Raw genomic sequence first — 144,179 nt, 5'->3', positions numbered from 1 at the left:
AAGAATACAATTGCCCTTAGTTGAGTCACACTGGCAGGGACTGTTTAATAACCAGTGTCGTGTGTTAGCGATTGTTGATGCCTAAGGTTTTCCTAGTTAGTCAATCTGATTTGATCTTTGACAATTAATCTGTTAAGTTAACATGGGATTACGGTGTTAGTTGCATGCTTAAAACCTAGGTGTGATTATGTTCTTTTTAATTGTTAAACTCGTTTAAGTGTTTGTTGCTTTCAAACAAAACCTGCTAGTGTGATCAGCACTCGACAAAACTTCATAAGTGTTTCTTTATAATTGTTTTACAAATATAATTAAATAAACGAACAAACGTATGACATTGACCACATGCTCCTCTGGATTCGATACCTGACTTACCTTGTTTAAAGGTAAAATTAGGTTTTTGCATGATCGATACGAAACAATCATCAAAATGTGTCCATCGCGTATCGCGACCTAAGAAGACCTCGTATTTGGATTTATCTCGTCGAGAAACCCAAAATTCATATATTATGGGTCCCATAACTCATTTTCTAGCCCAGGATATGCTCATTTTACTTCTTGGTCGTGTTTTGTCAACCCATCTTCTTTAGTTTTAGCATCAGCTTATGATTTCTCATCTATACTTTTCCCAAATCCTTCTATCGCCTCCTAAGACTTCAAATCATGTTCCGGTCTTCCCGAGATATCATTCCATGCTCGCATAGGTCTCCAATTTAGCATCTTTAACGATCAATGACCTGAAATACAAAAGCACATATGAAGTACCAATGTTCTAACAATAAACTCAATAAAACTACATAATTAAAACAAGAATATATATACAAATTAACAACCATCAGGATGGATTCTCTTTTCTTATTTCCTTAATATGGGATGACTTATCTTATAAAATCTTTTTATTTCCTTATTTTCTTTATATTTTCTTATTTAAATTTTCTTTCCATTACTTGTCTTTGATCCTTCAACTTTATTAAATGGTCAAATTTGGATCAAAATTTTAGGGATATTATAGTGTACCTGTCAAACAAGAAACATAATTTCATTGAGGCATTTACACAAACAGGTGGTCTGCATAATACTGATCATACACTTAGAACAAATTGATGAATTATGAGACTATCCAAGATGAGATTAAGTTTTCAACGCAGTGTTTAACAGATCTGGAGCGTGAAAAACAGAGAAATTGGAAGCAATTTAGGTATAATATATGAAGGTGAAAAGGGTAGCAACCAGTGCTCACATCCTACAACGTCCAAAAGCCGTTTAAGGAGAAGGGGCCCACCTCAATTTCATCATCTGTGCCCATCGTCCAGAAGCCGTGCCAGCCAACGACGCCCCTTGGAGGTGTTCCGCACTTCGGCGCCAAAAAGCAACCTCAACAGCGCCCTTAACGAAGTATCATGCATATTAATTTCATAGATCATCCCAAAAATAAAAATTAAATTTATTAATATTCCATTTAATTACAAAGAATTTAATTGTAAAAAAAATGATAAAAATTTTGTTTTCTTTCCTGTAGGTATTTAAAGTTGTACCGTTAACTCACCTTTCATATTCTTTGAATTATCAAATTAATTAATTAGTTATATTAAATGTATTTTTAAATAGTTTAAGTATTTTAATTTAATGTGAAAGATAGATAATGACGTGGAAAATGTAAGAATATTTGTAGGGTTGAAGGCGAAATTGAGGTTTTTGAAAAATTTGTAAGAATACGACGTGACAGCTGACTAGGCGCTAAGGGCGTCTAAAGGCTTCTTTATCATTAGAGATGGTTTTAAGTTTTTTTAAAAATTTGTTAGAATGTGATGTGACACTCGACTGGACACTAAAAGCACATAAGGGCTTCTTTAGTGTTGGAGGCAGTCTAATAACTAGTTTGGGCTCCTCACAATTTTTAATTCTAAACAATTATTTTTCGTTTTAGCATGTGCCACACATTAACACGATGGTTGGTTATTTAGCTCATAAGATGAGCTAAACGAATATCATAATAAAACTTGCGTTTTGTTTAGCAAACCAGTTTAACTTGTATTAGGTTTGGCTAAAAAATGGTTTAAACGGTTGAACCAATATGATTAACTAGTTTCCCTTATAACTTCATATAAATACAACTTAATTCCAAAAATTATCCAAAGTACATGATTAAAAAAAATAATAATTCAAAAGTTAACTCATAATAAAAAAAAACAATCACATGATGCTTGATGGCATATTTCGATGGCAGGCAGGGGCGGACCCACATAGTTTCCATCGGGGTCCCGGGACACCAAAGTTTTTCAAAAATTACTTAGAGACGATATATTAAATTTTGTAAGGACCCCATAAAAATTAATACTTGGAACCCATACTATTAAGGCTGAACTAGTCTAGTGGAAAATCTCTTGTTTTTTCTTCGAGAGGTTGCAGGTTCAAGCCTCACCATACCCAGTTTTTGTTGTTTTTTTAATATTCTAGTCAATATTAGTTATTTAGTTAGGTAATTTGTGTTTTTTCTTTAGTTTATCCCATATAACCATTATCACTTTAGTTTATCTCATATAACCATTATCACCATGCAACATATATAATGACAACATGAGTTTTACATATACTTAAATTATTTATTTTGTGTATGTATATTATAATTAATCATTTATTTGTGTAAGAGTTAGTTTTTCATGTCTTGGTTATTCATGTAAGACCATATATATATAGCTTACGCTTATGTTTTTCGGGTATGAATAAAAATGAATTAAAAGTGTATGTTCTATCTAGTTTCTAATCTATATTCTTTCTACTTACTCGCATCCGATGACACCATATTTTCGTGTTTTATTATGTTCCTCCTCTCGACCCGACCCGAATAACGACCGACCTAAAAATTTTGTAAACAGGAAAAATTGGGACCCCATTGACAAAAAATCCTGGGTCCGCCACTGATGGCAGGAACCTTTTAAGTCTTAATCACAATTTAAGAGACGACGGGAAGGATCGATCGCATGTATAGGAAAGGTCTTTTCATGTTTCACGCTATATTAAAAGTTTTAAATTGAATTGTTGGTTAATGTTGTAAAAAAAACAAAAAAGAAAATTCTTGCTCTAAAACTGATATTTCATGAAAAACAGGTGTTAAATGATCAAACCGACCACCCAATTTGCCGGGCTCAAAATTACCGGTTCCTTATCCTAAATTTGTTTGACTAGTTAGCATGTACTGTTTTTTTATATATTTGGTTTAGCATGTTGATTTATGTTTTGTTTGAATTTAGTAATTTCCATTAGAATTTCTACTTTTATTTCGGTTTAAACTTGTGTAGATAAATCACGTACATCGTAGAGAGATTAGCATTTTGTCCTGATGCATGTACTCGTGCCCGTACTATACTCGTACATGTACCTGTACCAGTACCGATTTAGCCTATTCGGTACATGTATTGGTACTCATTTTAGTTGAATCTCGGTACAAGTACAAGCGGATACAGGTATGAGTATGTTTGATATTTTGTACATTGTTTGGAATATATATAGGGGTTTAAATGTGACTCTTCATATCTAATATATAAAATAATTCTCCAACATGTTATTATTGAACAAGTACCAAATGCTTCTTCAATATTAAATAATAAAACATCCAATACTCAAACCAACAAACAAATCACTTAAAGTCGACGACTGAATTAGGGTTCTTCAATACTATCTTATCAATAATTAGGCGACCAATTTGGTACCCGTCACGTACCTGTGCATGTACCGATACTCAAACTAATTCAGGTTTTTTGTTACTCGTACTGGTATCGGTTTCAAGATCATCAAAGATTTGGAAATAAAAAAGCAAAGTGACACAAAGAGAGTACCGTACTGAAATACATGTACCAGTACGGCAATACCCATACCAATCTCATCCCTACTATCGTATGCTTCTTATTTGGTAATAATATTTTATTTTCTTAAAATAATCATTTAGATCCTACTAAGCCACAAATAAGGGTGTCCAAAATAACTGAACCCGATTAATCTGACCCCACTTGAATTTAATAAGCTAATTAGGATCGGGTTAAATATGGTCAAAAAGTATTAACTAGGTTATTCCGGTTAAATTGTTAATAGGGTGGGGTTCAGGTTCATTTTTGAAAAAAAGTCAGGTTTTGGGTTAACTTGAATAACCCATTAGTGGTGATACTTAACTTCAAATACGATGATGAAAACGTGAAATAATGATGTGTTGCAAAACACACAACGTTTTATCCCGTTTTTGTGTTGTTTTGTGCGTAAACCATTAACGAATATAACTTGTTCTTGCAAGAATTTAAATGTTTGTGTATGTGATAGGTCCCATGTTAAAGAGAGCAAAAAAAACCAGTTTATGGAAGAAGAAATCAAATCAAACGGGATTCGGATGAAGCCGGTATGCGCGTTTGAAGATAAGCGAGTCAGAAAACGAAAAAACCAGCCAAATGACCTGGCCACGCCACACGAACACCTAGGCCTTGGTGGTCACGTGAATCGGCTCCCTAGGGCCATTCCAAGGCTGCCCAAATCCATCACCACGTCTATTTTTTTCATATATGGGCTTGTAGGCTAGTTTTGGACGTAGTTTGGCTTGTTTATCAAGTTTAATGATATATTTAAGAACCCTAAACCCTGTGAACGAAAATATACTTCATTCCAGCCGTCCAAGATCAGTTCTAGATAAATACCAAGAAGGAGGAGCTTCCGGATCGGAGTTTCATCAACCGGTTGTCGTTTTGCTTGTTTTAACGTTTGTGAGTTCGTTTTTGAGTTTTAGACTTTGAAACAAGTTCCAATCAATTTGTAATGGATACTTTGAGCTTAATTATGATTATTATCTGCTATTCATTCATTATGGTTGGCTAAACTTGTTTGAATCGCCTAGGTTTGATGTTCAACGGTTTATATTAACTAGTTTAGGGTGATTAACAAGTGGTTGATTGTTTTTCTATTGTAAAGTTCATATTTTGTGATATTATTCCATGTATACCCGCTTCCGTAGACGTATCTCAGGTTGTGTGATTGATTATTGCATGAATTAGTTTCGTGTAGGCGCTAATTGCATGTTTCGGTTAGTACTTTGTGTGTTAATTGATTGTGGTAGGCATGCCATTAGGGTTTGTGTTCCTTGGATCATTAAAGTCAGTAGGTTCACCACCTTTGAGTTGGAACAAAACCTTAGGTGTCGGCTTATCTTGCTGGTTTAGTTGATTTGGTTAGTCGTTGCGAGATCACGTGCGGTTTTCCAGCTTTTGACTAGGTTAGTTTGTAAGTTGAATTATTTTGTCTTTAATATTGAATTAACCCTCTTCTCCTAGGTTTGTAATTAGCTCGAGCCTTAGTGAGAACTGTAACTTAGACATGGACCAAGTGATAAGTTATTAGGGTACGTAGATAAACAACCACGAATTAAAAGTTATCTAGACGTTGTTAGGGTTTTCTGGTAAAGCTGACCGTAGGGACCCAGTTGCCTTGACCTCACCTATGTTAGCCTATCTTTAAAACCCTGGTTTCAACCACATGTTAGCACCCGTGTCATCTTATAGCCGTTAAGTCATCCTACCTAGGTGATTCGATTTCTTATTATCGTTAGTTACGTTTAGTTTCACCATTAGTTAAGTTAAGTTAGTTAAGTTTAGCTAGTTTAAATAATTAAGATAAATAAATATATTATTTAGGCATGACTTATATTAGGGTTAATTATCTGAGCCGTTCTCACGTGTCTTTGTGTTCGACATCCGGACTTCCAATAGACTGTGCTGCTACGCGATCGATACACTTGCCGTTTGTGTGAAGCTTAGTTAAGATTGTTTGGTTTTATAAATTTAAGACTTAGTGTTGAATTGCGAAGAACTAGTTATTAATATTTATATATAGTTTTTCGCACATCAAATAAGCACTAAGAAGTCAATACTGTAAGTTTATAAAGGAGTTAATTATTTTGTTTGTTCATGAATCGTTCGCCGAAAGTTCGTTTATATCGTGTTCATTTAATTAAACGAACAAACATGAACACATGTTTAAACTCATTCATCTATGTTCGTGAACGTTCATTTATGATCGTTCATTTAAGTTTGTTTACGTTCGTTCGTGTTCATCTACATATTAATAGAAATTATTAAATATTATTTGCATTAGAAATTATATTACCATGATATGTTTTATATTTGTTTGTTTGTGTTTATCAAAAGTGTTCATTTATGTCCGTTTTTATGTATGTTTTTGTTCGTTAATGTGTACACATGTGTTTCTTCATGTTTGTTTACTTATGTTTGCTTACATTTGTGAACTATTCATGTAGATTTTAAATAAACGAACATAAATGAACATGAGCATGCTCATTTTTTAACTAACGAACATGAACACAAATATTTTTTCGATTAAGTGTTTGTGTTCGTTTAAAGTTAATGAACGAACATGAACATGCGTATATGTATTCATAAGACAATAACTTGTAAAAGAATTGAAAATTGTGTGGAATGAAAAATTTTACAGTCTATAAGTTACAAACAAAAAAATCAACTTACAATTATAAAGTAACATGGTTAACCCGATTAACCCGACCCGACTAACCCGAACTATAATAGGGTCATGTTACCGGTTAGATAATTTTTTTAAGAAAAACCCGACATGATTAACTCGAAACTCGATCGGGTTGACCTGATGGACACCCCTAGCCACAAACAATAAATCCAGTAATGAACATTGGTGTAGTAATCAATTAATATCTTTATGGAAATATAAAAAGAAATTACACCTGTAGCTATATTAGGTATGATTATTGGATGATACTAGGGAAATTTGCCGCGTTCATATATTTGTACTAAAATTGTTATGGTCCTACAAGATGTAACTATTAATTGGAAATATGGGTTCCAATCATAGTCGGTTTTTAGTGGTACCAAAATCATTTCAAACACCAAATTTTTAGCTATGACCGGTATTGTATGTAGTCAAGTTTCGGTATTGTACAAGATATTACTTGTATGGTTTGTGGAGTTTGAATACTAGTACCAACCTACCATGCTAGAAATTAATTGGATTTATGAGCACTGATTGGCTAGGCATATGCATATTGTGTGGGTATGATCTGTTGGGTTCCGGTGGTGATCAGTCAACGGTTTAACAATTAAACCCGGTTTTAATTGGTTTCATAGTTATTAATCAAATTAATAATAAACAAGAAAACACAGCGGAATATTAAATCGAGTAATCACCAAAAACGGAACCGTACAGGATCCGGTTACATACGATACGAGTACGAGTAAAACAACCAAAGTAAATAAATAATATACATGACACTATTTAAGTTTTACCTCGGTTAATAAATAACCGGTTGAGACACCGAGAGCTACCGGACAACGCTAGGTGACCAAACGAGATGAACCAACAATGGTGGCGGTGCACGAGTGGACCGACAACGAGGATGACATGACCAACGTGGACAGCGGGGCTGCAGCTCGGCTGGGCTGCGGCTGCGGCTGCGGCTGGCTGTCCGGTGGCTGGCTGTCCAGCGGCGGTGAGAGGAGCCGAGAGGGAGAGGGAGGAGATGGTGGCTAGGGTTTATTTTCTCTTGAATAATATTCATCCCTAATGACATATTAACTAGCTTAAATAACTAGTTAATCATGTCGGACCACCAAGCCCATATTAAGCCCAATCTTATTAAAGGTCCATATCTCGTTTATTAGTCGTTACCGGTTAACTAGTGTAAGCGGTCCACGTCCGTTACCCAAGGTGTAACTCTTACGGGTCATAACCCGGTCGGCCGCGTTGACTTAAGCGGACCGGTCCATATTTCCAACATGATCAAGCACCCAACCATGCAGGGGAGGCTCGGAGGGTGTGCAAGCCGCACCATCGGCCGGGACACAAAAGGTTCGGGGCACAAATTTTTTTATACATATTACATATATATATATATATATATATATATATGTTTTTTTGTGTTAAAAATAAGGTTATTTGTAATGGTTTATGAGATAGGTACATGCTCAGAATGGTTTTTGCTTATAATGAACCGGTCAATAAAAATATTATCCATGTACGCTAGCGAATACAAAATTTTCGTTAAGGCATATGGGCCTTTTTATTTTTGCTCGGCCGAGGTATTTAAATTCTCGAAGACGGCCCTGCAACCATGCTATACTCAAATTGCTGGTATGTGGGGTGGCCATGAGCGGCATAGGTGTGGATTGTGGTTGCCGTCGTACTCGTGATTAGAGAGTGGTGTGTGGGTCGATGTTTGTATTTAAGAATTAAGGAAGACTAAAGCATGATTTTTAGTCGATCACTTTACATGAGTTAACAATTTAAAAGTTGGTTGATCGTGATAATAACAATGATATTTGACAGCAATATTTTTTCAATTGCAATAATAATTTGTATCTGAATCAACTTTATAATGTTTTGATCGGTGAGTGTAGCATTGTTTGTTTATGCGTGTTTATAACTTTCTATATCCTTATGTCTCGTTTTGAATCATGTTGTATATGAGTCAGAAAGTTGCATATCTTATTATCTTACCTAAAAATATATTTTTTAGTAGATGAGAGGGTTAGGTGAAGGGTACTATGGTAAGTTACTTAAAGGAGGAAGAATTGTATTTAGGGCCATAATATCATAATATAATGATTGTCAAGTCAATTGATTGTTTGGTTTGTGTCAAGTGCCTACCTACCCCCTTGGCTGCTTTTTTTCGTTTTCTTCTTCCTTTTTTTAACGACGTTTAGATAACCGGTGGATTACTGACTTATAGGGTCGGTCTGTGGGTCAGTAAAAATAAGTTAGGGCTTTAAGACCTCTAAATTTAAAAAAAACATTATATACATATATGATATATTATAATGGATAAAGTAAATTTAAAGTAATGTATCGGTGCAGTAGTAAGCTTGGTTGTTTTTAAAGTATAAGTTATGAGGTCAAAATTTTTAGTAAGCAAACCTTTTTTTATTAACACTTGTCATAAAAAGGCTTCAAAATCTTATTTTGATTTGTAGTAAGCAAGCGTTTTTTCTTTAACACTTGTCATAAAAAGACCTCAAAAATTTATTTTGATTTAGGCCCCACATTCATTTAGCCGGCTTTGCTGACTTATCCGATCATTTTCATTCCATCCTTAAGAAATGACCGCCATAAGTGAAAAAATTACCTAACCTGACCTAAAACCTCTATATTCTTTTGTCTTTCATGCAACTTGAACTTAAAAACTTTCCCTACTTAAATATGAAGTCTTTGAACGTCTCTATTCAACCACTTGAGTGGGATCATTGGTTGCTATTTTCCCTTTTCTGCGTTTATGATTACAAACACTAGTGATACATTCTAATATATTATAATTTTATTTGTATTATATTGATATCAAAGATACGAATAATTTAATTTGTTTTATTTAAACATTATTAGGTAGGTGGTTTGTGTATATGCTGTACAAGACTACAAGGTGTGTAAGCTTGACACAACGAGATCTGCTTGTTATTAAATTAAAAAAAGGAAAATTGGATTTTAATAATCTCAACTTAATGCATTTGGCCGATAATAATCTCAACTTTGAAAATAGCTGTTACTGGTCCCAACTTTCACCATATTTGTTTTCATTGGACCACCGTTAAAAAAAACTTAACGGCTTTAAGTTTTTTCGAAATTTCAAATTTATATTTTAGGGCTTTTAATCGAAATGAGGATACGAGTCGATTAATGTAAAACTTACCTCCAAATGGTGGTCCAAACTAAAGGATGCTTCAATTCCGGTGTTTAAACTTTTAATTAACAAAAATCAAGATGTTTGAAGCGCCATTTCAAGTTAAGTCTAACATCAATCGATTCACATTCTCATTCCGATCAAAAGTCCTAAAAAATCAATTTGAAATTTGGAAAAAACTTAACGTCGTTAAGTTTTTTTAACGGAGGTTCAATGAAAACAAATAGTGTGAAAGTTGGGGATCAGTAACAGCTATTTTCAAAGTTGGGATTATTATCGGCCAACTGCATTAAGTTGGGATTATTACAATCCAATTTTTCTTAAAAAAATATATACATATATAATGTAGTATTGGATTTAATTACATAAAAGCTGGTCCATGTAACCAAAAGGCAAAACGATAGCATGTCTGAAAACATTTCATATCCTATGTTTTACATTGATTGCACTTAAACTTGGTTGGTGAAACCACATTGAAGCCAAGGCTAAGGTCCTCATTCAAGTCTGCCTGCACATCTATCACCTACAAAAAGGTATGGCCATATTGATCACTCTTCCAATTTAAAGTTAAAAATATCAATGTTTTTCATAATTTTAATATGTTAAAGATTTTTAAAAATGTTATAAATTAATTATGTTTTAACGAACAAAATTGCACGTAACTAGTTTTTTTCTTTTCTCTTAATATCCATACGTAATTAGCAAAGGTAAAAAATAATCTTGTTTGGTAACGTTCTAACAATTGTCATAAAGACATCAACATGACAACATTGAACAAACCATGGGGGTCCCCATTACCATTATACACCAAAATCAAACTTACTTGTCGTTAAGACAACCCTTCGACCAACACCTTTTAAAGAAATAAAAGCCCCCAACTCTATCTTAGGATTGATATTCTTTTTTATAAAATTGTTAACTTTTGAAACAAAAAAAATAACATATTTGTTTCCAAAAACAACCATTGAACGGAAAAATGGAAAAATGACACAATTTGATCACTAGAACGAGCATGTACTAACTTTCTAGTAACAAATATTATGTTAGGTAACGGATGTATATAATTTATTTACAAGTATCTACGAGATTGTTTGGTCAAACTTAAATATAAAGTTGAAGTAAGAATAAGAAAATGTCAAACTCACATTTGTAAATATCATTTGAATTCTCAAAACTGTATTCAGCTAAAATATTTTTTTCCGTTTAATTGAGAATGTCGAGGTGTCTAGCAAATCAATCGTCGTTTATAATTTCTTTTCATATTTAAGTTTTATGTTTATAAAGTGTTTAATTAATGTGGTAACAATCATTAACTGAATACAATCTAGCATGGTATTTTCTTTTGTTTTTTCTTACGACAAACTAACATACTTGTACTCGTACATGCTTCTATAAACCACATATATCTAAATCTTATAGAATGTGAACCTTTAATCTCTAAGAAACAGTAGGTACACTTTACCATCCACGTCATGTCACTTGAGAACATCTAGCATAGTGTTTAAAAATATTAGGTGATATAATAATTTTCTTAATTCTTTTGTATTCTTCAAGTTTGCACTTACTTTAATTTTAAATGTTTCTTAATTGTTCTTAACAATAAACTATTAATAACGGTATAGTTTTTAGATGATCTCCATTGTTGATTATAATATGATTTAGCATGTGACCCTCGAATCAAATTGTAACTCGTTACAGAGAAAGGGTCCATACGGTACAGTCAGTTCTTTTATAATTAAATATGAAAGATAATAGATATTTAATAAATTAATAGCAAGTAGAAACATAAATTCGTTATTTTAAAATCTTGAACATTTCATTATTGGTGCACACTCCGCAGCGCGTACTTTTCTATGTTAATGACTAGAATCGCACGTGACTTCAGAGATGCGACAATTGACAATAATATGTCATGTTTAAAACATTAAAAAAACATGTTTTTAAGTCATAAAATGCTTTTTGGTCCTTGTTATAAGAAAATTTGACTTTTTATGAGTTTATGTAAAGTCATATTTTTCTTAAATCGTTCGTGATGGATGACTGGAGACTGCTATGTTGTTTAGATAACAATGACATGGACAAGGGAAGCTAAGGCATACGTCTTCTCATGGTGAGAAGTTCGTCTCCACGTACTATGCTTGGAGGGGAGGGAGTGAGTGAGTGAGGGAGAAGGTAAAGCCTGTGATTGTGACAGATATAACTTTATAAATGGCGCCAAAAACGATAGATTGGGTCTAACTTTGATTGGGTCACTAAATTTGGGTCTGGTATAACTCCTAGTTGGAGAATAATTAAGATAAGCAAAGAAGTTTGTTTCAACAAATTCACTAATCATATTAACTTGGTAAATATCAAGAAATAAAACTAAACAATAAATAGTTCACTTTACATGCAAAGCTCCATGTAGATTGTGGGTTTCTATTCTAGAATAGTGCAGTGGCGATGGCCCATAGTTAATGAGAAGTCAAAATCAAATTAATTAAGTTTTTCTTCTGCTTAGGCTTCCATTAATATAGGCTCAACATGACAACGGGGGCCCAAATTGGGCTGGAACTTAAAATGAAAATAATAATGGTTTTGCTAGTCCATTGGGCCTATGAGGCCTCTTTCCCTTACTAATAAGGTGAATCTACTGCTGGTCTGTAAGACTGTAAGGGTTATTGCGATTGGTTGATGTGCAAGTGAAAATACACCCATTTGAGTTTATAGATTTAGAAAATATTAATAATATTATGCGACTCGACCCGATTTAATCTGAATAAAAACAATTATATTAAGCGATATAACTAACCCACAAAATTTCCGACCGATTATTTTCTGGGGTTGTCAGCTGTCGCTATGCACGAGAGGTTGCCTGTGAGCTCTCGGGAGTAGAGGTGCACAAACCGGTTTATAACTCAAAACCAGTTCGGGTTAAAACCGGTTCGGCTTGGTCAACAAAGTCAAAACCGGTTTATGATCGGTTTCGGTACGGGTTGAAACCGGTTTCTTACCATGTTACGATCGGTTTCGGTTCGGGTTTTGACCGGTTTCGGTTTGGTTAACCGGTTTGAAACCGGTTTTGGTGGAGAAAACTACAAACCGGTTCCAACCCATCGGTTTCAATCGGTTCCAAACCGGCTTCTACATAATCGGTTTCAAACCGGTTCAGTTTCGGTTCGATTTTCAGGTCGGTTCAGTTAACCAGTTTGTTTGCTCATCTCTACTCGGGAGGAGGTATAACACATGAAAGTTTGCCAAATAAGAGTTGTATTTTCAGTTGTTTTATGGCTTTTAAGACACATCGATTATTACAAATATATATTATCTAATTAGTATAATCAGAAAGTTTGGTGTCACAAAGAAGTTGTACTAAGCCTTTTGTATATAAGATATATTTATTAAAGGTAATCACCAACTAACTCATTGGAAGCATGGCTTGTGTGGGTTTCTTTAAATCATTGTGTGTGTAGTGGGCACCCTTAACAGGGTTCGAACTCCCCCTATAGAAATGGGGAATGCTTTTTGAATTTTTTTTTTTTGTGTTGTATGAAAATAAAGTGATAGAATTGAATAACATAAAATTCTTGTAAGTTTTTTTGTTTTGTCTTTTTTTTTGCAGTACACCGATCAAATGTTAATTTTGTTTTTTAGTCCTGGTATCGTAACAAACGTGATAAAAAATGACATATTTCACGCTAAGTCACCGCACTTTGTTTTAGTAGTTCCGATACCGTAACAAACGTATCAGAAACCAACCAAATGTCATATTTGATTTTTGTTTTGTTGTGTTTTAGTTCTGACATCAACAAACGTGACAGAGACCGACCAAATTTGCAAAGACTCAACGCCAGGGAATGACAACGCTCAAGTTTACAAATGCCCGAGTTTTACCGTCCGACGCCACCTCATTGGCCTACCTCAATTTTTTGTTTTTATTTTTTGTTTTAGTTCTAATATCATAACGCATGTAACCGAAACTGACCGAAATCGCGTCGAATTACTGCTTCAATGTCTGGGACCGATAATACTTGAGTTTTACCATCGCACGAGTTTTACTGACCTGTCCCGGCGCGTTGCGCCGGGTGAAAACACTAGTTTTTGTATAATTTTGGTGGGATAAGAAGATGATTAAGGTGCGAAATAGAAGATCATAGGTTCAAATCCTATTTATATAATTTACAAATCTTAAAATACTTTTTATGACTAAAATTACGTATTATGCTTAACAATGAAAAATGACAAGTTACAACTATAATTCATAAATGTATTTTTGTATATAACATTTGATGTTCGATTGGTAAGTTTACCATCTTTATATAAAATTAGTGTTTTACCCAGCGCGTTGTGTCGGGGCAAATTAGTAAAACACAAGAGTTGTTGGTCCCAAACGTTAAGGCGGATAGTCGACACGAATTCGGTCGGGTTCGGTTATGTGTGTTATTGTACCAGTTTAAATCCAAAAATAAAACGAAAAAAAATTATAAAAGACCAATGTGGTGGAGTCGGTCGGTAAAACTCAAGCGTTGGTAAAACCTGACCATTGTCGATCCCAGGTGTTGAAGTGGTGAGTCCACATAAATTCATTCGGTTGTCGTCACATTCGTTATGGTACCAAAACCAAGACAAAAAAAATCGGCATTCAGCCGGTTTTCATAGCATCCGTTACAGTACTGGAACTATAACAAAATGCAATAATTCGAGGCGAATTTGGTTGGTTTCCATAACGTTCGTTGTGGTACCAGAACTAAAATAAAAACGAAATTAGCATTTGGTCGATTTTAGTTATGCTCATTAATCATTATGGACCAGAACTAAACCAAACCAAAAAAAAATGTCTAGTATCTATAAAATGACGCCAAATGACCCAATGGAATCCTTAGGACACCAAAACTCTTATTATAATAATAACAATAATAATAATAATTAATATTATTAATTTTAGACCATATATACTTTTAACTTCTCTATATACAACATATTGTTCAAGCAAGTGTTCACTCATAACTTTTATATTATAAAAAAAGAGATAAAAATCAAGAATACAAGCATATACTTTATGTCTGCAACTTACATAAAAGTGATATAATCTACACTAGTTTTGAGGAAAAAAACATATAAAATGTGTAGGTTTACATTTTTGTATATGTTTATCTTTTTATTAATATTAATGCACACGTGTGTAAGATATATTTATATTCCATGTAGCTTTTACATGTGTAGATGCTAAATTACATGTGTAGATTGCATGATGTTGTGTAGATTATATGTGTTCTTATGTTTAAAACAAATGCATGTTATATGTTTTTGTATAGGACTGTAGGTTGTATATTTGTTGTAAAATTATATACAATCATGCGCAAGATATTTTATTTTGTATTATTTATCACATGTAAGTATATGCTAGTTTATGTAGGTCTATTAAGTGAGAAAAAATATGTATTGGCTATGAAGAAAATTACATGTTAATGGATATTTATATATTGAGTTAAAAAAAAATTTGTGTAACATGAAAAATTAAGAAAAGAGGGCTGAAGAGGGGGGGGGGGGGGGGGGGGGAGGGATAAGTTATAAAAATAGATGAATTCTTTAATGTTAATTGGAAAAATAAATTAATAGTTTTATTAGTTGTATTAATTAAATAGTTATCTGATTTATTGCTACAACCAAACCATTTTCATTTATTTTACAATCATTTAAGATTTCAAATTAAATTAGTGGTTCATGTTGATTTTTCACTTGACTAAATGATTCATATATATATATATATATATATATATATATATATATATATATATATACATATATTATAATATATATAATATATAATATATATATATACATATATTATATATATATATATATATATATATATATATAAATCATTTAAGATTTCATATATAATATATACATATATATATATACATATATATATATATATATTATAATATATATATATATATATATATTATAAAGTTCATAAAAATGATAGGCTCATTTAAGCTCACAAGCCAGCTTGAGCTTGATAGGTAAAGCTTGGGCTCGGGCTCGTTTATTATATGAGCTTACTTTTAGGTTCGAGATCAAACTCGCTTAGGCTTGGCTCGATCGAACTTTTTTAAAAACCGATTTCGAGTATCTCACGAGCAACTTGGGTCATTAATAGTTTTCATTGAGCCCAATAGCCTATACAGTGATGAAAATAGGGTGGGGGGGGGGGGGGGGAGGCCAATAACCTACATTAATAATCATAAGCCCAAATGCCCATTAAACTTTAGCGCGTTAGTTTGTCTTTTCTAAGTATACCACTCTAATCTATTGCCAAAAATACAAGAAAGTTAAGAAAAAAACATTGGATAAATACAAATTGCTAAAACTTGAGTCTTCGGACTGCTAGTTCTAAACAATATAATTAAGGAATTAATATTGACTTAGAGTCAGCAGATGTTCAAATCAACTAGTTTTAGTTTGAACCGTTCAATTAACATCATTTAATATGTTTCTATTTTTGGGTTACATCAACGAGGACAAAAGAAATCCTTTAATACATACAAATTGACCAAGACATTGGGTTCATGGGTTGATATAGACATCCAGTGTGAGGCCACCTAGCTACTTCAGTTCTCATCCTAAACTTGTCTTTAAATATCAGATTAGATCAAACACATTTTCACACAACACAGCTAATGGCAAAGGGTTGTCGAAAGTTCTTGAATCTTGCTATATTTATTTCTTTGGTCTTAGCGTTGGTATGGCTCAAAGCTACAGTTGTCACTTCCTTTGGCTATCAACTTGTAGTAGCAGAAGAAGTTGTTGATCCTAAGTGCATTAGTAAGGAGAGGAATGCTCTTCTCCACTTCAAATCATGCGTTTGTCGAAACCCTATTGATTGTCTCTCTACATGGAAAACAGAAGACGAAACAACTAATGATTGTTGTAAATGGGAAGGAGTCACATGCAATGAACACACAGGTCATGTCACAAGCCTTGAATTAGGCCATAGAGTACTTAAAGGTAAGATTAGTCCTGCATTGCTTAACTTAAGCTACTTGAATCATCTTGATCTTTCCTCAAATTCTTTTCATGGAACTATTCCTACGTTTATTGGTTCTGGTTCGTTAACCAATTTAAGGTGCCTTGACCTTTCCCACAATTCATTCCATGGAACGATACCCGGGTCCATTGGTTCCTTGGCCGAATTAAGATACCTCGACTAATCCCAGAATCCTCTTTTATATGGAACCATTCCTCCAGAACTTGGAAACCTCACAAACTTGCAAACACTTTCACTTAGATCTCTCACCAGCTGTAAAATTGAAAATCTAGATTGGATGTATCATTTGTCTCAGTTGAAGGACCTTCATATGGATGGTGTTTCTTTGGCAAAACAGATAATTGGGTAAATGTGATTTTAAGTCTTAAAAAATTAAATTTTTTATCTTTAGATGGATGTGAGCTCTGGCAAGTCATGCATCCATATTCTTATTCATACGCTAACTCTTCATCGTCATCTATTGTTACCCTTGCTCTCGGAAACAACGATCTCAACTCATCCATGTATCATTGGTTTTTCTTGTTAGCTAGCAATAGGCTTGAAATTCTTGATCTCTCTGGCAACAATTTACATCAGATCCCCAAATATTTTGGAAATCTTTGTAGTTTGACAAGTTTTTATTTTGAAAACAACCAAGTGCCTATCAAATTTAATGATTTCCTGAAAAATATGTGTGGATGCACATCAATTACATTACAAGGGTTGTATGCTACAAGCTCTCAATTAACAGGCTCATTATCCGATGATATCAAAAAAATTTCATCCCTAGGAATTTTGAACCTGAATAATAATACGTTAAAAGGAACCGTAAGTGATAAGGTGTGGCTACTACCAAATCTTGAAAATTTAGACGTTTCTTTCAATTCTCTTAGTGGTGCAATCTCCGAAAACATTGGAAAGACAAAGCTTCTTGTTATAGATCTTTCAAACAACAACGTTGAAGGAGTTCCTTTTGATGCTCACCTGTCAAACCTTTCCAGTACAAAAGAGATCTACTTGAGCTCGTGCAACCTAGGGCCTCTTTTCCCAAAATGGATTCAGACAATAAAAAATCTTAGTGCTCTTAATATTGCTAATACCGGAATTTCAGACATAATTCCTATTGAGTTTTGGAACAAATGGCCTTCTCAATTGAGATATTTGAATATCTCTTCCAACAACATTACTGGAAAAGTAACGAACTTGTTATCAAACTTTGATTCTGGAATGATCACGATGATAGATTTGAGTTCCAACAACTTCTATGGTGTTATACTCAATGTTTTCTCATCTTTGACATGGTTAGACCTTTCCAAAAACAAATTATATGGAGGAATTTTCTTTTTATGTCAAATAGGAGATAACTCTAACCTTTCTTGATCTATCACACAACCCATTCACCGGACATATTCCAAATTGTTTGTGGCATTTCAAAGAGCTAAAAGTTCTTAATCTACAACAAAACAACCTGTATGGAAGGCTTGCTGCGTCTATTGAGTATTTGATCAATATCAAGGTTTTGAATTTGTCCAACAACAACTTCTCAGGAGAACTGCCCTTGTCTTTAAAAAATTGCTCTAGCTTAACTTTTTTGGATTTGGGGTGCAACAAGTTTTCTAGTAATGTGCCTAATTGGATTGGGGAAAAGTTATCAGGGTTGTATGTTCTTATCCTAACATCATATAAGTTCATTGGAGCCATCCCTTTACAATTATGTCAATTAGTTAATCTACAAATTCTAGACTTGTCAATGAACAACCTTTACGGAACCATCCCCTCATGCCTTAATAATCTCTCTATGATGGTTCAAGATGGATTCTCACGTAACCAAAATGAGCACTTTTTCAACTGGGTTACCGCTTTTAGTTACCAACCCAAGTATCTTGATCGTGCATTAATCATATGGCAAGGAAGTGTACGTGAACCTACTAGCACGCTAAAATTGGTAAAGATCATTGATTTATCAAGCAACAATCTTACAGGACAAATTCCATATGAACTTACAATTCTCTATGAACTTACTGCATTAAATGTATCAAACAATGCTCTTTTTGGGGAGATTCCACCGAAAATTGGTCAAATGAAAAGTCTTCAACATTTAGATATATCCAAAATAATCTTTCAGGACAGTTGCCATCGAGCATGTCGCAATTGAGTTTTTTAAATTATCTAAACGTCTCATATAATGAGTTGTCGGGAAGAATTCCATCTGGCATTCAACTCCAGTCCTTTCAATTTTCAACATACATGAGAAATGCAGGAATTTGTGGACCTCCACTAACCAAAGATTGCCCCGGAGATAAAGACTCAGATGCACCACCCCTAGTTGGTCAGAGTACGGGTGAAGGTGAAGACATAGATGAACTCGAAAGATGGTTTTATGTTGGTGGGGCAAGTGGCTTTGTAGCTGGATTTTGGATGGCATGTGGTTTTTTACTTCTCAATCGCCGTGGGAGGTATGTTTTTTTTCACTTTCTTGATAGCTTAAAAGATTGGATTTATGTAAAAGTGGTGGTGTTCATTGCAAAATTGCAAAGGTACGTTTGCGCATCCATAGCTTTCTTGTTGTGTTTTGTGCTTCTTTTGTTATTTGTTTTCTAAGATTTTCTTATACATACTTGAACTAGTTATTTTTATTCGGAGTTGTCTTTTATACTTCTATGTATTTTGAACTACTTATTGCCTTATTGGTGTTGCGTAGATGGAGTTACCTTCCTGGTAATGGGTAACTAAGGTAGGAACTTTGGCCCCAAACAAATGGAAACTAACATTTGGTTGAAATTAAAGATTAAACCATGGTTCAACTAACATGGTTAATAAATATGCTCATATTATATGTTCGGGAAAAAAAATATGTTGTACACTAAAGTAAAGGTCCGCGTGAACAATGTATTCATAATTCTTTATTTTTTAGTATTAATTTTGTTTATTTGATAAGTTACGTTTAGCTTTTTTAGAAAAAGTTGAATAGGTGGGTGTGTTTATTTTCTTTTCTTCTTCTCATTCCGGTAAATTTTGATCAAATGGCGATGTATTCAAAAAAATTTATTTGTTAGTGTAATCTATATGAGTGATGGTTGTTAGGATTAAACGCACACACGAACCGAACACGAACACGAAAGCAATAACGAACACAAGGATTTAACGTGGTTCGGTCTAAACTTACCTACGTCCATGGGTGGCAACTAGGTATATCTTTATTGAGTGACAACGATTACAAGTACATAACAATCATATATATAGAGATGCGACTATGGTTAGTATCTTATTAAACAAGAAATCCAAACCGGGCCGGGCCTGCCGTTTGGACTTCAAATAATAAATCGGGCCTACACCGAAAGGCCTACGAAACCCAACAAACTCCCACTCGGAGGCCTTGAGTACTCTCGTCTGCACTCTTGGTTGTACTTCTGTAATATAAACATTAACCATCTTCTAGTTGCCACCGCCTTCTCATCAATTAACCTGAAGGCTCGTTGAAGCTCCCCGGAGCTCCTACACGTCAGTCACGGCTAAAACTGCCCCTGACCTGTTCTCTGTCACTACCGGCTCCCACTGAAACAAACTACCGGATCCTGAGATACCCTGAGAACAAACACTTTCCATATTCAGCAATTAATTCATTGGAGAGACTTTAACAGCTGGAATACTGGTTTTCTTAATCCACTATCGACCTGGAACTGTAACTGAAACACGACCTGTGCTCCCACTGTCACGATGTCCTCTGCCTGATTTAACATTCCTAGCTCGTTCATCCTGAATCTTCACTTTGGCTCTGGGTTTGTTACTTGCAAAATGAACCTTCTTCTGCCCACGAGATTCTGTGAACCGGACTTTGTCTTTCACCAAAACTGGATCCACTCCTTTCGGTAACATATCGACCATATACAACGAACCCATTTTCTTGCCACGAGCAACAACGAGATTCCCTTTGACTACTTTCCACTGCCCATTCCCGAACTTAACATCGTAACCCTTGTCATCCAACTGCCCAACTGAAATCAAACTTTTCTTCAAACTTGGAATAACCTTTAACATCTTTCAAAGTCCAAGAAGTACCGGCTGAAGTTATCAAATCAACATATCCCATACACGTAACCTCTAGAATATCATTGTTCGCAAGTCGAACCTTTCCAAAATCCCCAAACTTTAGATTCTTTATCGTTTCACTACAGTGAATGGCATGAAACGATGCACCAGAATCCATCACCCAAGCATCAATGTTATCCTCAACACTAAGAACGTAAAACTCATCCTCTGGGCATTCTTCTGTAGTGTTGACTTCTGTAACGTTCACCTCTTTCTTACCATTCGGATACTGATTCCTGAAGTGTCCCTTCTCTTTACAACCCCAGCATTCAATATCATTACGAGTCCTAGACTGACTCCTCTTCCTACTCCCACTGCCTCGTTGTTTTCCCTTACCTCTACCTTCTGTGACTAATATATTACTTTATGATTCACCTGAACTTCTGCGTCTTGAATCTTCTCCAAGAATCAAATCCCGAATCCCATCAAAAGTAATTTTTGTAGACGAACTACAAACTGCAGTCACTGTTTGCGACCAACTGTCGGGCAACGGGGATAATAACAAAAGACCTTGAACTTCATCATCAAACTTAATGCCGACTGACACTAAGCGGGAGAGGTTCGAATTAAGATTATTGATATGCGTTGTAACTGACCCACCCTCTTTCATTCTGGTTATCACTAGCTCTCGGATAAGATAGACTTTATTCGCTGCCGAAGGCTTCTCATACATGTTGGATAGTGCCTCCATCATACCACGGGCTGTGGTTTCTTTCATGACGTTAAACGCCACCTCTTCCGACAACGACAAAGTAATACAAGCCCTAGCTTTCTTGTCTAACTTCTTCCAATCTTCTTCTGACAACTTTTCTAGTTTTTCATCCTCAAACACTACATCCAAGTCTTTCTGACAAAGTAGTGCCTCAATCTGCATCTTCCACTAACCAAACTTCTGTCCGTCAAACTTCTGTATCGAAACATTTCCGTCTTCTGCCATGACAATGACTAAACGAGCGCAGTAGGGTGGCGGCCACTTGGCGGGTTCCTGTGTTCTTCGTGTGATCCGAGCCTAAGCTCTGATACCACTTGTTAGGATTAAACGCACACACGAACCGAACACGAACACGAAAGCAATAACGAACACGAGGATTTAACGTGGTTCGGTCTAAACTGACCTACGTCCACGGGTGACAACTAGGTATATCTTTATTGAGTGACAACAATTACAAGTACATAACAATCATATATATAGAGATGCGATTAGGGTTAGTATCTTATTAAATAAGAAATCCAAACCGGGCCGGGCCTGCCGTTTGGACTTCAAATAATAAACCGGGCCTACACCGAAAGGCCTACGAAACCCAACAATGGTACCATACGGTCCGTACCCATATAATGACTAACTGAACCGAACCAAACCAATTCCGACAAAACAACAACAGTACTAGTATGGATATTATCATAACCGATATCATTATTTCTTAATGCCAAAACTGTATTGGTATTGTGACGAACTGAACCAATCCAAAAGAAAAACATTGGTATCAACATTTGTATATTAAAAAACGGTACCGATATTCGTTTTATGGCTTTCGGTAGATATAAAACACGTTTCGATATCCTTTTGGTCATATCATGACTTTAGTTTTTGATTTTCCTCTTTCAATTGCTATTGCCTTTTTAAACAACACTTTCGCAGGATTTGAAGCTTGAACCACTACTGTTTAGAAAGGCAGAGCCTTTTCTAATCTAACTCTTTGATAGCACTAGTTCAAAGGCCCTTTGGTTTCCGGTTACTACAATGAGAGTCGGTACTGTAACGAACTAAACTTATGCCACAAAAGTAAGTTAACTTGCTTTTTTTTAAATCGAATAGACAAATGCGTTTAAATTTTTTTTCTCTAACATTCCGGTATAAACTTTGTTGAAAACGGAGATGTATTCAAAATAGAGTTTTTTTTTTGTATCGAAAGTTACTAAGTTATACGAATGTCGGTACCATTATGATGTCGTAACAAGCCAAACCCAACTTCGACCGAACAACATCGGTACCAGTAACAACACTAGGCTTGATTTTGACTATTATTTCAATAAGAGGAAATTAGTTTCTTTTTTCTTGAGAAGGACATACTTATATCTAGGGTTATAAAAGAACTGAACGTTCCGCGAACGGTTCGTGATTTGTTTGGCAGGACGTCCGTTTACGTTCGTTCATTTAATAAATGAACGGACACAAACAAGAAATTTGTTCGTAAAATAAATGAACGAACACAAACAAGATTTTTCATTCAGTTACCGTTCGTGAACAAGTTTAATACAATGAATGAACATAAATAAGACTCATTCAGTTTCCTTCGTTTACATCCCCACCAATAGTGTTAAAAAGAATTTACAGAAGAATAATATAATAAACTGAAATAAAGGTGTGATATTTATGTGTTTGAAAGCTGTAAAGAAACTGGAAAAGAATTCTTGGATTTAAGTGGCTTGATTCAGAGGTACTTAAATATGGGAATGTCTATAATTTCCAGACATAATTGCAAATTTTGTCATTTAAATATATGTAATTTATGGATAATGTTTTTTGAAAAGTTTATTTGCATGTGGTGTTATATACATGACATGTTTGTTTGATTTTCGTCCTTTTGACTAACTGGCATTCAAAAACCCGTTAAGTCTTGACATGTGAGGGCATTTAAGTCTTTTTAGGTATGTTATTTAAGTATTTATAATTAAAAAATAAATTAAATATATCATTAGAAAAAGAAACTAAATAAAATATGTTAAACAAAAACCTCGTTAAGTCTTGGCATGTTTGGATTTGACTGAGTTTTTGGATGAAAAAGTGAATGGATTTTTTCATAAAGAACACCACCCACAAATAAACTTTTTAAATGACCTGATCCATCAGTCACACCCACACCCACGCATATATATATATATATATAAAAGACAAAATTTGTAATTATGTCCTAAGAATATTATCAAAATAATTAGAGTTAAGTAAATTGATATTTTAGTTCATGTAGTTTGTTATGATTTCCGTTTATAGTCCAAAAGTTTTTTTTTGTTTTTGTTTTTTGTTTTTTGCCGTTTTCATCATTTAGTTTGGTTTTAGTCTCATTTACATCTTATCACTTAACCCGTTAGTCATAACCTAATAACCTTTCTATATGTGCAAGTCACATGATGAATACTTTGATAAATCCTTTCTATTTATCTTTGTTATAATAACTATAAACCCTAAAACTCTTAACATATGTGCCGATTCTCCTGTTCTTCACGATCCGAACCATTTTACCGAACATAGACAACAAAATGAAGTCCAAAATGCAGGAAAATGCACACCAAAATGCTGCCAAATTGCACAACAAAATGACGCAGAAATGCAGTCCAAAATGTTGTCAAAAAGCACAACAAATTGCAGTTTAAATGCACGGCAAATTGCTACCAAAATGCAGAAAAAGCCACACAAAATGCAGCCTAAATCCTGAGTAGTAAATAACATGCAAATTATAACCAAAACTTGGAGTTTTATTCATTTAATAACCATAATGGGTCCCGTAGCCCTTACAAGCACTAAACATCAAATATAACAAAATAAAGGACGACTTGTTCATGACCCTTAAACACATTAGGCATTAAACATTAAACATATAAAACCAAAAGATGAGACTAGTTTATAACCAACAAAGAAAGTTCAAACATAAATTTTGGCTTGTTGAAGGTGGTTGTCCCTTGCAAGACCTCTTGTTATGTGAATGTGCTTTGGAGCGTGAAGAAAGGGAGAATTTGAACATATGTTAGGGTGTTGGGGGTTTAAAGTTTAATATTAAGTGTCGTTTTTATACATGTGGTTTGTTCAATCAAATAACTTTAGTATCTTTTTTTGAATTCATTACAACTGGATACTTCACGATTAAAAAACATGTCGTTCAAGTACTTTTTTCTAATCCCCGTCTATTTTGTCTGTTAAGTCAGGGATAAAACGGTCATTTTGTATATTTTTAATTTCTCATATTTTTTTTATCATGGAGTCAAGTGTCATTTTCATACATGAGGTTTGGTTAACTACGCTACTTCAATACGTTTTTTAATTTTTTTTTTGTAATTGAACATTTGACATTTCAAGAATCATGCAATTTTCATGCTTTTCGCTAACCGTGTCTATTTTGGTCGTTAATTTAGGGGTAAAACAATCATTTTGTAATTATTCTTTTTAATTTCTCATTTCTTTTAACTCTTTAAATCCGTTTATCATATTAACTAAACCCTAACACAAATTCATTCCTCAAACTCAATCAACAACTTAAAGCAACGCTCAAACTCAATCAAACTCAAAATTTGTATTCTTCGATTCTTCACACTTATGCTTCGACCATTGCTCAGCACAAATAACATTCAAGAGGGGTCTTACGTGTGAAGAATCAAAAAACCCAAGAGCGTCGGTTGAGTTTGAGGAATGAATTTGTGTTAAGTTTTAATTAACATGATAAGCTGATACAAAAGGGTTAAAAGAAATGAGAAATCAAATAAAAAAATAAAACATAATTATTTACCCCTGCTTTAATGACCAAAATAGACGAGGTTAGTGAAAGGTACGAACTTGAAATGTCAAGTGTTCAGTTGCAAAAAAAAATAAATTAATTAAAAACGTGTTGTAGATGTGTGGTTGTCCAAACCTCAAGTATGATTATGACAATTAAATCCAGGTTTTTTTTTAAATGAGAAATTAAAAAAAATACAAAATGACCTTTTTATTCATGATTTAACGGACAAAATAGACGGAGTTAGACTAAAGTACTAAAATGATAGGTTTTTTAAATATGAAGTAAAAATGGTACTAAAATTACGTAATTGAATAAAACACGGGCATGAAAATGATACTGAACTATAGTTATTATTATAAAGATAAAATAAAGTGAAATGAAAAGGAAAAAAAAAGAATTCATCAAAATACAAAGCATATCATGACTTGCACGTGGAAAAATGTTAATATTTTTTTTGAAAAGTAAACTTCTATTCCAGCAAAACAACAAAACCGAGAGTACAGAACCTGCGCCTCCACTGAGCACGGAGGAGCGAAAGAGAAAAAAAAAACCTTACTCTACGACAAACTTACACCACTTATACCAACTATCGTTGAATAGTTTAGATCTATTCTTTATCCACAAAAAGCCTAAGGACTTGATATCGCTGATGACTTCTTCAATTTTAGCTTCTTTGCCTTCATAAATCTTCTTATTCCTAGCTTTCCAAAGACCCCAACAAGTTATAATTATGATACATTGGATTATCTTCTTCTCTTTGTCTCTTTTCCTAACCTTGGAATGAAGGCTAAAAACATCTTCCACCGAAAATATAAAGATAGGAGGTAATTTACACCATGCACTAATATTTTGCCATACGACCGTCGCGAAAATACACCCGGTTAGAATGTGCTCTATCGAATCAAATCCCGAATCGCACAAAACACAATATGGTGACTGAACCTCAATATTCCTCTTCATTAGAGCTTCAAAAGTCGGAAGCCTATTTAAAATAGCCCTCCATGCAAAAATATTACATTTGAGAGGTACCCATTTACTCCAAACCGATGGCAACCGATCAACTCCGAGGTTAGAGGACATCAAGGCTTTTCTCACCGATCTAACCGAGTAATCTCCTGATTTATCTCCCAACCAACTCCAATTATCTTCCCCACCATTCCAACCAATAGAGGAAATAACTTTAAATAGGTATTCCCATTCAAGAGTTCGGTTCCCTCCACCAATTCCATTGCCATTCAATTTGATTGTTATACCACCTAACCCTCTCCCTTATTTACAATTTTTATTCTTTTCTAACAAGAAAAGATAAGGAAATTTATCTTTCAGTAAAATGTCTGTCACCATACCACCAGAATCTAATGTTGCTTCCATCTCCCACCTTACCTTTACATAAATACTCTAGCTTAACCCCTCCCACTTCCAGCAAAATTAAACTTTTCGCTACCGCTTTCCACGCTCCGGACATACAATTGTTGAAAGGGACAACCTTACTTACTATCATCCCTTGCCCAATGAATACTTTCAATAACCTTTTTCCACAATCCATCGTTGTCCGACTTATATCTCCAAAACCATTTGGTTAAAAGAGCTTTGTTAACCACCTCAAGTTTACACAAGCCGAGACCACCCAAATTTTTTGGACGGGCCACTTTATCCCAAGCTACCCAGTGGATTTTTTTGACTTCATTAGCGCCCCCCCATAAAAATTTTCTAATTATTCCTTCCAAAACCTCTATAACCTTCGTTGGGACTTTAAACAAAGAAAAATAGTATATCGGAAGGCTCTCTAAAACCGATTTGATAAGAATTACCCTACCCCCGATAGATAAGGTATGAGCTTTCCATAAAGAAAGTCTTTCTTCAAACACCCCAATCACCTTATCCCAATTCGCTCTTTTGTTCATATTAGCTCCAACCTTAATACCAAGATAAACGAAGGGAAACGAACCCGGTTTGCAACCCAAAACCCCCGCCATTTGAGCAACCTCCAAATCACCAACTTTAATGCCAAACAGGTTCGATTTGTTAAGATTAATTTTCAGCCCTGAACATAACCGAAAACACCTTAAAATTCTCGCCACATTTCTAAGATTATCCGAAGACCATTCACCTATAATAATTGCATCGTCCGCATATAACAAGTGGGTTATCACCGGGCCACCATGAGGCAAACTAATACCCGATATAATTCCGGATTCACTCGCCTTATTAACCATACAAGCTAAAGCTTCCATGACTAAGAGAAAGAGAAAAGGAGATAAGGGATCTCCTTGTCGAATACCTTTGGAACATTGAAAATCGAAGGTCGGAGACCCATTCACTAAAACCGAGGATCTCGCCGACTTGATAATTCCTTTGATCCAAACACACCAACGATTCGGGAACCCCATATGATCTAAAACAGAAACCAAGAAGTCCCAACTGACATTGTCGTATGCCTTTTCGAAGTCCAGCTTCAGGTAAAAAGTTTTCCTATTTCTTTTCCTAGACCAAGACAAAATTTCATTAACGATTAATGGGCCGTCAAGGATAACTTTACCTTTGACAAAGGCTGACTGTGTGTCCGATATGACCGACGAAACCACCTTCTTGATCCTGTTAGCCAAAACTTTGGAAATCACCTTGCTTATAGACCCAATCAAGTTAATCGGACGATAGTCATTCAAGGAAATCGGATTCTTGGATTTAGGAACAAGAGCGATAAACGAAGTTCCACAACCTTGACTTATCTCCCCGTGTTCATGAAAATGAGCCATGAAATTCCCGAAATCTTCCTCAAACAAATCCCAAAATTTTTTTATAAATCTGAAATTAAATCCATCCGAACCGGGTGCTCGGTCACTACCACAACCAACCACTCTTTAATTTCTTCTTTTGTGAATGGAGAAATTAAAGAGTCCTTCTCACTAGAATTTAACTTTTTAAGACCCACACCGTTTCACTTTGGACAAGACCGAAACTCTTCTCTAAACTTCTCTCTAAAAATCGGAACACTTCTTTTTTAAATTTTTTAGGCTCTTCACATCACAAATCTGCGATAATGAGCCCATGAATCAAATTAGAGGCCTTCCTACTATTTATAACCCCATGAAAAAAAGCTGAGTTTTCAGCACCTTTCGACGCCCATCTTATTCTTGACTTTTGCCTCAAATCCATACTTTTTTTAAACTCCATATCTGAAATGCTATAAAAACATTCCTGTCTAATCCATTCCTCTTCTTCAGTTAGCTCTCTGTTTTCCATCTCTTTATTCAACTTTAACATTTCATCTTGCAATAATGCCCCTTCTTCTTTTTCTTTAGACTTTGTTTCCCCCCACCACTTTTTAATTTCCTCTCTGATAAGTTTAAACCTCTGCCAAAGAACTACATCAGGTGGACCCGTAACCGGGATACGGGCATAAGCCGTTCTAACCACCTCCTCAAACCCCTTCCTCTCCAACCAAGAATTAAAAAACTGAAACGGTTTATACCCAAAATTCTGAAGTCTTGAAAATAAAACAATTGGACGATGGTCTGAAAATAATTTTGGTAAAACCTTACAACAAGCTTCCGGCCATTTTTTAAAAAACTCTTCACAAACAAGAAACCGATCAATCTTGCTCATTTTGTTCCCCACCGAGAAAGTAAACTTACCTCCCTCCATACCATACTCTAAAAGAGAGGCCTCATAAATGAATGCGTTAAAGTCCCTAGCACCACAAGCATTAAATTTAGAGTTGCGTCTCTCCTCCGGACCCCTAACTGAATTGAAATCACCCAACATAACCCACCACCCACATTAACTTCCTTTAAATCTTTAAGACAAGACCATACCTCTCTTTTATCCACTACCCCTTGAGGGGCATAAATATTTACAACACAAAGAGAGGAATCTGTACCTTTTAGTCTTCCTTTGGGAAATAAGAAATTTGTATTCTTAATTACTAGATCTACCAAGAAGATAGAAGGGTCCCAAATACTGAGGATACCTCCCTGAAGAACCCATAAAATCCCATTTGAAGTTCACATTACTCCAAAATTTTGCAACCTCCTCATCTTTCACTACCTCCACCATAGTTTCTTGGATTGCCAAGAAAGAAATTCCTTCTGTTATGTGCCAGCCTCATGGGTTTATGGAACAAGTCATCCATTTGTATCTATTATTTAAGTCATGTTATTTTTAATTAATTATGTTGTTGAGTTGGTTAAGGATGGATAATGGGTGGTTAAACCCATGTTCACCATGTTTCAGTAGCAACTTCTAGTAGTGGTTGTTTGTTTGCTATCCTTTCTTAAGTTAATTATTATGAATGAAATATTATGATTTGATAAATCAAAGTCTCTCCCACAAGAGCTTTGTGGTACAAGTCGGAATACCACTAACCTCTGAGGCAACTTCTACCACCTTTTCTTCCTTCGTTGTACCCCTCGAAGACCCGTTAACGCAAACCTCCATATACGATCTGCCTTGAACACCGGCTCGAATCTCACTCCGAAGCGGTGGTGCACGGGACGACTCTTTCGCCCTGAAATCAGTCCCCCCTGAACCATAATGTCCTTCTCGGTGGACATTTCCTCTGGTTTGAGTGCCCCTCTCAAGAGCCTCACCAGTGAATATGGCTACATTCACCGAAAGCTTATGGTTCCCCATCTTCCTTTCTAATTCACTCCTATCTTTGACATTACTAAAAGAGATAAAACTGAAACAATTACCTTCCTTATCTCGTTTCCTTGCTATGTATACCCTTGTCACCTTCCCAAAACACCTCCGCCAGTTCCTTCCTGTTACAGTCTTCCGGTAGGTTTGAAACAAAGAACCTTGTCTCTCCCACTTCTCTGTTCTCCTGTTGTCCTCCTTTCTTCCTGCCACCAGCCTGCTGCCCTCCCATTGAGGGGTCTTCGAGAGTAACCAGCCATTATTTTGTTGGAAAAATGTTAATATTAGGGACACAGGATGTTAAGAGCACCCACAACAACAAACATTTACAAACCGCCACGTCAACAAACCTTTTCTTAAAAGCCTCAACTTTCTTCCACAACAACAAACCTCCACAAACATCCACATCATCACCTACCTTTATAATTAATTTATATATAACTTAATTACTTTTACAATATATTAATGCTTTTTTCCTTTAAAAAATAAATACGTTGATATTTTAAAAATTAAATACATCTAAATAATATAATATAATTTAAAAATTAATAGATAATAAATTTGTGGTAAATCAACGACTTGAACAAAATATAAAATGATTTTTTATTATTAGTTTATTTCTTTCAAGACTAAAATAATATTTATATTTATAATAAAGCTTTCCCTTTATCTTCTTCTTGGTTTGGTAAAGCGGTGCCTGCATCTATTTTAATTCCCACCAAAACTTGATTTAGAATCCGATCGAAGACTGTCGTTTTTTATTCGTTTGAGGAAATCAAGTGTTTCAACTTCTTTCTTATGCTTAATATTGATAACGAATTTTTGGGTTAAATACAAAAGTTGATATTTGGGTGAAAACACGGATCTTGTTGAATTAGTGATTAGGGTTTCGATTTCAAAGGGATGGAATTTGAGGGAACGAATATTGCGATGGACGATGGTATTTCGTTTTTGAGTTTGATGATTTTGGATGAAAGGGCGATGGTTATGACCGGATGAAAATGAAACTAAATGACTAATTATAGGGGCGAAGTTATGTGGGGACCAGGGTGGTCCCGGTCAGTGCCGTTTTCTCCGTTAGTATGGTGATTTTCATTGAAAATATTTATAGGTATTAAGCGCGGTCACCCCCAATATATTTTTCCAAAATGATACCGGTCACTATTGATTTTTTTTAATATAATACCTAATCGTTTGTTTTTTTTCTAAAACCTTGCAATATTTATAAACAAAAGTTACAAAATAATAGTTGGATAGTAAAAGATTTGTTTTTATAAATATTTTAGGTCTTTGCAATTCTTCTTCTAGGTATTCACCCTTAGGGATGAGATCGGTACCGTACTGGTGCATGTACCAATACCAAAATATTCGGTTCGATACCGGTATTGAAGGTAAAATTTGAGATATACAGATACCAAAACTCAAAACTTTGGTATCGATTCGGTACCGATGGTACCAAATCTGTACCGATTTTCAGTACCGGTATCAATACCGAATTTGCTTATCTCTACTCACTCTTCCTCTCGCATCATCATGAATATTTTAGGTTTTTGTTGATTAAAAATTTATTTTGTTTTTTTATTGTAAGAACATTTGTTTGAATAATGAAAAAAAATTTATATATATAGATGTCATATTGTTTTACGCCCTGCTTGCGTTGCGCGCATATAATGTATATATGTGTGAACCCTCGGGTGGGCAAAAGTGAAATTGCACTAATTTTGACGTTATTTTACTAATCTCGTGAAAATAATGTTAAAAGTGGCGGAAGGTTAATCAGGCATCATGTGGTGACGTTGATAGCCGAAAGACAAGGGTACATGCACCAATTGACCGGTGTATCGATGGTTGAGTGTTATGTGCCTTATGTCCAAGGCTTGAAGCAAAACCACTATCGAGCCGGGGGTCTCACCGGAAGCAGCCTCTCTATTCCTACGGGGTAGAGGTAAGGCTGTCTACATTTTACCCTCCTCAAACCCTACCATAGCTTTGCTATTGGTGGGATATACTGAGTATGATGATGATGATGATGATGAGATGTCATATTGTTTGATCCGACCGACCCAAATCACCGACACGAACCGAATCGTCGACCCGAAAATTTTTTAGTCTGTGACTTCGATCACCCCGTGACTAAGCCCAAGCTTCGCCAGACTAAACAATAAAGTTTTGGATTAAAAACGGAACCTGAGCAAACCTAAGGAATAAAAGAGGAGAGTGGAATCAAATAGGTTTATCGATCAACCAAACAAACCAAAATTTTAATATGTTATATCACACAAATTAGCGAATACATAAAGCATTGTTCAGCTTAGCTAAAAGCTTATTAGTGTGAGACTCTCAGTAACACTAGAGGCTGTTAATTTAATAGAGTTACGGATTCAGTGGGTTTTTTTATTAGGAGAATGGTGTTAAAACTGATGATAATACCCCTCACGTGAAGTTCATGTAAGTGGGACTTAACAGCTTCGGTTAGAATATTTTACGTTAAGGGAGGAAAAATGTTAGAAAATATAACACTGGTTACCCAAAGTGTTAAAAAGTAGAAAAGTTGAACGGTTGTTGATTTTCGAACCGAACCACTTGAACGAAAATGGAAGTTGCTCTATATTTAGAGATTAATATTCATTTTACATACCTACGATACAAACACACATAACTTTTGATGATGCATCTTATTTTTATCTGGTTGGCATATATTTGTGTCTAGGCGATAGACGTGGGCCTAGGGCTGCAAATGAGTCAAACGAACCGAACGAACACGAATAAGACCTTGTTCATGTTCGTTTGTTAAAGAACTAATGTGTTCATGAACGGTTCACAAACACTTACCGAATGAGATTTTATGTTTGTGTTATTTCATTAAGGAAATGGATCTGTTCATGAACACAAACGAACAAAGTTAAAATCGGAGGAACCTAGAGAATGAGATTAATGTATTCATCAATGTGAATAATGAAAAAGGAAATGAGAACAACGCTAAAACAATGTGAGAATATGGTTTTCTATTTTACGTTAGGTGTAACAAATTAAAGAATATAAAATGTTTACATTAGTTAAATAAATGTACAAAAACTTTCATGAACAACATATACAAACGAACATGAACGTATGTTCATGAACACATTACCGAGCGTTCAAGAACACAATGAACGAACGAGGGCTTTGTTCATGTTCGTTTGTTGAACGAAATTTCTTGTTTATGTTCGTTCATTTATTAAATGAAGGAACATAAACGAATTTTCCGCCGAACGGTTCACGAAATGTTCAATTATCTGTTTCGTTTACAGTCATGTAGCCTTTGCGTCTAACGCCTATGACTACAAAGGGACCAAAATGCACGGCACACTAGTGAATCAGAACTTATGAACACAACCTAACAACAATTTGGAAAACAACATCAAAAGAGACAATGAGATCTGAATTCACAAGGAGTGCAAAATGTTGATTTGACTCAAGTTTTGATCTATAAACTCTTGGCACCCATCTTCCATATTGACTCTTATCATCCCATATGGTCCCTTACAACTCATCATCTCTCACATGCCCACATCTACATCTTTCTTTATGCACATGCATCATCACATCGATCATTTGCCCAACATCTACAAACATGTGTTTCGTGGTTGGATATATGTGCAACATCTTGACAATTTCAATGTATCACTTGAATGTGTAGGGGAAATCACCAAAATAGTTATTTTGATCGAATCTATTCGTTATTCTAATCAACCTTTTCTATTTAAAAACAAACTAATCAAGTGGTTCTATTCGTTACATGAAGCTTCGTGGTATTAAGGAGTGTAGAAAAGATACCCGTCCCCTTTTAGTTAAGATGAGCTGTAGTGTGATAGCGAACAAATGTAAAGATTTAGAAGTAGGATTAGAAGTTGTGTGAGTGACGTAGTCGTTTAAAAAAAACTAACCACCAAAATCTTGACAAAATCTTCGAAATTATACACTTATCCTGATTTTATGTAATTTGTTTAAAATGTATAGTTTCCTCATTAAAACCGCACATTGCGTTGAGATTTCCATATCACGGTCCCCTAAATAGTGCTAACTAGATCTCAACACAAGTCGCGTCTATGATGGCTCACTGTCTAGATTTTTATATCATTACGGTTACTAATAGTCATCAAATTGTACAATCTCAACCATACCCATATTAGCGATTTGTTACTGAACTGTTGAAAATATTTTAAAATACCAAAATCAGACGGCACTAATACCGTAAACATGAAAATCGATTGTCGGCACAGTTAATTAATTACAATATGTCAGTACTGGTATGATATCGATCGGATTGATACTCTACACAAAATTTGTTCATCGCTAACTATGATACAAAAGATTTAAAAAAACAAACATTTGAAATGAAAACAAACCAAAAATAATTTACAATTTAAATTGAATTAAAAATATTACAAGAGACATTGTTAATTTTGATTGGGAGGTGGCTGCGTAGGATAGTCAGGTAGACCCATCTGCTGCGTAGGATAGTACAGATACGAAGGCTGGTGAAGTGGGTGCGCTTGTGGCGTAAATGCGCCCCTCGGTGTATGCACTTGGGTGTGGGAATACCCATAGTAATATGGTGAGGTCATGGTTGTGGATGTGGGCCCATAGTATGGATATTGCATTGCTGGATTGTAAATTACCTGTTCAACAAACAACTACTATTGAGGCATGATGTACAATATTTAATGCATCTATATTACAAAAAATACATATACGGAAAATCATTTGAATATACGGTATATACACTTATAATCACTAAATAATCATTTTTTAGGTACGAAGGTTAACATTTTTTGCGAGTTTCCCATATTCGCAAAGTATGATAATGTAATTGTTAAAACGTGACATGTGCGTTAAGATTCTGGCTAAGACGATGTGTTTTAGCTTGCCATCATCACTATACAATCTGATAAGTTTGTTGAGATTTCGATAGTTACTTGCTTTAAGCCGAGAAAAGTTTATAAAGTAAAATATATGGTAACACTAGTACTACAACATAATTTTCCTAAATTTCATGTGGTGAATATTAATAGTTTGCAAAAAGTTTTGAAATCTTACATAATTGTAGCCATGTTCTTGGGGGTAAGTTGCATACCTGCATAAGTAAGATTGATCAGCAGTAAATAAATACAGAAATATGTTATTAAAATAACTTAATTTAGTTTTATATTTATATAATGTTTTAGTATTCATGTCTAATGAAGTCAATTGATAAAAGTTGTAAAAGGTTAATAAATCGAATAATATAATTCTAATTAATAAAAGTCTTGTATCATCACTTGACTAGATTAACTGAAAAATATGCTATAAATTATTTTAAAAATAAAATATTAAATCAAGTTATTTTTTTATTGGATAGGTTTAATTAGAAAAGTCTAACCTTTACATGGTGTCCACTTTGTGGTCAAATGTCATGTATGCATGTTACAAATATTTAATGACATATTGTAAAAATTATGGCAAATCAATAAACAAGAAAAAAATCACAAATCCTTTAAATATCACTAACTAGTGTGGCATGGATCGGTTCACTTTTGATTATGAACTAACTAAATTTAGAATTGATTTTATATTTTTTTAACGGCTAAATTTTTGCACTCTATTGAGTTTGAACCTAAATTTAGATTTGTTTTAATTTTTAGATTTTAGTAGTTGAACGGTTTTAAATTATAAAAGTTTATTTCATTTAAAATATTACATATTATTTATAAATATAATAAAATTTACATATTGTCTGTAATGTCATCAGGTCAATTCAGTTATTTATACCGCATATCATAACCAAGCATGAAAATGTGTAATAAATAAAATCATAATTTTGCCATAGCTTCTCAATAGATTCAATTATTTGATTCATTGTTTCAAATATTATACTTATGATTACTATGTACTGTCGAGAAACCCACCCATAAGGTTGATACACTACCGAAGGCGGGGTTAGTGGCATTGCCGATTCCGGGTATTGCACGTCCCCCTTACATTTTCCTATATTGGATTGAAAACATTTTAAATATTTATACATGACTTAAAATACACTTCATAATTTGAATATGTTTTCTTAAAGAAAATATAACCATAACCACCTTGAGATGCAATATTACAATTAGCTCTTCTTCCATCTATCACGGGATTTGGATCATCACAAGCTCTCTTTGCAGATTCAGCATCATCATATGTCACCTTTATTTATTAAAACACAATCTTTATTACTATTAATTGCAAATTAAATTTTGATAATCCAAATTAATTATAACTTAATCTTTTTTCTGAAATCTCATACTTACGTAGAAGCAATTCTGTATGCCCTAATGACTTGTTAATGACACGTGGTATGTCATGCCATGTCATCAAGGCAGACAGAGTCACTAATCCATTAGAATGGATTGTCTTTTTCAAAAAATATAAAGTTGGTAATTTTATTAGTTATAAAGTAATATATGACGATATGTCATGGTTTGAACTATCAAAATCCAATTTTACTTAACAAATGAATTAAACCAATTTGCATATTGAACTTACAAACCCATAGCCCTTAGACTTGCCGGTGATCTTGTCGATGATTATTACAGCTTCAAGAATGTGACCAAACTGCTCGAAATACTTTCGCATTTCTCCAACAGGTGTTTCCCACGCAAGCCCTCCAACGAACACTTTTGTGAGAGTTGTGTCCCCGAAAGGTGACCGATAATGTTGCCCGTATGCCATAAGCAACAAATTAATAACTTTTTATGCAATAACAAATGTTGTTCGTCTAGCTCCCTGAATTAAATGGTGTTTATGGAAAAGAAAACTAAGATGGTGATGCAAGAAAAGAAATTATGTGTTGTGAGATATATATATAGTTTGAGTCTATATATTTTATTGGTGTTTCGAAGTTAACAGTCTGAAAAGTGCGGTTGGGAAATAAAGAATCGTGAAAGTTGCAAACTATAATTTGCTGTATATTATTATTATTATTGAAGAGATTGGGTTTGACAGCTGCAAGACTAAATGAGAGGTGGGTGTGGGGTTATGGTGTAATGTATATACACCCATATACATATTGGGTCCAGGTCAGATATATATAAAAGTTATCATGCAAACTATACGAAATGAAGAACAAAAACATGTGGTAACATTTTTTTTAACTAACGAATATAATTATTACATACAACAAAATATCAATATGAATATAGAAAATATAATTACGTTGCACCTCATAAGTAGCGTGACTATCATTACTCTAATTCATCTTGTTATATGATAATTATTTGCTGAATAGTATAATTATTATATAATAATTATAATAATGGGGTCACTCTTTTTTTATTATTCACTCCACACGGTTGAATATCTCACGCTAAAATGTATTTGTATTTGATCCTAACATTAGACATGGGTGCGTTTGATGTGAAAAGTTGATTTGTGTGGTTATGTTTAAAAGTTAATAAAAAAATGTATAATACATATATAACAAATAACTACATAATTTTTTTAAAATGTAATAATGTATAATACATAAGTTTAAAAAATAAAGTAAATTGATTGTTACATCAAGTATTCTCAAATCAAATAAAATTTCTTTTATACCTATAAAAACTACAGATTTATGGGTAATTAACTGTAGAATGCTAATAAATTGAATTTCAATTTTCAAATTTGGTGTTGCTATAAATTTTGCAACTTGGTTCAGTATTGTGTTTTTATTAACATTTAACATAAATCAAACTATATTTGGATAATGGGTAAACGGGCAACAAGTTGCGCCGTTATCCCCTTTTGGATCGCAAAGCCTATTCTACTAAATATAAATCCTTGGTTCCTCGGGCTCTGCGAGTCACAATGGACCACCTTCTGCACCCGTTCCAAGAAGTGAACCACCTCGGGAGTTAGAGATCCAAATGTGTCGAAGGCAAATGGAATGAACAAGTGCTGATTCTCTAAACACGCTGCCTCATGCTTAGCAACCTTCCTAGATTCTTTTATGTACATAGTCTTCTCATGTGTATGTATAAGCCGTATAGATTATGAAAATTTTAAACCACTGATCACAAAATTAAATGGCTCAGATTTCTTGTGCGTTAATGTTTGGAGACAGGCTTTCAGTTCAATTACATCAATAGTTATATGTTGAAATTACTTTAAGAATCACATTAATTATTGTTTATTTAATACTGTATATAAATTGACGGATTTCGTGTGTATTTCAATATGTTTGTGACTGTTTTAGAAAGATATGGTACATGTATTTTTTTTTTGTCTATACATGTGTCCAAATACACTGTATGCATTATGCAATACTTCAAAATTAAAATCAAATAAATAGAATTAACTTGTTTTCAAAAAAATTTAAAATTTTCTGTAATTAAATCAGTATTTATAAATTGTTTATATGGCTTGGCTTGGTTACAAATTGTGCGCCCATGTGCGGGTAATAGACTAATAGTGATGCACTGATGCATTCAAATAAAACCACTAAATATTTAAGAACGATTTTATTAAAAAAAATTCGGCTACACTAAACTAAATTCGTCTTCGGGCTCGAACTATTGACACCTCAGATGGAGCAACAATAATAACTTTGCCGATTAAACACCCCAACGGCCCCACCCACACGATATTATTAGGTTATATAATATACAATAGGTGATTGCATGTATTCACATGTGAATATACTACTTTAGAAATTATAGTATGTTCACTAGTTAATCCATGTATTCACGGTAAATTATATCATTCAAAATTATTCTTAAATATTTAGTAATTCTTATTTTCAACCGTCACTAGTAAAATTTGGCTTGTATCAATGTATCTTAACTCTTCATTTCCTTAAAATCGTGAGAATTAGTTATACGTTATTGGATGAGAACACCAACGGTTGAAAAACATATGATAGCACATAAATCTTAAAATATGTTGGAATTTCGGAAGAATTCATCACCTGTACAGTATAGTATACAAAGACATTCTCATTAACCATATTGTCAAGGTCACATAATGTAACGCAAAGGTCACGTTAAATAATGTGAGGCTTTTCACGTTAAAACAAAACTTTGCTTAATTTGTCTTTCTATATTGATTTTTGTTACGTTTGTTTTCATTAATGACAAATCTGAAGAACATAATGGTGATTACTTAACGAAAGAAAATACTATCTAAAGAACAAGAAGAAGTTAACAAAAATTCGTGTAACCGGTTCTTAAAGTTGCAAGTTAAATGATTTCCGAGTTATTAAGATTATAAATCAAATTAAACAGCTAATTTAGCTCTCATGGACAGATGTATTGCTTTATTTTACTATCTATTTATATTCCTTTTCCCTTCATACAACCGATTGAACCGAATGTGTCTTTGGTTAGCTTATATTATAAACACTTGATTAAATTTAATCAATTATTAAAGTCATTAACGACCTAATCAGAAATATAAATAATATTCCCACATGAGTACATGACACCACTCTCCATATATTGCCAACTTTCATACTTTAATGATTAATCACATAGAATTTTTCATCCAACTATTGATATCATCACCCATTGCATCATTATAGATTTCCTGCTTAAATGTCTTTTGCAAAATGATATCATTTGTTTACAAAAAAAAAAGAATTATTTATACAAAATTTTGCTCCATAAATAATTTTTAACAATAGAGAAAATAGGAAAGTAGTTTTTTTTATATATGAGATATCTATATGTCTTGAGGTTCGTGGTCAAGTGACAAAAACATAGTCTCTTAAACATTCAAAGGTTTTGGATTCGAGTCTTGGGAAGTAAAAGAACTTTGCCTTTCAAAAACAAGTATATCTATATAACCATGTCGAATAATAATTATGCATATAGCTATTACTTATGTGAAATAGTGAACGTGTATAAACTTTGCCTTGTCTATCACTATTTATCTATCAAACAAGGCCAAAATCGTATCGTGCACGAATAACATTCCATTATTCATCTTTTGATCGTGTAATCCCCACATGATGTACACTTAGCTTATGAAAGTCAATACAACTGGCATACAATCAGTTTTTCCTCGTGTAAAGATCTTTATGTAAGGATAGCTGAATAGTCATTTGAAACCGATAACAATGAAGATGAAAACTCGTATCCTTACTAAAAAAAGAAAAAGAAAAAAAGCCTTTAATTTTTGAAGATGAAGATATATATATAGTCAAAAATAATATAACTTAGCTATTTTTTAAGAGTGAATTTATTGGGGATCATGTGAGAAATTAGGTTTATAATAAAAATGTAAAAAAATTATATATAGACCATTGAGTAGGTGTAATAAGTGGATAAGAATAATAACGGAAACTTATACTTAGCAAGAGGTGAATGTTTTGAAATCAAACTATAAGTCAAAGTTACAAATAAGTTTTTTATATGTTATTTTTCTTATATAATTGATCTTCTTAATAAGGTTTATTAAATTTTAATAATTCTTATTAATTGATGTTGACAGATAATAATTCATATTCATTTTATCGTTATTGGCGGTCTCAAAATTAAAAAAAGTTGGCCCCAATGGCCCCCCTTTAAAAAAGACTTAACGACGTTAAATTTTTTTCCGAATTTCAAACTAATGTCTTAGGGAATTTGATCGGAAAGAGGATACATGTCAATTGGTGTAAAACGTAGCTCGAAACGGTTATTCAAACAACTTAATTTTTGTTATCTGGAAGTCCAAACACACGAATTGAAGCACTTTATCGTCATTTTAGAGCACTGCTTCGAAAGTAAATTTTACATCAATCGACTCGTATCATCCTTCCGATCAAAAGCCCTAAAACATTAGTTTGAAATTTAGAAAAAGTATAACGACGTTAAGTCTTTTTTAATGGGGGGCAACCTTTTCAAATTTGGGACCGTCAACGGTGATAAATTGAATGGGATTATTATCGGTCAATTCTAGTCAATAGATATTATTAAAATCCAATAAACCTTTTAATAAATATCATTTTAATCAAATACCATAATATCTTCATTCATATTCCTTCAAATGCTTCAAATACTAGGTTCATGCATTGCCTACAAAGATTCATGTATTGGTAGACGGTTATATAAATGTGTATGTGAAAATTTAACAACTCTTGGTTATTAGCATTATTTGTCATTTATTATAGGGATTAATCCATAGAATAAGAGCATTCTCAATGGGTTCTTTGTCTCCATCTTTAAAATTTAACTAAAAAACACAATTTTTTTAATTTATAAATCATTTTCTAAGAACCCCCCCCCCCCCAACTCATTCTCCATTCCCATCTCTATATTCTTTTTTTAATTATTTTTCTCTTTCTTTTATTATAATCTTTACTTCTAACTATTTTGTCTTATTGTCATTTTCAATATAAATTGATTTCTAATATATATTTATAGAAGAGTAGTTGGAAATGGAGTATTGTGTCAACACTTTAAATTTGAAGGATTCTTATACCATTTCACTAAAATTTAGAAATGTAGTTTGTAGATAGGGAATGAATTGGAGTGGTTATTTAGATGATTTTTCTAAATTTAGAAATAGAGATAGGTATGGAGAACCCATTGAGAATGTTCTAATAACCAAGTTTCAGTTTTGTTTCAATCAAGTCACTGGTGTAAAGTTTTGTTCTATATAGGTCACTTAGCCTTTATTTAGTGTGTCGTAGTTATTTGATATGGATAGCAAGTTATCTAGGTTTTTTTTGTCATTATTTAGTCATATTCTTTTATGACAATATAATTAAAAGGATTCTAAATTTTTTTTGTGGTATGATTGCGATTAATAATCTCTACCATTAAAATTCTGAATATCACCCAAGTATTTTTTTTTTAAATTATTAATAAAACAGCCATAATTTCAAAAAAATTTAATAAAAAAGCCATAATTTCAAAAAAATTTAATAAAAAGCCATAATTTCAACAAATTTTAATAAAAAAGCCATAATTTCAAAAAAAACATAAAAAAGCCATCAAATTTTAATAAAAAATGGTATTGTTTTATAAAAAAAGCCATAATTTTTATAAAGAAATTGGTGACTTTTTTTTCATTATTTCAAAAAAAATTTGCACATTTTTGCAATTTTAAAATTATTTTTTGCATTTTTTTTTACTAATTTTTGTAATTTTTATAAAATATTATGCAATGTCAAATTGTTTGAAAATAAAAAAAAACCTAGATAACATGTTATCCAAGTCAAATATTTAAGACTGAAACACTAAACAAATGTTAAATAACCCAAATAGAACAAAAGATTGTAACAAAACTGAAACTTAATTATTATTTTATGAAGTAATCCTTTTATTATATGTGATTTAATGTGACAATAAAAAAATAGTTTATTTTTTATTCCGTTCATATTATGATTTGTAACTTACCATTAATTAGTATTAATTATCAAAAAAGCTTGAACTTTTTACAAATATACCCCTACAATTTAATGATCTAAAATAAAAAAGAAAAACTATGATTTGTTGGAATCTTGTCTCGCATAAAGAAGTTCTTCTCGTATGAACTTATACGTTTGTGTAAGTCTATTTTTTATATGTGAACACTGATGCAAACACATCATAGAAAGAAAAACTATGATTTGTAAAAAAATAGTTTATTTTTTATTCCGTGTATGTTCATATAATGATTTGTAACTTACCATTAATTAGTATTAACTAGTAGTTTACCCGTCCGGTGGACGGGAATATCAACTTAGAAATATGAAGTCTATATTAATTTAGTAACAAATACGATGGTTTGGTTATCTTCCAATACATTTTGGGAGGTGAGGGCTCACATGAATAGCAAATAGAACTGTATTACTTCATATCATATTTATATAATTATGTGTTGCAACAACATGATACACAATGCATGATGCACCAACTTGTTTACATTTGTCGACTTGTGTTCGGGAGTAAAAACATTATATCATATAATATATAAGATGATATGCACCAATCGTATCATGTTTAAACCGTAATATATAATATAGATATAAAAACAATTATCAAAGACATTTATATAAAACTAGATATACCAAACTTAAGAAGGTACATAGACTAAATTAAAAATTAAAATAAAAATGCATAAATTCTACAAATGTTATTATAAAAAGCCACTTAAACTAGAACAACCCGGTTCCGACTTTGGACACTAACTCTTGGAATTTGGTCAGAAACTTGAAGCTGAGTCACTGCTATCGTTTTCTTCATTTTCGTCATCAGCGCTAGAAATATCATGATAACCTCATGGCATTTCCCATCCTCTGAGCTCGAAACATTAATAACCTCGTCCCATTTCCAATGTGTAAGTGATCTTCCCCTTTTTCTTTCCGTTTAAAATTTGGGATCCTTAAAAAATTTTAGTTAATGTAATGAATAACAGGAAAGTTGGAGACAAAAATATAAACCTCATCACTGAATTCGGGTCAAGTCGGTTCAGGCAAGTTCAGGTTATGGGCAGGACGGGTTTCTGAGTCAAAAAGGGTAGGTTTAAAAAATGGATTTTTTTACTGCACATTTTAGCTTTGCTTTTGAGTTCTGATTCTCCGGTTTCCGCACTAATTAGACGCGTCCAGGGTCGTCTTTAAGAACGAACCTGAGATCAGGTAAACATTCATAGAAACTATTGGCATCTTCATAATCCCACAAAGCTTGAGCAACAAAATCCTCTTTTCCAGTCCCATAAGATGACACATCATCCCCAGTTGTGAGCCTCTGGTGACCGTCCTCTGTTATGCAATCAATCTCACATTAAGGGCTCGTGCTAAACTATCATTTTATAATCTAAAGATAAATATAATATAAGATGTAAATAATCCATTTTAACTTACATTGGAGACACCTCGAAACAACTGGTCATACGGCTTGGTTTTACATATGAAGATGCATTTTCCTCTCGCATTCAAAATCTTTGCATTCTCATGCTCCAATTCACATAGAGACTTCAATTGAAAAAAACTGCAATGAAGAGATATAAAGAACAAATCGGCCCCTTTATAAATGACCCGAGTCGAAATATCCCCAAAGCAGTAAAAAGGAGTGAGTGAAAAAAGAAAATGGTGTGTTGACTGTTGACCTTGACCAATGAGCATAACATGTTCATCCCAACTCATTAATTGGCCTTCACCAATGGTGTCACCAACAATGACACCATCATCATCATCGTCAATTTGCATCATAAGCCTCTAGATCAAACCTTCCATCTGGTTAGTATAGAGTTTTAATTGCAATAACTAATCTCAGTGACTTAATTTCATCTATAGAGGTCCTGATAACATAGCATAAGAACGCCACATTACAATAGCAAAACCAAAAAGAGGTTCAAATACGAATTTTGAAGGCAATGATACCTTCTCGCAACTTCAATATTACGCATTGGTAGATAAAAATTGGATTTACATTTGCTATTGGGGATATCCATCTTGCAGCCTTGTTTATTAGTCAAATTAATGGCAGAAGGTTACTAATCAAAAGGACCTCAAAATTCATGGCAATAATACTTGGCTAAATAAAGGAATCATAACAAAAACTATAGTGTGCAGTTAGATGCATTTTAACCTGTTACTTGCATGGTTACTGGTTAGAAAAGCTAGTCAAATGTGATGTATCAAACATAATATGATATCATTAAAAATATATGATACGACAAATCTATCATAACATATCATGAACCGAATCTAATAATACTCGTATAGAGATCAGAACAGATGCATATTGCGAGTGTTGGTCGATTTTGGGCGTACATCTGCCATTAATCTGAAATACTATACCCGTTTTCGTCAAAACCCGTTCTGACCTTCACTCATTTTGGTCAAGATCCGTTCTGATCAGCACCCAATATGATATGTTACCTCCGCCCAACCCAATCCACCCATTTTCCATGTTAATTTTTTTTATTTAAATCGACCCGTTGTGACCCGAACCTATTTTCGCCGTCGTTGAAAAAAAAACATGGTCAGAACCTTTTTTGACACCAACCTATTTTGTTCAGAACCCGTTTTGATCCCAACCTATTTTTAGTCATAACCCCTTTTTTACCTGAACTTATTTTGACCATAACCTGTTTTGGCTCGAACCAAATCGGGCATGTTTTATACTGGCTCGTTCTAGCCCGTGTCCCGACCTAACATTTTTTTGTCAGGCCTAAAGCTCATAAAGGTTAGAACAAAGCAAATAAGAAACATACCTAAATAGCCCACACGTCGAGCAAGGACAGAATAATCAGCAGCCCATTGATAAAAGTGATTTGCAAGATCATAACACACATGGTTATAGCTAGCATACATTACTCGTAGTCGTACTTGGTTCACAAAATTGAAAAGATTCAAACTTTATCGAAACCCATCATGCCAAACATCATATACTTTCAAGAACGTGAAAAAATAACATATTTCAATAAACATAACTTACAATTAGTGTGACGATTCTTGTTTTATTCCAAAACATCGATTTCATTTCCTATAATGTCAAGTATAAATTCCCTAGCATGTTTTTGAGAGCACAAGCTTCTAGCCTTAATCAAGCATTTTCTGCAAATATGATACCGGTTTGGATCATTCTTCAACAACCCCTTCAAATAACATCCAAAGCCTGCTTTCATTATCAAATCGATCTCTTTTCATCTCCATATGAGCTCTTGAAATATAATTCCCAAATTTAGGCCCAAATGTTTAATATTCTATTAATCAATTATTGTTTTTTAAAAAAAGTATTAGGCCCAATTTCAATATATTGGGTCAACTTTTTTTGGTCCCAAAAAATTTTTCACGACTAGAGAAAAAAAAAACAAATCGAACAAGAAAAAAACCGAAAATTTGGTTTTCGGTTCGATTTTAGCCCAAAATCGCACTGCGTAACTTGACCCGACCCAACCCGTTTTAGTACATGTACTCTGTAGACATTTGTGGTAAGCTATTCCAAAAATATCCAAAGGGAAGGAGATTAATCCCTGTATAAAAGGCTAAAAGCTATAAAACTCTCCCTTAGCTTCTCATATGACTTTGTTGGGTCATAAATTATTAACTTTTTTTTTGCAGTTAAATCCAACTTTATTATAATTGATTACCTCCTTGCCACCCTATTTCCTTCCTTTGATCAGATATCAATGCTTCATAACATTTGGATATGCGAAATTCCACTAGTCGTAAAAGGTTTTTATGTCATTAAAAGCATCAAACCAACTTGATTTAATAAATGAGGATAAAATAAAAGGTAAATAACTAATTCTCCGCACGAGTCTTATCAGCACTAAATCAATTGTTCATATAATATAGGACGTGTTAAACGCAACTGACCTTGAACAGGGACGTCTGCGCAATGACCAACTGCTCCAGCATGACCCACCATGCTCAAAGAACCTTACGCGCAGTACGCCAGCTGTACCCGCAGGGAAAGCCTCCCAATGGTGAAGTACCCCGCCTGTTCCCGCAGCTGCGGATACAAGCCATCAGGGAAGGCTACCCGCACTAACAGCAAGGCTACACGCACAAGGCATTAGCCACTTCAGTAGTCACATGAAGGAATGAGCAAGGCGGGAATACTCCCGCCTAAATGAGCCAGTCCGTATGCTTCTGGAAGGTCTTTCGTACTATACCTACTAAGGTATGGGCGGAACAGACAATTTGACCAGAGCAGCCCATGAACCAATCACAGGGTGACAGCTCACCGACAACAATACGAGGAGGAGCACCCTCTAGTACTGTTTGTCACTATTAGCCGCTGCCTACTCACCAACCCTCACGATGGGACGCGCGCAGCCTACAGTTGGTGGAACAGTGCGTAGCCGGCAGTAAAGGAACAGTATACAGCCGACCTTTACTGTTGGCCGTAGCCTACCCACCAACCAGCATGGCCTGTGCGTAGTCCACTGTTGGTGGAACAGGAATACTATTCAGCCGGCTGTACCTTCTAGGAAACCTACATTCGGCTATAAATACTCCAACACCTTGGAATGGTAAGGACATCATCTGATATCTCAATCTTATCTAGCAATCTCTTAATATACACTTATATTCAGAGCAATCTAGTCTGATTCTCAAGCCGGAGGGTGGTCACAAGGAGGAACCCCCCCCCCCTTCTCAGTGACGAGCTTACGGTGTCTGTTTTGCAGGTCCCCTGAAGAACAACCTTCTCTGCTAGACCTCATCCTCGTGGGAAACATTACTTAACCCCCAGATTATCTACAATCTGCCCAGGGTTCACTTAGTGTTTCTTCATTGGCACCATCCGTGCATAAAAGCTAGAACTAATTTAGTTTTTTCAAAATTTCTGAAGAAATGGTTAACGTTACTCCGGTCCCAAGGCCAGTAACCGACCAAGAAACCCCGGTAACCACAACCCCAGCAACTGGGGGGAACACCGGCGGTTATACAAATCTTACGAACACTACCCCGACTACCCAAGCCGGGGCAAGTGCAGTAAATATTCCACTGGGGTTCACCGATGCCCAGTTGGAAAAACGATCGAGGGTCCCTCGCCAAACACTAGATCAAGTGAAGGCGTGGGCCGAAGCACGTCAGAGAGAGTTCCAAGCTGAATTGGATGAACGCTTGCGTTCAGTTCAACAGGCTGACGAATTCGGCAGTACTCGCCAGCATCTCAATATGAACAGCGAGGGCGAGTACTCAGACGACGAGAGGGAAGAATCCGATACCGACGCAAACCCTCGCCATAAGGCGAAAGGGAAGCGTAAGAAAACGGACTTCCAGCCGAAAAGGAATTTTGGGGAAGCTTTCAAACCAACGAATGCGGAGAGAAACCCGCGTGACTTCTCCAAAACCTTTAGGCCAACTGCTACAAATGCAGGAAAGTCAAAGTTCGCAAGGGACATTGCGGAAGCAATCGCCCCGAGAAGTGCCAAACAAATGTCAAACATTGGCACTTATGATGGTCTATCCGACCCAGACGACCACTAGAACAGATTCATTGCGGGGGCAACCGTCAGTAACTGGACGGAACCCACGTGGTGTTATATGTTCCAGATGACTCTGGTTGGAGCGGCCAGGGCAAGGTTCGATCGTTTACCGGTCCACCACATATATGACTGGGCGGACTTTCAGAACAAGTTCAGCCAGCACTTCAGCCAACAGAGGAAATATACTGAAGAACAGTGGACGATCCTCAACTGCGTTAGAGAGGAGGATGAATCTTTACTAGACTTCATCACCCGCTTCAACTCCAAAAAGCTAAGTCTCGGCAACATAAGTGAAGATCTGGTTCGCGCCGCTTTCATCCAAGGCGCCGAATACCCAGAGCTTATCCGCACATTTACGGGTAAGGATGGCATGCCATCAACATGGGATGCCATCATGACGGCGGCCAAGCGCTTTGCCGAGACGGAGAAGCAACTGGGAAGGGATCTTCCCCAGAGTACACACCTCTACACGCAGAGGACAAGAGAGAACAATGTTCGGATCGCCCGGCAGAACAAAAAGAGGAAGCTAGGTATCTGGCAGTCAAGGGTAAACTTTGACACCTCATCCAGCTCTCACCCTCTTGTTGGCGGAAGAAATCACACACACCCTTCAAGCCAAAAGCACCGGTGGACGCCACTCACCAAAAGCGTCACGGAGATATTTGCCACTGAAAAGCTACCATGGCCAAAACCTCCAATGATCCGACAGCGACCTAATGCGGATCAGAGCAAATCTTGTGACTTCCACGGGACAAAAGGTCATGGTACAGAAGAGTGTACATCCTTGAAGGATATTGTTGAAGCATTCGTCAAGGATGGAAGACTGGCACACCTGGTGGCATCAATCAAGAAGGGAGGAAGGAACGACAACCGGTACCGAGGCAACGGACGAAAGCCCGTGGACATCAGCATCAATATGGTTCATGGTAACATCAGAGGAAGAAAAAGGCGAACGCCAGAACCATGTGCGTGGAAGGAAGCTGAGGTGCGCTTCCCGCGAGTGCCAGGAGGACCCAGCAAAGAAGGCCCTATCGTCATCAAAAGCCAGCTGGGGCACTACATCACTTCTCGCACTCTTGCTGACAACGGCGCCTCGTCAACGGTGATGTACAGGCAGTTCTTCGACAAGCTAGATGACGAAGACAAGGAACGCCTGGAAACGATCTGCGCCTCGATGGAAGGGTTTGATGGCAGCACAAACACCCCCCTGGGTATCCTATCTTTCCCCGTCACTCTTACGGATGGGAAACACTCCACACATACGACATTCTCTTCGGGAGAGACGGGATGGCAAGATTCAACGCCGTGGTATCCTCAGTCCACGGCATGATGGGATGGCCAACAGCTGAGGGTGTAGCGATGATCACCGGCATTCCCCAGGTATGCATCGCATCTGTCTCATCTAAACCCAAACCAAAGATGGCTAAACCAACCATCACCGAACCAGAAAAATGGGCCTTCAATGGCAAGTACCCTGACCAGGCCGTCACCATTGGCCCGACAATTGTTGATCCCACACGCACCTTACTCAAGCGCCTATTACAAAAAAACGCTGACATCTTCGCGTGGACACCAGCTGACATGACTGGTGTACCCCGAAGTAAGGCAGAGCATAAGCTCAAATGCGATCCGGCTGTTACGCCGATCGTACAAAAGCGCAGAGTAATGGGGCCAGAACAAACTAACGCGTGTAGAACCCAAGTCAAGGAACTCCTTGACGCAGGCATCGTACGCGTTAGTAGATATCAAACTTGGGTTGCAAATCCCGTTATGGTACCGAAGAATAACAAACAATGGCGCATGTGCATAGATTTCAAGGACTTGAACAAAGCATGCCCCAAAGATTGTTATCTGTTACCCGAAATTGATCTTAAGGTGGATTCGTTGGCACCGTTCCGCCTTAAATGCTTCCTGGACGCGTATAAGGGGTACCATCAAATACACATGGCCGTTGATGATCAGGACAAAACCGCTTTTCGGACGCCCGATGGCACATTTTGTTACCAAATGATGCCATTCGGACTTAAGAATGCCGGGTCCACATACCAACGCCTGATGGACAACCAGTTTCATGCCCAAATTGGGAGGAACTTGGAAGTCTACATGGATGACTTGGTCATCAAAAGCCCTGACCCAGAAGCGATGTTGGACATCGAAGAGACTTTCAACACGCTCAGGAAGATAAACATGAAGCTCAACCCGAGCAAGTGTGCCTTTGGAATGGAAGAAGGGAATTTCTTGGGGGTCATCGTCACTAAATATGGCTTCAGAGCGAACCCTGAAAAGGTCGAAGCCATTATCAAAATGGAATCACCTACTACCATCAAACAAGCCCAGACACTGAATGGACGACTAGTGGCACTTAATCGCTTTCTGGCAAACCACGCAGATAAGTCGGTTCCCTTCGTGTCAACGTTGAGAAACTGTTTAAAGAAAACGCACTTCCGCTGGACATCAGAAGCGGAAGCAGCTTTTCAGGAGATTCGGTCACGCTTGATCGAACTCCCAACGCTCACGGCACCAAAAGCGGGAGAGGAGTTAATCCTATACCTTTCCGCAACAGATAGAGCAACCGGGGCAGTCCTGCTAGTAGAGCGAAAAGGCATCCAGATGCCAATCTATTGTCAGCCGTATCCTAACAGACGTAGAAACCCGGTACTCTACCCTCGAAAAATTAGTCTTAGCACTTATACACGCTTCACGCAGGTTAAGACGATATTTCCAGGGTCACCCAATCACCATTCTCTCTAACTTCAAACTTGCAAACGTTCTAGGCAAACCCGAGTTATCGGGACGCCTAGCCAAATGGGCAATTGAGTTGGGGGAATACGCGATAAAGTATAAGCCAAGACCAGCCATAAAAGGCCAGGTTCTGGCCGACTTTATTGCAGAAGTGCCTGCATCGCGGGAAAAAGAGTGCCAGGAAGAGGCTCAACCCTCTCCAGCACAAGACATCAATGATGTCTGGCGACTCTACACTGATGGAGCAGCCAGTAACGAGGGTTCAGGCGCAGGGCTGAAACTAACCAACCCAGCAGGCCAAGAATACACTTACGCTATTCGACTGGATTTTCCAAGTACGAATAACGAAGCCGAATATGAGGCATTCTTGGCTGGGCTGAGAATTACGCGTAAGATGGGGGTGAAAAACTTGGAAGCCCACGTGGATTCCATGTTAGTAGCCAATCAAGTAAACAGGACGTACACGGCCGTGAACGACACAATGGCCCTATACCTCGCACAAGCAAAATCCCTTATGCGCGATTTCAATGACTGCAAAGTCATACACGTCAAGCGAAGTGAAAACAAATTTGCGGATGCGTTAAGCAAGCTTGCATCATTAGCCTTCACCCACTCTGGAAAGGATATCCGCATTGAACTCCTCGGGGCACCTTCGGTCCCGCACAAGGAAATTTGTGTCATCCAAACCGGCACGGAAACGTGAATGACACCAATAATAAAATACCTTGCGGCAGGTACACTACCAGAATCCAAAACACAGGCAAGAAAACTACGCTGTAAAGCACTGAATTATCAACTCATCGATGATATCCTTTATAGACGTAACTTTCTTGGCCCACTCTTAAGATGCGTGGACAACCAAGATGCTGACTACCTCCTAAGGGAAGTACACGAAGGCATCTGTGGAGTACACGCAGGTCCCCGCGCTGTTGTAGCTAAGCTAAACAACGCGGGATACTTTTGGCCGGGGATGCATACGGATGCACTGGCATACATCAGAAAATGCAGGTCTTGCCAGCTTTATGCACCCAACACGCACCGCCCGAAGAATGAACTTGTTCCAGTCACTTCTTCATGGCCATTTCAGAAGTGGGCCATCGATGTGACAGGCCCATTTCCTACAGCAGCAGGAAATGTTCAGTTCCTAGTGGTAGCCATCGACTACTTCACCAAGTGGATAGAAGCAAAACCCTTAGCCCAAACAACCGCAAAACATATCAAAAAATTTATTTGGGAATTTATTATTTGTCGTTTTGGACTTCCACAGAATTTGGTGAGCGATAACGGCACCAACTTTGCTGACAAGAAGCTACAACAGTGGCTGAAAGAACTTCAAATCACCCACACCTTTACCTCAGTGGCACACCCGCAAGGTAATGGTGAGGTGGAAAGAGCAAATAAGAGCATCGTCACAGGCATCAAGAAAAGACTCTTGAAACACAGATCCGGCTGGGTGGACGAGCTTCCGCACGTCCTTTGGGCAAACAGAACGCTGAAGAAGGCCAGTACGGGAGAAACCCCGTTCAGCCTCACTTATGGCATGGAAGCCATGGTCCCGGTCGAAATTGGTTTACCCTCACCAAGGGTCTTGATTCAGCCAGAAGACAATGATGCGGAAAGACGGTTGGATCTTATGCTAACCGAGGAACGCAGAGACTTAGCCGCAGTGCGTGAAGAGAACTACAAGCGACAAATGCAAAAGTACTACAACACGCGGGTAAAACTCTGCAACTTCAATGTAGGAGACTACATACTGCGTAACAACCAGGCTTCGAACCAAGAACGCCCAGGAAAGCTGGCCCCGGTCTGGGAAGGGCCATACATTATCAAAGAAGTCCTGGGAAAGGGCGCATACCGGCTCGAAAGGCTTGATGGCACTCCCATCCCAAGAACATTGAATGGAGCTCAATTACGCAAATGTTATATGTAGATCAATTCCAAACTTGTAAAGAAAAGGCCTAGAGCCACTTCTAATGGAAATGATTCTCCTTTCACAATGTGTTGATAGCCTTACCTTTATACTTATGAACTTCCCACACCGGTGCCGGTATTCACCGCATAAATGGGGGAAGAAGTAAGTCGTTACGTGTGGAAGGCGGCAAAACCCGCATAAACACAACGCTAAAAATAAGGAAAACCTACACGCAGGTCAGATGTAAGTAAAGTTTAGCCATCCTTGTAAGTGCAAGTGACGGTCTTACCCGCACAATCACGAACAAGGAAGCAAAACTTCAACCTATCATCTACCACGTTCAAAGGTTAACTTATTCTGAACACTTAGAAAATTTCAAAGGAAAAGATGAGGAAAACTTCCACGCAGGTCAGATATAAGTAAAGTTAAGCCATCCTACTAAGTGTAAGTGACGGTCATACCCGCACAATCATGAAAGAGGAAGCGAAACAAACTTATAATTTACCACGTTAAAAAGTTAACTTATCTAAGTACTAAAGAAATTACTAAGTTAGATCAAAACATGCGTAAAATAAACAAGGCAAAGAACAAACACAATCATTATTTCATCAAATTCAAATATTACAAAGATAGCTATACAAAAGCAAAAATCTACGCTAATGGTGGAAAGGGATCTTCAGAATCAGGCTTCAGGACCACTTCCACTTGGACCCGCTCCATCAGTAGAGCGTGGTGGTTCAAGGAAGGCTTTAAGAATAGCTAGCCCATCATCAGCAGCAGCGACTTCGTTCACCTTCTCCACCACAGGATGCGGGAAGGCGGCATACTGGTTCACTGCTTGGTCATAAACAGCTTCAGTATCAACATTGTACAAAGGGAAGTTGGAAGGCGGGATGCCTTTCTCAACGAACCCTAGACCAAGCAGGAAGCCGACCATTTCCCCATCCTCGTGAGAAGCGTTAAGGGCTGCGCTCATAGCATCATCATAAGAGGTCTCAGCAAAGACCCGATGCACAACCTACAAAAGAAAATATACAAGTGTCAAAACCTTTTCTATTTACAAAGAAAAGCGTAAAGACAAGAAAAGCTTACCTGAGACAACGCTTCTCGAAGAAGCCATTCCTTGGCAACCAGGGCTTCTTGGAGGGCAGCTTGAGCTTCGTTACGGGCGCGATCTGCTTCACTCTTGTTGAGGTTGGCAGGCAACACTTCTTTAGCCGCAGCCTCTTCGACGCCCTTCAGCTTACGCTCAGCATGGTCAAGCACCCCCCTCTGGTCCAGGATTTCTTGGAGCTTTTTGGCGTCTTCCATCGCCAAGGCATCATGAGCCTGCTGGAGAGCCTCTAATTTGGCTTTAAGCTCCTCATTCTCCACGCGTAGAGGCTCAGCAACAGCTTCAGCCTTGGTGGCTCTCTCGGTTGCGTTCCTTGCAGTTTCCTTAGCCAGCCGAAGCTGTTCATTAACAGCTTGGGCAGCCTTGGAACGGGCCTCGAGCCGGACCTGAACTTCAACCTCGAGGGCCTTGAAGGCCTTCTCCTTCTCCGCAGCCACTGCGGTAAGTTTTTGGTTCTCCTCCCGGACAGCCCGCGCTTGAGCTACTTCTTTAACGCGAGCTGCTTTCAACTTGTCGTTTTCACGACAAAGCAGCTCGACGCGCGGCTGCATCCGGGCCAGGAGAACCCGAAGCTCATTGCTTAGCCTACCCTCCTGGTAGCTAGCCATGGCTTCCCCCAACGCACCACTAGGAGCAGCGTGACGAGCCCACTCCACGCACTCCACAGGGGTGCGAAGGGTTGTTCCTCGGTGAATGTTCCATCGTGGAACATACACTTCATTGGAATCCGACACTGCAAAAAACATAAAGCAGTTAGGAAAAGATGATATATAAAAAAAAAATAAAATATATATATATATATATATATATATATAAAATAGGCCAAAAGAACCCTACGCACCTGTAGGGTCAATAACAGGCCGATAGCCGCCGAACCCATCACCTGAACCCAAGGGAAATCCATCCAAGAGGTCAGGCAGATGGGAAGGTGGCAGAGATTGGCGAGAAGCCCCATGCGTACCTGATGGATCGGCCGTCGTTGCCGATGGCGGGGGCATGGTGGCAGCCGCCGCGGTCACCGCCGATGAAAACGCAGCAATAGAAACAGCCGGCTCGGTGAAAGATGCTGTAAAAATAGCACTCACAGCCGGCGGTGACGTCATCTCAGCTGGAACAGTCGGCTCAAAGGAGTGAGCAACTGAACCAGCGGAAGCAGGCGCAGGCGCCTGGGTCGTCGCCTCAGGTAGGCTGACCGGGCCTACAGTCATTGGCGGGGAGGTACTGCTCTGCGCTCCACCCTGGAATGCGTCAACATCCACGCCTGCACAAAGAAGATAAGTGTTAAATGATAAGCTATGAAGATAAAGATAAAGGAAGTTTGTACTTACGGGTTTTCTTGAGCCTAAAGGTACGGAGAGGCGGGGACGAACCCGATGGAGCCGGCCTCTTTGCGCCGGTCACCGTCGTCTTCTTTGGCTCTCCGGAGGTGACAGTCGCAACCTCCGGAGCGGTGGTCTTATCACCACCGGGATTCCCCGCCACCTCTTCGCTCTCGGTCTCCGAATCAGACCGAGGCGCTGGATCGGCAGTGGAGGCCTTCTCCTTCCCCTTCCCGCCGGCAGCCTTCTTCTTCCGCACCAACGGAGGACCATCTGCGGATTCCTCATCAGAGCATACGATTAAAGGAATTCCAGCAGAGGTTTCAACATTGAGGGGTCGATGGTCGAATAGCGCCTTACCTGGCCGACGGGCGCTAAGGATCTCATGGCCTAGCGGATAAACCTCCACGAACCGATCCGCCGTTTGTTCTAGGATGGGCAACTCGTTCTCATCTAGAGCGCGAGTACCCATCCGTGCGGGACCGTCAGCCTCCCGCGGGTTCAGGAGCGACTGCAAGTCGTTCCCCTCTGAAATAAACAGGAAAGTTAGAAGAAATTCAAAATCAACAAAAAGAAACAAAGCATACCGTAAGGAACAGAGTTCGAACCGTATTCGAGGACGATCGGAATCTTTCGCGCATCAGCCTCCTTCCACACCCGGCTCATCCCCAGCATCACCATCCCGGACTCCGCAAACCGGTAAACCGGAGATTGGACCCGGGAAATCTTCGAAAACCATTCCGCCTCCTCGTAGTTGGAGGCGTGAAGGCTAGGAAGGGCTTGCCCGTTCTTGAATTTCATGGCAAGGGGGATGGCACGAGCGGAGATGTAGAAGAACTCCCGCTTCCACGCGCGAAGACTGCGCTCGGTTGCGCAAATCTTCAAACCCTTGATCCGGGTTATCAACGTGTACCACCCCTGGATGCACCTCCAAGTGTAGAAGGTCATCAGGCGGTCAACATAGGGCTCAATGCCCAAAATCCGGCACACCCACTCGAAGGGCGAATCTTGGCGATCGCCATGGGGTGCAACTCGGTCAAATGAACACCGTGCCTCTCAAGGACACGGTAAACAAACTTTGTCAATGGGAACCTAAGATTCCCATAAACAAAGAATGCAGCATAAACCCCGATCTTGCCTCTGGGGGCATCGTACACCGTCTGGTGGGGTTCAGGAAACTCAGGCTCGAGAGACTCGAGCATGAACTTCCTGACGACGTACCGATACAGATCGCCAGGCAGAGCACACTGGCACTCGCCAGCAGTACTCTTGTCGTCAGCTGTAGATTCGAGATCACGAGACATCTTGTAAAAAAAAAAGAAGAAAACGATTTCGGGAGAATGCTTGCCTGAAAAGGTGAGTATTCGCCGGAAATCGCAAAGAAGATGAAGAGAAGAGTGAAGGTGTGGATTACAAAGAACCCTCTCCCCCTTTATATACTAATCGCAATTAATGCGATGAAATTAATGCGGAAGAGAGAGAAAACGAAGGTGCAATGAAACTATGACACGTGGCAAAAAGCAAGCTGGCAACAGCTGTTGACAGGACGCATACCATTAATTTCGCGGCCACGCGCCTGAAAAAGCGTCTGGAATGACCATGTACTGTCACGTCACCATAACTTCCTGCACGTCCTGACACAGTCAGAAGAAACCGTCGCACGACGTTTCAGAGGTTTGGACTGTTCTTATCCTTCCACCAACCCTTCGAATTTCAAAATTCAAAATTCAAAAAGATTCAAAAGTAAGCGGGAAAATACCCCTTACCTTGGCAACCAAGTAACCGTAAGACGAGTGCGGGTACAGTATCAAGGCAAAACCCTTCACATACTTAGCACCCGCAGGGAATTGACGCCAGGAATACCTTGGAAGTAAAGTAACCGTAAGACGAGTGCGGGTACAGTGTCAAGGCAAAACCCTTCACATACTTAGCACTCTGCAGGGAATTCAAACCAAGAAGGATCTTCTGGGCCATGCTTGCGAAAACGGGAATAACATCCCCGCACGACGGGAACGTCGAGAACTATATTGTTTGAGACTCCAAGATGGAATTGGTGGTTTTAGCATAATTGATCACTATGTTGAAAACTACCAAGACCCCATGGAGAATCCACACAAGTGGGACTCAACGCTCCTGACGTGCGAGGTTACAAACCTACCCGCTTCACACCCAAAGATCAAGCAGAAAAGTCGGGAATTTCTGCGTGACATCAGGAAAACCGCGGGAAGAATCACCACGGAAAACCTAAAAACTAAACCCTTTTCAAAACCCCTTGCTAAGTCCAAAAGTTCACCTCACTTATTAATAATTCATGAGAAGAACATTGGACTGGGGGGACTTGAAGAGGTAGGTCCCAGCAGAGCCCAGTTGGACCCGCAAGACTCACCTTGAACAGGGACGTCTGCGCAATGACCAACTGCTCCAGCAGGACCCACCATGCTCAAAGAACCTTACGCGCAGTACGCCAGCTGTACCCGCAGGGAAAGCCTCCCAATGGTGAAGTACCCCGCCTGTTCCCGCAGCTGCGGATACAAGCCATCAGGGAAGGCTACCCGCACTAACAGCAAGGCTACACGCACAAGGCATTAGCCACTTCAGTAGTCACATGAAGGAATGAGCAAGGCGGGAATACTCCCGCCTAAATGAGCCAGTCCGTATGCTTCTGGAAGGTCTTTCGTACTATACCTACTAAGGTATGGGCGGAACAGACAATTTGACCAGAGCAGCCCATGAACCAATCACAGGGTGACAGCTCACCGACAACAATACGAGGAGGAGCACCCTCTAGTACTGTTTGTCACTATTAGCCGCTGCCTACTCACCAACCCTCACGATGGGACGCGCGCAGCCTACAGTTGGTGGAACAGTGCGTAGCCGGCAGTAAAGGAACAGTATACAGCCGACCTTTACTGTTGGCCGTAGCCTACCCACCAACCAGCATGGCCTGTGCGTAGTCCACTGTTGGTGGAACAGGAATACTATTCAGCCGGCTGTACCTTCTAGGAAACCTACATTCGGCTATAAATACTCCAACACCTTGGAATGGTAAGGACATCATCTGATATCTCAATCTTATCTAGCAATCTCTTAATATACACTTATATTCAGAGCAATCTAGTCTGATTCTCAAGCCGGAGGGTGGTCACAAGGAGGAACCCCCCCCCCCCTTCTCAGTGACGAGCTTACGGTGTCTGTTTTGCAGGTCCCCTGAAGAACAACCTTCTCTGCTAGACCTCATCCTCGTGGGAAACATTACTTAACCCCCAGATTATCTACAATCTGCCCAGGGTTCACTTAGTGTTTCTTCAGCAACTGAACCGGAATCTGGTTTCTCACATCATCTGCAGGAACATGATGGACCATGAAGATAAATGGCGTTGTGAAGTGCAACAGAGGAACCATCTTTGACGGCAGTTTGACTATATAGCATCAAATTTCTGTACTTTGTCTGTTGAATTCGTTGGCTTCGCGGCAAATTCTAGTAAAGCCTCCTCACCTGTTGATGAGTTTTAAAAATGAGCTACAACTATATAACCGGAGGCTGCTAAATAAGTGGCAGTACTAATGCTTTATTCTCCTAAATAACAGTAGTAATCGTTAAACGTTCATACAAATTTTTACATTTACAAGAAATTAGTTTATTGATTTTGTAAATAATAGTAGTAATCTTTTAATTTATCAACAAACTGATTTTGTAGAAAAATTATGCTTTATAGCCTGCATACATTCAACATCCATATCACAAACTTTATTATTTATAGCAATAAAAGATGAAAAAGAAGACTCGTTTTTCAACCTTTGAATTTGATATCTTTTAGTGCCTTTCCGCACTCCTGAACTTTGTTAGCCAAACGGACTGTTTCATTTGTTACTTGTGCTAGTAAAATGTATATTGTCCATAATTGCGTATTCATCATACCTAAAATGTCAAAAACGGTAACACTCTTCTCTAACCTATTAGTATAATGAGAAAAGATATCACATAGGGATGATGAAGAAAAAACACAAACAGACATTTCATCAAGCAGTTGGTATGCGTTATACAAACCTTTAATTGATCAATGCTTAGCTCATCTTGTTCCGGTACTTGATTCATCAACACTGCAAGATTTACATTAAATGCAACTATAACATGTTAATATGAGTGAATTACAAATAAGTGAAACTGAAATTAGTGGAGATATAAACATCCTTTTTCTTAGACCTAACATCCCATTTACAATCAACAACGTAATTAAATGTGGATGTTACCTTGAATTAAGTTTAAACACAGAAATCAGGCCAATCGATAACATTAATCGAATCTAATCGTCTTCTGAAATTGGGGATTTCACGGTAATCAGTCACTGCCGTCGTATTCGTGAATTATAAATTAAAAAAGTAAAGTAATTGAATTGATATGAAAGAAAGTGACGAGGAATCCAAGATGAATTTCAGATTGTTTTTATTCAAACGAAAACCGTCATTAACCGCAGGAGTCTTGAGAAACAGCCCATTTAAATGATGATCAAGGGTCATGATTGTATATAAGATGTTTTCTATGGCCACTCTTCTCTATCCATATAGTATATAATTATCAAAAAAATTTGAACTTTTTACTAATATATCCTTACAATTTAATGATCTAAAATGAAAAGAAACTATGATTTGTTGGAATCTTGTCTCTCAGTTCTTGTCGTATGAACTTATACGTTTGTGTAAGTCTATTTTTTATATGTGAACTGTGATGCAAACACATCATAGAAATGGATATCACGTCAGTCAATCATAGATAACGTACTTGATATTTAGTGCACAAATAGGTTTGGGGCAAAAAGGCTAGATCGCTAATATCTTATTTGGTTCTGAAATCACTGTTAAACTAGTTGATATATCATTTGATAAGATATGATACAAATTTTGACTAGCACACCGTGTTAATGGATATCTTTAAAATTCTGTAAAGACGTTTTTTTAAGTCATAATAATATTAGTATTTAGTCATAATTATATGATAAATCATAAAAAAAACTTAATTATAATAAATATTAAAGTAATAGAAGTAGCAAAGTAATAAGAGAACTGATTTTTAAATCATTAAACTTTGATAAAGTAACCATGTGAAAGTTTAGTCAAAACAAAGTAATAAAGTCAACAAAAGTTACATCAATTCTTCAAACGTGAAAATGGCCATTTTGTTTGTGAACTTATAAAGGTGACAGTATTTGTATATTAGATTGGACCAGAACGATTACATTTGGTTTATTTGATGTTGGGTTGAACCAGATCAAATTATAAGCCTATAAAGGTGCAATATTTGTTTTTATTTCCAAACTTAACATTTCATATTAAATCATTTTAAATTATTGAGACCTTTTATGTGTGAAAATGTGAAACGAAGACCAAGCAGATTTAGACCACTCGTAGTGGACTCGCTGTGAAGGTGGAAATGAGGCCAAAACACGGTGCAACCCCCCCCCCCCCCCTCCACCAGCTCATTTTGGGCCGTTTTGTGTACACAAAGGAGGTGGTGGGAATAGTTGGCCAATCAAATTTTATCCCTTTTAAGTTTTATCAAAAAATTATAAAAGTAATAATTCTGTAATGACTGAAAGCGGGAGTTATGGGGTTTTTTATCACTACTACACCATTTTTTTGTAAAACACCTTATTGCTGACTGGGACGCAACGTGTCGTAACGCCCAAGGATGTGGCTTTACCACTACACATGGTCCTAGTCCATTCTTTTTTAGTTTGCATAGTCATTAACTTATTATTCATTTTTTTGACTGGGCTAAGACCAATAAGATGACATATATGATGAACTTGATAATTTGATTCAAACAATGACATTGTTTCTAAGAAATAGTTTCAAAATCGAATGTCTAGGTGCAACACCATAGTCCATATGGTGTAGACTGTAGAAGATTACCATTTATTTAATAATCTTAATTTCTAATGCTCGTGTATATTTTTAATGATTAAAAAATACTACAGATGCTATACAATTTCTAATTTGTGACATAGTCTAACCATCTTTTGTTATCATACTCAACCATTATAGGCTTATAGCACAAAAGAAATTGTATATCGAACATTTAGAATTGAATAAAATAATAATAATAAATAATCGTATGCTAATAAACGTAATAATAACATAATAAATCATTCTGAACCACTACTGCTAAAGTAGGTCCGCAGCTAGTTCCGGATAGAGGTGAAAAAAAAAACTTAAACTTGAAACCGGATCCCCAAAAAATACCCGAAACCGGTTTTTTTAATACTCGGGTTTTAATACTCGAACCCGTACCCGACCCTATCCGTAGGATATGGATATGGTATGCATTTTAGTACCAAAACCTGTACCCAAACCAGACCATATTTTCACCCGGTATTACCCGAAAACCCGAACCGGTTCCATACCCGGAACTGGGTTTTTCCAGTAGCCGAAACCGGCTTTTTCAAATACCCGAAATTACCTGAAAAATAACTGGAAAATACCCAATAAATACCTCTATAAAGTGGAACCCCTAAAAATTCTAATATATACCCGAAAATCCCGAAAATATGGTTTTTTCAACACCCGGAAATAAGGTATTCAAATAGACGGTTTTATAATACCCGGTTCTATACCCAACACGAACCCGATACACAGGGTATGGTTTTTAATGGCAATACTCGGACCTGAACCCGACCCAGGTATTGCTAATACCTGATTTTCCATACCTGATCATACTCGAACCCGGGTTTTTTCTAATACCCGATTTGTTCACCTCTAGTTCCGGGTGAGACTAATCGGGCTGCAAAGTTCTAACTGAGTCTTTACTGGTTTTCATGCAAACTGGGCTTCAATATACTAAGGTACTTGATAAAGGGCCAACACGAATTAAATCCTTAGAAGTTTAGGGGCGATAATTCACTTCGTAAAATAAGTAATCTTTGAGAGAGAAAATTATTATGTGGCAATACGTTATGGCAAAAATGTTAGTTATTGAAAGGTTGAAGTTGGTTGTGGCTCAATGGTAGAGCACTCACTTTATAAGTGAGAGGTAAGGGGTTCAAACCTCACTATCACTAACTTATATGGGAGATATGATGGATGGTCCTGGCTTGCCAGTGTTTGAGTCCTGATCTCACCCGGTTTTACCGGCTCTTCGCTGTCGTGCCGTTTGGCGGGCGTGGGGGTCGGGTTTTATCCGGAGAATCTCTCAATAGGTGGACCGATAGGGGTTCCGTCCGTCTGGACTAGTGGCCGGCTCGGGCTACCTTTAGCCAATGGGGGCCGCGTACGGAGTGCCCGGTGTTACTTAGTTGGTCGTTCAAAAAAAAGTTACTGAAAGGCTGGAACAGTTATAAGAAATGGAAACGAAACAAGATGTAAAAAAACGCATTATATCATTCGACTCCACCTAGAAGCATTTTATCATATCGTCAGCAGGGCTGCCTCGTGGGACAGCGAAAACAAGTTACGGCTTTAGGCCCACACTTAATTAAGGCCTTCAATCTAAAAAACATTATATATAGATTTATTATAATGAGTAAAGTAAACTCAAAGTTATGTATTGGTGTGGTGGAAAACCTGATTGTTACTAAAGTATTGGTTATGAGTTCAAAATTTGTAATAATCAAATTTTTTTCTTTAACAATTGTCATGAAAAGGCACAAAATCTTGTTTCGATTTAGACCTCCACATTCGTTGAGCCACCCTTGATTGTCAGCCACGGTTCCCATACAAAGACGCATACAGTACACGCATTTGGCATCACTAGCCAACTTCAACATATCGTTATTGACCATATGCTATGCTAACAAGTGTGCATTTGTTAATTGACTATTAAATCTATGATGATCCCACATTACATTGTAGATTAATTAATTAGAGAGGTTTATACAAATAGTCAACACTAACACTAATGTTTTTCTTTTTTTATATTTTGATTGTAAAGAGTTCACAGACCTTTTAATATATTTAAATGGGTTTTAACGTCCGGTCTATCGTATCATCAATATTGTTCGCTTTATTTTTAATAGATTGTCCATCCAGAACTCACGTGTTTATTTTTGATTGCCCCGATAAAGACTCAATAATCAATAGACTTCCCACAAAGCCACATGTTCTGATACTAGTCTCACCTAAGCTCACTTATCAATAGAGGTTTCATCTTTTCCATAGCCAACTAAGACCAAAACGTGATGCTGATATTTTAGGCGGGCATTCATTTTGAATCCCCCCCACCATCCACACACACCACTTTTTGGCTCATCGCCCTCGACTAGGTTTGCTCCACGATCGCAATCCCAATATGTGGATTTCTCTAAGTTGTTCTCATGGACAACCTTGGTTACTCATCATCTTTGGTGAGGTTTGTCCCCACCATTCCGAGCGGCACATGAATTACTCTTTGATACAATTTGTAAAATTAACCATAAGTTTTAAGTAGGTTTTAACTAGTCTTCTAAAAAACATATATGGTGATTGTTGTGGCTTTATGTTGTATGACGTAGGATAGGATGTTAGCATGCACTCATCAATGAAACACTTCGCATGTCCAATGATAGATTGATAGGAGTGAGTTACATATTATGGTGGGTGCGGTCCTCTTAATGTTACATTTGAAAGGAACATATGTAATGGAAGCCTCCATTGAAAAGCAATCAGTTTCCAATGTATGCTAAATGCATTAATTATATATATATATATATATATATAAATGAGAAGTTTGGTGCCGCTAACCATGTGGCGGCACCAAACTTGTCCATACCATTTTGATTTTCTGTTTTAGTATTGGTAGCATAACGAACGTAACAAGAACCGACCTAACGCCAATTTTTGTTTACGTAACGGAAACAGACTGAATTCGTGTACACTCACTGCATCAATGTCCAGTACTGACAATGCTAGGGTTTTGATGCTGTTTGTTTTAGTTCCAGTACCATAACGAACTTAACGAAAACGACCGTGTGCCAATTTTCTTTTTTATTATTTGTTTTAGTTCCGGATTCGTAGCGAACAAGAAAGAAAACGACCAAATTCGCTTAAAGTCACTGCATTTTGTTTTAGTTCAAGTACCACTGTAACGAAAACCGATCAACTGCCATTTTTGTTTTAGTTCTGTTATCGTAAGAAACCGACTGAATTCACGTCGACTTATCATCTCAAAGCTTAAGACCGACAACGCTTGAGTTTTGCAACCACCCATATTTTACCTCAATTCCTAGTTTGTGTATAAATATAACTTGTTGCAAAAGCAAAAGACGAGTTAGTAGACATAATAAAGTTGTTTGGTTTCGACTAACTGCTTATTTTAAAATGAAACTTATATTTGAAAAAGATGAGATGCAAGGATGAATTATGATAACTTGACAGGACCTCAAAGAATAATCATTCAATAAGAGTGTGATACGGACAATGTACATACGGTAGATGTGACACCCTAATCCAGCTAGGTTTACATGTCACACGTACATAAGTCATAAATCATAACTCACGCCACAAAGAAACTGGGCTTTTACTGACGAATGGAAAACAACACGATGAAGGAAATGGGTATAATCTAGAGTCTGTCATGGAGGATGAATATTAGTAATAAACCGAGCTTCCCTCCAAAAGGATAACACACATTTTGAATTTTAAATTACTTTCTTATTTATGGTTTATATTATACATTTATTGTAGATTGTTATTTCTAGTTGTAAACATTCTATTGTTGGCATGTACTTTGTATATAATACAATTCATATCAATGAGAATAATATAACAGTTGAATATCTTTAATATGTTATGGAGGATGAATACAAAGAATGAAAACATATTGTATTGTTGTAATGTAATTTGAAATTCCGTGTTTTATAATTTGAAATACTCTTAAAATTTATGATGTATTAGCGATAACCCCATCCGTATAGTTTCCGAATGGTATATTGCATTTTGATTAAAAACATTGATAGTAAATATTTTAATTTTACTGAACCATCTAATTATGTGGAGGATATAGAAGTGCGTTTAATATCCTTCTCGATCACTGGTTATTTTCATGAAAAGTATTTTGAAAAGTACATCATATGATATATCTTTTGTCCAATTGGAAGGTTGTCTTACTTGTCTATTTCATATTTAATAAAAAATAGTTGTCAGTGCTTTGGACGGTCTGGTTTTAGCCAACAAAGAGCTTGTCACAATTGAATGGAGACATGAATAAAACTTGGAAAAAACAACGTTGTGAATTCAATGATGAGTTTTAGGCCGATATCAGTTACATCCACTTAATTATAAAAGCGATTTATACCACTACTATTATAGATTGGACGTGTTATTCTAATCGTATGTCATTCTACTAATGAGGACTTTTTTTTATTGTTCTTGTTTACGACTACCGCGTAAAACGTACAAGAGAAAAATATTGTTTACTGTAACAGCCAAAAATATTAAAATGCAATATTTCGGTTTTGGGATATTAAACCCGAAATAAGTATCTAGGATAAGGTTTAACCTGGTTAGTTAACCATTATTATCTACAAACATATACTTGTGTATAGAAGTTTGGAGCCAAGTGTCAAGTAACGAAACAATAGGGGTTAAACCCGGGCAAACTCGATGGCAGAGAACTCCCCAAACCCTAAATCCTTCAAATTGGGCGAATCCAGGAAGAATCAAGGTGTCTCGGCTACGGGATTGACGATCCCTAGCTCCTAACACCATCTAAACACAAGGTTAGTGTCAAATCCTAATGTTTAAAGTTAGGGTTGGATGATTGGTGATGGGTTAAGAATGTAACATGAAATTGAACATGGTTATGTGTTATAATCACTATATAGAACATGAGTAGTGAACAAATTAAAGTGAAATTGAAGTTTAGAGATAAAACCCATATGAGGGGTGTGGGTGGAGACATGAGTGAAGAACTCATGTCCAATCCTCATATGAATCATGGTTAGTTTAGCTTTAAATGTTAAGATTATTGCTAGACTAATTAAATGGTGTGTTACGAAACTCGATCGAACCAAAACGGTTGGTAACGACGAGTTCAACAAGTAACGATAAGATATGCAAGAAATGGCCACTGATAACTAAAAGGATTGTTTAAGCGAACACGGGTTTGTTAAACAGCGAAAATTCTACTAAAAAGGGATATACTAATGGTTGATAGATTAGTATGAAAAATGGGCCTTGAATGCTTGCATATGCTAATAATCATGTGAATTATGTTTAGACAGATCACATGAATCGTCGGGAAGCAGAACTGGTAAAGAGTCACGCAAAGGTCGGCGATTAAGGTACGTAACTATATGGTTACAAAGTTAATATTATATGTTGAACTAAGTCATATCTCTTAAGAAATGAAAAAAAGGACCAAGCGGGTCAAAGCAAACGAATAAACGTGCACACAATGAAAGGTTTGACCATTGAAGGTCAAACCGACTTAAAGCTAGTATTAAATGATTTGGTATAAACAGTTTGACTTAGAAAGTCAAACTGACCCTAAGCTAATATTGTGGCGAATTGGTTTAATTGGTTTGACTTGGAAGGTCAAACTGTCCAAGAATTAGTGATTCGATATGTTTGAGCACCCAAGTTGCTGTAGTAAACTATAGAATTGCTTAGTTGGCTAATAAAAGGAACGAAAGGTTAAGATAATATCAAAAAGGACAGTTTGGGTATTTATGTGCAATCGAGATGGGTTATAACCCTTAAGAATAGTTGACAGATTTAAATAGTTAATTTGCAGAGTGCATATCTCACTCGTCGTTAAGAGTTAGAGGATGGGCCTTATATCGTTGGAAAGGTTTATGCGTCTATTTCAATTCATATTTGATCATAAAAGTCTAAATAGGATCAGAAGTTGTCCAAAACAGTGGACCAAAGTGATTAGTTGGGATATAAAACATGCTGACTGGGAATATTTATGCTTCTGTCCTGATTTTGTAAAAATCATATAAAATCATAGAAAAATAGTTAGAGGGTGTGCTTTATACGCTTAAAAAGGTATTTGAGTCCCCTACGATCCATCTTTGAACATGTTGAACTAGGGATGAGATTTTTTTCCTAAATACATGTACCCTTACCTGTTCAGTACCCGTACTTGTACCCGTACCTGTACCTGTACGTGTCTATTGGGTACGTGTATGGGTACGCAAATTTACTGATTATAGGTACGAGTACTTTTGGGTACATGTACGGGTATAGGTACGGGCACTGGTACCCGTTTAGAATATGTAGGGGTTTTTATTAGGGTTCCAACACTTATGACTTAACTTTCATGCGGGATTTTCAAAACATAATATATATTAGTTGAATAAGTTCATTCTCAATTTATATGTGTATATTCATATATTGTGTATTCGTATATTTTTATTTCATGTATGTGTCATTGTGTATATAATTAAATAACATGTATTAATTTTCTCTCTTGTTTTTTTATAGAAATTGAGGAAGCAATAAACTAAGAAAAGTAAAAGGGAATGTATTTTATATTATGACTGATTTATTTCATTTTTAGTTTTGGTATTATGTTTTGGTTGTGGTATTACGGTTTTGGTATTATAGATTATTGATTGTCGGTATCGTTTTGTTACCGATACCTAGTTTAGTGGAATTTTTTTTAAAAGAACAAAAAGGTACCAAAGCGAGTACCGTACCCAAAGTACCTGTACCCGTACCTATACCCATACCCGTACCGTATAATTTGGGTACGGGTATAGGTACCAAGATTTACTGATTTTAGGTACGGGTACTTTCGGGTACAGGTACGGGTACGATCCCGATCTCATCCCTATGTTGAACCAGTTCGGATGTTAAATGGGCCAAAATGACTTATTGCAGCAGCGATATAGGAAATCGCTGCACATTAATAAATATTTTAGTAATCGGGAAAACACATAAGATTGCATATACTTGCATTAGGCATGATGCATTGATTGTTGTGACTAATTGTTATGGTTTTTCCCATGACAAGTTTTTAATTAATTAAGGGTCGCGGATTGAAGATCAAGCTGCCGAAGAGCCGAACACCGAGCAAGCTTCCGCAAAATAAATTGATAACTGAATTTAGTATTAGTGTGTAATGTTCGTTAATTGTAAAGTTTTAATTACCTATGGTTTTTGGGTCCTATTAAGTGTATGTTTATGCTTAAATACCTTGTTTAACGAGCTAGGGTCTTACATTTACCACTTCCACATTTGCGTTTTTTTTTATTTTACGGGTCAAAGGTGTGCCATAGAGAGTTTCAAAAATTTGAAGAAAACATGTGGTTAAATATATATGTGCTTTTCATGGTTCTTTGTTTGTACATTAGTTGTTGTAGACATTAGTGAATAAAATCTTTTGTTGATTTTCAAATTGATAAGTTCATTTTACTTTTTCTAATTTTTAAACTCTCTTTACATATTTAACAAAGTGTTTTGTGTGATGATAAGACTGTTCACGAGCAAGTAGACCAACTCAAGTCTCGAGCTCAACTCGAATTTTACATTGAGATAGCTTTGCTCAGTTTAAAATAAAACAACTTGACTTTGTTTGAATCGATTATATTGTTAGAACTTAAGAACAAAGAAAATCTTTTGATGCAAAGTGGGCCGCTAAAGCTGAAAAGTTGTGATTAAAAGATTGAATGTCATTCATTTGAGCTATTAAATGTTAAATGTTTGGAGCTAATTTAATCAAGCTGAACTAGCAAACCAATGAACAAGCCAACTTTGGCTCGAGCTGAGTTCGTTTACAAACCGACCCAATTTTTAATGTGTCTTTCTTAAGCGAGCTCAACATATATGTACATTATACATTTACAATTTTAATAGTTTTTAATGAGGTGTTGTGAGAAAAATAAAGGTTTTTAAGGGTGACTTGAAATATGATGTGGCATGTCGAAACGGATGTTTGTGAGTTTTAGCACTGCGGATGCACTTTTTTTTTTGTTTAACAATTATCCTACTCTCAAACAGAGGATAGACACATTACCGGATACCATATACAATTCTCTTTTTTTTTTTCTAAATTACCTCCTTTTCTTTTAGAAAGAAGTTATATTTTAAGAGGGCGTGAGTAATAAATAAAATATAATATTTTTATTAAAATAAGTCACGTAAGGTAAAAACCATTGAATAATGATAAGGACGTAAAACAGAATGAGTAACGCTACTTAATTGGGGCCTATCTGTCACAAAATTCAAAAATATAAAATTCCATGACGTTTGATGCATGTGACCATGAGTTCATGATACTATAATTTTCTTTTTTGTTAATTCTTTATCCTTATATTTATAAAAAAAATAAAAATAATACACCTTAATTTCTCATGTGCAAGGTTCATGTTAATATTTTTAACCAGACAGCTTATTATTAACTCGTTCGAGTTTTTGATTTACATTTATAACTTGCCTATTTGTTTAACCCGTCTTTTAACTTTGTATAATCGTTATACGCATCTATAAAAGAACAAGAATGTAACTATTTATTTTTTATTGTAAAAAGGGAAGTTATCTAGTTTAAGTCTCGTGTGTAATAAAATAGAGGTTTTATGTTCGACTTGGAGGTGGTCTCCCCTATGATGGATTTCGTCATGAGGTGGTCATTTGGTCGGGAGTGATGGGGGTAAATGTAAATTGATATATAAGCTTTCCTTTAAGAACGTGTCAACTTAGCAAATTAACATTATAAAATAGTTTTTCTTTTGATTTTATAAATTTCAAATTAAAGAATCAGAAAAAGACAAAATGAAAAAAAAAAAAAAGGATAAAAAAGTAAACATAGTACATAAATGAAAACAGTAAAAATGACAAAAAGTAGAAAACGTAGTACCAAGTTTCAGACACGTACGATTTCTTTCGCATTTACCGGAATCTCCTTCCATCCATCCTTCAATGGCGGTGTAAACCTTACCGGCGGCTGATCACGACGGCGGCCGGTGGTTCCAGGTAAAAACCTCCTAATTATTATTCTGCACTCCATAAACTGATCAATGTTCATCATTCTGTTTCCCTGTGTAATTAATTAACTTGATGTTACTTGATTAATTTTAATTGTTTGATTAACGCGTGATCAATGTGATGAGAGAGAAAGTAGAGTGAGAGAGTAAGAGATAATTTAATTTCCGCGTTTAATTTCATTTCATATCTATATATATCTATCAAATTTCATACATATACATACAAATATATGCTATATATATTTATACAACTCTCTCTCCCCCTCTCTCTGTCTATCTATCTCTTTCTTAGGATATAGTTAAAGTGAGTACTGAGTAGCATTCACTATCAACCTTATTATTATTATTATTATTATTATTATTATTATTATTATTGTTATTATTATTATTCATTCATTCATGGAAGATTGCAGAATTACTGCCTGAAGCTTTGTAATTTGCTTCAATTTTTTGCATCTAATTAAAGGTAACAGCTTTTTATTTTTATTATTATTATTATTATTATTTTATCATCTAATTCATCTGTTTATTGTTGTTTTTTCTTGATTTTTATGGATTCACTTTCATGTATATGGTATTTATTGCATATGATGTTAACTTATTTATCATCTTCATAAAACTGAATTATACTTTATTATCACTAATTTCAACTCAACCACTTATATGTTTGATGGATCTGTTGCAAACACACACATAAACAAACTGCAGAAAAGTTAAGAACATGAGGATTTACGTGGTTCGGTCTCAGGGCCGGCCCCGAGGATTTAAATACCTCGGAAGAGCCGCGTAGGGCCTAACGAGTTGTTTGATTTTTATTATTTTGGTTTTTATATTTAGTTTGGGCCCAATAGCGTAAATGTATACAGATAATAAAAAGTTTTTTTGTCAAATATATTTAAGATGATTAAGATCCATACCTATTTTATAAAAAAAATTAAAATATATATATATATAAAAATTTGGCCCTCGAAAACTATGGCCACCCTTGTTCGGTCTAAGCTGACCTACGTCCACTAACTGCAAGCAGGATATAATATATACTGCTCTATGCTCTCGTGATAAGAGATTACAAGTACAATATGCGTTTAAATAGAACTAGTGTTACAAAACTTAGTCAACAAGAAAACATAAATAAGTTCTAGTAAAGAGATATACAGCCGGTCCAAAACCTCCCGTGTCTTCAATCTTTGTTAACCCAATAATGTGTCTTCAACTAAACAAGCCCAAAACCGAGGCCCAAGGCTCCACAAACCCAACAGGATCTAGTTGACTGATTACATGAACAGATCTTGCATTTGAGCATATTTAGTTATTTGAAACTGTATTTTAAATGTTTGTTTTGAAAGATTTTGTGAAATTGTAGTGTTTATGTGACATTATTATGTGATTTATGAATGTAGGAGAATGTCAAGGTCACTGCATAGAGGTTTTATTGTTCCTGATCAGTTCAGCCCTGTATCTTCAAGAAACCGATATAAATTAACTTTATTGTTACTTAAGTTGAGTTTATTTGTTATTGTAATTCTTGCACTCACGGGGTCGTTATGGTGGACGATATCACTCACAATTGGTTCTAGAAACCACGCATTTCGTGGATACAGACGGCCTCAAGAACAGCTGGTTTCAGATTTATGGGATATCGGTGAACTCTCACTTGGTGGTTCTAAAATAAAGGAAACAGAATTTTGTTCCGTTGAGTTTGAAAATTACGTACCTTGTTTCAACATAAGTGAAAATCTTGAATCGGGTCGCCATTGCGGGCCCACATCAAGACAGAGTTGCTTAGTTTTTGCTCCTTCTGGATACAAGGTTCCACATAGATGGCCTACCGGAAGAGATGTTATTTGGATCGATAATGTTAAAATTAACGCACAGGAGGTACTTTCATCCGGAAGTTTGACAAAAAGGTGTGTTTTTTAAAAGCAATATGAATGCAAATTATTAAATCTGTTTCTTATTATGTGTTGTTTCATTGATGTTGATGCAGGATGATGTTGTTAGATGATGACCAGATTTCATTTAGTTTTGCATCTTCTATGGTTGATGATAGTATTGAAGACTATTCACATCAGATTGCAGAAATGATTGGTTTAAGAATGAATCTTACTTTCTACAAGCTGGAGTAAGTGAAAAATACCTTCTTGAAATCGTAGTGAATTAATTTATAATACAAACTTGTTTTTATATCTTATATGGCTTTACACATACATTATAATAATTTAGGGTGTCCAATTATCAAAAGTTCAAAACAACTTAGAGGCTATACAAGTATCAAACTTGTTTGTATGCCAATTCCTGCAAAAATAAAAAAATATGCCGGATATTTGTAAAATGACAAAATGCTCATAATTTAAAGCTTATTACTGCTAAAGGTGTAGAATGACAAAAATACCCCTGAATCTACTCAAATATGTTTTGTGAAGCCATCAAAAGTTGACTCTTTTGAGTAGATTCAGGGGATTTTTGTCATTTTTTAGCTTTGGATATGATGAACACTATAGTTACAAAGCATTTTTTTCAATTAACATATTATAACTAGTTTATAGGCTAGAAAAATGTTAAATTGTTTATATGCCGATTCCTGCAAAACAAAAATGAAAAAAAAAGAAGAAAAAAATGCCCGAACATTGAAAAATGATAAAAAAAAAAATAAATGCTCCTGAATCTAAATCTTATTGCCCCTAAAGTTGTAAAATAACAAAATATCCCTGAATCTACTCATATGTTTTGGAAGTCCATCAAAAAGTAGATTCTTTTGAGGTAGATTCAGGGGCATTTTTGTCAATTTACATGTTTCTGGCAAGTTTTTGTCAAACCACATTGTGACATGGGTGGCCTCTAAAACTGTTTAATTGTTAGGTGACCCTTAATTAAAACATTTTTGATCACTTTGCTTGTATGAATTGTAAGATGACAAAGTGCTCAAAAGTTTAAAGCTTATCACTTCTAACATTGTAAAAAGACAAAAACACCCCTGAATTTACTAAAATGTGTTTTTGCGATCCATCATAAGTTAATTATTTTGAGTAGATTTAGGGGCATTTTTGTCATTTTTAAAACTATGTATTTGACATGAGCTATAATTCTAAGATTTTTCTGGCAAGTTTTTGTCAAAGCACATTTCTACATGTATGGCCTCTAAAACTGTTTGATTGTTAGTTGACCTTAATTAACAAATACTTTGATTACTTGTGTGAATTGTAAACTGACAAAATGCTCACAAATTTGTAGTTTATCACTTCTAACGTTGTAAAAAGACAAAAGTACCCCTGAGTTTACTCAAATAGGTTTTGGTGATTCATTAAAAAACTTGATCCATTTGAGTAAATTCAGGGGGCAGTTTTGTCATTTCTACTACTTTGGATATGATGAGCTATGATTCTAAGACATTCTTGATAAATTTATGTTTTTAACATTCTTTGCTTACAAGTTATAATTTTTTTTAACAGGTGAGAACAGTATTGGATATAGGTTGTGGTTTTGGTAGCTTAGGAGCACATTTGTTTCAAAGTCAACTATTGACTATGTGTATAGCAAATTATGAGTCTTCAGGGAGTCAAGTGGAAATAACTCTTGAAAGAGGTCTTCCTGCAATGGTTGCTTCTTTTACTGCAAAAAAGTTACCGTTCCCGTCACTTTCTTTTGACATGGTTCATAGTGCGTCGGATGGGATTGTTTGGAATCACAAAGGTACAGTTTTAGTTACCTAAATTCTCAATTACCATTTTACTGCAAAAACTCCATTATCTTTCTTTTTTGTGGAATGTTACAGATGGTATACATTTGATAGAAGTCGACCGAGTTCTTAGGCCTGGTGGATACTTTGTTTGGACCTCATTGGTTGCAAACACATGGGCTTCCGTTCGAAACAAAGAAAATTCAAAAATAGGGGATTTTGTGTTTAATTTTGCAAAAGATCTCTGCTGGGATTTATTATCACAACAAGACAAAACCATTGTTTGGAAGAAACCTAGTAATAAAGATTGTTATGCTTCCAGGTAACACCACATCCATACATAAAAAGTGATACGTTAAATATTCAAAATAAAAACGAAAACGTTCTATTAATTAACAAATATACATTTTTAAACGAGTGATATTTATCTTGTTGTGAATAAAGGCGTACACTAGCCGAGCTTGAGCTTGACCCGGCTCGAGCTCGGCTTGTTTATTAATTATTTGTTAATTTATATTCATTTTTAATTAATTCATATACATGAGTAACATGACATAATATATGTTATTGAGTTACTTTTATCATAGTTTTATATATAGCAATTATTATATATATATATAGATATTAAATATTTAAATAATAGGCTCGTGAGCCAGCTCAAGCACGATAACTAAAGCTTGTGCTCAGGCTCGTTTATCAAACAAGCTTATTTTTAGGCCCGAGCACGTTTAAGCTTGGCTCGATTCGAGCTTTTAGTGATACGATGTCGATCAGCACACGAGCAGGTTGGCTCGTTTACACCCTTAGTTGTGAACTATTGGTTTATTTAATAGGAACCGTGGATCTGGTCCTTCGGTCTGCAAAGTGGGCCGTGATGTTGAATCACCATATTATCACCCACTAGAACCATGCATTGGAGGAACACACAGTCGCCGGTGGATTCCTATTGAAAAAAGACCAAAATGGCCCTCTAGAGCCACATTAAGCTCCAAGGAACTCGCGGTTCATGGTAAAAGTTTCTTACGCCCTGCTTGCGGTGCGCGCATATAATGTATATATGTGTGAACCCTCGGGTGGGCAAAAGTAAAAGTGCACTAATTTTGACGTTATTTTACTAATCTCGTGAAAATAACGTTAAAAGTGGCGGAAGGTTAATCAGGCATCATGTGGTGGCGTTGATAGCCGAAAGACAAGGGCACATGCATCAATCAGCCGGTGTCCCTGATGATTGAGTGCTATGTGCCTTATGTCCAAGGCTTGATGCAAAACTACTATCGAGCCGGGGGTCTCACCGGAAGCAGCCTCTCTATCCCTATGGGATAGAGGTAAGACTGTCTACATCTTACCCTCCTCAGACCCTACCATAGCATTGCTATTGGTGGGATATACTGAGTACGATGATGATGATGATGATGATGATGATAGCTTTGAATACTTTTATATGCATCTGAGGCTAATTGTATCAAAAAGTGACCAACTTTGGTCTGATTCTGTTTATAACAATCAACTTTATTTGGCAAGAAAAAAAAAGTCAAATTGGTCAAAAGTCACCAATGGTCAACATCATCAAAATATAAAAAGTGACCTACTTTGGTTTGATTTATGTTTTTAACCATCAACTTAATTTGGTAAAAAATAAGTCAACGTAGTCAAAAGTCACCAACTTTGGTCAATACGGTCAGCTGGTCAAGTCAACATGGTTATAATAAAAGAGTTACTAACTTTGTTCTGGTTTCTGTTTAACAATCAACTTAATTTGGCAAGAAAAAAAAAGTCAACTTGGTAAACGCGGTCAAATGTCAACATAGTCGAAATAAAAAAGTGACCAAAATGTTAGTCATGTATTATAAAAAGTCACCGACACAACCGCTGCTACATCATAAATTGCAGATTTTGAAGTTGGTTACTTTATGTCAAGTCCTTTAAAATTTTAATGATTTTATTTAAACCTAAGAATAATCTGGTTGTTACTATTATCATTATAATTATTACCAGGTGTACTTTTTGATGAACTTATTGAAGACAATCTAAACTGGAAATCGGCAGTCAGAAACTATTGGTCTCTACTCTCCTCAGCTATATTTTCAGACCACCCAAAACGACCCGGAATCGAGGACCCGGTCCCACCTTATAACATGATGAGAAATGTGTTGGACATGAATGCTCATTTTGGCGGGTTTAATTCCGCCTTATTAGAAGCTGGGAAATCTGTATGGGTCATGAATGTGGTCCCCACCGGTGGGCCCAACAACCTTCCCCTTATCTTTGACCGAGGCTTTCTTGGCGTGTTACATGATTGGTATGTATATGTATTAAAAGGACGTTATTATTGTAATCATAATGAAAGGTTTGGTCATTCTAAAAAGACGAACCTGGCATTGTAGGTGTGAAGCGTTTCCGACGTATCCAAGAACTTATGATTTGGTTCATGCCGAAGGATTTTTATCACTAGAAACCGCAAAGAAACGTCGTTGCAGTATGCTAGATATATTCTTTGAGATTGATCGGTTACTCCGCCCCGAGGTATTTTAAAATGTAAATATTTAGTAACACTATTAAACAAAATAAAATATTAAAAGTTGTGAATAATTCAAAGGCAAACCCTTAAATGATGGATTTTCGAGGCTCTTTTATCACTTATAGGCCTGTAAACGAACTGAATGCCAGTGAACTATTTGTAAACCGTTTGGCAGGAGGGGAGCGGAGGTGGGGTTGGGTTGTGTTTTTTATTAATTAAAATACTTTTAATTAGATTGGTAAAGTGACTAATTTACCCTCATGTGCAAGGCACATGATATGACTTAACCAGAAAAACTAACTGGGCTAGTGCCAAAGGACAAATGGTGTTAGATTATTAAACGTAAAGGATAAAACATATCAATTTTGAAGATAAAGGATAACGAGTGAAATTTGATACAAACATAAAGGACAATTTCTGTAATTCTGTCTTTGTTTACATTCACTTATGTTTGCTAGTTTATGTTTGTTCAAGTTTGTTCGTTTACCTTCGTTAATACGTTCAATTAAGTGTTACAGGTCAATTACAATTAGTCAATTACTCCAATTTTAATAACCTTTTAGGCCCAACACATTATTTTTCACATTTATTTTTAATTGTTTTTAACTCAGTAATATTCGTTCATCTTTTTTTCAGTTATTTTCGTTCATTGGTTTTCAGTTATGTTTGTTTGTTAACGTTCATGAACTGTCCGTTTATATTGGTAAAGAACGAACACGGGCATAAACATATTCATTTTCTTAATGAGTGAATATAAACAAGGAAACCACATTGTTTTAGTGTTCGTGCTCGATCGTTTGTCCGGTTAAAGTCAAACGAACAGAACAAGAACATGCTCCATTCATTTTTGTTGCAGGCCTGATGCATGTTCTTGTATGAATAGGTTAATTGAGTTTTTTTTTTTGGTTCATATGTAAATTTATATAATTGATGAATTTTTTTATTAAGATTTTTTGTAAAAAAAAGAAATTGTTGTAGGGTTGGGTGATACTACGCGACACATCATCTCTAATTGAAGCAGCAAGAACAATTACTGCAAGATTAAAATGGGAGGCGGGCGTTGTAGAAATCGAGAGCAATATTGATGAGAAACTGTTGGTATGTCAAAAACCATTGATAAGAAGGCGGTCAAGCCCGTTTTAAAAGAAGTCAATATTCGGTTGAGACAACTATACAGTTGAGCAGTAGATGTTTTACAAGAGCAAAAAACCTGTGGGAGCCTGGCAAACGTGGGGCGAATGTAATTACATGACCATTTATAGTCGGAAGAGCATTGTATTCATTCTTTTTCTTTTATTAGATCGGTTTGTGTTAGTTATAAAGTATACAAAACAGGCGATGAATTTAATGTTAAAATTAATGATAATATACAAAGTTTTGGATGATGAAGGAAAGTATTGTGGTTGTGTTTTATGTTGGTGACAAATAAAAATTTTTTTAAACAAAATTACGAATATTATATTCTTTAATAGGTGATAGGTGTCTCACAATGTATGAAAAAGTTGCTGTGGTGTAGTGGTTATCACGTTTGCTTTACACGAAAAAGGTCTCCGGTTCGATACTGGGCAGCAGCATTAGTATTATTTTCTCTATTTTTAGATTATATTTGCCCAGCATTTATTTTTCTAGAATGATTCTAGTAGCTTAAAGATAGCAGAGAATTCGTGCTATGATATGTTTTTTTATCTCTTGTTTATTTATCAACTTTTTTCTAGAATAGTTAACATACACATCTTCTAAATCTACTTTTAAATTCACATTAATGTTCATCATGAGACTAGAAAGCTCAATCGTTTGAGGAGAATCATCTTTACTACACACTTTGATATCGCTAAGTTACAAGCTCTTTGGTTTTGTATTAGCTATCAGTGCCAACCATGTTGTATTTTTATATATAAAAATCATGTTATGTACTTTGATACCGAAGCTATAACTACACGTGAAGGTACAATGGTCAATTGTGTGGTATTAGTGACGTTACACCATATGTATTTGTGTAATATGTCCTCTGAAGTACAAGAACTACACTGTGTGTTCGTGTATGCCCTCTGAAGTACATAGTTAATCATGTATGTTAGGTTCTATAATAACCATTTTTGGCACAACACGTTAACAAGGCTTGGCCATGAAATTAAATTAGTATGTATATGAGTTAATTGGGTTTGGGTCATATACTGATCGACACATTAATAACACGATCAAGGGTGTCAAAACATGTTCGACCCGCCTAACCCTTTTATGACCACAAAATACAAGTTTAAGTGATCATGTTAAATGGGCTAACATGTCGACGTCTGTGGTGCACATTGATGTCCGTGCTTAGATCATATCTCTAATGTTTGTTATTTTTAAGAATTGTTTAGCTTACGTAAGGGAGAAGATGTGCCTAACTTGGGGGGAGAGATCAGAAGATACGTTTTTTAGAGTCGAGTTTAGATTTATTCGAACTGATGATTACCAAACTCTTAAAGTTGGACACTATTGATCTTGTTGCTTCTAATCTTAAAGTTGTTGATAAGGAAACCATATATTAGTAAAAAAGATTACCATCAACAAGAACAAATGTTAATGTAATAATTTGATATTTAGGGCAACTTGTTACCACTCAGGTGGAGATAAAACTTGAGTCGACACGGATTCGGTAATAAAAAAAACAAAACGTTCGTTACGAATATAGAAGAAAAAAACAAAAAGAAATTTCGATTGATAAAACTCAGACGTTAAAAGAGTTGGATTTATATTAAACATGTCTTATTAAATGCATTTCTCTTTCTTATTAATAGTTTTATATTTAACATTTTACTTTTAATCTATTATTTTCTCTTTTTAACAATATTTTTTGATTTAAAATAATTAATACGAACATAAATATGTTATTTAGTTTTATATAAATATATTGTATTAATTATTAATATTAAGTTTTTAAAAGTAACGACGTTGATTTAGATAAAATAGTTGATTTCAAATTTCAAATAATTGGTTTGCAATGAGAATTGATAAAAGCTAAGACCAATCACTATAAATGTTGATATGTTTTTTAGACAACCTATTTTTAACGAATGATGAGGTATGTGTTTCATTATTTAAAGTTGAAAGCAAAAACAAAGTGAAACTACAAATTTTGATATGGAGGCTTAAATTACATATATTGTATACAAATTTTTTTAGAGAATTACGAATTTTCAACAACTTTTTATTTCCATATTGTGCAACGTGTAATTTATTCTACCATATATTATATCTTTATACCTTTTTAACATATTTTTTGTATTTCACTTTGTATTATATTTATATATATTTATCAATTTTAACTTGTGTTCTACACGGGGTTTTAATGTCATATGTTATCACACATAAGTGATCCTTTGAAAAGTTTCACAACTCTCCCTCATATTAAATATATATTTCTTTTTCTTGTTAATAGTTTTATATTTTATTCTTTTTTTCTTTTTAAGTCATTATTTTATCTTTCAATAATTACTTTATGGTTTAAAAAATTTAATACCTACATAAATATATTATTTTGTTTTATATAAAGATATTGTATTGGTTATTAAAGTTAAGCTTTTTTAAGTAACAATTTTTCACGTTGATTTAAATAAAATAATTAATTTCAAATTTCAAAGAAGGTAATTTTCACTTTATGTTTGTTTTGCAACGAAAATTAATAAAAGCTAAGAACAATCATTTTAGATGGTTTATTTATTTTTTTAGACAACTTGTTTTAACACATGATCAATTATATGTTATATTTTCCGGAGTTATGTTTTCTATTATCTAGAGTTGAAAAAAAATTACAAAGTGAAACTACAAATTTTAATATGGATGATAAAATTACAAATAGTATGCAATGAAATATTTAGAGATTTACGAGTTTTCAACTTTTTATTTACATATTGTGCATTGTGCAATTTATTCTATCGTATATTATATCTTTATATATGTTAGAACAGAGCAATGTTATAATATAAAGTCGACTTTTCCTAAGAAGTGTAGGAAGTGTGTTGTCATCATTAGATCTAATAAAACACACCGCACAATAAAACGCTGCAACTAAAATAAAACACACAGCACAATAAAGACACTTTCCATGTCCACCGTCAGATCAACATATCTAACACACCAGATTACTTATTACACTTATTAGACACACTCAACTTCTTATTATAACCCCACCTGTTAGAACATATTTTTTATGTTTCACATTGTGTTATTATTTACATAAATTTGTTTATTTAAACCCTTGTTTTACATAAGTACCTAACTTGATATCTAAGAGCATTCCCAACCCATTCCCTACCGTATATACATATCTCTATCTCTATATATAATAAAGGAAAACAGGTTCTGACACGTGCACCACCACATGCATTTGGGACACGTGTCAGCCCCACATTCTATTTGATATTGTGTTCAAAAGGCAAGCTATCCACATATGTTCTTTACAAAGCTTCCTTTGGAAGTCTCAATTAATAAAGAATATGGGTTTATCTAGGCCTCTTCTCTCTCATTCTTCAGTATATTCAAATTTCAAAATCATATTTATCATTCTCTCTCTTCACATTTCTCTTTCAATCTTGAATTCATTTTTATAAAAATCATCTTTCTCTCTCTTTCAATCTTCCATCTTCACTCTCAACCACCACCCTAGTAAGAAGCTAATCAGTTCTACCAACAACTCTAACAACCGATTTATGGTTGATGATGGTGACGGTTGTAGATTTCCGGTCAAAATGTCGACATAAGGTTTGTTGTTTCCGTTTTGGTTGTTGCTTTTGTTAAATCGAAGTTAGATTTAGATATTTAAGCACATATTTCTCCGTTTTAGGGCCTCCTCTCTGTTGGAGCTGGGGTTTCGACGACTCGTGAGGAAGAATAGTACATCGGAAAACCGTCCAAACTGCCGACATCCTCCCGTTAACGGCTCTCGAGACAACCAAAGCTACTAACCCCCACCTAATCGCCGACCACTACACAACCACCACCGTTAACGGCTCTTTGCATTTCAGGTTCTAATTTCTTCACCATGCTATTTATCTGTTACTGTCACTATTCTTCGTTTTGATTATTTCTTCCATTTCAGGTTCCAATTAAAACATTATGTTACTTCATGACAGATATAAATCATCCTCATATCCATTAGGTGAACTCACTTTCGTTTTTTTATTAGAGTTTGGCTTTGCATTTTTTTTGTTAATTTCTTAAATTGATATGAATGTAATTCATGGTTTTTATGTGTAGTTGTTTACTATTCATGTCAGTTTACATGTTTTACACTATTTGACTTATTATTGTTCATGATTCTTTGTTGGTTTTCATAATCCTAATACTCATCCAGTGTCATTGGGTTAGTTTTACTTTTAAATATTTTATTGGTTTTCATAGTCCTAAAACTCATTTCTTAAATGTGTTTATTTTCATAAATTTTAATATATATTTTTAATTGTTTTAGATGTTTTTTTTAAATTATTGTTGGGTGTTGCCTTTGATGGTTATTACATACACTTTGAGTTTACGATATGAAAACAATTTAATTTTTGGCAAGATGTGGATTGTAGGGCGAAGTTAATTTTAAACAAAGTTGTTTGGTTTCGATATTCGATGATCAAAAACCGGTACTAACGGTTTGGTTCACGGTTTGACCTAAACAACCGTTCAAACCGGACCGTGAACACCTCTAATCTAAAGTATGTTTAAGAAAGCGGTTTTGAAATATTTTTTTTAAAAGCTCCAACCTCCTAACAGAACAACTTTGTTTTTCTAATTTTCTTTATAAAACATAAGTCAGAGGTTCGCCCAAGTATATTATTAAAACTTGGCCTGAAAATGTCGAGTAACCAGTGGTTGCAATACGGGTCAGTTGTCTAGATTAGGTGACAGGTCTAACCAAATATTTTTTAGGCACATATTGGATTTACGAAGATCTTTTTTGTACTAAAACTTAAATTGTTTCCCGTAATTATATTTCTTTATAAGGTTATAATTAGAATGTACTTTGCATTCTTTTCTCTCATTTTTCCTTTTATATATTTTAATCTTTTTATTTTACAATAATGGTGTTGCTTTTATTCAACTCATCAAAAGTCTATAAGTAAATATAAAATTTATTGTTTATATAATAAACAAAAAACAATTATAGATGTAATTATTTATGTTTATTAAATAATTCTTAAGTTGGGCAAAATTTGTATAGGAGTTTACACATGATCCTTAAGTTGGACAAAAATTTTTAGAAGAGCCTACACATGATATGGTGATGGTTGGTGAAATGGAACCATCATCTTCTAAAATTGCTTCTATTCTTTAAAACTTTATTTGTATTTTAAAATGTATGTCTATGTTTAGTGATTCCCTAATTATATTATATAAATTAATAAATAAAACATTCTCACACTTTTTCATTTGATACTTAATGGGTACCACCATACAATCAAACATGATTAGGAGATTGTTTTATCAGTTTGAGGATGAACATTTTCTGAATGAATCATAAATCAGGTTAGTTTTTTGGCTTATCATTTATTTTTTATATTTTAAATAATATCGGTTTAGTAGCATTTCGTGGTTTTATTTTATTTGTAAGTAGGATTTGTTGTGCTTATGCTTAAAATTACATTTCTAACACTTTTTTAAGACTAATGCCTATATTATATAATAACTTATCGGCTACAACTTATTAAACATTATAAAAAAAAAATTTAAATCGATAACTAGCTTTTGACATATATACCATTTTTATTTTCAAAGCTAATTTTTTTGTATTTCAAGACTTTACATGAAAGTGTTATCAAAGTCTCTACCCAAGAGATTTCACACTTTCTTCATCTTTCAATATTACTTAAAATAACTTATTTCACCTTACATATAAAGGAAAAATCTACTAAACTCTACTTTTACTTTTTATATTTTAGAAATTTGAGATGGTGGTCAACTATTAAGACAAATACATATTTTCACCAAACAATTATGGAACACTCTTACCAAGATAGATTATGCATCACTCTTTGTTTGATACATATTTAAAATAAACGCAACACTTTTTGTAAACATAAATTAGACTTGTACAGTAAAAAAGATGACCCGGAATTATACATTAACAATGAACTAATCTAAGATTGAAGCAGAAATACATACTCTATGTTATGGGGTTCATTGATTTTTGACTTTTTGGTAATTTGTCAACTGTTGCAGATCTATGAAAAGAATGCATATTTGGTAATTCCCATCTCAAAAGATAAGCATGTAGATAAGCTATACTGAACTATTACAGCTGGCCAAACAAGTACAAACGCAAGTTTCCTTCAACTTGTGTATCACATGACAAAACTGCTATATAATAACTAAAATGTTTCAAGTTTTTTAAACTTTGTACAAATTTTGAAATTGATTAGCAGCTTTTAACCAATATATCATTTCCATATTAAAAGTCAAATTTTTTATATTTCAAGACGTTGCATCAAAGTGGTATTAAAGTCTTTATCCAAGAGATTTCATTTTTTTTTTCTTACCTAAAATGACTTTTTTGATCTAATATATAAAGGATAAAAAATATGTAAAAATCTAACTTTTTACTTTTTTGACTTTTCAAATTTTAAATTTGAGTGTGTGGTCACTATCGATACACGTACATATTTTCAAACTTTTCATCAAACAAATATGCAACACTCTTACTAAGAAACCTACCTTTTGCTTTGTTTGATACATACCTAAAATAATCTATTTAATAATACTATATTTTGTTTAGTGGATTAATATTTATTTTAAATGTTTGTCAAATTGGGAAACATATCTATTAGTAAGTTGGTTAATGAGAATTTATTTGAAGGTCTATTATCACCCAATTCTAGATTAGGGGTTTTTTTTAGATTAGAGTTTTCAATGTTTGATTTGATTTTCAAATTTAAATCACAAAACTTCTAGACGAAGATAAAGGAAGGTTTGTAAAGCGGAGACGTGGATTTCTGTTTGGTGAACCTGATGTGTCACACAATAGCAAATAAAAACTATAAGTTATATACATCATACTATTAATATATTTAAAATATAATTTTTCAACCCGTGTGTAACACGGGATATAAGCTAGTATATAATATAATTACACTAAAAATCATGGTATTTTCTATCTCCTGTTTAATAAAATAATACTTTTTATACATTTATCATTATATTTTCTCTTTCTTCTACTCACAACCACTTTAAAAAAATATAAAAAAATTATACGGTATGTACAATGAATCCACAAATCTAACTTTTCCATAAAACATTTTCTCTCTCTTCTACTCACAATCACTCATAACCATCTCATATAATTTACAAATCTCCCTCACATTATTTTAGGGAACAGATTAGGAATGATCTAATATATATAAAAATCCTGGAACGGATGTCAGTTTTGTAGCGCTAAACTTTCTCTTTCTTTTACTATATATATCTATACATCGATAAATCGATAATGATGTTATCTCATATTCTAAACCCTGTCTTGTCAGTTATCACCCAAGACACAAAAGTTTTTTTAAGCTTTAGGGCATGTTGGGGATTCCTTATTTCTATTGTGTCAATTTACAACATTTCAAACTTTGTGGGTGCCAATAGACACTCTTTAAACCTTCTTTTATAACCTTGTTTAGGGTTTCCACACAAGCCAAAGGCTTACCTGCCGTAGAACACCCGGTTCTTCTTAATGTAAGATTTCTTCGGATCCAGATCTGAACATCTCACTAGAAACTGTAGTTACATCTACTCCTCATAATATTATTTGAATTTCATATGCTTGCTTTATTGATCATCAAATCTGTAATGTTTTTTTCGTTTCTTTTGTCATGATATTATTATAATCTTTGCATTGAATTGTTTTGGGGATTAGTTTATACCTTTTTTCTATTTTTATTTTTTGTAGCATGATTTAGTTTGGAATCTACATGGATGTATTTTTGTAAATGCAAAGTGTTATTGTTTATGTATTCTTGCATATATGTGACTTGTTTGGAAAATGTTTTTTTTTCTTTTTATTTATGTTTTGTAGCCACAATCTTGATTGTATTATGCTTATATATGTTAGACATCTTTGCTAAATTGTGTGTGGTCATATAGTACATAATAAATGTTATTTTTTTTGGCTGTTTTAGCAGATTATATGGCAAAATGTCAGATGGTTTTTGAAATATGGAAAATAAAGAATCTAATCTAAGCATTGGAAGCTGCAAGAGGCAATGGTGGATTGGTGCCGGTATGATTGCCACTAACAATACCCTAGTGAGAGAATCTGGTTGTCTAAAATCCGGGATACGCCGAGTATAGATTGCTACTAACAAGATTGTTTGAGTTTAAACTATTATACTTGCACCTATTTTGAAGGTATGTTTTCCAACTTCCATTGTGGGGTGTTTCAGATTGCTTATTTTGAATATCTTATCTAGTTATTGTGTTTTTCAAAAGCGAAAAAGTATTTATTTTTTTAAAAAATCAATTATTTTGTTATGGATTCCTAATTTCAAGTTTACCTTTACTTTTTAGTTTATTATTGTTGTACTGATCTCTAGATTTAAGTGTATCTGGACTCTGGAACCGGTTGCAGCTAATTTAGAAAAACCAATTTGCAAACCGTTGACACCGTTACAATCTTTGGGTGGTTGTGTTATACATGTATCATAGTTTCGAAAATATCAAGGAAGCTCGCCATGCCACTCCTTCGTGTTGACCAAAAGTCCAACAAAACTATTTAAGTAACAACCATTTATTTGATTTGTTCAACAAAGAGCGGTCAATTAAAGTAAACATGCACAGAATGGTTCTTCTAGAGAATAAAATGCGTTCGGTTTATTTTTAGGTATATCAGGCACAAGAATACCGTATCCTTGTTCTGGGTTTCTTAGCACTTATTCAAATCATAATCGTAGTTAAAATTGTATTTTAGTTGGAATGTGTAAAACTTTGACTTTCTATAAAAGTTAAGGAACTTAAGGTGTTTTAAAGAAAAATGTGACACCATGACAAATGGCCTAGAGATAACTATCAAATGGGACAAAGGCCAAGCTAGTGGGTTTATGTTGGAACCATTAGATACTTGAATGTTGGTTTAAAGTCATAATCATACTAAAAATATGTTTTGCATCTCTAATAACTACACTTTATTTGTTCTGTAATTAGCATAAATTATGAAAACTTTGAGGATGTGTTAGCTTATTGGTGATGATCGTACACATGAATATGCAACTATGGTATTTAATTAATACTCCAAATGCATCTTCATCGGTATGATCATCCTTGATGTAAACAAGTAATGACAAATATCTTTTTCGATATACATGTTTGACAAATATCTTTTTCGATTGATCACAACTTAAAATCAACATTTTGGTACCTAATGATTTTGACAATTATCCAATGGCTTTGCCTTTGTCCCATTTGATAGCAGGCGAATCTCTAGAACCATTTACTTTTGAGTCACTTATTTTTTATATATTTTTTTGAAGCACCTTAACTTGTATCGAAAGTCAAAAGTTTTATCATTCCACAACTTGAAAATAGTTTTGACTATGATTTTAAATAGGTGTTAAGTGATCGAGGGTAAGAATGCGACATTCAAGTGTTTAATATACCTAAAGAAAACTGGCTTGGTTTTATTTTCTACAAGTACCATTCGAGATATGTTACTTTAACCAACTCTTCTTTGTTGAAGAAATCAAGTAATTGGTTGTTACCTAAGTAGTTTCACTTAGTTATCTTTATCTGTCTTGTTTTATAGGTTAGGCATTTTCTATTACGTATAGTAGCAAACTATCGATTCAACACAGTATTAGCAAGTATAGATGTTGGAATAATATATTCTTCCCACCTAGAAGTTTTTAAGTTTATGTAGTATTTTTCGTATTAGGTATATATAAAAACCAACAATCGAGTAAATAATATCACTTTGTGATTATATGATCAAGACTAGACATTACTAAATCATGTATAAGACAATTTCATACATGTTTAGTATTTTTTAGTGTTTGAACTAACATCAAGTTTTCGTTTTAACGAAAGCGTAATGTGTTATCATATGTAGTGACTTGTAACAGTTGTTCTATAGTTATAAAATATGAATTTAGAGACATTTATAAATACACGAAAAGGTCATTTTCATGGAATTAAAAGTTGATTCATAAGTTTGTTAAAGTAACTCTTTTATGTTAAAGCAAATGGCCACAATATATACACTTAGTGAATGGGGATGAAAACAGGTTGGGTTTGGGACGGATTTAGGTATTCCTAAACTTATGCCCGATTATTAAAGCTTGTCGGGTTTTAGGTTACTATTAGTTTATTAAAAATACCCATAGGGTATACCTGACTCAAAAACCGCCGATTTTGACAAAATATAGCTACTTGAATACAAACAATGATTACCATCAAATGTCTCAAATAAAATAATTGTCATAACTCATAAACAAGTTTCGACAAATAAGTATTTTTCCAAATTCCACAAAACGAGAAAAACAAAACAAAACATTTCATCCAAAAAAAGTAGCATGCTAAGCTACTATAAAAAATTCCATTGCAACTTCATTCAATTTTTAAGGGCACTCATTTCTTCAAACTCTTTTTTGATATTAAAAAGGAAAATACAAGAATACACTTATACACGTAAAACATTAAAAAAACATATCTAAAATTTGGAATGTAAAATGTAGAATACACTCTTTTCATCATCATCATAGTCATAATCAATTGTTTGATCGTATGCTTCGGTTTCTTTTGAACAACTTGCTATGCACATTAAATAATGCAAAAATTAACAAAGTTTTAAAAAAATTACAAATCTAAGCAAATGAATTACCTCTTATTTCATTTAGCAACCAACTTTGAGCACACATCAATGCTTCCAATGTACTTGGATGAAAAAAAACTACGATGAGGACTTACCAATCTACCCCTTGTGCTAAAAGAAGACTCGGAGGTGATGGTTGTCACATGGATTGCTAATTTATCTCGAGCTATCCTTTGGAGGATCGGGTACTTCAAACCATTTGTTTTCCATCAAACAAGTATATTAAGATCCATTTTGGTGGACAAACTTTCTCTTTATGATACCTCCTATGATATTGGAGCTTGACCGTTATCATAAAGAGGTATTGTAGGAGGTATTATATTGGAGCTTGACCACTTTCATAGAGAAAGTGATAGGAAACCGGTTATTCAGCAAAAATAGGAGTAGTGGAGCAATTTAATAACTGTTATTAGGATTAGTAACTATAGCATGTTCTGTATTTATTTTGGATGTCAATGTTTATGTTAATTAAAATTAGGGTTTGTTAACCTTGTAAACTGGAGATCACCCATCTCGAATCGGGTCACTATCCATTTCAATTTCAGTAATCAAGTTCTTATTTTTGGTTCTTATCATTCGGCGTCGTTGCCGGGATATTGATTGAAATGATAAGAACTTGATTACTGAAAGTGATATGGATAGTGACCCGATTCGAGATGAATGATCTCCGGTTTACAAGGTTAACAAACTCTAATTTTAATTAACATAAACATCGATATCCAAAATAAATGCAGAACATGCTATAAATAATAATCCTAATAACAGTTATTAAACTGCTCCACTACTCCTATTTTTGCTGAATAACCGGTTTCCTATCAGAAAGTTTGTCTCCCAAACATGGATATACTTATTTGGTGGAAAACAAATGGTTTGAAGTACCCGATACTTTAAATGATAGTTCGAGATATATTACCAATCCAGATGACAATCGTTGCCTCTGAGTCTTCTTTTAGCACAAGTGGTAGATTGGTAAGTCCTCGTCGTAGTTGCCTTCATCCAAATACATTGGAAGCATTAATGTGTGCTCAAAGTTGGTTGCTAAATAAAATAAGAGATATTAATTTGCTTAGATTTATAGTTTTTTTTTAAACTTGTTTATGTTAGTTACGTGTTCAAAAGAAACCGAAGCATATCGTCAAACAATTGAGTACGACTATGACGAGGTTAATATACATTTAATGTTCCAACTTTCAGATATAATGTTTCACGTGAAGGATGAATGAAGTTGCAGTGGATTTTTTTGATAGTACGTACATAGCATGCAACAACTTTTGTTGGTTAATTTTTTTTTTCTGAAATTGGTTTGAGTTATGACAATATTTGAGACATTTTATGTTATATATTGTCGAAACTCGGTGGGTTATCCTCACTACATAAGTAAACAACTAATCAACAGAAACTGAAACAATTTATCAGTATATGACGAAAAACATCTATGATGCAAACACGGCTTCAAGGTGTATACGTTTGTTATCGAGCCCTTAATTGGGGTACAAACTCCAACTCTTGAATGTTATCTTCAACTCAAGACAATCGAATATTCGTAAGTAAAAATAAAGCGAAAATTCATTTCTTAAAATGGTGAAACTCATGTAATTTCTACTTTTGTTTCTGTTGAAAATGCATGCTTATAATTTTAACAATTGTATTAACAATATCTTTTTTGAATATATCTTTTGTCCAAATTATTGCTTAGATACTTTTGTTGTTTAATTGCATGTTATGTAAGAGCTGGATGTGGGCCTAAGATGCATCATATTGATGTTCTTATTCTGGTTGTGAGAGTTATGAGTATTGTCTAGATTGATTGTATTGCGGTTTCTTGTTTCCAGATACGTTAATCGTTTATTTTGGGTTTCATCGCGATAATATTTACAACTTGGTTACCTTGAATGTTTTTGAATTTTTTTTTCTATGTAGTTCTCTAGACTCTAGCTTCTTGCTAGAACTCTCTTTATTTTAATAAAATTCACTTGTAAAAAAAATCTTCAAAGTGAAGACAGTGGCCACACCTATATTTGACTCCTCATGGCTCTAAACGTCATAATATGTTATTTGGACACATAACAAGGTTACCATCGGTCCACTTTTTGAATTAGGTTATATGCATAATGTACATGTATGTTATGGATTAGAATGACTAAATGTGTTATAATCGTGATTACATACAATATAAAAAAACAAATTGGTCAAATACCAAAAAAGGTTGTAATAAAAAATAACTGATGGTTCGATTTTATGTTTAAAAAAACGATTTTTCAGATCGATTTCGGCTTTGCAACAACTAAGAAACATGAATCGAATCGAAAATATCAAAGGCAGCCGAAAAAACCGCTTTTAATTATAAGAAACTTATAAATGAGTTAATTCAAACTTTAGGTTAAATGTGTAAGAATCTATTAATTATTAATTAACCAAGAAATTTAAGCCCAATGTTTCGAGCCAAATTCATGGTTTTGGGCAAACTATGAAAACCCAAAAAAACAAATTGGAACGGTTTTTAAAAACGCTAAAACGGAATTTTCAGTTTTTTGTTTGGTTCGAGTCAAAAACCGACCAAGCAGACTCATTAACACCCCTACAACCACCCAGCAAGTTAAATGTTTTGAAAAAACAACATACAAAATAACTATAAAAATAAAAAGGGTGTTGTTAACCAATTAAACGGGTCAACACGTTTAATTGGTTAGATACAAAAAATTACAACTCTAATTATTATTTCACACTTCAAAGGGTTTATAACGGGTCGAGTGCATCAAGAGAATAATAAGGGTGTTGTTAAAGGAACACTCATTTTCAAGTGAATAAGCTCTATACACACTCTCTAGGCATGACATCAATATGGACCGATACCATCACACTCCGTATCACTCGCTGCCCAATATGGATGTATATACGGACGTATAGGTGTATACCATCACATACACTGCTCAATACGTCTACATGTCATCAAATACTCGAAGCAATAGTGTTTCACAATGTCATTGTTATTCTTAATGAGTACACAGTTTGTTCAACATAATACTAAAAGTTAATCTTAAAACATAAAATGAAAGCAGTAGAAAAGTCGATTGACATTCTTATTATACATGATTATAACATGAATGTAAAATGCAATTAAAAAAATGCGTTTTTATTGCCTCTATACACGAAGTGGCGAATACAAACTATTAATTTCAAAACTAAAACAAATGCTGTTGTGGTGTAGTGGTTATCACGTTTGCTTTACACGCAAAAGGTCTCCGGTTCGATCCCGGGCAATAGCAAGTATTTCTTGGTACTTTTTTTTTGTTCTTTTAATTTTCTTGAACCTTAAACGAACCATTTTTTGTTTATGCTTGGTCATTTGTGTTCTTTATGTTTGCTCCTTAACACTCATTTATGTTCTTTTACATATTCTTTTGATTTTATTTTTACTTACAAGTGTTACTAATCAACCAATCATGTGACAATCCTTCAGCCTAATCAATTTTGAGAACCAACCAGTGTAGAATTGACTAGTGAACAAACATGTAGAATTGACTAGTGAACAAACAAGTACCTGCTCGTATTCTTCGTTGTATCCTCTCGGACCTCTCATTTATGTTAGTTAATTTACATTCGTTTAGAACATAAATGAACACCTTGTTTTCTTGACGATTGAATATTAACAAGAAATCTCTTTGTTTGAGTGTTTGTATTCGCTCGACTTTACACCGCTCAACATATATAAAAGGGAAATACATAAGTGCAAGGGTGAATGAAACCGACATAAACATATTATAACAAGAATAACCAAACCTAATAAAAAAACAACTGTTTGGTTTTATATCTTATATAAAAAACGGTGTTTTTAGTTTTGGTTTGCATAAACAAATAACCAGAAAACCGTACCAGTTAAAACCGATTTTAAGTAATTTATTAGAAGTTAATAAATGATATAGGGCATTTATTTTAAGTTCAAATATGTAATAATCAATTAACCATTAACAAAAAAAAACATATTTTGGCCCAAATTCATTATTATTTTGAGTCATTTTCCCCAAATGGTAAATTCAAAATCGAATAATTTTCAAAAACCCAAAAACTGAAATTTCGGTTTTTGATTCAGTTCTAACCCAAAATCGACCGATACACATCACCAGTCATTATTATTTATCAGCACAAATTGGGATCTTTTAAACATTTCACAATTCACAATAAACAAACAAATCCAAAAACCATGATCAATCAATCTACAAACCCTTAGTAGACCGATGACGAGCCCTCGCTTTCTCCCCATGCTGCCCACTGCTTTTCTGACCATCCCGATGCCGACTAACCGAACCGGACCCACCACTCCCGATCCGCTTCGCTGACCTTCTTCGGGCACTCAAGTTTCCACTCCCGAGTGCAGCTTTTGCAACCGCTTCTTTAGCAACTTCTCGGGCCTTTTGCGGGTTCACGGGTTGCTTATTCAAATACGCTAGTTTTGGAAGAAGCCCGCAAAGTGTTTTTCGGATTTGATCTTCATTAAGATTGGTTTGAATTGGGTTACCCAAGAGATTTAAAGCTTGTAAAGAGTTGTAATTAGCTACTAGTTGACCAAGTGCTTTTGATGTTGTAATTCTGTTGAAACTTAGGTCCAGTATTGTTAATTTCAGCAGCCTGTGTAATCCTTCAACATTGCTAATCTTGTTTCCAGCTAGGTATAAGTATAACTCCTTAATCAGGGTACATTTAGATAGCCCTGCAAAAAAAAACATAAGATAAATGGGTTCGGGTCAGTTTGGGCTCAAGTTGGCTACCGATCCAAGTTGGGCCAGCTCATTTATCTTAAGGAGCTGAAATGTTGAGCTCAAGCTCGGCTAGTGGCTCGTCGAGCCAACTGGTTTATTTTACCAAAAAAAGGTAATTTTATAGTTATACATATATTGATATAAATAAAAAGAAAAAGAAAATATTTTTAACACACATAATCCATAGTTAATAAACTACAAAATTATGATTTTTATATATCAAATCTGGGTTATAATTTAAAAATACTACAAATTTGGGCTTCAATTTAAATGAGCCTAACGGGTGAGCCAACGAGCCAAGCATACTTCACTCGGGCTGGGGTCGTTTACAACAGAGTCGAATGGAAATTTTCGAGCCAGCTTCAGTCGAATGGAAAATTTCGAGCCGGGCATACTTGACTCCAGCATCGGATCAAAATAGAGAACAAGTCTAGCTAAATGAGCTTTTCAACCCGTTTATTTATTTATTTATTTGAATAATTTGTTGTGTGTTATAAATTATACTGGTTGAGTATTGTATTCCAAAATTCAAGATTTAAAAGATAAAGGAGAAATTGGCATAAGACTTTATAAGTTATAATAAATGTTATATATACATTTGTATATTTTGTTGTAAATTTGTAATTTTAAAATATTAGTACACAAAAACATATAAATAATAAAAAAACAGGCTAAACGGGTGGTATCATGTCAATTCGCGAATTTTTGTATTTTTGGTTGTAAAATTGTAATTATTAAAATATCAGTATGCAAAAAAAGATTAAACAATAAAATAAAATAAAATAAAATCGGGTTAAATGGGTCGTATTATTCTCGACCCACGTATATTTGTATTTTGATTGTAAAATTGTAACTTTAAAAATATTAGTATGCAATTTTTTAAAAAAAAATTCAGGTTAAAAAGGTCATATCATTGTCAACCTGCGAATATTCATGCCGTGTTCAGTTCATGTCAAATATTTTGGTCCATATCACAACCACAAACACGACCCCTTCAACACCCCTAAATTCGACGAAGGCAAAATGGTAATTATACCAAAAGTTGAGTTGCTTACCCTGCCCAATTCGTGAAATCCGGTTGTAACTTAAGTCAAGAATCCGCAACCGAGTGAGCTCTCGGAGGCCTTCGATAACACTAATCTTGTTTCTTGATAAATCAAGAACATGAAGACCCTTTGGCAATGATCCTGGTGCAATATTCACTACAAAAACATCATAAAACACCATAAATCAGTTATAAACTTATAATCTTATGCAAGAACCTTAAAAATCGAATTTTGAAAACGGTTTTTTTTTTAACAAACCTATCGAATTCCCGGATAAGTTGACCGAACGAAGACTCGTAAAGCTTGAAATTACCGGAATGACCTTGAGTCCAATACCAGAAATATAAGCAACCGATGAAGAAGTGTTTAAAGATTGTATCACTCTGTTTGCATATGCAATCTCTTCAGGAAGATCGGTAAGGTGTTCAGCCGGCTGTTTTTCCGGTGAGGGCAAAAACGTAATTTCACCATCTTCTCTAACAGGCTCTGTTGGTAATTCTTGAACCCATTCATCTACTCGTGTCAATGGTGATCCACCTGGAAATGCCATCCACTGATTCTGTGGCCAAAAACCAGCCTTGTTGACTTTTTCCAACTTTGACTTTGAGTTTGACTTGGACTTTTCGGTTCTGTTTGGTTCTAGGGTATCTGAAGAGTACCCTCCTTGTTGATTGATTAAAAGAATCTTATTATGAACGCCTTTAATCGGTTCGTGTAAATTTCTATGACTCCACAAGAACAACTTCCACCATAATCTTCGGCTTTTCGATGGCAAGATTTGACTCGAAGAACACTTTCTTAGAATCACTTTATCCGCACTGCAATTACTCATAGAAACGGGGCTCATAAACCTGTCTCCAGCTAACTTCTGCAAATCGTCAAAAGACTCAGTAGGGGCGATTTTGTCTTTTAACATGACCCTTTTGGTTTCAAGATTCGAACACGATCGTTTTAGCTTTAGGGATGGTAAAAACGGCTTCTTTGAAGCCCCGGGATCGCTTAAATGCCCGTCATTGTTGATCTCTATATCTGAATAAACGTTTTGATGATCGTCTTGTTCTTGAACTGAGAATTTACCGATTGGGCTTTGGAGGGTATTTTTTAAACTTGCGTCGTTATCGTTTTCGTGTTCGTCTTCGCCTTCATAATCGTATGTTATCTCTTCTTGGTTTGAGATTTTGTAGGACTTTCATAGTTGACCACTTTGACGTTGCAGGTTGAACTCTTGGGGATAGAAAATGGTACATCTACACTGAATGTTGACTTTGACTTTGACTTTAGATTTGACTCAGGATCATCTTTATCTATAGGTTTTCCTAAGTTTTGTAAACTCACTTGCAAAGTCTTGCTATCCTTCTCTTCCTAAGAACACAAACAACATAGGAAGTCAAAGAAAGTCAACTCCATGATCATTTTTTTAGATGAAAAGGCTAAGGATTGGTTAATTTAAACTATTAAATTAGGAAGTTGATTACCCAAGAACTATAGAAAATATTCTTTATCAAATTCGAAATAAATAAAAAATATATAACCAATTTCATTATTAAACTGATAAGGAGCTTTATCCAATAGTCATAGGATTCATACTTAAAAATTGGCTAAACCGAAATAACCAGCATAGCCGAACTAAAAAACCGAACCCAACCCATAAACCAACGTTTAGTTTATGTTTTATCAAATAACCGAATTTCCGGTTTCTGGTCCCGCTGGATCCCAAAACTGAACCAAACCGACCCATACACACTCCAGGTTTGCTCCAATCCTCGGACCCGAATTTCATCATCCCAAGTCCCGATCCGAACTATGTTACTTTACCTAATTTTAGTTTTAGCAACTTGGATTTATTTTCCTTTTACTATATAGAAAATCCTGAATCTTTGATCCAAGTTTAGGAAGTTGATTTGATTATTATCCACAAAAACTTAAGGCCACATCTTTTAGCCTAATTGAATACCAAACAAATTACTGGACAAAATATAACCTCTAATTAACATATAATTGTGAATTAAAATTCAAATCTTGAAATCTGACCTTAATTTTCTTGTTCTTCCCTGTCAAGGGAGTAAAGCAACAAAGAATCGGCATAATTCAATCAGATAATAATAACCCACAAACAAGATTCAATTTTGATGAACTGGGAACAAAATTGGATGAATGAATTGACAATAGAAGATAACGAATCAAATATTAGCCGTAATCAACAGGTAGTTTCCAGATAAGAGATGGGTGTGAATTGTTGTGTGAAAGTGGGAATTGACAAGTGGTGGTGGCAGCAGCTCCGGCGAGTGTTTTGGAAGAATAATAAGCGGAGTTAACCACCGTTGTTACGGTGGCCAGAGTGATGTGTGATTACAGCTTCTGGTGAGAAGCTTGCTTGCCAGCTGCTGCTAATGCTGTGGATGGTGTTTGACGTTTGTTGCCAAGTTGTCAAGACGGAAGAAACTACGAGAGAGTGGTTATTATTTATGGAGGTGGACAAATACAATTTTATTTTCTGTGTCATAAATAAATAAATGTTTTTAATAATTGTAAAGAATATAAATGTATTGAAAATAAATTTAATAATCCCAACTATAAACTATTTACGGTCTTTTAGCAACCTAGAGGTCACGGGATCTAGTCATAGAAAGAGCATCGGTCGTTAACACCCACAGGACCTTGCACGTGTTGTGTTAGTAATGTGCACGATGTTTGTCCTTTTAAACTATGATGATTGATGGATAATTAATGTGACAAGTGATGCTATAAATTTACAAATGTTGTTAAAAGACAATCTAACTATGACAAAAAAAAATATTAATATAATAACTTCGTGTATTTCTAATGTTCATTTATGTATGTTTTAAACAATTTAGAGCATTCACAATACATCCAATAATTTACGTAAGGTTTTTATAATGTAGGAAGTGGTTTACAATGTGGTTATTGAAAAGGAAAAAATGTTATTTTCTGTATATTTAAAAAGTTGGTGTAGCCCCTTATAAAATTTCTAATAGTTTTTTAACGTGGTTGTAAGCAATGAAGAGATAAAATGTAATGATAACTGATAAATATATAGAAAATTATCATTATGATAATTGAAAAAGTGAAAACAATATAGTAATTTTTAGTATAATTATAGATTTAAAGATAATGAAACGGAAAGAGAATGCTCGTGTAACATCTTTATTGAGAAGATAACTAAGGTCATCTATATTGTCTGTACAAATAGTCTGGATTATTAAAATATAATTATATAATTAAATTATATTAATATATATTAAGTTATCACTGGAAGCTATTTGTCGTATATTAGTGGTGCGCATATTATATTCCTTTTGTGTATCAAACATTTATGTGGACTTAATTACAAAGAATAGTATTTTTATTGAATCGTCAACAAGTAAAGAATGGTTAGATACTTTGTACGGGATGATCCAATTGCTAAAGGTAATCGCCAGCTAACCCAATCTAATTGTATGGAACCCTTAAACGTCTTTACTTGTTGACGGTTCTGGAAAAAACCTTCCCTCCTGAAGGCCACTAGTGGTAAAACCTGAATGCTCTCACGATCGAGCCGCAGATCACAAGTATCTAGGCATTTTTTAATTGAGCCACCCATACCCCCCACCCCACACACAAGGTGTTGTAAATGTGAATTTTACTTGGATCTCTATTGAGAAATCCAAACTCCATATCACTACGTCACATTAGAATTGACATAAAAAATAGTAATAGATTTAATAGATAATAATTAAAAATAAAAGGAAAAAAGAAGAGATCGTACGCGCATCGTACACGGCTAGAAAATAATGTTTTATTCGTTATTATTATATATGCAATTATTCGTTATTGTTTTTCATTGAAAAGGTGAAGCAATTATTAGGTATTTTTTGTTATAATTTATAAATGTTAAGCTTATTTTAGTTAAGAAATACTTGCTAATCAACCAATAAACCACTATCAAAATGACACATGTCCACCTCAACCGCCATGAACATTCTTACGTAACTTTTGTATAAATTGACTAATAAACAATTTATATGTCTTAAAATACCGTTTTTATTTTTCTATAATATAAGTTATTCCATAGTACAACCAACGAACAACTTGACATGTGTCCTGAAATTTTGCCTCTCTATGTTCTGTGAGGCTGAAGTTAAGTTTGGCCTTTACATGTGCTGCTTTATTACTTACTTTCTTTCTTTACTATTCGTTTCTCCTACTATTTCTTCGTCGTCTTCTGTACAACATGGATGATTAGATGGTGGCGATTGACATGGATACGTGAGGACAAATCACTATTGATGAAGCCATGAAGGCGTCAGCGGTGATTTCAACCAGCAACCTCATCAGAGATTAAATGTGGAAGCCTTCAATAGGATTCTCATTCTGCACTCCGTTTGGTTTTTAGGTGCAGGTAGGCAATATCCTATAAATTTAATGGTTTAGATACTCAAGTTTGGAATTATTGTTCTTTAGTTCATAGTTGGTGGCGTGGGATTGAAGAAGGTGCGTTTGCCGGCTTCTTCACCTTATGCATGTAGAAGATGATTTCGTTGGTTAGGCTTTGTAGATATAAAACCCTAAACTCGGCCAAGGTACTTACAGCATGTTCGTCTCGGCTTTCGTTTAGCCTCCTATTCGTGATTTTAATTTGCTTTTTACATTCGCCTTTTCTTTTTAATATTTTTTAAATGTTAAAATATTATTTCTATGATTGCTTTGCTTACCCTGCGTTCTCGAGTTTTTAATTAAAAGAAAGGAAAGTATAAGATTGGATAGGATGTGAGAAGAAAAGAAACTACATGCATATAATGTATTCTCAAGTTTAATGAAAAATGAAAGAAATGGGAAGAAAATGAATGGTTAATTACATTCTTTAGTTTAAATGAAAGGAAAGGAAAAGAAAAAAAATGTGTAATTTTACAAATATAGCCTTTTTAAAACAATTATTATATGTAGATTGAAGGGTAAAATGGTAATTTTAAACATTTATCATTTCCTTTCTTTCCAAATCATGCCAAATTGGCAAGAAAACTTTGGGACTTAAAACACCCAAGTTTTCCTATCATTTCCTATCATTTCTTTTATAAAAAAAAACTCAAGAATGAAGATTCAAACTAAAATCTTATCATTTCCTTTCGGTATCAGTTTACCCGACCCGAGGGAAATTGAACCTTAAGTTCTTAACTCTTTGTCTAATATAGGAATAGTTATGACCAATACTTTGGATGATAATTTAAAGGATAGTCTCTGCTTAGGATACAAATTCCTCATCCTTTAATTACATGAGACGTCCAGTCAGTTTTCGGACGCTTATGCGACCGTTAACCACTGGCCATGACACACCGCGGCCTCGGTTACAAATCTAAACCTAAAAAAATGATCGACAAGGTTCGCAATTTGTGATGAATATAACTCAATAGATATAATTCTAAGATGTTTAATTTCCATTTATTTTTCTTTCTTCTCAATTTTGGTTTGTGCAGGATGTATTCTTCAAGAAGGAATAACACCTACTTTGGTCAATTTGCTATGGTCAAAATGTAAGATTTTTACATGAAATTGGTTTTGAATAGATTTGTTTATCATTTTTGATGATTTTAAGTTTTAACTTAACATGCAGCTTTGTTTGGTTCGTTGGAGTTAATAAAGTGGCTAAAAAGGATGATATCTTAAACATAGTGGCATCATAAAGTGACTTCGAAAGGTCATTAATCATAATATGCTATTTTTTAATGCACTACTATTAACATTAATAATATGAAGATAGGTTTTTAACTTACACTTTTTCTCACAGTATTGAAAAGGACCAAGCTTCTTGATCGAGAGAAAAAAAGGTCAATGGTGGTTATTCGGAGAGATGATGTCATGTATTTTCATTTTGGTTGGGGTTGGATTTGCAAGGAAAGCAGCTATCAAAGTCCTCACTATATTAAGAGGTAACCAAAAAGGCGGGTCGAACAAGTTGGCCAAATGGGTTTGAAAACTTTTACATGGACCGGTATGAAATTACCCTTTTTTCTTTAGATGACACAAAATGAACAGGTCAGGTTGGATTGGTACGTACCAGTGATAACATGCTTGGTGTGAAACGGTGTCAAGCAGACCATGGTCAACATAGTTGGTGCTTTGTGTGAAACTTTGGGTGATTTAGGACCTATTTCATATCTTAGCAGGTTGTGTTTAACATTGTTGTCATCAGGATGGGTTTTTTTCTTGTATCTAATGTCTCCGATGTTATAAACGAATGTTAATCAACGACCGATTTCGTGGTGATGTTAGTGTCTTCGGTTACGGTCTCAACCCCCCCCCCCCCGGGCAACGCGGCGGGTCATAAGACTAGTTAATAAGATAAAATTGAAAGTAAAGTATAAGATTAAAGATTACTAAAGGTGCATAGTATAAATTGATTATTTTCCTATATTACACCATAAATTCGTATCGATTTCTTGACAGAGAATAGTTAATTTGTATTTGAAAAAAAAGAAGAAAATTATATTAGCACAATTTAATGAAATAACTTAATTATCTTTTTCAATCGATTTCTTATAATCAGGTTGCTTACAAGCCAAGCCAACCCAACTTGAGCTCGGTACGACTTCTAAACCAAGTTGGTTGAGCTTGAGTTATGAAGCGAGCTGAATTTTTAACTAGCTCCAATCTGTAACACAACTTGAATATTTACATGAATATGGTGAAAATATTAGATTAATCATATGCTCAAACTCATAAAAAAGAAAATCCAATTATTCTCACTGAAAAGACCATAAATCCAAAAAAATGATTTTTTTACAAATAAAAGACAAATAAGAATTACTTAGAGCGACAACATTTTTTTTGGAACGATCAACAAACATAGAGTGTCTAGGTACTTTTAGAGGTGCACAAACCGGTTTTTTTAAAAAAACCGGTTCGGTTATTAACCGGACCGGTTTTTTTTGGCCCGGAAAAAAACCGGTTCGGTTAATAACCGGACCGGTTAATAACCGGTTTTTTCTGTCAAAACCCTAACCGGTCTAACCGGTTAGAACCGGTTTAGAAACCGGTTAGAACCGGTTAATAAACCGGTTTTTTTATTAACCGGTTTTTTTTATTAACCGGTTTTTTTTTTTTTAAATTTCGCGGTTTCAAATACGAATATTTGTTTTTTATATTTTGTACTTAATGAAGACCATTATTTTTTCACAGTATAAACAAACCGGTAACTACAAGGCAAACCGGTAACTACAAGGCAAAACGGACTGACCGAAGCCATTCTTTGCTTTCGTTGTTAGGGTTCTTTGCTTGGAAGATGAGTATGAGTGTGTGTTGGTGAATGTGTTTTCAACAAACCAAAGATTAAAAACACATAACTTTCATTTATAGTTTTTACATTAAAAATACAAACATTAAATCGTTATCGCATATTCGTAACTCAAAAATACAAACATTAAATCATTAACACTGAAGAAATCTCTGCCAAGAACTGTTGTTCATGATTTAACTCAAAAATACAAACATTAAATCGTGAACTAGCAGATGCTCCTGTTGTTCCCAATCGCAGTTTGTTCATGATTTGCCTTCATGTTTGCTGTTTCTTTAACTAAATTAGAAAAATCCAAATCAACAAGTAAATAAGAGCACATATTAGGAAAAAGAATGCTTAGACACGATTACATGAACAACTTGCTGTTTCTTACTCATGATTTGCCTCCATGTTTGCTGTTTCTTTAACTAATTTTCTTCGCTACCCGATCCCGAGCTATTTCTTAGGTAATCGTCGTACACGGCTTCTTCATCGGTCATTGGTTGAGTGTGTCCTTCATTGACCTCGTCTTCATACAAGCCCGCTTCATACTCCATTTCCCCCTCGAGTGAGCGTTGATGTTGTGCCCTATCTAAAGAGTCCAAGTAATCCTTGTAGCAAATCGACATCTCTATAGCTGGTGCAGTGAGTCAAGTCCTCCTAATCGATATAACCCTGCCAGAAACAGAAAAAGCAGACTCCGAAGCTACCGTGGAAGCTTGGACCGTTAGTAAATCTTTGGCCATGGCGGCGAGGATCGGAAACTCATCCTTCTTACCTCTCCACCAAGCCAGCAAATCAAGACTTCTAAATTCATCCGGAGTCATGTGTTTCACAAAGTTGGTACCACCATACCTTCCAAGTTCACTGCTTGGGGTGTTTACCCTTTGACGTTTACCGGCGTCTTCCCAAATCATGTAGTACATCCCCATTTCAAGGTCGGTTTGGGATTGGGATTGGGCAACAGCTCTTAACGAGTCATGAATTTGGGAAGACGACCCGTATTTTGTAAGGTAGACATCATACATGTTTGACAAGGTGGTGTTGAAAGCATTCTTTAAAGTTTGGCTATAATAGGGGTTTTGATCGTCGTTTAACCCAAGCTCATCACAAATTTTTTCTATTAAAGCTTCAACACCACCAACATTGATGCAAGGGTTTAACGCAGCAGCACATGTCAAAACAGCGGGTAGTTGTTGAAAATATTTTCTAAATTTTTCTTTCATTTTTACACTCATATCAAAATAAGGTGCACCCCTACAATCAAGTTCACTCAACTTTGTGCACATGACAACAATTTTTGGTAAAGCAATGGGGCTTGTTGGATAGTAAACCCCGGATAAACTAGTTGTGCAAGATTTAAAAATTTGAAGGACCTCCGTAACGATGTCAATCAATAACCAGTTTCTAGGATCATATGGTGCACATTTACCCCTACTTGACAAAATTTGATGAAACGCAATTAATGATTCTTTTTGTTGGATGGCTTTCTCAAACATATTACAAGTCGAGTTCCATCTTGTTGGACAATCCCAATTTGGCCCCAACCATTGACAATTAGCTTCTACACAAAATTTTTTGTATCTTGAAAATGTTTATTGTTGCTAAAAACATCTCGTAACATTCTTTTAAAACTGTTTCTTTGCGTTTCGATCACGTTTAACCCATCTTGCACGGCCAAGTTGATAATATGTGCAATGCATCGGCTATGAAAAAATGCTCCATCACAAATAGGTTTATACTTTAATTTTAAATGGCCAACCGCGGCCGTATTGTTGGACGCGTTATCAAACGAAATTGAAAAGATTTTATCTTCAATTTTGTATTGTCGAATGACTTTATCCAAGATTTGAAAAATATTTCTACCCGTGTGCGGGTAATCAAACAATTGAAACGCAACGGTTCGTTTCATCATTTGCCACGACTAGGGGTCAACCCAATGAGCCGTCACATAAATGTATGAGTCGGGCGAACCATGAGGTACCGACCAAACATCCGTTGTTAAGTTTACACCAGTTTGTAAGTTTGAAAAGTATGAAATTAGTTCGGATTTAGCGTTTTTCCATGCTTTAAGACAATCTCTTCTAAGGGTCGAACGACTTACGTGTTGGTAGCGCGGTTGAACATAGTTTTGCATCATCTCCGTGAATTGAGGGTTGTCGAAGTGGTTGAAAGGAAGTGTTTGTTGAATCACAAAGTTTGAAAACTGTTGACGTACCGCTTCAACGTCGTACGTAAACACCCCTCCTTGATTCGTCATATCCGGCTGCGAACTACTTCCCGCTTCGTCCTTCAAGGCCTTGCAAAAGCGCTGTTGTATATGCGCTTTTAAAGTGGAGTTTGCATCTTTGGCATAGAACTTCAAACAGTGCTTGCATCGAGCTTTTTGGCGACCGTTAGACAGTTCGCATAGGTCGAAATGTTGCCACACATCTTGGTTTCGTTTCGTGGGGATGATCCGAACGACCGTTATGTCTGTGTTCGAGGCACCCATGTTGACGGATGAAGCAGCACTTTGGGAGGCCATGATAATAAGAGCGTATAATCGAGTATGAAATAAACGAGTACGAGTATGAAATAAACGACTACGAAATAAGAGCGTATGGAATGGTAATGTGGTATAATTGAGTGTGAGATAACAAAATAATCGCGTATGAAATAAACGTTTAGAGCTAGTAGAGTTGTATAATCGAGTGTGAGCTAACCTACCCAACCTAAACTATATATAGTTGTTTCTGGGGGTAAAATGTTAAAAAAAACGGCTAGAAATCAAGAAAAAACGGGCAAAATAGGATCCAAACGGTCATATGGCCGTTTTATAACGGTCAAAAACCGGTTAACCTAAAAACCTGTTAACCGGTTTTTGACCGTTAACCGGTTAACCGGTTTTTAGGTTAACCGGTTTTTTAATAACCGGTTTTTAAATTTAACCGGTTTTTTTACTAACCGGTTCAATAACCGGTTTTTGTCCACGAATGAGTAACCGAAGTACTAACCGGCGGTTCAATAACCGGTCTAACCGGTTTTTTAATAACCGGTTTTTCTATTAACCGGTTTTCGGTTAAACCGACCAAACCGGTTCTATAACCGGTTTTTTTGAACACCTCTAGGTACTTTGTACGGGGTGACCCAATGGCAAAAGGTCACCGCTAGCTGGCCCAACCCAGCCGTACGAAGCCTTTAAGCGCCTCCAAGTTATCTCCAACTCCGGGGAAATCCACCCGCCCGAAGGCCCACTAGTGGTAAAACCCAGTCGCCCTTAGGATCGAACTGGAGATCACAAAGATCTCAGTCTTCCTTCATTGAGCCACCCATGTCCCCCCAAAATGTTGTAAGTGGTCTCCATTGAGAAACCAATGCTCTCTACCACTACACCATATTGAGAAGGACTAGAGCGACAACCTTAAAATCTTTAAATTCGTCAATTGCTGATTTTGAATAAAAGTTTTCAATAATTTCTCTTTCTATGTAAACTACCAAATTATTTTGGAATAAAAGTTTTCAATAATTTTTCTTTCTATGTAAACTACCAAATTATCCTCAAAAAGTTCATTAACATCTTATTGCAGGATAATACATATCAACATTAAGACTAATTCATTAAATTAACTAATATACACCATTTTTTTTGCAAGGTAACTAATATACACCATACTCAAAACTAATGAAATGATTAATAATTAAGTAAATAAACAAACAATAATACGAATTAAAATTAAAATTTAGAGCCACTTATTTTATCATTTTCAAAAATATAATAAACTTTCTAGTTATTTGTTATGTGTGAAGGGGTCAGATGGAGAATTGTGTTAGATGAATATAGTTACGCCCATCTATTATCATATTTAAGAATCAAAAGCTCACGAACTTACAAATCAAAAAGAACAAATAGTTGTATAACCCACTTCTTAACCCAAAGCCAGGGGGCACATCCCCTCCCTGTCCCAAGTGTTCCGTTCTTGGCTCGAACTCAGCCTGGTTTGACTCAGGTGAAACTCTAAACCAGACTTGAATTCTAAACCGAGTTGGCTCAAGTCAAGTTGTAATGACCGAGTCATCATTGGCTCTGGCTCGGTCATTTACAAACGAAGCGAATTCCAAAAGCACTAATTTTAAGGTTTTTAGAACCACCGTCTATTTGCATTGTAATTCTTGTAATTATTTATGGATGATATTATAAGTGTATAAATCTTTATATTGAAACAACGTAATAAAATATTAGTATATTTGTGTTGTTTATATGCATTATCAAAAACATAATAATTGCTAAAAGTATGATGACTATTGGTGAGAGCATGAGACTATTACTTGGTGGGACTATTACCACATGAAAATATACATCTTATTATAAATTGATAATACTACAAGATAAACGTTGTATCTAAAATAATAACAAACAAACCTATGCGGCGATTTCTGGTTGCTTCCCACCCATTTTGATTACATGGAAACACTATTTTCATTCTTGGATAATTTTTTAACTCGTTTAAGGGTAAAATTTCGCGGGTCATATTAACCCATCGATTATAACATATCCATCGATATGTAACCCTAATCTTCATCTGCCTCACCCTCAAAGCCATCACCTCCCCCCCCCCCCCCCCCCCCCCGGTTCCCCTCTCTGAAAACCCTAGCCACGATCAACTCTCTACTAGTTTTCCCCAATAACCGATCTATATTTGCGTCTCTCTCCTACTCAGAATCTACAACCACCAAGCGTCTTAGGGTTAATTTGTTTCCCCTTTCCTCTTAGCTAACTTGGTTTTCATTTTCGTTATATATACACAAAATCATTATATGGACAAGATTTTTTTTTGAAGTGGAGTTGGTAATTTGTATAGAGAAATCGAGTGTGAGATATGTTTAAAATTGTTGAATTGGTTTAATATTCATGATGTGAAAGTAACTATTATTTTTAAAATAAATAGTCGTAGTATGATAAAATTGTGGGTGGAGGGGTGTTCCTGTCTTTTCTAGTTCCCGAGCATGGGGTCAGTGTTCTCTTCAGTGGTTTTTGTCACTTTCTTTATTTTTCCTCGACCCTGGGTCCAAATTCCATAGGCTATATGGACGGTCGATCTTGGATTTGTTTTAATTTTCTAGTAATGTTTTTTTTTTAATTTATAGCAATAATTTAGGTGTTGTTTGTTTTTTAAGAGGTAAAATGTCTGCAGTCTGCGGACCACATCTGCGAGCATCTGTAGCAGAAGAGGTGGACCAAACCTCTGCAGTTTGCAAGAAGATTGTTTGTTTTTTAACGTCTGCAGACTTCTAAAATATAACCGAAATTTTTAAATAAGATGAAATTTAAATAAAAAAAGTCGTTTAACATATAAATCATGTCGTTGCCGCTAAGGGTTGCCGGAGACTATGCCGGAAAACTTGCCGGAGAATAATTCTCACACTTTTTAACACAACAAAACACAATAATTAATCAAATTGAACTCTTGAAACAAACACATGTAATTTCTCATTAAAATCGGGCAAATTACAAGATTACAGTTCTAAAACATGGTGAAACTGAAATTGAAAAATAAATTATAATGTTTACATATATTTAGCTTAGATCTTGGAGCTTGGATCTTGACGAACGGGTGAACAGGTGGTGCCCGGTGGTGGCAGATCTTGAGCTTGACGTTCGGATGTGGGGGTGGGGTGCGGCGGCCGGAGGTTGAGGTTGGGGGCGGAGGCCGGAGGTGAGGGTGGGGTGCAGAGGCCGGAGGTGGGGGTGGAGGTTGGCTGACGGTGGGGGTGGAGGGTGGAGGAGGCGAAGAGAAGGAGAAGAGAGGGTGGAGCTTGGCTAGGGTTTGAGAGGAGCTTGTCTGATGGAAAAAATAATAAGAATGAAGAGGTGGGAAGAGGGTTGAACAACACTTATAGGAGAAGACACTGCAGACCAAAATCTCTGCGCGGCGAAGAGGAAAGTGGTCTGGAAGAGTTTTTGAGGAAAAACAAACAGGCCCTTATTTTAGCTCTATGTATTGCCTGTTATATACTAACATTTTTATATAAAATGGGTACTTTTTTCATCTTCTTATATCTTTAATTAGTTTAATTACAAATTAAAATTTTAAACAAACATAATAATAATTAATGACAATAATTATCTATATATGATAAAATAGAATGTTGGTGTCGCAAGGCCCTTATTGGGCCATGTGGTGGCACCTCATTCGCTAGTCTTTATCTTTTTTCTTGTTTTTTTTTCTATTTTTAGTTTCAGCAACATAACGAACGTAACACTAATCGATCAAACGACAATTTTATTCTTTTGTTTTAGTTTCTGTATAGTAACTAATGTGACGGAACCGACTGTAGAGCCCATTTTGTATAATACGTCTTTTGTATTTGTTCATTTATGTCACTATGTATTTTGTTAGCTTTCGGTTTATCGTTGTATGTTTGGGTCCGAGGCCTTGTTACCAAAAGCCCATTGGGCTGTAAATAATGGAAGAAGGCATGGCATGGCTTCCCTTATAAAGGTGAAGCAAGCACATGCAAACTAACCATTTTGCAAAAAAACAACTCTAACCCTTTTGAACCTTAATTTTGTAAGAATCTAAGGGAATCTATAGTAACTCACTCTCGTGAAATCACTACCCAAACCCGTAAAAGACTAAAACAGACGGAACTTAATTACCTCCCGGTCTCTCAAGTGACATAGTATAAGTTATCTTTAAACTCTCAATTACTGTCCCTATAGAATACATTAACAATATACCATAAACTAGTTCTTCACTAACTAGATCACATATCACATTAAAATTTTACTACATGTCTAATATGGTCGTAAATAATGGAAGAAGGCATGGCATGGCATGGCATGGCTTCCCTTATAAAGGTGAAGCAAGCACATGCAAACTAACCATTTTGCAAAAAAAACAACTCTAACCCTTTTGAACCTTAATTTTGTAAGAATCTATGGGAATCTATAGTAACTCACTCTCGTGAAATCACTACCCAAACCCGTAAAAGACTAAAACAGACGGCACTTAATTACCTCCCGGTCTCTCAAGTGACATAGTATAAGTTATCTCTAAACTCTCAATTACCGTCCCTATAGAATACATTAACAATATACCATAAACTAGTTCTTCACTAACTAGATCACATATCACATTAAAGTTTTACTACATGTCTAATATGGTGATTGAATTTGACGTATACTGATGGTCCGGTATATATATATATATATATATATATATATATATATATATAGGCTTAAGAGCATTCACATCAGCTCCTTCATCTCTAACTCTATAATTTAAAGAAAAATCACCTTACTATATAATTTGATCTACATTTTGTTTATCCTTCCACATCTCATCCTCTATCTCTAACTCTATTTTATTAAATTAGTATGTTTTTTTCTTTCTTCCTATAACAATCTTTAACTACTATTTACTTTGTCTTATTATCATTTTTGTTTCACAAAGTTTAGCATCTAATTAATTATTCGTACATCAAATATGCAAGACAAATATATACCTGCAAACTGTTAACGGGATGTTACAAACGCAAATTAGTTCTTACAATAATGACGAAATGCGTTTCATGAGCATGTTAGAACAACTGAGACCAAAAATAATATGCAAACAAAAGGTTTGGAAACCAAACTAAGCAGACCAGCATATGGTCGATATATATGCTTCCAAAAAGAAGCAGTTTCTTGAGTTTTAGAACACACACCAAAATAACAATCGGCATGTTACCATGTAACCAACAAAAACATGGGAGCTCTTCAAAGTAATTATCTCAAGTATGATTGCGTTTTCTCATGATTTCCATTTGAAGCTCCTCAAAATATTGTCGTTGCATATTTGACAATGCGCTCAAATCTATCACCATAATTCGTTGATTAAATTCCATCATGGCAAGCTCTATTTTCTCAACCTCCAACCTTAGTTGTTCTTCTTGTCTCTCCTTTTCAAACTTTAGCTTCTCAGCTTTAAGGAGATAAAGCTCCTTATCTTGAGCACGACACTGCTCAAAAAGATTATACTTCATCTTCCTAAGTTGGATGATTTCCTCGGGTTGCATACCTTGAGCCTTTCGTTTTCTTTTTTCAGCTTTCCTACCTATTGGTCGGTCCAAATCGATATCATCGTTCTCAATTGCATTCTCTGCCTCGAGATTTACAGGTGAATCATCTATAGGAAAGGGGCATTGAGTTGGGTTCGGGGTTAGGTTGATCCTCCTTTTCTTTGTAGGTTCCTTTGTGGCATGCAAAATCCACTTAGGTTAATAGGTGACAACAATGCTCAAATTGGAAGTTGCTACCTTCTAATTTATGGTACATAATCTTTGTCTTGTCAAGCTTGCATTTAAACAAACATTATAGATGTTAGAAAGGTATAAGAAATGCAATGTTATTTAACATCATAATAATAAAGGTATAAGAAAATGCTACCTTATCATGATCAGTTATGCCACTTTGATTTAATCTTTTAACTTGATCTAGTGCCAAACATAATTTATTTGTGGCTTTTTGAATAGCTGACCATCGTAAGTTTAAAGACTTCAGTGTTCGCTCAGTTGTTGTATCTCTATGTTGCTGAAAGTACTTAAAGACCTTTTCTCAAAATTGGGAGTGTTTTTGATTTGTTCCTTGAACAGGATCAAGTACAATTTAGCCATGCGGAGACAAGTAGAGTGTCTTCATTAGTGCTAAAGTTCGCACCCGTTGAATTTTTCTTAAAGGTATCCGGTGAGGTTTCGCTTTGTCCACTATAAGTGGGAATGAGTTGATGATCTTCGCTTAAAAGGTTGGTAAAGTACATACCTTGCTCTTGTGTAAACATGTTTTGTTAATCCTTACTTTGTGAATCCATACTCTGTGAATCCATATGAGGAAAGGGGTTTTACAATGCCACTAACTGCCAAAAGATGAAAATTATAATTAACATATAAAATGGCCTTAAAGAACAGAAATATATTAGCATTCAGTATAGCAAATGAACAACCAAAAGTATCTTATGACAATAATCATATGCACTTTTTTAGTTAAACGGTTTAGAAAGCTTTATGCATTTCAAAAAATTTCGGATGACTTGTAGCTTGTTCCAAAATATATAATCTAATAATAAGTTTCTTCAAAATATATATATATATATATATATATATATATATATATATATATATATATATATATATATATATATATATATAATTGCATTAAAATGAATTGAGACCATATAATTAAAATGACAATAATAATCATGCTACTTGTGCGTAAAAGTATATCTATATGGTGAACTGAGGAGAACTTATGAACAGAGTGCAGAATGGTCTAGTATTGCATCAGATATTCAACTCACTAAAATAGAAACACAGTAACGTTGGGTTCTTTATTTGTGTGTATACACACACACATATATATATTTTGTGTCAATTATTTTATGTACTCAATTAGTTATACTTTGTCGGAACCGGATAGGTACCCAACTGTTTCTGGGACATGTATACCAGCGAAACCCGTGGGTTTGCCCGATACCCGACGGAAAATTACCCAATGAAAAGCCGACGGTTTTTGGGTCGGGTTTGAAAAAAGGTTTTATAATCGCGTATATGTTGGGATTACCTAAACCCGACCCAAATCTAACCCATTACCATCCCTAAATCATCATTCTCATGTTAAAAAACATAAACATCAAGCGCAACAAGACGGTCCCCAATGGCGTCTCCATCATCAAGTACAAGAAAGACAAATTTACAACTAGAATGGTAATCAAAATAACATGAAATGATGTGTTAACACACAACAGAACACTAACAAGCCACAAAATATTGATGATTACCAAGATATAATAATCACTAAACAACCACAACCATGGATACCGTTTCTTTTAGGTAAATAGAACATAAACTCATTGGGGACTTTTATCGAACACTTGGTTGTCAGAAAAGATAAACAAAAATAATAGGTATTCATCTACATCTCAATGTTACAAAATCGTTCACAAATATGCTAACACAGTACATATTAAAGAGAAACTAGCATATGAATCTCGATGAACATGCAAAAATAAAAAGAAGATGAAACGTACCAGCCGAAAATATCGTCCCAGACCTACGAGCTGGAAGCAGATTGATAAAAACAATGGAGAGTGGTATAAGATATTTTGAGAACCGGGATTGAATGCATCGTTTCAAAAACTACTATTATTGCTTTGTAATTCGAGGTAACTTTTCAAGTTCTTTTGGAAGGGAAGAGGAGACATGGGTTTATATTTTGAGAGGGAATGGATAAAGTAAATAGGGAAAGGGAGAGAATTGTGATATATATATATATATATATATATATAGATTGAATAGTAGTCTAGTAAATATAGAGGATGGTTTTCATCTCTACTATATATTTTTGGGAGAGAGAATAAAATAGAGGAGCTGATGTAGAGCTAAATAAGAGAAAAACCATATTTTTCTATATATTATATAGATAGAGTGTAATATATAGGAGCTTATGGGAATGCTCTAAGTTCACGTCAGTAATAATATCAGTGTGAGAAATGAATATGAGCAACTAGTTTATTTTATGTTTTAAATAAATAAAAATATGTAAATGCAACAATAAATGCACTCTCTTTCTTCAATTAATACAACTAATATAACCATAATAAACCTCTCTTTAATTAATATATCTAACTAATTTCACTATAATAATTAAAAATAATTAATATATCTAACTAATTTCACTATAATAATTAAAAAGAGAAAAACACTAATTTAGTTTTATTTTTTATTTACACCCTCTTCATTTTATCCAACAAAAATACAATTTATTCATGTAATAATATTTCTTTATATTAAAAAAACAATTTCTATTTACTCAATTTATTAGCATATATCAACGTGTTTTTTGACAATAAATATAAAAACATAATATATATATTTTCAATTGATATGCCTAGGGGTGTGTATGGGTCGGTTTGGAGCGGTTTTGAGCCAAACCCATAACCATAACCGATATGTCGGTTAATGAATAACCATAACCATAACCGACCCGTTATTGCGGTTATGGTTAATCGGTTTTGTAGGTTATAGTGAGTCGGTTATGGGTCAGTTAACCGTAACAAAAAAAATGTAATTGGTCTTAAAAGTTTTGTATCGATTATTACAAAAAACAACCTGACATAATCTAACAAAGTATATGATCGTTAATATTAATATCAAATATTAAAAAAAATGACAATATATAATCTAACAATGAAATTCAACTTCATTGATAACAAACGTTGAGATAAAAACATCAAAATGATATAATCCAACAACATGTTTGGTGGAAGTTAATCCTAAACATATTGTTGGTTAAATAAATGGGTCAGTTCGGTTATGGCGGTTTTGGAATTATCTATAACCAAAACTGACCCGTATTTGACGGTTCTTAAAATGTCATTAAACCGACCCGCCAGTTATGTCGGTTATTGGTTAAAATCGGTTCGGTTATGTCGGTTATGATTCGGTTAAACGGTTATGGCGGTTAAGTTGCTCACCCCTAAATATGCTTATAAAAATTATTGTCATATATAATAATAAATAAAAATATCATACAAATGTGTCCATTAAATATAGACAATAAATATACAGCCTACAAAAAAATTATATAACTTACACTTGTATTGAGTAATAAAAACATACATACAACTGACATATGTAATTCGGCATCAATAATTATATAAACTACACAAAGATACACATATCCAACACGTACATAGGTTATATGTTTTTTTGTATGCGCGCAGGTTATATGTTTTCTTATTCTTATAACAAGTGTATGTTATATGTTTTTGTGTAGTTTGTATATTTTTATTGACATTTAATGCAAACATGTGTAAGATATTTTTTGTATTATTCATCATAATGTAACTACGTGTTGATAGATATTGATATACTGATTTGGAAGAAATTGGTTATGAATAAAAAAGAAATTTTAATGTATGAATACATTGTATTTGTGGACGATCAAATTTTCGTGTGTAGGTTATATGTTTTCGTGTGCGTGTGTATTTTATTTATGATGAATTTTGTGTGTAGGTTATATGTTTTTAACGTGTAGGTTATATGTTTTCTTATTCTTAGAACAAGTGTAGGTTATATCTTTTTTGTTGAGGCGGTGTATCTACGCAAATTGGATTGGTTTCTATCAAGTTCATTACAATACCGGAACTAAAATAAAAAACAAAACAAACCGACATTCGGTTGGTTTTCGTCATGTTTGTTATGGTATTGAAACTAAACAAAAAACGTTGAGTCTACTCGAATTTGGTCAATTCTCATCACTTTCGTTATGGTACCAAAACTAAAACAAAACAAAACAAAATGCGAAATTGGCATTCGGTCTGACCGCAACTAAAACAAACCAAAAAAGACCAAATAAGGTGTTGCAAAGTGGCCCAATCAAGACTTTATGAAGATAAATTCGAAAAAAAAATCTAAATTGAAGTGGCTAGACGGGATTGGTGCCACTTGGATCAATCAAGATCTAGCGGCACCAAACCCCTAAATTGTAATAATTATTGCTTGTAATCGTTTAGTTATATTTTGTCAAAACCCAACGGGTTTTGGGCCCTGTATACCCGACGGGTATTTTGTCAAAACCCGATAGAAAGCCCGAAACCCGACGGGTAATTACCCAATATATACACCCCACGGGTTTGGGCAAGCTTTAATAATCAGGTATGGATTTGGGAATACCTAAACCCGACCTATTTCCATCCCTAACCGCGTCCTAGCCAAAACACACAGGTTGGATACAAATAGTTGGAGGCAGATTTAACCTTTCACAAATATCAGAATCAGGATAAAATGCCTACAACACATACATATCTACTAAAGACATCCTGGTCGCTCAATCACTCCTAGTTTCAATTCGCTTGTGCTTGGGCTAGATTTGAGCCTATACAAGTTACAATTAGGCCTAATTGGGCTTATGTATATAATGTAATGTAATGTATGTATGTCAATAAATTTGGTTTTGGGCTTGAGCCCAAACCTATTGCCTAAGGCTATATGCACACCGTTTATATATGTTTTATGTTGGGTGCCGGGTAATCAATTGCAAGTAGAGGTGGACAAATCGAGTTCTAGGCCTGAACCGGTTCAGTTGGTAAGTCGAAATGGTTTGGTCAAAACCAAACTGGGATATATACCGTTAGTGGAGGGAATGATTCGAACCATTATTAAAGAAAATTGAATCGGGCTGTAATCTTTCGGGTCCAAGCCGGTACCCAATACCATTTTAAGTATAATTTTGTATTATATACTTCTTATAAAAATACAAACTAAATAAAAATAATTGATGTCCCTTTAAATTAATATTTAAAAACTTAGAAAATAATATAAATTCTAATGCACTGAATGAAATACAACTTGTAATTTATTTTTTATTCTTGCTATTATCAAGATGTGTTTAATCTTAACTCATCACACCCGAGTTGTTGCATAGGTACTCATCAATTGCGTCTTCATAGTCGATCACTGGGGTCGTCAATTAGATCTTGGGCTATAGTGGATAAGATCAAAAATTTATCTTCCTTACCTTTCTGTAGAAAGGGTCTGAACCACCGACCCGCTTGATAAGGAACCACAACCAATAAAAGATTTCACACTTGATGAAGTCATTCGTCATTCAAAGACTTTTTAAAACATTAAAGAGAACAATGAACCTTTTTTTAGCATTTAAGAGAATGAAGAGTGTTTTTGAGTGTTGTGAATTATGATTCAAACAAACACCCAAAAGTGTAAAAATATGTGGAAAAACCAACTAGAATAGCCTAAACGCTAAAAAAGAGAATGCCACCTCGTTCAAACAACAAAAACTGGTTTTTCTAACGGTTTCACTAATATGTGGTAGGAACTACCATACAAACTATCAGTTGGATTGGAAGCCGAATCGATGAAGGCCAACCCAATTTGTTCATGATACCGAGTCAGTTCCAAATAGGGGTGAGTAAAAAACGGTTCAGAACCGTCAGAACCGAGGAACCGGAACCGAACCGGTGCCTTAGAACCGCTAATGTGTGTACCGGTTCGGTTCTCAAAATTCGCATTAAACGGTTCCCGGTTCGGTTCCGGGTAAAACCGACGGTTCTAGACTTGGAACCGAAGAACCGGAATTTTTAAAACATTTTAAATAAATTTACCAATCCCCATTTTTTATAGAGTAACTTATTAACCGGCATCCATTCAATCGTATTTTAATTCAAATCTTCTTTCTTTACGTTCAAGAACTAGCAACCATGATCAATTTTGATTTAAGCTATCAAGGTAATTTAATATAAAATGATATGATCTTCCATTAACGTTGCAAATGAGTTATTTAACTTCAACACTTAGGTTTTAATAAAAAATATAACGGATGTTCATGTTGTAATCTAAATTAGTTTTACCGTAAAGAAGACATATAATTGTATAAACTTGTTTTGCAATTTGCAAAGTTTGCATAACTCATTTGATAAATAGATGATCGAACCGGTTCTAGCGAGAACCGCCTTTAGCGGTTCTAGAACCGAACCGGTTTACTATAATAGGTTCCGGTTCCATTTTTCACTCATTTTCGATTCTGATTCGGTTCCGGTTCCGGTTCCGGTTCGGTCCTCGCGATTCTGAACCGTTACACAGCCTGGTTCCAAACCAGTTTTTTTAATACAAGGGACTGTATAGTGAAGGGACCCATACAGCAATATAAGACAGTAGGTGTCAAATATCATAAAATCAGTTAACAGTGTGAATCATCATCATATCATTTATCATTCACATTCACATTGGACTCCAAAAGCCCCAAAAATGAACACCACCAATTGATTCATATTTCATATGCATATCAATTGCAGTTCATCGGAGCCTCAGGCTCACTCAATCCTTAACACTAGGGTTTTGTTTTCGTTATTTTCTGTATGAATTTAATCGATCTGTGTGTATCTATATGTATAATATATCGAGATTAACGAAAGTCATGACTCCAGCTAGGGTTTTGAGAACCGGGTTGATTATATTGGGGCTTTTTGGTATGCTAACGTGCGCCGATGAGGTTTCTAGGGTTTCTGATTCTGTTTGCCCGACGAAGTCGATTGAAGCTTTAATCTTTGGATTTCACGACTCGGTTTGCCCGGTGACTGGATTGGATTATTATTATTCCCTCGGTGTTATTGAGGTATTTATTTATTTATACACTTGCATACTTATGATTATGTGTAATTGCTGTTATTCAAGTTACATAGAATATTAATAGGGGTTTGTGGATTTGAACTGACGAAACCTTGTTATGAATAATGATTGGGGTTGTGAATGAACCGAACCGAACAAGATTCGTAGCCATGTTCGTATATTAAGTATTTATCGGGCAAGGGAATGGTTCATGAAAACCTAACCCTGAACGGAATTTCTTGTTCGCGTTAACTCGTTAAGGACATGAACTTGGTCGTGAACGATTAATGAACAGTACACAAACAATGTTTTATTTGATTTAGCTTAATCGAGAATGGTCAGTTCAATGGTTCGGTCCAGTTGTCGAGTTTGTCTGGGTGGTTTTAACATTCTTATTCATTTTATAGTTAATAATTTCGCTTAAGTTTATATGATTAGGAAAGTCATTAAAAAAATAATAAAAACATTTAATGAATAAACACAAATGAACATTAATGAACATAAACGAACACGTTATCGAACGCTCACGAACACAGTCTCTGTTCGTATTCTTTTATTTGGTAATCGAGTGAAGTTCCTTGTTCATGTTCGCAGGGCCGTCTCTGAGGATGTGGTGCACCTCAAGGGCCCTGTGCAAGGAAAATTTTTTGGCTCCTATATATTGAAGTTGTTTTTAAAGGGACACCAAAAAATGCTCGGATTTGTCTATTTGGACAAAAAGAGAAATACGTTTTGTTAATACAAATAAATAAATTGACCCAAGCCATAAAAAGAAAGAAAATATTGTTCTAGCCCATAAAATATAATGTTGTAGTCCTGCAATTCAAGTTCTGAAAAAAAGTGCAGTCACAGGGTATCTAACCTGAGTCCGACATCATGTAAACAGCGCAGCATACCATATGAGCTACAAGACATGTTTAATATAGTTCCGTTTGTATCTAATTTATGTACTTCATATCCCATTTTTTTTCTTTTGGGCTCCAAAACTTTTTGGGACCTGTGCGGTTGCACGGGCTGCACAGCCCCTGGGCCGGCCCTGCATGTTCGTTCGTTTTTTATACGAACTTTCCGTCGAACAGTTCACAAATAGTTTGCAACATTCAGGTCGTTTACAGCCCTAATCATTATTGATTTTATTATATCAATCGTATAATCATGTTGATCATTTTGAAAGAATATGCTCAATTTGTTTATATTTTGTATTTGTCTACATGGATTAGTTTTATTAATAATTTGTTTATTTATTATTTGTAGGGAGATGAAACTTCATTGCAAAAGGCTTTAAGTATGGTTGATACCAACACTCATGATTATGTTGTTGTGGTGTTTTATGCATCATGGTGCCCGTTTTCTACTGTTTTTAAACCGAGTTTATCAACAATGTCTTCATTGTATCCTTCAATCCCTCATTTTGCAATCGAAGAATCCGTTCTGAAACCGAGGTTTGTAAACTTTTTGCTCACATAAATTTCTGCAAACGTTTATTGTATTTTGTACTCATGTTTATGTTGTATGAGAAACAACATAGATATGAATGTGGGTCCTATGCGTAAAGAATGGGACTCACAAAATGTAGGATGAAGAATCAAGGAAAATGTTACAAATAGGTGGGTCCGGGGTTCGGACGTTTGGTAATAAGTCAAAACAGGTTTTGGTCAATAGGTACTGTTTTAGGTTGGGTCAGGTTGATCGCTGTATTAGTATATTATGAAAACTATAAAAAAATAGATCCAAATTAACCCTTTTAGCTCAATGTGAAATTAACCTATATTAGACCCTCATATGTGAAATGACATAAATGCTGTTCAACTTAACAGAAATTAGTCTTAGAACCCAAACTTTATACAAAATTAAAACTACGAACCTCAAACATGCAACTTTTCATGGCTTGTACCCAAATGGATGAAAACTTAATTATGCTAGATAAGACTAACACTTGTTATTTATTTATTTTTCTTTTTTGCAGCATACTTACAAAATATGGAGTTAACGGTTTTCCTACGCTTTTTATACTAAACTCAACCATGCGTGTGCGTTATCATGGCCCCCGAACTCTGACTTCTCTTGTGGTTTTCTACACAAATGTTACAGGTATCAAGTTTTTTCTTATTTCATAAAAAACCACTTTAAAAGATAATCCTTTGTTACTTGTGATAATTTACTTGCATTATTTTCCTTAACTTATACATTTTTTAATGGACACAGGTATTAATGCTGAATCAGTTTATACAAAAACCCAAAACACAATGGACATTCTAGTACACGAAAAAGGCGACAATAACAACACGGATCCTGAAACTTGCCCGTTTACATGGGCAAAATCTCCAGAAAATTTACTTAGGCAAGAAACATACCTTGCTTTAGCCACTTTGTTTGTCGTTTTTCGGTCAGTTTACCTAATTTACCCTTATATCGCCACGTCTGTTCAATATGCACGAAGAACACGGTTCTTGTGGGAACAGCCTCGTGCTTATTTGAATCGTGCCGGACAGTTATTTAGTTTGCTTACGGATTGCATGGGTATCGGATTCTTTTATGAAAGAAAGCACCGGTAGATCAATTTGATCTTTTTTTTTTCTTATTAATATCAGAGTTTTATTTGTTTTAATTGGTTTTTGAAGTAACTTGCTTCATGTTTATGTATCATAGATGACAAGTTGTATGTTTATTGAAGAAAAAGATAGATTTATATGGTACTTGGATCAAACAAATGTTTTTTTTTCATTTGTTGTAGTTATATCAGTATCAGTAATAATGTCTGTGTGGACATTGTAAAAGTTTTAGATTTTCATATTTGTGTTTGTAGTTTGTACATCATGAAACCTTTGTATTTGTATATGTATCTTTGTAGGTAGACAACACTTAACTGAAATATTTTTGTTTAAATAAGAACACATTGTTAGAAGTTCAATCATAATAATCAAACAAGGACCTTTAGAATACACATTTAAACACCAATCGCCACTCTACATTTAAACACCAATCACCACTCTAAATAACATGAATGCATGATGGTCAAATTGTTATAAAAGTGTGCTTAAAATATTTGAAAGACTTGAATATAAATAAACAAATACTAAGTGTACCGCTAGCCCCAGGCACCAGAAAGTTGAATACATTGGGTAGCCTTCACAGTTAACATGCATATGGTTCACTTTAATTGAACTTTTTAATAACAAGTTACCATGTTAAATAATAAATATGATTACAGAATACATATTGTTACAATAGTAATCAAAGGTTTTGAATGACTCGATTTAGAGGGTTGTCTTCATGATAGAACACTTTTGAGGAATTTCAACTTGTTAACCCGTTTAATTGTTTCATCAAATAAACTGTAAGCACTATCACATATTGCGGGATTCGTATTTACGCTTTGCACTCTCATCTTTGCTTGATAACATTTAACACTTTAGATTTGGAAACTGTTTAGTTAAAAACATTTTTCACTTGGATATATCCATAAATAATTGGATTACATGAATCATATCGAGTCATAAATAACTGAAAGTTAAAAACATCAGGACTGAGACTCGATTCCAAGAATTGCAACTCGAAAGTGCCTATATCTGTCGGTTTTATGACTTTTACCATAGGAATTATGTGGTCACTGTGACGGGGCCGTTATTGTGGGGATGATGAGGATCATGGTGGTTAGTGCTTGTGGCGATTGTGGCGGGTGAAGGAATAGGAGGGACTTGAGGGAGTAAAAAGGACTTTAGGTGTTTGTAGAATTCCTTTGTTTTCTCAACAATATAAGCATGCCCTGTATCCTTTAACACCGCCAAATCTGCATTATCACCCAAATGCCTGCATGTTTATTGTGCATACAAATATCACATTAGTCAATACAATAGTAGTCATCTCTCTCCTTTGACTAGTCAAAACTAGGGTGTAAACGATCCAAGCCAAAGCTCGTCTAGGCTCAGCCTCGGCTCGTTTCGAGCTCTATTTCTAAAGCTTGAGATTGGCTCGTTTATCATTTATTAATAAACTTAAATGCATGTATAATCATTTTTATATGTACATTTTAAATACAGTTTTATTTATAATTTAAAAATATTTTATTTAGTATTTTTATCATAATGTTAAATATATTTATAGTTATATAAATAATATGCTTGCTTAGGCTCAAGAGCCAGCTCGGGCTCGATGATTGAGGCTTTGGCTCAGGCTCGTTTATTAAACCCACGTAGAAAGTCTCATTGTCATTGGTCGATAAATGTCAAACCTTTTTAATCTATAGCCCAATTCCAATGGGAAAACTTGATCTTTTTCACCCCAGATTATCAAGGTTGGCTGCAATTTGAAAAGGTGCAAATATGAGTCAACAGTTACAAAAAGTCAAAAACCGAGTCAAACTTGATGGTAGTGAGGCTGACCTGGGTTATTTTTGGAATGTCCGAAAGTTTTCGGTCTTTGGCTAGAGCATGAATCAACTCTCTTTTCTCTTGTAAATGTTCTCTGTTCATTTCCTGTACCCAATATTTCATGTTATGAATACAAAGTGTTTGGGATTACATATAAAACGTGTTTATTTATGTTACAGGTTGATAAAATATTAGGGTTGGGTAAAAATGTGTCATTTCTCATGTGCAGGGCCATCTCCGATAATTTAAATACCTCAGCCGAGCCAAAATAAAAAGGCCCATAGGCCTTATTGAAAATTTTTTATCCGCTAATGTTCATGAATAAAACTTTTATCGACCGATTTATTATAAGTAGAAACAATTTATCTCATAAACCATTGCAAATTACATTATTTTTAACACCAAAAAACATATATATGTATAAAAAAGTTTGTGCCTCCAAAACTTATGTGCCTCGGCCGATGGTGGGGCTCACACACCCTCCGAGCCTCCCTTGCTCATGTGATAGACGGTTTAAGTTCCATCACGAACAAATGTATAGATTAAAAGTATATTTAAAAAGAAATTCACAGTTAAAAAGAATATTAGGCCATGTGTAGTGGAGGGGCTACAAAATAGGGCGTTTTGCGCCATGTGACGCCTAGTCAGCATAGGGTAGGTTTTTGTTTTTGGGGTGTAATGGTGTTCTAGCCTAATATATATATACATATATATATATATATATATATATATATATATATATATATATCACACACACACATAATAATATAATAATAATATATACACACACAACACACACACAAGGCCGACGATAAATACCCCCCCCCCCTATCGCCCCTAAAATCGCTTGGGGGGAGGGGGGGGGGGTGTTCTCACCCGTCTTCGCCCAAGCCTTGTGCCCACTACGGGTGGCCTTAGAGATCGTGTTAGTCGTTAAAAAACATGTATGCTATCACTACATTATTATCTAATACTAGCAGGGTACCTGCGCAATGCAGCGGGCGCGCACGCAACTTAACTCAACTGAACGCATAGTCCGTGTTAGTAAGTACGTCACCTGATGACAGTGCGCACGTAGCCTAATATTGGATGTGTAACTCGTGCAAACCCAGTTGCGTGTAATCGGAGATTGAACACGCGTAACCAGTGGGAATGACGTTACCAACATTAAAAATGCCTAACCAATATATAGTAATTCGAAATAAATCATTTTTTAAACCAACCTGTTTTGGCCCCAAACTCGTTCCGACTCGACAGCGTTCTAACCTGGCCCATTTCTACTCGAACCCGAACCATAACCATTTTTTTGTATCGACTCATTCTGACCCCATTGTGCTTTTACAGATGACTCGAACTCGCCCGACTCGTCCTATTACCCGGTTCTAAATGGTAAGCGCGTAACATGTTAAACTTTTAAAACTAAAAATATAACAATATTATACCCAAATTAAAGAGAATAGAATGCTCGTTTTTATGATGTAATTTTTTTGAAAAAATATTAACATGTGAAAAAGTTATGGCCGTTAAAAAATCGTGGAGTAGTTGGTTTTGAATTAGGGGGCATATGTGTAACTATTATTAAACATTACAAAAAAGGTAGTGAAGTTGAATGACTAAAGTTGTAAGTATATTTTTTTGTGAGTAAAGACATAATTACCCCTGATTTCTAAATTTTTTTATGCATTATGTGTTGTATATAAAACAATAAGTTTGATATCTTTTAAAAATTTAAGAGGTCATTCGCTTATGCGTTATGTATAGTGTAGATAAAAAAGGGTGATATTGATATAGTTGAAGAAAATCTGAAGTTTACAGTTAAAGCAAATTAATGCATGTTGCGAGAAAGTGGGATGAACCCATACACTATCATACTAATTCAATGCGTCATAAATGTAGTATCCAGAGAGCGTTAAGATCTTTCCCTATTTGACAATTTGATCTCAATGTTTGGACTTTGATCATCCTCTATTCCCCTTTCTCTTTCCATATTATATTACACTCCACTAAACTTATTATAAAGATAAGTTAAAAGCATTACGAAATCTTTGAAGAATAACTATTAATCACAACCTTAAAAGTTATGATATATATAGTAATTATCTAGTTAATCACATTTGCACTTGAAGAGGTATGCACCCGCCTTAACATCGAGCAGGGCGGGTCAACCCACAAGATATAGACAAGAGGCTTGAAATCAAGATGTCATGAAGGCACAAAGCCAAAACCTATGCGCATGGCGCATATCACATATGCTCACGCATCATATATGCTCACGCATATCACATCTGCGCGTGACGCATATCACATATGCTCACGCATATTACATATGCTTGCGTATATCACATCTGCGCATGAAACATCTGCGCGTGAGAATAAAGAGAAGACCTCGCGCATCCTCAGGATAGGCGCATATCACACATGCACATAATCAACCTCGTCCTTATCCAAATCAGGATAAGGACAACCCTGATTGTGCTCATCAGACAACCTTCCAGAAGGTATCCTTTAAGGAATAAAGAATATGCTGATGTTGACAGCTGCCAATGAAAGGTAGACAACTCAGCAAAACCAATGTGCTACCACGTGATTGCACATGGGTCAGGTGAAATACCTTGGTCAGAGAATAATCAATGAAAAAGCACCAGGTGTCCTAAGGACACGTGGCGCGAAGCAATAGGAGGAGGCCAAAAAGGCCCTAATGGGATCTGAGCCCAATCATTGGAAACCCTAACACTATAAATACCACACCACCTCCACAAGGGGAGGTAAGCAGGAAAATACACTCTAAATCCTTACTCACTTTCAGATTATTATTATCTTCTCCTACAATCTCTTATTCTTACACCGGAGGGTTACCCCAAAGAGGACCCCTCTGTCCCTTTCTAAGGGGTAAGTTCACGGTGCTGCTCATTTTGTAGGTGGAAGAATTCATACTCCGGAGAACCATCGGTGATATAGCACACTCATACCCGAGGAAAGTTGATCGTCTACCAGTGAGTCGATCCACGTTTCTTCAGCACTTTTCTTTTACTATTTTATCATATTTTAACTTCTTTTTTATAAAAAATATTAGAGCATTTACGTTAGAGTATTTATCTACATCTTTATAATTTAACTAAAAAACACATTTTTTTTATTTCTACTTTTTTTTCGATTTTTAAGGTTTAAACATATTTTTTCCCCTTCAAAATTTGCACTACAATAATAATAATAATAATAATAATAATAATAAGGTAAACAACCGGTTCTAAATTTCAGACCTCACCGGATCATTAAACCGACAAAATCAATCAAACAAATAAATTAGAATCACAAATCAATTGACATGCTTCGATTTAAGTGATTCCGTCAGTTCTAACTTCCAAATTATTTATCAAACAATAAATAATTTAGAATCTCATCTCAAACCAGCCCACTTACTTCGATTTAAATGGTTTAGTCGGTTTTAACTATTTATAAACCATCAATCGAAATACATTAATAAGGCAACATATTTATAAAAGAGTAGAGTGTGGTAGTAAGTGGTAACGAGGTTACGAACGTCAATGAAGTCGACAAGTATACAATTAGGCGTCTTAACAAACGTAACCCGCATCAACTCCTTCATCTTCTCAGGCGTCTGCGGCAACAACATGTCCGCCGCCTCGTCCAAATCCTTCACCACAAACAACCCCTTGTCCAAGTCACTCTCCTCCAAACACACCCCGGCGCAACATATCACCACCCGCTCCACCATCTCCTTATACTGCGCCGCCATACTATACGCCACAAACCCACCGTAACTCAGCCCCACCACCCGCACCTTCTCCACCGAGTTCATCTCCATCACCCGGTGCACGCACTCCGCCTGGAACCACTCCGACCGGTCCGGCCGGGTGGTGTACGAGTCGCCGAAGAACACCAGGTCCGGGACGTAGATGTTGAAGTGGCGGACCAGGCGTGGGATGATGTCAGGGCCCCACTGCCACATGGCGTTCGCTCCGAACCCGTGGAGTAAGAGGAGGTTGGGTCGGGTCGGGTCGGTTTGCGGGTCTTGGGGACCCAGCAGTGGATGACGGTGCCGTCGCCTAGGTCCGTGACGGTGGACCGGAGGCCGGACGTGGTGAAGGTGGACCGGAGGCACCAGGTTCGGGTGGCTGTCAAACTGAAGCACTTGGTCATATTAATATTAATGGGTGGGTGGTGAACAACTACAAGAGAACACAGTTGAGGTGTTTTCAGTGTGTGTGTGTAATATGTATGTGTGGAGAATATGGGGTCACATATGTAATGTGTTTGGGAGGAGGTTGAAATTGGTTGGTATGTTTTTTAAACTATATTTTTGTATATTTTTTTTATTTGTTTTTATTATAATAATTGAGATTATTGTTATTTCTGATAAATTTTTTGAGACTTGAGAGCATTAACGGGGACCTATATCTCTTCACCATCTAGATGACACTTAGAGTATTCATATCCTATCCATCATATAAAGAGTGGTTTACGCTGATGTGAGTAGAGAAACGAGAAATACAATGATTTTTCAGTATATTTAAAAAGTTACTAGTTATCTCTTATGATCTTTTAGTAAACTGTTGAAAGTGGTTATGAGTGAAAAAGAAAGAAAATATAGTGATAAAAATATAAAAATAGTATTTAATTAAAAATGAGAGAGAAAATATAACGTTTTTAGAGTAATTTTGGATTTTAAGATATGAGAAGAGATGAGAATGTTCTTAGTATTCGAACATCAAAATACACATAATTAGATGCTTTAAGGTTTATTTCACATCAACATCAACTGAAGTCTGAAGATGCTATTTGGGATTGTGTTCAGGATATGTTATTTCACTGTAATGTTTAATAAATGTGTGAAGTTTTTTTTATTTATTTATGTAGTCTCAAACGGATATCTTCAATTATAACGATAATTGTAGCTGATTTAACCTGATTTGTGTAGTTTGGTATTATTTGGTTGTCATGCTATATTGGTGTTGATTGTTTACCTAAATTCATTTCAGATGTTCTTCAAGGGTTTTAAATTGTTGAAATTTAGTTTTAACTGCGAGTGATGGATTGAAATCCAATGTTTAGTCGGTTAACCATTTTTTTTAATGATAACTTTTTAGATTATGATAATTAAATATACCATCTAAAAGAATGGTTATGCGTTTCAACATATGCATACTAAATATATGTGGTAATTTGTATAGCCATCACATAGGTGGTGTTTCAAACTAACCACCATGATAATGATATCTTGACATGAACTACACAAATCAAATAAAAGTTCACCAACCATATACACAAGCCATAAATTTTTTTCAACTACCATTGGTTTGTTATACTAGGTACTAGCTAAAACTAAAAGGACAAACCCTTATTACTCTTCCATCAACAAACGTCCAATCCACGTGAAAAACACATAAAGAGATTGTTAAAAATGTGCAAATGTCATCCCGGATGAGTGGTAAAGTCTTTTGTCTTTGAAAGTGAAGATCAAAATTTAAAACCTGACATCAAAATAGATTTTTTAAAGTAATTTAGGAGTAGATGTAGGAATAAATGAATGTGTGTAGTTGTTTAAAAGAACATGTGCAAATAAAAAGCTAATAATAGTGTTTTTAAAGTTTAAACAAGCTTGCAATTTCTATCATGCATTAATATAGTTAATAAGTTGTTACACATTGGTTGCATGAGATGCAGACTAATGGCACTCCATTTTATTACAGATAATGAGTATATGGTATGTAGTCTTGACTCAATGTTTATGTGTTCCTTATAATGTTTAGCGTATTTCATGAATCCATAATTTCACATATTACTTGTGCAAATATGTTTTACGGTAATATTATCCATATATAAATTACAAAATCCATACATGTATATTTTGATGTGATTAATATATTGTAAAAATTTGTTGGATCAAATCTATCCAGAATCTCCCGTTGGCATGTTGTGATTGGAGGCTTGTACACTCGGGCAAAGGTTGGTAACCGAAGTCGTTCGTAGAAAGATAATTGAGAACATTCAAACAATATTAAAATAAGTTTTAAATACTTTGTGATTCATCTATAAATAAATATATTTAAATAGCTTTTAAAAACCTAGTACAAATTATAAAAGCCTTCTTAAGCAAAAATAATTTGTTTGTAGCAATCTCATTAAATGCAAGAGATAAAATATAAAAGTAATTAAGTGTTTTTTTTTGTTAATATATTATTAGTCAGCTATACGTGCTATGTCACCTGATTAGTAACAAAGCTTCTATAATGTTACATCAGAAATAAAAAAAGATTTTATAACTACAAGATCATTTAATTTTCAATTCGTTGTTGTAGTGTTTTATATAAATTACGAGTTAATTAAAAAAAATTATAAGGCATTTGATTGATTTTCATTAACACTTTAGGTTGATTAAAATGTCTTACCAATTAAAACCCCTAAAATTCATTAGGTTATTTGATTTAGATTTCACATGAACAACCAAATTCAACTTCGTTTTGTGAACATACTTCGGATAAATGAATTCATTTATTTCATATACTATTTAATTAGGCATCAAAACATCATATTATTCCTAGAGATTTAACAATTTGGATTTAATCTTATCATAAACTCAAAACCTCATTTCATGATGGTTCAACAAATGGAATTCTCATGATTTATGCCAAATTTATATGTTCTAATGTATATCTAACCCCTTTTGAACAATAATCTGCCCAGGTTTTACATATGATTGATTCATCACGTAGAAATTCCATAAAACCGAAAATCATGAATCAGACCATGTTAATACTTATCAAGTTAGGGTTCTTTTTCGTTAATCGGTTATTTAGGGGTGTTTGGGATTCCTTAATTATTTTACCTCCTTATAACTTATACCTAATTAGGTATAAGTTATAAGGTGCTTGGAAAAGTTAACTTATGACTTATATAAGTAATAAGGAGGTAAAATAAGGAATCTCACACACCCCCTTAGTCGTTCTCTTATAGATGTGAAGTTATAGTGTAACGTGTCAAGTAGAAAACTTTGCGGGGTGAATAATCTAACTTGATAGGATACACATGATTGGCACATGAGTTTGTTAATTGTTGATTAATGACTGATTTGGGGATTAAGTATATAGTCGTTGTGATTGTAGGGTTTCATAATTAGTTTTCAGTTTCGTATTAGTTGTAATCACTTCTTGTTTGCATTGTAAATCATTCAATTGTTAATCCATGATAATAAGACATCTAGTTCGTGATTGATTTGTTGGTTTTTTGGGTGTAATCACTGGCAAGTTGTTTGATCAAAATTAAACTCCTACCTTTATCTCACTCAGAAATTCTAACACTTCTCCTGATGCTTCTAAAAAGTAAAAAAACTAAACGTGGCTTTTCCCACGTATACATATGCCAAGCTATTTGATTAAATTTCCTTGAAAGGCAGATTTAGTCCCTAGACTTTCAATTTAATGAACTTGTTCATCAAGTTTGAAAAATTAACAGTCACTCGTACCTATATATAATTTTATTTAACCCAACTTCATGAATAAAGTAGTACCTCTATAAACTAATAGACCGGGTTATTCTATTAATTTAGCAAGATATTATTATATCAATAAATTATTAATTTAAAGAGTTAGCTTATATTTGTGAGCAACTCTTAAATTAATACATCGATCTTCAAAATTTCAATGTCCGTTCACTTTACCTATTTGAATAAAACAAAAACAAGTATCTTTGGAACCTGTCACTCGGAAAGAAGCATTGCAAGCGACAACAACTTTCACAACTTTTTGTTGCAATACGAGAATACAGTGCCTCAACTCTTAAGTGCAATAAGGAGATATAATGATGAACTTAATATAGATTTAAAGTTCAAAAAAAAAAAATAAACAAGTGACTATAGATTCATTTTTTACTAGACAATTTTAAAATTTTGAATATTTTAGTAATTATTAATTTATAGTTTCGCTTGGACAAATATAATTACATTGGGGATTTCAAAACAATTATTATTTTATTATTTTATCGATTAAGGTTCAGTTTTGTACTGATCATAAGTTGGGATCGAACAATTTATTAATTTTATCGATGCTATTATTTATCGAGTATTAATTTATATAAAGGCTATATTAATTAACATATGCAAACTCCAATTGTGAAAATGATCAATAAATTTAACTTCAAAGTTATCGGATATTTGATATTATTATACTTTTAGGATTTCATACAAACTTCCATATTTGCTATATTTACTTATCAATTTAAACACTTACAAAACTCTTCACAATAACTTAACAATATTGAAACTTCCATAGTATTCCAGGATTTTTATCCTTATTTGTTTTAAAATAAATATATGTTAAGAAATATATAAGATGCTCGTAATTGTAATAAAGAATTAAAATAATAACAAATTGCATCTAAACAAGAAACTTATAAATATCAAGCCCTAATCATGCCCGATAAACGATCACACTAACAACCCTTTTCGTTGTTTAGGTTCTAAGGACACTATAACTACTACCTCTGAACCAAACCTCATGAATTTAGCCGATTAAAACTACAACATAGTTACATACGACATTATTAGTTGAAATTTTGTAAAAGAAAAGGAAAATTCAAAAAGGTTATTTGTAGTATGATCTCATTGATAGACTTGTAAATTAACTAAACGTTTAGTATATTGTTCGATGGAAAATTCAATAAATGAATATGAATAGACATTGCCCGTGTTATGTCTATACTTCTGTTACGCTTGTGAACGTTTGTTTACTTACGATCATTCGTTTATGTTCATTTACATATTCACTTAAATTTAGTTTATTAGCAATACTAATCAGCTCATCATGCACCCTAGTCAAATTTTAGAGCCATGCATTCGACTAAGGAACTAGCAAACAAGAACACATTCATTTTCTTCACATATGTTCGTTCATTTACGTTTGTTAATGTCGGTACATTTACGCTTGTTTAGGATAAAAACAAGATAACATAAACGGGCAATAACACTTTCATTTCCTTAACGAACGAATAAGAACAAGAAAATTCATCTGCTTTAGTGTCAGGTTGAAGTAAAATATATGAGCATGAACAAGCCCCATTCCTGTTTGTTCGGTTCGTTTAAAGACTTGCTAATTGATATCAAAACCAATATATAAATTTAAATTCCGCCAACAAATTAATTTGAGGTAATGTACAATCACAACCATAATCTTACAATAATCAAGAAAACTCTTCATAATCTTACAATAATCAAGAAAACTCAACAAGCAAGCAATAAGAGATATTTACAAAAGAGAGAACTACCTAAAAATATGTTCTTCAGCAATCTACCATTCTACCAAGACTCATAGCCCATCAAAAGGGTTTATAATGTTTTAAGTATAGATACACAACTATTTATATTCATTCTTTTTACATAGAAGTCGTCGATTTCTTTTCTCACTTAAATTTACGGTCCTGTTTTTCCCGCAAACAAACAGGACCCACAATGAAAATTTTAAAATATAAACAGAAAATCACTCGAAAAGGACGGTAAATATCACCTGAATCTAACTACCACACAAGATATGTCATCTTTGCTGTCCCTTTTCAAAGCTTCCGCTATTAACTGTTTAGCAGCCTTCTGAGGGTCCTTGATTCTTCTTGCAATATCTACCGCTTCTTGATTATCCATAACCTGATTAATCAACAAAACAATAATTAATATTACAAAGCACTTTTTATTCTTTTTTATTTATTTATTTCTTTTTATTTTTTGAAATAATTTGAGTATTTTTTTTAATATAGTCAGTTTTGTTTATAATTTGGGTATTATATATTAGAGTAACTTGCACTTTTCGTCCATGTGGTTAGTAAAAGATAGTTGTTTCTATTCAATAGTTTAAAAACTTCAGTCCTTGATCTTTAATTCTCGTTGCAATCACGTCTGGTCCACTAACACTATCCAATTTTTAAGTTATTTTTTTATTCAAAAAGACCTAAATACCCTTGGACTGGAATAGGACCCGCTAAGTACATTATTAAGTTGTGTGCATTAAAATTTGGACTTTATGTTAATTTTTTGACACGTTTCTGATTTGTGAACGAGACCCGTATTGAGATTAAGAGAAAAAAAACATAATCCAAATCGACTAATTTCATGAAGTTAAAACTTAAAACTAAAGACAAAACAGAAGGGTACCTTCCAAAGACCATCACTTGCCAACACGAGAAGGTCGGTTCTGGTATCAACAATCGTATCTTGAATTGCAGGGTCGGATCTCAAATGGCATTTCAAGCTTTTGTCTCCAAATGTACGAGATACTGCAAGCTGTCCGTTCACTCGAGGGACATCGCCTAATAAAAAAAATCACAAGATACATATTAAACAAGAATATTATTAACTATGTAAAAGTAATTCAAACTTATAGCTTTCAAATTTTTTAGTTAATCGTGATTAATGTATGGTACATCTGTCATGTTTTCGAATTCTTTAGATTATTTAAGGAAAATATCTGTATATGTGATAACTAATAAAGATGCCAAAAATGACAACTTTACCCCCAGTTATTGCAAGAACTTGCTTAAGGCACCAAGATGTGGTGGTGATGAAAGAATCAAGATTATTGAAAATGACAACTTTGACCCTGAAAGGTAACAACTTTATTATTGTTGCCATTATGGTTGCGAAAACGGAATTTCCAAAGCGAATGAAAAAGACAATGAAAATGAATCTTAAAAATGACAACTTATCCCTTATCGAAAGAACATGATATTTTCATAGTGAATGAAAAATAAAAAAGAGAATGAATCTTAAAAATGACAGCATTACCCCTGATTAAAAGGAGATGGTATTTTTATAGCGAATGAAAAGGATAAAAAGAGAGCTAATCTTTAAAATGACAACTTTACCCCTGGTCAAAAGAAAACGCTATTTTCATAGCAAATGAAAATGACAAAATGATAATGAATCTTTAAAATGACAACTTAAGAAAGTCAAAAAGAGAATGAATCTTAAAAAGACAACTTTACCCCTGACCGAAAGAAGATATATGTCATTCATGGTTATTCATTGTGTTCATAGTAAGTAAAAGAAACAAATAAAAATAATACCAAAAAAATGACATTTTTACCCATAAATTGAAATGCAAGAAAGTTAGCAGTAGTGCAAAATAATGCCAAATTGCAGTATGTAACAACACACTTTTAACTGCATTCAGCTTAACTTTTAATAACTGTAATTGTACCACTTTATCTTTTAAACTAAATATTATGACTTTTGACAAAAAGTAAAATGTTGATTGGATTTTGTAACACATTTTAAAAGTTAAATGGCTTTAGTAACCAATTTATAAATAATTTGAAAGTGTGTCACTATTAATAGAAAGTCAAACTTAGAGTCAAACCTGGCATATTTGAGACAAACCCTCCTTTGTGTTCAATGCTGGCGCGTTCGGCACTCGGTTCGTGATCGGTAGTCAACTGTATAGCTTTACCGCCTTTTGAAATAACCGCTCTCGAATCACCCAAATTTGCAACCCATAATTTTTTACCATTCATTAAGACGGCTGTCACGGATGTTGACCCGCCTCGCCCCAAATCATTTTCGTGTGAAAGGATTGCTTCATCAGTTTTCTCGTACGCGTTGGATATCGATCTCTTCGGGTCAACCAAGAAATCGCTCTGCAAATTTTGGTCAAACTCATATGGATCAGTAACATAAGGAATGGTCACTTTTTTGAGTCAATGCAGAGTTTTGCTCATTAACATAATTAGTCTTGTAAACAACCGAATGAACACAAACGGAGCATCTGCGTGTTCGTTTGTTTAACTTAACTGAACAAATGATCGAACACAAACAATTAAATGAAAGGGGTTTTCTTATGTGTGTTTGCTCGTTAAGAAAATGAGCATGTTTGTGTTCACTTATGTTCATTCGTTAACAATATAAACAAACGGTTCACGAATGTAACTGGGATAAAACCAGTTAAAGGTAATGTGAAGAACGATGTGTTGTTAAAACCAGACTAACTTGTAAAGGGCCATAAAATTTTTAAATAACATATTATTGAACACAAACGAACAAACTTAAACAAACATAATTGAACGTAAGTGAACAAACATAAACGAATTTTAAACAAACAAATGTTCACAAACATAAATGAACGAACGAGACATGTGTTCATGTTCGTTCGTTAACTAAATGAACACGATTTTTGTTCATGTTTGTTAGTGTATTAAACAACCGAACAAACTTTAAGGCTTTAACAATAATATGATTATTATAATAACCTCATTCAAGATATTATCGAACAAATGTTTTTGAAGATACGAAGGCACGCGATCTCCTGAATGACCATCATAAATGGCAAAAAGCCCGAGTTCATGCTTGTCTCGTGCCACAAACCGAGCAACATGATAATCCTCCATTGGATGATTAGCTTTTCCTTTAACCAAGTCAAACCCGAATTTTATATCACCATCATGGTTTTTACCCTTACCCGAGCTATATGATGACGGGCCTCTTCCAAACTATACAAACGAAAATCATTACAAAATATAGAGCTAAAAAATGGTTTCTTTATCTTTGATGCATCTTTCACATGTGAATATTTATATATGAAAAATGAACCTAAAATAATGTCTACATAAAAAAAAACAGATCACTTCAAATGCATGTTTTGAAAACCTGTTTCAGGAAAAAGTTAAAAATAATCAAAAACTGAATATAAATTTCTCCTGATAATTTATGTTAAAAATAATCAACTATTTAAAAACTTACATAACTTAGTTTGTATCAAAATATTAAAAATAAGAAATATGGTTATGTAATATCAAACATAAGCATACGTAATTAACTCAATATTAAAAATCCGTAAGAAAATAATACAAAAGTTTTTAAAAAACTGGTTTATTCAAGGGTTCATGGAACACCTTGTGTAAACAAGAAAACAATTGTCAACCAAATAATTCTATGATCAAAACATGCATATCCAGATGAATGAAGTATAATATTATCAAGCTAAAATAAAGATAAACCCTGATAACTGATCATCTAAAACATCTAACCACAAGAATCAGTCAATCAACTAACTACATAACATACAAAGCAAAAAAAAAAAAAAAGAAAAGAATTACCCGTAAACAGCATAAATTTTCCATGAAATAACAATAAGAAAACGGTGGTATGAATTTATGGAATAAAAGGTGGTGGTGTTATTGAATTTGACGATTTAAGGCATAAGTTTGGTTGCAAATAATATATAGAGCGTTGTTGAAATTATTGTTTGGAAAGAACAAGGTAGAGAGGAATTCGCGCGTTGACTTGTTGACCAAAGCACTACAAGTTTTAATCATCTACTTGCTAAGTTGCTATACAATTACTAATAGTAGTATGCAATTATTTTGTGTTACAATTGTCAAAGCTAGTATCCTTATATTCTGTGTAAAGGAAAAAAAAAACAAGATTGGTTTAAATATGTAAAATATTCGGTTCTTAACAAAATATAAATTCAATGGAGAATCCAAATTCCAAATTAGATACAGTAATAGTTAGGGGAAAGTGAATACGGTGCTGTCACGCGTATAAGCTTAAACGGAAAACCCCTCAAAACTACGTAGCTTTGATTAAAACATTCCAAAAATCCTAAAGTAATTTATTCCTTGATTTCTGCCATTGATAACGTCAATCTTCAAAAACATTTTTATTATCCTTAACATAATGCAAATATTCTATTTATTAATTATTTGTTAACTAGCTTTTCACTTTGGCTTTCATCTCAACAAGGTCATGCTAATCAAAGTTACATCTGTATAATTAAAAGTTTTGGGGAAATGAATTACGCAACATCGAAAAATATGGTCTCATAATTTATCTGTTTTCTTTGATCTTAAATAGTCATCGCACAACACTTCGGTGTCGGTTACGCGCGTTTCGGTGCCTGTTATGTGCGTTTAGGCGTTGTTTACACGCTTTTCGACATCGGTTACGCTTTCCATCGTGTACCGATAAAAAGTGTCACTTGAAGTTAATATTACAATGAAACAAATCTAAAGAGAAAAAAGAACAATCATTTGTCTTGACGATTTTAGAGCTAAAATAATGTGCTCTGTTTCAAACAATGAGTTGCTGCAACTCAAAAATTAGGATGGCATTTTAAAAATAATTGATTCAAGCAACGAGAACAGTGGACAATATGTTTCTTATTAACTTTGTGCTCAAAAGGATTAAGGATTGAATTGAATATAGTTTACTAATGCTATTTAAGATCACATATAGAAATGAAAAAAATAATCATTGCAGCGTAGTTGAAGACACATTATTTTAATCTATTGCTATAAATCGACGACATGAAGAACTGCTGGAGAGGGGGGGGGGGGTAGCATGATCAATGGGAGAAATCAAGGAATAAATTAGTTTAGGATTTTTAGATTTTTTTTAATCAAAACTACGTAGTTTTGAGAGGTTTTCCGTCTAAGCTTATATGCGTGACAGCACCGCATTCACTCTCCCCTAATAGTTAATAAACTTTTTAAGTATCTAATTAAAGTGTAATTGTATAAATTGTAGTCATAAATCATAATAGTAATTAAGGTTTGTATAGGGTGGTGAGGATTTTAAGAGAACTTTTTGAAATTGAGAAATTTAAAAATCATTTTAGACCACAAAAAATCACTTAAGTAAATATTTAAAAAATAATAATATAAAAAACGAAAATTTAAAAAAAGTAAAAAAACCAAAACATTTATCTAGCATCCATGTTTCATAATCTTCAGTTACATAATACAAACATATGTGTATAAAAATAACATGTATAATTATATACGTGTTTATAATTATATATTATATATATATGTATGTATAATTTAGCAAAACCAAGAAATTTTTTTGTTCTATTTTGTTTTATGGAACTGTGATACTAGATAAACGTCTTAGAATTTTTTTTTTACTTTTTTTATTTTTGTATTTCTTTTGGTTTTATAATTTCTTTTTTATTTTTTTAAGGGTTTCTTTGTGATCTAAAATGATTCTCAAAGTTTTTAATATTCAAATGGTTCTCACACTATCCCAATCCTGTATAAGAGATCGGGTTATACACTAGTACAAAAGAGGCTTGAAGATGAGGTCGATTTTCCCACAAGGTGCGGGTCAAGGACCGCACCTCATACCATCGCACCATTTGTTATAATTGAATTGCGTCTTCTTCAAACCGCACCTTATGCTTATTAAAAAGAGAACCGCACCTTCTTTGCATCCAAATTTGAACTGCAATTGCTTATTTGAACCTCTAAATATGAACCTCCTTTGCCCAAATGATGCTGGTTTGGTGACCACATCATCTGCACCATCTGATTCTTCTTTTTTTTTTGGTAGTTTTCAGAACACAAATAATATTATATATAATATAATATGAATTTCCAGATTCCTCAAAACCAAAGATAATAAAATATAGAAAAGTTTCATTGTCACAAATACATACAGGTTTAAAAGTTAAACTAATACATAATAACTTTCAAATACGATATCTTCATTCTAACAACTCGAACCGATGTCTTCATTCTTGTAACTTGAACCGACGTCTTCATTATCGCAACTCAAACCATAGAAATCACCTAACAAAACATATTACATTAGTAAGATGAAGCTTAAAATTTTGTAAGCGTTTTCGATAAGAAAATGAAAGCATTCGTTTATGTTCGTTCACTAACAAAATAAACAAACGGTTCACTAGCATTAATGGATGAACATAAATGAATAAACATGTCAGCTTCAGATTAAGATTTATTTGCAAACAGATCGGTTGTTTGCTTATCAAGGGTATTTATGGTAATAGGCAATTTTTGGTCACAAACTTTCAAGATTAATGGGTCAAACAACAAGTTATCTTTTAGTTTGGGCCGTTAGATATAAGCAAACATTAAAATGATAGAATTTGGGCTTAAAACCATTTTCGAATAATTGTGCCTCTATTTCATTGGTATCATTACAATACTTAAAAGTTTTAACATTTGGAACAAGGACAACAAATCGACCGACTTCCTTTATTAGCGCGATGTGCTTCGGCAACCCTAAGAAAACTTTTAACACCTTCGCGTAAATTTCGTATTGTCGCAAAGCTTTGTACATCCAATCATCACGATCCATCTGAAAATTAAAATAAACAAACAAGTGATGTAAATGTATGTGAACCGGCCCTCTAAGGTAGTGGATCCTAACCCACTTTTTGGATATTCTATTTCATATGTATACATTTTAACGTGTTGGCTATTTAAGAAAAAAATCGGCAGCCCCTTAACTTCTCAAGTATGCGTATAAAACGCAAACCCGATGGAGTAGGAGAAAAAGCTACCATTTTTTCTTACTTAGTCAACACGTTAAAATGTATACACGTCTTAATGAGATAGAATATTCAAAAAGCAGTCTCAAAGGGGGACAATCCAAAATTTATCTCTATTAGATAAATTTTGGACGGGTATTTCTATAAGGTTATCTTAAATGCATATTATGACAAATATATCATATATAAAATATCTCTTAAAACTAAAGCGTACCTTCAATTAAGTGACAAAATTTAAGATGTGAAATTTTGAGCTTTTCTTGCTTGAAGTGAGGAAGAAGGAAGAAGCTAGAGAGTGAATAGAGTAAGAGGGAAGAAGATAATATGCATTTTTTAAATATAGCCGTTCGTTCAAGCAGAAAAATAACAATAATGGAACCAAACCACACCTTTTGCATTTGGACCTATTCAAAGTTTAATTCGTTGTCTTAGAACCGCATCTTCTTCTTTTACATTTAATAAATAAAACACAATATTATGAATTTGGTCTAAAGGTGTGGTGGATCTTGGAACCGCACCTTCTGTGTTTAACCCATCGCATCTTCTTCCTATTTATAGGGCTGTGCAACGGTTCAGAACCATGAGAACCGAACCGGAACCGAAAATGAGTGAAAACTAGAACCGGAACCGGAACCTATTATAGTAAACCGGTTCGGTTCCAGAACCGCTAAAGCCGGTTCTCGCTAATCGGTTATGGCTAGAACCGGTTCGATCATTTATTTATCAAATGAGTTATGCAAACTTTGCAAATTGCAAGTTTATACAACTGTATGTCTTCATTCACGGTAAAGCTAATTTATATTACAACATAAACATCCGTTAAATTTATTTATTAAAACCTAAGTGTTGAAGTTAAATAAACCATTAGCAACGATAGATTAATGGAAGAGCATATCATTTTATATTAAATTACCTTGATAACTTAAATCAAAATTGATCATGGTTGCTAGTTCTTGAACGTAAAGAAAGAATATTTTAATTAAAAAATGAATGAGTGGATGTTGGTTAATAAGTTACTCTATAAAAAATGAGGATTGGTAAATTTATTTAAAATGTTTTGAATATTCCGGTTCTTCGGTTCTAGTTCTAGAACCACCGGTTTTACCCGGAACCGAACCGCGAACCGTTTAATACAAATTCTGAGAACTGAGAACCGAGAACCGAACCTGTACACACATTAGCGGTTCTGAGGCACCGGTTCGGTTCCGATTTCTCGGTTCTTTTGGTTCCGAACCGTTTTTTGCTCACCCCTGCCTATTTGTGTACTAGTGATATAAATAGCACATATTTACATACAACTACCTTAATGTGTGTCTAATTACATTGTGTTTAATATTCCCCCACAAGCTAAGCCCGAGGAACGACATGCAACTTGGAGCGTAAATATGTGTAAATCGATGCATTGACAGAGGTTTTATAAAGATGTGTGCAATTTGTGTTTAATGTACCCATATTTTCCTCTTGCAACTTGTGCTGGACAAAGTGATATTCAACTTCAATAAAATGAAGTAACACGAGATTATAGAATGGTTGATGATGATCCTATTAACCAACCCTATGTATATAACTACAAAGAGATCTCCTATTTGGAGATGGTATTCTAACTATAAATGCTGATCATAATGAAAATATAAATGCTAAATATGAGTGTCTATTATTCAATATGCTTTGTTCTTCCATGAAAAGATGAATTTGCATATTTTGTGTAAGGCCTAAGTTTTTTTTAGTAAAGCTTTTAACTAAGTTAATTTAGTCAATGTGTTGACGAACTTTGAATTATGCTTCTGTAGATGACCCACAATTGTTTTTGTTGTTTTTTAACAATCAAGGAAACCAGTTTGGTACCTATATATATGGCAAATCCCCTCGTAGATCAATAATTGTCGGGGCATCCAGCCCAGGCCCGGCTCCGAGAAAGCAAAAAAGAAAAATTGTGCTGAAGGCAAAAAAATTTTGGGCCTTAATTAAAAAGGAGTATCTTGTTGGTTTAAACAATTAAATTTTTATATAGGCTTACTTGTTGTGTACAAAATTTTTGTATAAAAATAAGATTAAACATGTCTCAAATGAGACTTGAATCCATGACCTTTTGGTTGAGGGTAATGCTCATTTGCCACTAGACCAAGCTAGTGGTCATGTAATTAAGATTAAGCATTAAATATACATATTATTGTTAATAAAAATAAATATTTAAAAATAATAATAATTTCGGGCCTAACGGGGTGTCGGGCCTGTGGCCGTCGACCACCCCGCCACCCCTATGGGCCGGCCCTGATCCAGCCTAGTCGACATCTAAGAAAGCACGAATAAACGAAATCTCTACAATTATGAATCAGTAAAGGCTTGAAATTTGGAGCTAGAGTTGTGATAAATTAGAAGTTCGTGATCAATTGTGCCTTTCAAGTACCGGAGGATGCGTTTTGTAGCTACACAATGGTCCTCAAAATCGGATTAAACGAATATTAACCTTCCTTTATTATAACATAAGATAAAAAAGTCATATGTCGGTGTCACAAAATTTAGAAAGCAATTAAACGAATATTAATTAATTAACCTTCCTGTTGTGCAAATGCTGCTTTAAAATTGTTTGGTGTGGCAGTTGTTGTGTATATCATTATTCACATATCCCTTTCTCTTGTCTATTTTTAATCTTTTTCTGCTACTTCAATGGATCCATTGACAGCTCTCCGTGAGATAACCATCCGCAACGACCTCCACAAAATCGTCCGAGTCGGCGACCACTACCGGTTCGGCCCATCTTTAACCTTCCCCTGCACCATCGAAACCGCTTACCGATCCAAACAAGGTAACCGCTACACCCTCGAAACCCTAGTTTACTTCATCACCAATCTCACCACCAAACACCACGATTACATCCGCAACGCCGGCACTCACAAGATCCCAGCCGTCACTCTCCTTGACCGCAAACCCCTGATAGAATATCTCCACGGCCGTGTCCCGTCCACTGACGCCATCGAATTCGATTACCCGACTTATCCAAATTACCCGAATTTGAATGTCTTGCCTACTGATAACGAGTTTGATTTGAATAACAATGAAAATGAGGAAATTACGTTAAACCCACATGGGGTTTTGGTGGATGAGCAAAACCCAGAAAGCGTTTCGCCTATGGAGTTGATTCGGGCGATGGAACGCCCGTTGAAGGACCGCGAGACGGTCTTGGAGTGTCGGCATAGGGATTTTTATTCTGTGCTCACGGCTGCGACGAAGCGAGACGAGGAGCGGCAGAAGATGGAGACCCAGCAGAGGAAAGACGGGTTGGTTGCGAAGAACCGGATTGATAGAGGGTTTGGGGATGATTTAGGATTAGACGGGAACCCGAGGGCGAAAATGGGGTTGAAGGGGAGTAAGATTGGGGACGGGGTGCCGATTATTTTGGTCCCGAGTGCGTCACAGACGTTGATTACGATTTATAATGTGAAGGAGTTTTTGGAGGACGGGGTGTTTATACCGACGGATGTGAAGATGAAGCAGATGAAGGGGCCGAAGCCGGAATGTGTGACGGTGTTGAAGAAGTTTAGCAGTAGGGATCGGGTGGTGACGGCGTATGAGGTGAGGGATAAGCCGTCGGCGTTGAAGGCGGAGGAGTGGGGTCGGGTGGTGGCGGTGTTTGTGTTGGGGAAGGAATGGCAGTTTAAAGATTGGCCGTTTAAGGATCATGTCGAGATCTTCAATAAAGGTAAGTGGATTTGTTGTTGTTTATAAGGTTTATGAGTTATGATGGTTGATTGTGAATCTTTATGTGCAAAATGATGAATTTTTATGTGTGGTTAATCGGTTAAAGTAGGAAAGTTTGAAGCATGTTATTGTGATGTCAGTTTGTGTTTCAAGATTCATCTTGTGGTTCATGTTTATGTGCATGATGCAAGAAGCTGTTAAAAGTTAAAACAGGCCAAAAGCTTCATATAAACAGATATAACTAGTAATATCTCACTCATAGCAGAGCTATTGGTTGGTTTAGGTCGATTTTGGGCTCAAAATAAACCATAAGAGCTTTCGGAAACCTTTGGTTTTCGATTTTACCATTTGGACTTGATTTGGATTGAACAAATTTTGGCTCAAGGTAATGAATAGGGGCATTAATTTTTTTGTTAATTATATTTAGTTATTTACTTGATTATTATTATACATTTGGGCTAAAATATACGGGTTGCACTATTTGTTACATTCTTATAAGTTACTTGAAACTTAAAATAGAAAATGAAGATCCATTAATATGATCCGCTTTGCTTTTTTCGGTTTAATTAAATGCAAAACCGCAACCGAATCGGAAATATCGTTTTTACGAAAACATAAAACCAAACATCGGCTTTTGTTTTGGTTTGGTTTGGTTATTTTAGTTACAGATAGGCAGTGGCGAAGCTTGGACACGAATGTCGGGGAGGGGGGGGACTCGAAATTTATTTAAAATTTCATAAACGAGGGGGGGGGGGGCTTAAATTTTTGGTCGAAAACAGGTAAATTTACACTACGTATAAAAAGTTTTCGGACGAAAACGGCTAAATTTACACTGTTGCGCGAAAAAACAGGGGGGGCCGGGGCCACCCTAGCCCTCAATATCCTTCGCCATTGCAGATAGGTGTCTTCAGTTTCATGCACAGAGGCCTGATGTATAGTTATTAATTGCTATAGAATGTTGAAAACGGGAATTGTATTACCATCATGCCTTTAAACTTATATGCTTGAATAACATTTATCCTGTAAATTCATTCTAGTTCTTGGATTCTACATGCGTTTTGAGGACGATAGTGTCGAGTCTGCAAAGATTGTGAAGCAATGGAATGTGAAAATCATATCGGTGAGATTAGTTTTGTAGCTTTTGGATTTGTAATTAATACATGTTTTTTAACCCTTTCGTATACTATTTAGATAAGCAAGAACAAAAGGCACCAGGACAGAGCAGCTGCACTTGATGTTTGGGACAGATTAGAAGAATTTGTGCGTTCACGGTCACGTTCTTAAGGTATTTTATCAATTTATATACATATAACATATTGTATAATTATTATCATTTTATAGTATTAGTTATTTTATGAACAGTTTATTAATTGGATTCTGCAAGAGAAAAAACCAACCTGAAGAAGAAAGTTTCAACATGGCATGGTATGTGAAAGAAATGGTATGAAAATTGCTATGTGAAACCTGCTTCTGTATGAATCTGTTTAAAGATACAAATCAAGAACTATTTGTTTATTATCAAATTGTAGTTTTTTAAATCCTAATGGTGTAATTTTTTAGATGAATGCCATATTTATCATGATATAAGCTTATATTATTATTAATTATATTAATTTACGTTCACTCTTTTCAACTGACGATATGGTTTGCTTTGTAAGAAGGATATAAGGTGAATTTTTTGAACAGTAACTACATTAAGTTAGAAACCCGAGTTGAGTGAAGAAAATTTAAATTAATTAGCCGAAGAAATAGAAGTGAAAGACATAAATGAGGGTTCAAAGAATGTAACAATATGACGCTCTCATTTAGTTATTTATTATATAGACTCTTCTATATGGTGCTCGTTTTTACGGAGTTTTTGCTCACTACCCTAACTGACCGTTGAGCTTGAATCAAGGTGTTAGAAGGTGACCCAAGATCGAAGCCTTAAGAAACACCTTGTGACGGTCTCCAGAGTCGAGAATGAAATTGAACAGGCAGCTTCATAAAACCTTTACTTGATACAAGTAACTTAAGATATTATTGCATTTGATTTTATTTTTTTTTCGTGAAACACACGCACTTGAAATCTTGTCTAGTGTATTAGATGTTGGTATTGAATGATTGCAATGGCGCTTGAACGAGTAGCATATACTCAAAGGCACGAGTCAAAAAAATACAAATGAAAAACATATACACATGAAAGCCTGAGCAACTTACGAGTCTACAATCAAAGGGCGTGTCATGAATTATTGCAATGGTCCCAACTCCCGACCCTACTAGCTTCTCAAGTCTAAGGGATCTAGCTGAGGCCATGGGGAACATATGAATGTATGTTAGATCGTTTTGTTATCAATTTTTTTGAAGATACAAAACGGGTTGAAAACCGCTGAAGAATACTAACAAGGATCATGACAAGTTAGATAAAATTGAAGAAATAATTCCTGCTTAGCAATCATTAGACGTCGAAGTAAAATGGCAATAAGTCATGTGCTAGTCTTGTAACTGTGTTCAACAACCAGTTACTCATTACAAGTCAACTATAAGGGATGCCATTTGGTTTGTTATATATTCTTTATGATTTCTTAATAGATTACCCTACAGTAGGGGTCCCTACTACCGAATTTTAAAGAGTCAAAATAAAATGAAAGTATTTACAGATATGATTTGGGTAAACATATGTCCAATTTTAAAGGAAGTTGAAAATAATATGAAAGCATTTAAATATATGACTCGGGTAAACATTATATGTGTTGGATAGTCATGTCGGATCACCAAAAACCATACCCACAAAAACTCTAAAAACTAATCTCATACCCGTCTCGAATGTTTGGATGTTTGTTTACCTTCCCTGTCCACGGTCTGATAACTACATTTTTAAGCCAGTGCCATTATGGGACTGAACCAGTTGAAGACTCAACTGAACCGAGCAGTCTGGGATCGCCCAGTCCAGTTGAACCGACTCAGTTTCCCAACCCTACTCAGTTCTGTACTCAACAAACATAGCATACAACACTTTTAACAGTTTCAATTTAAAAAAATATATTATAACTATTTGCAATTTATCTATCATAAACAACAAACAAAAAACCCGTCAGTTTGTTTCGTTTTTCTTTCTTGGGGTTGTATCATATGGAGAACGAGGCACGCCAAACACCCAGTCAAGCACATTCAAATACTTGGACCGAAAAACGTCCCTTTCAATGGCGTAACAATGCATTATGACCGCTGTTGAGAGGCTGAATATTAAAACATCGACTCGTTTTAAGTTTTTTAATTGTGGGAAGTAACCGAGGTCTGACATTGTTGTGAAGAAGCTTTCAGTTGCTCGAGCAAGACAATAGAGTGATATTTCTATTCTCCTGCTCTTTTTCTCAATTGCTAAACTCAGACCAGTTGGAAACTGTTTATAAAAAGGTATATATTTAATTCAACATATAAGTAAATAAATGTAAATGTGCAAGTGGTATTACCGTGCCCAATGCTAGCATGGTGACGTTACATCTTTTGAAAATTCTGAAGAGGAAGCATGTCCAGATCCTGATACATAATAAAAATATTAATCAAATTAGAATAGGCAATATGGAACCAGCGAAACTAACTTACTTTCTCGGTTTACAAAAAAAATAATTAAAAGAATTTGACAATTGGCATATTATTGTCCTTGAACTTGTTAAACTTATACAAACATATGAAACATGTTTGTAATTATAATATGTCAAAAGCTCGGTTAAGTAGGCTTGTAAACGAATTGAACCGTTCGGTGGGAGGTTCGTTTACTTAATTAATGTACAGACAGAAACAAAACTGTTTTGTTCATTTAGTT

At 34.9% G+C, this 144,179-nt stretch overlaps 5 protein-coding genes, 2 long non-coding RNA genes, 1 other non-coding gene and 3 pseudogenes across 10 annotated transcripts; 6 read left to right on the top strand and 5 right to left on the bottom strand.

The window, feature by feature from the left end:
- Positions 1-16,353: 16,353 nt before the first annotated feature.
- On the top strand, positions 16,354-19,429 carry LOC143564413 (receptor-like protein EIX2; annotated as a pseudogene).
- A 14,764-nt stretch (positions 19,430-34,193) lies between these two features.
- On the bottom strand, positions 34,194-36,657 carry LOC143564397 (uncharacterized). Its single transcript, XM_077051688.1, has 5 exons — positions 36,458-36,657; positions 35,975-36,118; positions 35,845-35,912; positions 34,997-35,033; positions 34,194-34,578 (listed from the first exon to the last, which is right to left on the bottom strand). Exons 1-5 carry the CDS (start codon positions 36,641-36,643, stop codon positions 34,357-34,359), a joined length of 657 nt encoding a protein of 218 aa, XP_076907803.1. The 5' UTR covers positions 36,644-36,657; the 3' UTR covers positions 34,194-34,356.
- Positions 36,658-70,129: 33,472 nt separating this feature from the next.
- On the top strand, positions 70,130-77,509 carry LOC143564404 (putative pectin methyltransferase QUA2; annotated as a pseudogene). Its single transcript, XR_013140864.1, has 9 exons — positions 70,130-70,256; positions 71,191-71,697; positions 71,778-71,912; positions 73,240-73,480; positions 73,563-73,788; positions 74,300-74,475; positions 75,462-75,765; positions 75,851-75,989; positions 76,963-77,509. The product of XR_013140864.1 is annotated as a putative pectin methyltransferase QUA2 (transcript).
- Positions 77,510-90,989: 13,480 nt separating this feature from the next.
- Positions 90,990-91,062, top strand: TRNAV-UAC (transfer RNA valine (anticodon UAC)). The gene has a single exon. It is a non-coding gene; the product is annotated as a tRNA-Val (tRNA).
- Positions 91,063-91,900: 838 nt separating this feature from the next.
- Positions 91,901-96,074, bottom strand: LOC143564405 (uncharacterized). Its single transcript, XM_077051692.1, has 4 exons — positions 95,631-96,074; positions 93,858-94,961; positions 93,609-93,755; positions 91,901-92,504 (listed from the first exon to the last, which is right to left on the bottom strand). Exons 2-4 carry the CDS (start codon positions 94,513-94,515, stop codon positions 92,011-92,013), a joined length of 1,299 nt encoding a protein of 432 aa, XP_076907807.1. The 5' UTR covers positions 94,516-94,961; positions 95,631-96,074; the 3' UTR covers positions 91,901-92,010.
- A 19,542-nt stretch (positions 96,075-115,616) lies between these two features.
- Positions 115,617-118,709, top strand: LOC143564407 (5'-adenylylsulfate reductase-like 4). The gene is made up of 4 exons (XM_077051693.1): positions 115,617-116,020; positions 117,268-117,455; positions 117,980-118,104; positions 118,219-118,709. Exons 1-4 carry the CDS (start codon positions 115,793-115,795, stop codon positions 118,566-118,568), a joined length of 891 nt encoding a protein of 296 aa, XP_076907808.1. The 5' UTR covers positions 115,617-115,792; the 3' UTR covers positions 118,569-118,709.
- Positions 118,710-119,168: 459 nt separating this feature from the next.
- LOC143564406 (uncharacterized) lies at positions 119,169-124,583 on the bottom strand (annotated as a pseudogene). Its single transcript, XR_013140865.1, has 4 exons — positions 123,925-124,583; positions 120,396-120,488; positions 120,245-120,312; positions 119,169-119,823 (listed from the first exon to the last, which is right to left on the bottom strand). The product of XR_013140865.1 is annotated as an uncharacterized LOC143564406 (transcript).
- Positions 124,584-129,550: 4,967 nt separating this feature from the next.
- Positions 129,551-133,665, bottom strand: LOC143564402 (putative protein phosphatase 2C 10). Its single transcript, XM_077051690.1, has 5 exons — positions 133,476-133,665; positions 132,630-132,869; positions 131,744-132,020; positions 130,540-130,694; positions 129,551-130,035 (listed from the first exon to the last, which is right to left on the bottom strand). Exons 1-5 carry the CDS (start codon positions 133,497-133,499, stop codon positions 129,898-129,900), a joined length of 834 nt encoding a protein of 277 aa, XP_076907805.1. The 5' UTR covers positions 133,500-133,665; the 3' UTR covers positions 129,551-129,897.
- LOC143564403 (uncharacterized) lies at positions 130,734-131,089 on the top strand. The gene is made up of 2 exons (XR_013140863.1): positions 130,734-130,903; positions 130,953-131,089. It is a non-coding gene; the product is annotated as an uncharacterized LOC143564403 (long non-coding RNA).
- A 5,677-nt stretch (positions 133,666-139,342) lies between the features above and the next one.
- Positions 139,343-142,640, top strand: LOC143564396 (protein CDC73 homolog). Its single transcript, XM_077051687.1, has 4 exons — positions 139,343-140,375; positions 141,412-141,494; positions 141,566-141,659; positions 141,737-142,640. Exons 1-3 carry the CDS (start codon positions 139,343-139,345, stop codon positions 141,656-141,658), a joined length of 1,209 nt encoding a protein of 402 aa, XP_076907802.1. The 3' UTR covers position 141,659; positions 141,737-142,640.
- A 744-nt stretch (positions 142,641-143,384) lies between these two features.
- LOC143564395 (uncharacterized) lies at positions 143,385-144,154 on the bottom strand. The gene is made up of 2 exons (XR_013140861.1): positions 143,827-144,154; positions 143,385-143,756 (listed from the first exon to the last, which is right to left on the bottom strand). It is a non-coding gene; the product is annotated as an uncharacterized LOC143564395 (long non-coding RNA).
- Positions 144,155-144,179: the final 25 nt, after the last annotated feature.

Source organism: Bidens hawaiensis, unplaced genomic scaffold, assembly GCF_021521415.1.
Source record: "Bidens hawaiensis isolate Kalapana, Puna unplaced genomic scaffold, B.hawaiensis_p1.1 tig00022002_1, whole genome shotgun sequence".
Lineage (NCBI taxonomy): Eukaryota > Viridiplantae > Streptophyta > Magnoliopsida > Asterales > Asteraceae > Bidens > Bidens hawaiensis.
The sequence above is the reverse complement of the archived record's forward strand: the minus strand, read 5'-3'. Positions and strand labels throughout refer to the sequence as shown.

What these genes read in the sequence shown, in the direction of transcription:
- LOC143564397 (XM_077051688.1), bottom strand. Translation starts at nt 36,643, where the DNA reads ATGGCATACGGGCAACATTATCGGTCACCTTTCGGGGACACAACTCTC. An exon ending in AAACATATTCAAATTATGAA is followed by an intron (nt 35,913 to 35,974) that starts GTGTATTTTAAG and finishes GGAAAATGTAAG; the next exon opens with GGGGACGTGCAATACCCGGA. An exon ending in AAGAACATGGCTACAATTAT is followed by an intron (nt 34,579 to 34,996) that starts GTAAGATTTCAA and finishes TTTGTTGAACAG; the next exon opens with GTAATTTACAATCCAGCAAT.
- LOC143564405 (XM_077051692.1), bottom strand. Translation starts at nt 94,515, where the DNA reads ATGTTAAAAGACAAAATCGCCCCTACTGAGTCTTTTGACGATTTGCAG. An exon ending in CTTATCCGGGAATTCGATAG is followed by an intron (nt 93,756 to 93,857) that starts GTTTGTTAAAAA and finishes ATGTTTTTGTAG; the next exon opens with TGAATATTGCACCAGGATCA. An exon ending in GATTTCACGAATTGGGCAGG is followed by an intron (nt 92,505 to 93,608) that starts GTAAGCAACTCA and finishes TTTTTTTTGCAG; the next exon opens with GGCTATCTAAATGTACCCTG.
- LOC143564407 (XM_077051693.1), top strand. Translation starts at nt 115,793, where the DNA reads ATGTATAATATATCGAGATTAACGAAAGTCATGACTCCAGCTAGGGTT. An exon ending in ATTCCCTCGGTGTTATTGAG is followed by an intron (nt 116,021 to 117,267) that starts GTATTTATTTAT and finishes TATTATTTGTAG; the next exon opens with GGAGATGAAACTTCATTGCA. An exon ending in GAATCCGTTCTGAAACCGAG is followed by an intron (nt 117,456 to 117,979) that starts GTTTGTAAACTT and finishes TCTTTTTTGCAG; the next exon opens with CATACTTACAAAATATGGAG.
- LOC143564402 (XM_077051690.1), bottom strand. Translation starts at nt 133,499, where the DNA reads ATGGAAAATTTATGCTGTTTACGG. An exon ending in AAAATTTATGCTGTTTACGG is followed by an intron (nt 132,870 to 133,475) that starts GTAATTCTTTTC and finishes TCGTTTGTATAG; the next exon opens with TTTGGAAGAGGCCCGTCATC. An exon ending in TCGATAATATCTTGAATGAG is followed by an intron (nt 132,021 to 132,629) that starts GTTATTATAATA and finishes CAAAATTTGCAG; the next exon opens with AGCGATTTCTTGGTTGACCC.
- LOC143564396 (XM_077051687.1), top strand. Translation starts at nt 139,343, where the DNA reads ATGGATCCATTGACAGCTCTCCGTGAGATAACCATCCGCAACGACCTC. An exon ending in TGTCGAGATCTTCAATAAAG is followed by an intron (nt 140,376 to 141,411) that starts GTAAGTGGATTT and finishes AATTCATTCTAG; the next exon opens with TTCTTGGATTCTACATGCGT. An exon ending in GGAATGTGAAAATCATATCG is followed by an intron (nt 141,495 to 141,565) that starts GTGAGATTAGTT and finishes TATACTATTTAG; the next exon opens with ATAAGCAAGAACAAAAGGCA.